This window comes from Peromyscus maniculatus, chromosome 15 (genome assembly GCF_049852395.1).
Source record: "Peromyscus maniculatus bairdii isolate BWxNUB_F1_BW_parent chromosome 15, HU_Pman_BW_mat_3.1, whole genome shotgun sequence".
Lineage (NCBI taxonomy): Eukaryota > Metazoa > Chordata > Mammalia > Rodentia > Cricetidae > Peromyscus > Peromyscus maniculatus.
Genome location: NC_134866.1, coordinates 27,252,613 through 27,396,791, shown reverse-complemented (window position 1 = coordinate 27,396,791; position 144,179 = coordinate 27,252,613). Strand labels below are relative to the sequence as shown.

Genomic DNA, 144,179 nt, shown 5'->3' with positions numbered 1-144,179 from the left:
CCTGCCCTGACTTCCATCAACGATGGACTGTGATATGGAAGTATAAACTGAAATAAACCCTTCGCTCTCCAAATTGGTTTTGGTCATAGTGTTTTATCACAACAGAAAGCTATGACAAAGCCTTTCCTTAGCTGCCCTCCTTTTCTTTTTCCTGGAGTGAATAATTCTCTCTACTTTTCATCTGCTTGCTTCCTTGTCTATCTATTATACACATTAAGTTCTTCCACAGTTTAAAAATGTTCCTATGCATAAATATAATCCCTTTATTTAGTGTTTCTTCTTGGAAAATTCCCTCCAAGGACCTCTGCTGTACTCCAATCTATATTACCTGTTGCCAAGCTAACCCCCTACAATGACCTGTTGGTAGGACAGTAAGCTGCCTTAGGATTGCCTTCACTATTCTCCTAGGTTGGATCCTTATCCCTTGCATCGAATCCATCCTTTTCCTTAGTAATTCTCATGCACTGATGGGGCACATTCTCCTGTAGCTTTCTTCTAAAGGTGGGCAGAGAGTAACATTTTAAATTCTTCAGTGACTGGAAGAGTTTGAGAGGTGATTTATAAGGCCATGTTTAGAAAGAATGCTGAACCAGAAGCCTGTTCTGCAGCACCATGTTCACATTCTCCGTGATCTTGGGAAAGCCATGGTACTTCCTAGGATGTCGTTTCTCTTCCTGAGCTGGATAGGAGTACAACGGTGCCTGCTCAGGACTATGAACAGGAGGAGCTGTAGAAAGGGACCTTGTTTGGTCAACTATGTGCAAACAGCATGTGCTATACACAATTTCTTCTAGTTCATAAGGGATGGCTATTAAACCACTGGAGGCTTGAAATTGGTCTTTGTGGAAGTATTTACACCACAGAAATTAGCAAGTCAGCGAAGACTTGCCCTTCTCTGCAAAAAGAGCTAGTTTACACATAGCACGCCAATTACAGATGAAAGCAATTGTGTGTAGCTTCTTATGGCTGTGCCTTCCTTTGGGTGCATATGGCTGATGTACAGTGCAAATGTAGCATTATTCTCCAATGGGCTCACCAAGCTAATTACTTTCCTGTCACTGTGCAGAGATACCATGGCCAAGGCAACTTGCACAGTTGAATTTGGTGCTTGCTTACGGTTTCAGAGAGTTAGTCCATGACCATGATGGCAGGGGGTGCAGTAGCAGACAGGTATGGAGCTGGAGCAGTAGCTGAGAGCCTATGTCTGATCCATAAGCATGTGAAAGAAAGAGGGAGAGGAAGAGACGGGGGCCCAGCATGGGAGGGGCATGGGCTTTTGAAACCTCCAAGCCCAGCCCTAATGACACACCTCCTCCAGCAAGGCCACACCTCCTCATCCTTTTCCCAAAAGTTCCACCGACTGGGGACCAAGCACTCAAACATATGAGCCCAGGGGGACCATCTTCATTCAAACCATCACAGCCATGAAAGAGGTACCTTGTTTGTGTATTGAAGATAGACGGCCTTTCTTGAGAGATTTCTAGCAGCCAGGTTCCCTTCTATGTGCTGTGCAGAAAGTCGCTCTGAAAATCCCCACAATATACAGGTAGGAATTATTTTGCTCATGTCAAAGATAAGAAAAAGAAGATGCCCAGAGCTGTGTAATATGCCTCCATCACAGAGTGAAATTCAAATATAACAAATTCCATATGCTTAACCCCATCCCTACCTTACAAGGTAGAAAAAAAAAAACCACAATTATCTGTGGGAATACAATGAAAATGAAAATCCCTGAGTTAAGCTGATCCATTTAAGAAATGAGGAAGGCATGAAGATAGTAGCAAACCCAGCAGGCCCATCTAAAGGTGGTAACTTTCTAATATGAAAAACGGGATCTATGGAGGCTGGGACCTTGGGTTCTTCTTAAGGGATTCTGGGAATCTGAAATGAAACGGTTGCAACCACTTCTGATTAAAATAGCAAGACTCTTGAGACTAATCATCTACAAATGGGCTGTCAGCTTGCAGGCTGGTATGGAGCCTCCTTCCTATAACACACTTTGAGCACCCAGAGGGCAGTGTGGAAGGTGTCATTGGAAGAGAATAGGTGAAAGGCTTGGTTTCCTTCCCTTCTCAGCTTCGTCCCTCCTACGGATGCACAGAGTACTAAGGTCCCGCTCTCCTGTTGCAGAGGGCAGCAGCAGAGGAGGAGGAGGGCAGGCAAGGATCCACTGCTGGCTCACATTCCGTCTTCTCCAGGCATCCCCAGGGAGGGCACATTCCTCCTAGTCAAGAGAGCAGAGCTGTTGATTTAAAAGATTCTTAGAATATTCTACTCAGCACCCCAGTGGGTTTAACTCTCCTTGAAAACAATACAGCTGGACCATGCCTCAGGCTGGAAGGGCTCTCTATAAGAGCAAGCTGGGGGGGTGGGGGTGGGGGGCTGGAGAGGTAGCTGGACTGTCAAAGGCCAGCTAGACTCACAACCGAAATGACAACGAAGTAAATGAAACCATTACCACGACTCTAGAGCCCTAGGTAGAGATTCCTCAAGGCTAGCAAGGATCTTCAGGCCACACCATGAATTCCACTTCCTTTCGTAGTGAATAGTGCTGGTCACACTAAATCACAAGTTCTCTCTCTCTCTCTCTCTCTCTCTCTCTCTCTCTCTCTCTCTCTCATAAATTTTAGTTTCTGTAGAAGACTGGAAGACTTAATTATGTCAGAGCTTATCTGCAGTTCTTTTTCCATGAGGTTTTAAAAGTGCTTAAGTGCAAAGTGCTTAAAATTTCCTCTCAGACCATACAGGAACATGAAGCCACCCTGCTTGGATGCAGCAGGCTCTGTGAGGTTGGTTAGGGAATGTCAGCCAAACACTCATGAGATAACAAGCACCCAAGAGGGAGTCTGTACAAACCAATATACAAATCCAGGAATAAGATAGGATCCCATGATTCAGAGGTGTACTAATGAGTTACAGAGGGAAAGGCAAAGCTTTAATGTGATCAATTGTTTATCTCAGTGAGGGACCAGGTACTGAAGCCCATCTGGGTAGCTGCTGATATACAATATATATTGATAAAAGCCTCTCTGTGTCTGCCCTTCCCCGTGCATGTCCAGTTGATATACCTGAAGCAAAAGAGAAACAAGAAAGGTCCATGCTGAGACATCAGACTGGGGGTGGGCCCGACTGGACACAAACAGCGAGCTCTCTTTGTGGAAGATGTGAGAAGATCCTTGCTGTTTGCTCACTCTCACTGTGGTTCTTCTCTGAGGCCCTGGGGAGATGATACATGAGTACTTTACTAAACACTGCTCAGGGATGGTGCCCTGAGGTTGCGACCCCAATTTCTTTTTAACATTCTCAATTCAATAGTTCTTGCAGATAAAGAAACCAAAGATGTTGAGCAACTTCCTCAGTGCGAAAGAATTAAAAAAAAAAGAGAATGAGAAGGAAGGGAAGGAGGGGAAGGAGAGGAAGGAGGAGGAGTGGGGAGGAGGAGGAGGAGGAGGAGGAGGAGGAGGAGGAGGAGGAGAAGAAGAAGAAGAAGAAGAAGAAGAAGAAGAAGAAGAAGAAGAAGAAGAAGAAGAAGAAGAAGCAAAGGGTTGGAGCTTTGCTAAATTCTGCAAAACAGATTTCATCATGCATTGATGCCCTCCACTGCATGAGTCTAATAGGAACAGCACAGGCATGCACATCACTTCCCCCTCCATTTTTTTCTTGGGACCTCCCTGCGAAATCCCACCTCTAGTGCATTCCAGCCAGTCAGTCCCTGACCCTGTCCCTCCATCTCACCACAGCAGCAAAAGTGGATTTTTTTTTCAAGCTTCTTTTTTTTTTTCACCTCATCCTCACACCAGTCCGATGATAGCAAGACTGCATTTATTTCTCAGATGACCAAAAAGCTAAGGAAGTCACGTGTAGAGGGAGCAAGAGCCAGAAGGCAGAGCAAAGTCTCCATGCAGTCTGTATGGCAGCCTCAGCTACAGTCACTGGGCTGTGATCTCAGCTGCCCACCTCCCTTCTCGGATGCATCTCTGGCTCGATATCAAGCCAACTCTCTTTTTAATATGTAGTGAAGCTCTCTTGAATCATCTCTTTACTTCTCCTTGCTCAGTTACCTAAATAAAATTCCTTCAGCGTATGCCTGAATTGTTCTGTTTGGTAGTTCTATAGATAAAAAAAAGTAATGACGGGCATGTTACTATCCAAGATAAGAAAAAATGTGCTTTTCAAAGTGAAAATGAGCAGCATACAGAAGCCCTCTCCAAAACCTGGAGTCCTCCCCAAATTTCATTCTAGAAGTTCAGCAGAACAATGCATCTACTTTCTCCCCCTAGAATGATTTTTTTTCTTAATCATTAGCAGTAAAGACAAGTTATCTTTGGGATTTTTTTTCATTCAGTTATATAATTTTTGTGTTCATTTTTCACAGCCCTTCCCTCCTCATCCTGTACCTTCCTCATCAGCCCCCTTATCAATGCCTCCCCTGTTTGCACAGCATGAAGGAGGTGGAGAAACAAAAGACAACAGAGAGATGAGACATGAGCCAGGATCTCATTTGCAACATGCTGACTTGTATTCATTTATTGGTGTCAGGAGATATGTTTGGTATCTTTAGGAAGGACCTTTGGTCACAGACACGTTTTCACAAAGGCTTTCCTTACAAAGGAATTCAACATTACTTCTTAGTTATCTTCATGTACAAGGCCTGGTTATTGCTCCAAAGTGAAATCCTGGACTAATGTTCAGGAGAACCTGGCCGGGCCCATTCTCTTTCAGTGCTATTTATGTAGCTTCACACTGCAAAATGATCTTATAGTATTCCCCATGAATAAGACAACTGTTGCTCTCATCAAGTGAACCCAGCACCACGGGCTCATGTTTGCCTCCGTCTCTTCCCCCATGCAGTAGCTTATATTTTATGTGAGTGACTAGGTGCAGGCACACATCAGAAGGCAAGTAATACAAGCTAAAACCAAACTCCATAGGTGTTGTACAGGCAAAAATGCTGTGCAAAGTCAGGAAATGGGGTTTTGTGTTATAGTACATATGTGTATCCCCAGCAGTCAAGGGGATAAAACAGGAAGATAGTTGGTAGTCACCCCCTCCCCTCCCCACCCCCAATCCCCACCCTGGCTGTGTAAAGAGTAAGAGAATTTGTCTGTGGGATGACAGTTGACAATGACTTGGGGGAAGGGTGAGTTTTTAGGTTAGTCTAAAGCAGGGTAGGTGTATTAGTCTGTTCTAGCTGCTGTAACAAAATACCATAGGCTGAATGGCTTCAACACCAGAAAAGTACCCTTTCACAGTTCTGGAGGCTGCCAGCCCCAGACCAATTGTGTCAACTGTTTTGGTTCCTGGTGAAGCCCCTCTTTCTAGCTAGCAGAAGACTGCCTTCTTGTGCTCACATGACCTTTCCTTGGTACCTTCAAGAGGAAAGAGAAAGGGAGAGGGAAGAGAAAGAGAGAGGGAAGAGAAAGGAAGAGGAGGAAAGAGAGGGGAGGGAGAAAGAGAGAGAAAGGATGGGAAAGGAGAGAGAGAGAGAGAGAGAGAGAGAGAGAGAGAGAGAGAGAGAGAGAGAGAGAGTACTCTCTGGCATCTCTTCTAACAGTGACACTAATCTTATTACAGTGTTGCTTCTTATGACTTTATTTAACTTAAATACTCCATTAAAAGCCTCATCTGCAAAAACAGCTACAATGTGGCTTACAGCTTCAAATATGAATCTGGGAAAGAAACAAACATTTATCCCATAACAATGGGCTATAACCAAGGAGTGTAAGGGAGAGGGCTTCTGAGAGAAATGAGGAGAAAAGTCTGTGTGTGTGTGTGTGTGTGTGTGTGTGTGTGTGTGTGTGTGTGTGTGTGTGAGAGAGAGAGAGAGAGAGAGAGAGAGAGAGAGAGAGAGAGAGAGAATTCTATTTGTCTATGTGTGAATGTATGTTATGCATATGAGCTCATACAAGAGAACATTCATTATTCCCATAAAAGTCATTTACTGAACCCTCTCTAAGGCAAGCACGTAGACACCTCAGTGCACAAACAGGCTAAGTGACTGCTCTCAGGGAGTCAGAGTCCTAGCAAACTGATGCATACATTAACATGGCAGTGGCCAGCTTAGTGAAGGTTGCTGACTGTATAAAAACAACAAGCACTATGGAAACAAAAAGAAAGCAGAGTAGGCTGTGGGGGAGAAGAGCAGGGGTGAGGAGAGGAAAGACTGAGCCTGAGCAGGGACACAGGCTTCCGGAGAAGAGACCTATGCTGAAGGGATGAGATGGGAGTGTCAGAAAAGCATCCCAGACGGAGGGAAAATAAAGCCAAGGGATAAAAGACAGGAAAGCCTTCGACATTCAAGGACTAAAGAGGCTAATGTGAGCCGGGGTGGAGGGGGGAGTCTAAGTGGCCTCCAAGGTAACCCTACAGAGAAGCCAGGTAGTTATTCTGCATGCATTATGAGGCGTTGAAAGTTTGAACACCAGGGATGAGAGGGGGATCTGTGGTTGGTATGTAAAATGAATAAAAAAGGAAAATTTTTAAAAAAGGAAGTTTGAACACAGGAATATGACATCTTAAAGCTTTGCCCCAGCTAATATGTGGGGCTCAGCACTCAAGTAGTGACAGTGGATGTTCATTGCAATGATCCAGAGGAGACAGCATGCTCTTGGGGCTGGGGAACAGGGAAGTGAAACCATGGCCGGTTCTGGATGGTCGTGAATGGTAGAACTAAAACGGTTGGCTGACAGACAGGAAGAATCAGGGGAGGCTAATAAAGAAAATAGGAGTTTGTATCCTTCACTGATCGTTTGAAGGTCATTGGAGTACATCTCCCTTCTCTGCCCTGACACACTGGTAATACTTGAAAAAGCAAGAAACTCAAGACTTGGGATCTCAGTGTATGCAGTCTCTGTGTTGTTAAAGGGCTAGGAACCCATGTTTCTGCTTGCAACACACAAGTCACTTTATATTGGTTTATTACCATCTAAATAGTGAAATACAGGCACGTCTGATTACTCAGAAAAGATGTAAGCCCCCTCCTTTCGTCCTTTTCTTCCTTTATTATTCAACCAACTGTCAACATCTCCCATGATGTAGATTTTATTGATGTGTCTTGTGGATTGTCTATCTTTTCCCACTAGAATATAAGCAACATTTTTCTTAATCTCTTCACTGCTGTATCTCTGCTTCGTGGTATGCAGTAAAGATTCAGTAAATATGCATAAAATCAGTGTACATATGGGTCAAAAGAAGAGGTAGGAGAGGAAGAAGGAAGAGGGGGAGACAGACAGGAAATTCAGACTCTCCAGGTTTTTAAGTGTTGCACACTTACACAAATATTTGCACCAAACAATGGGACAATAATAAGAAAAGACTTCTTTGACTGTTTTCAAACTAATTTTAACTTTCTTGTATTCACCTCCACCAAGGGCACATTATTTAAAATCCTACCACTTTTCACTAGATGAGGGGAAAAATTTAAAGCTATGATACGAGCCAGAGAAACTATTACATCGACTTTTTCTAAATGAATATTAAACAAATAAATTCAGTGAAACCACCCTTCCCAATAATGTTGAACTGAGGCCCATTATTCTGAAATCCTTCCCAGAGGAAAGTACGTTCCATGCTCGGGTATGAACTGAAGAACTGAACTCTGGGGGCAGAAGGTCAGGACTCTGCAAGCTGACCTTTCCATCCCCTGGTTCCCATGAATCCAAAGGCAGCAGGGCCAGCAGGCATGGAGGTAGTTTCCTCTTACTGAATGACAAGTACCCATTGTAAGTCTTGGGCAGTTTGGGCAGGCATTAATCGTATGGAGACCCACACGCAGAAACAATAATAGAGCATTTCCAATCAAATGTTCACACATGCCACATACATATCTCAGGATTTGGTTTACATTGTCTCTTTTAAGTATCCGGAGAAATGGGGAGGAGAGCTGGGTGCAACTCTCTTCTCCCAGGAAGAGTCAAATCAGTGGAAGTCTTCAGTCCCCCTCGTCTCTGTGCTGAGAGTCTTCTGTTTCCAATCCCACTTTCCTCCCTTCTCCCTCTTTCTATTCTCTCTGCTTGTCGGGGCCTCACAAGGTTAATCCCGTTGGGTCTGCGGCAAGGAGGCACTGGTAGAAAGGAGACCGCTTGTGTCCTTGCTCCCTTCACACCGGGCCACAGGACACAAGCTGCACCCTTCCAGGCAGCACACAGACACAGCCCCTCTTAGGTCTAGTCATGAGAACCCAGCCCTAAACGCTGTGCTGTCACTTAGCAGTTTCCCTGAACTCAGTCTTCATCTTGCTGATCGTTCCTGTCTCGGTCTGTTTGCAAGCTGCTGTGAGAGAATACAAGAGGTTTGATAGTTTACAGAAAACATAGATTTGTTGGTTGTAGCTCTGGAAGCTAGGCATAAGGGTCTTCATGCTGTGTCCTCCCATGAAAAGAGGCAGAAGGATAAAAGAGCATGAGAGGGAGGGAAGGAATGAAAGAGGAAGGGAGAAACGAATCCAAACTGATCTCTGAGGAGCCCACTCCTAAGAATCCTACCCACTCTCATGAGATCACTAATCCTCAAGAACAGAGCCCAGATATCCTAATTACCTCTTAAGGCAATGGTTCTCAATCTGTGGGTTGTTGCCCCTTTGGGGGTTGAATGACCCTTTCACAGTGGTCGCATTTCAGACATCCTTCAGATATTTACATTATGATTCATAACAGTAACAGAATTACAGTTATGAAGGAACAACAAAAATAATTTTATGGATTGGGGCTTTCCACATGAAAAACTGTATTAAAGAGTTGTAGCATTAGGAAGATTGAGAACCACTGTCTTAAGGGCTGCTTCTCAATGCTTACATTAATAATTAAATTTCTAATGAGCCTGAGGAATGCATTCAAAGCTTGGTTGCTCCTGTATTAAAGTGTCCTCCAGTCACCTGGTCTGAGTGTGACATCTGCTTCATGCTGGGACCTATCAATCCACATAACAAGTAGAAGAGCTGGACTCCAACTCCATTTGTTCACACCACATGCAAGCCTCCTCCCTGGTTAATAGTTTAGACTGCTAGTCACACCAAGTACAAGTCTCCTCCCTGGTTAATCTTTTACTTTGCCAGTCAGGACAGCTATCTACCTCTAGAAGAAACATAGTTGCTCCCCTTGTTTTCAATCTCACTTAGCCAATCTGTCTAGCAACATTCCTTGAGACCATTGTACCTCATGATAGATACCACTGGGTTCCAGAAACATAAAGACAGGTAGAACATCAAGTCACTCCCATCAGCTGAAAGCATGCATCCCTCCCTCCTCAGGACTCTGGGAGCTCACTCTGGGAGCAGTGGGGGCCAGCATGTAAGAAGTCCTTGACACCCACAAGCGTGGAAAGACATAAGAGAAGCAGAAATGGCTACAAGGAGAGGCTGGGCTGTGGTGCAGCTTCAAGGAGACACTCCACTGACCAAGCAGGGACCCCGGAAGCTCTGGTGACCATCCAGACTTGAACACACCTGGGTTTAAAGACTGCGCACCATCACACATTCCAGGGGTGGGGGGTGATTTGCCTCAGACTGCAACAAAGACAATCCCTGAAGGGAGCTCACAGCTGAAAGCTATCTCCACTGAAACCTCCAATATCTTGAGATATGTTCTTCTTCACCCTGGGGAGATCGGTGTTCCCCATAGGACAGGAAGGAGAGACAGAGAAGCATCCAGAATTCTCAAGGCAGACATGCAGAGAGGCAGAAGTATTTAGAGAACCCAATGTCTTGGGGTCTTGAAAGAACTTCATAGACAAGATGACACTTTGATGTGAAGCCTAAGGGAGGTATTAGTCAGACGAAGTAAGAGGCAGAAGAACTGTTTTAACATTGTGGACCAAGGGAGAGACCTAAAAGAAGTGAGAAGCCACTACACAGAGTCTGAGGCTAAAGCATCTGGAAATGAAAGTAGAAAGGTGAATAAGGCCATAGCAGGGAGACTTTGTGTGCCATGTCAAAGAACTGAGGCTTTGGACTACAGGCAAAAGCAATCTACTGCCGAGCGAGTGACACAACGTCCCCTGAGGGCATGGTTTTTCCCTCAGAGGGTTTGCATTGGCAGGAAAGGTCTTCTCGGGGAATTGCAATGTCTCCTTAGCCATGTTTATGCTAGCTCCATCTTCTCTCCTTTGAAAGATGCCCTTTTGGAGGGAAGAAAAAAAAAACTGCCACATTGTGGGGCTGCTCCTAGGCTTCCCGTCTTTAAAACTAGAGCTACCTTCAGCTGTGGGGATGGTACAGAGAAGCCCTGGTACAGACAACTGGGAGCTACTGGTCATCCAGAAGGGATCATTCTGCTCCGTCCAACCTCTCAGGTATAAACGAGCCCCACTGAAAATGGCCGGAAGAAAAGGTGTCCTGACCCTCGCTTGTCTCCTCCTCGGCTGTGCTAGCCACGCCTACCAAATGTCTCTCTTGTCTGGATGATGCTGGAACTGGAATGAGGCAGGTTAACCTGCCTCTGAGGAATCCGAAGGATGTCAGGGTCCCACAGTAACAGCTGTCAGATAGGGTAAACCATGAAAAAAGAGACGAGCCCTGAGCTGCGACAAAATTAATCACGGCAGTCAAGGAGGCAGCTGGACATGCCCATGCCTGATGTGAATTCTGTTCTTTGATGAACATTCCTGTCCCATCAGGTTGGCTGTGGAAGATCGTTACTCTGGGATGTCCCTTCGAGTCTGCTGAGATGACAGATGAAGAAACGCAAGGGCGTTTGATTCTGCTGAACAGGCTCGAGGAGAGCCGAAACATCGTTCCTCAAAACCTGGTGTTTTCCCAAAGTTAGACAAAGACCTCAGGTTTGTTGTTGCTCGTTTTAGACTATTAAAGTGTCAAGCGTTTGGTGCCGTGAAACAGGACCCCACCACCCCAACCCCAACCCCTACCCCCACACCCCGCTCCCACACCTGCCTCCTTCCATTCCCCCTGACACATGCCCCTGGGCTCTCCCCGCTGGCCGCAGAAAGTTAAAGATAAAACTTCATGGGAACAGTTCGCTCTCTTCCTGGGAGTAAAATGAGAACGCCAAAGGGGAAGGAGAGCGGCGTTGGCCAAGGAGAGGCCCTGCGAGGGTCGGGGCTGAGAAAAACTCCGTTTGTCCAAGCTATTAGTGTGGGTTGAAGATACCCAGCCCTGCGGCGCATTTGGCTGATTTCCCAGGGGCATCCATGCTCCAGATTCCTGGTCATCTATCAAGTCGGGGTGTTGCCCATGCACCCTTCCCCTCAAGGACCATTCTCTCCCCGCTGGATGCTTTCTTGGTTTCTTTGAGATGGAGGCCTTAAAAATACATCCAGCGCTTGGCTCAGGACGGCACCACACCCTGAGCGCCCCTCTTCTTTCTGTGTTTCATAATATATAGAAATGAGTCTTCTCATCCACTCCTGCACTTACAAAGCCTTGGGGGATTCTCTTTGTTCCCGATTTAAGCCTAGAGGATTTAGACAAATGGAATCAGCAACTCGGTACAAGACCACAATCCAAGGTGAGTATTGCTAAGAGATTTGGAAAACGGTGCTTTTAAAATATTTTTCAGCAATCTTGTCCTCAGCTGAATTAAGGACTCATCTCAGAGGGTTGCCTTTGCACAGCCCAGTCCTTCCCAGGGAGAGTGTTTTACTCTATCCTTTCAAGTGGACGAGCCCAGAAAGCCCGTGTTTCACTTAATTGTATTCATCTTTTTTTCTCTTATAATTGAAAAGTCACTGGACGATTTCTTCATGGCACCAAGACATTTCACATGATGTCAGCCATGGGGGTTCCGGTCAAGAGGCCTTCACAGCGAATCTTACACACACTGCTGAAGATGTAAACTCAGCCATCAGCCTCCTAAACAGTCGGTTCTCGGAAAACAGGAAGGAGAGGCAGCTGGGTGTTCTTTCAGTTAACTGTCTGAAGGCATAAACACAGGAATCCCACTTCCTTATCAATTCAGTGATCTCCAACGCCTCAGCTGGATGAAAGCGGGGCCCTGGCGATGTTAATGCGGATGGGCAACAAGGCATTCTCTGGACTAGGTCACACAAAAGTAGCGCCAATCTCCTAGAACAATTCTGGAGAAACTTCCAGTGAAGTTGGCCTTTTGTTATAAACAGTTGGCTTCCAATGCCCCGGAGAACGAGGGGGCTGGAAGAAGGAACGGCCTCATCAGCCTTCACCTTGACGTCAGAAACCACTGTTGCTGCCTCTTCCCACGTCAAACAAAAGTGCCCCAAGCCTTTGGTGAGTCCATTTCCCATTCCTGTAACCCAAACCCCCAGATGTTTAGATGTCAATGCCTCTCTAAAGGGACCCCAGCCCTGCTGACCAGGAAGACGGAGAGCAAACAGATGCTTATCTGCACGGCCAGAGGAACACAGTGCTCCCGGGTCTGAAGCTGAGCCCGCTGCCATGCCAGGCTCTTAGGATGCCTCCTGGCAGGAGGCCATGGCACAGCCCTCCCCCAGCCCCAGTGCCATGAAAGAGCTCATTCACTGCACAAGGGTGAGCACTTTCCTCTCAAGTGGCTACTCACCAATGGCAGACCCAATTACACCCAAGAGTGACGGATCTGTCTGGGGTGCTGCATCTTCCCTCAGGAGGCATCCAGGTTTCTTTTTTCTTTTTTTTTCTTTTTTCTTTTTCCTTTTTGTTTAAAAAAAAAAACTCACCAAACACAACTCTGATACAAATGATGGGATGGTTCCTTTAAATGAAGATTAATAGGAAAACAGGAACGTTGCAAGACATATTGCAGAAAGCAATTCAGGAGCACTGGCTTCTATACTTCCTCCTACACCCACATATACACACTCATACCTATGCACACATACACACATGCACACCTACACACTTTTTCACATACAGGCACTCACTGACTTCCATGCCTTTCTCCTTGATACACACATAAGCACACACATGCATACAGTCACACACTGGCTCCTATACCTATGGTTCCATAAATGCACAGATACACACTCAGATACATATAGACAAATACTGGCTTCCATACCTCCCTCCTGCCTCCAAACCTTCACATACACACACACACACTTACACACTTACACACACACACACACACACACACACACACACACACACACACACTGGCTTTTATACCTTCTCCTACACTCACATGTGCACACACATACTCTCACACAAACACACACTCACGCATGTATATTCACATATACTGACTTCCATAACTCTCTCTGATACCCCCCCCAATACACATATAATACACAGTTTGGCTTCCATACCTCTTTCTACACCCATACCTCCACACATGCACACACACACACTTATGATACTCACATATATTGATCCATACTTCCCTTCTATACTTCACTACACACATGCACTCACACACTGGCTTCCATATCTCCATCCTCCATGTAAACACACACACAAGTATGTACTACAGAAGGGCAATAATTCCCAGAGCCAAGAATTGATGTCGCTTTCTTCTCAGTGTGGGAAAAGCCATAAACTGTCCTCGGGACTCTTGTAGACATTCTTTCCCTTCCTGGCTGGCTGGATTCCTGCAGCCTGAGCTAAAAGCTAAAAGGAGGAATTTTCTTTCTTCCTACTTTATCTAGAGTCATTTCTTGATGAAGCTGTATTGGGTCTTCCCCCGCGGCCTCTGAATTTTATCTGCCTAGCGTATTTCTTCCAATGACTGCACAGTTTATGAGTCCTAAAGTGAATTGAAAATGTGAGATCCTGTCCAAAACAACAGGGGAGACGTTTCTCCTTTTGTGGCTCCCTTTTAGTGTACGAAGGTGTTGTTTGTTGTTTATTTATTTATTTATTTATTTTGTTTTGTTTTGTTTTTCAAGACAGGGTTTCTCTGTGTAGCTTTGCGCCTTTCCTGGAACTCACTCTGTAGCCAAGGCTGGCCTGGAACTCACAGAGATCCACCTGCCTCTGCCTCCCAAGTGCTGGGATTAAAGGCATGTACCACCACCTTTCAGCTTTGTTGTTTATTTTTATTTTATCTACCACCACACTATCTTGGGAGCATCAGGGACTTCCAAACTGAAAGCCTCACGGGTGTCTGGGGCCTCAGGCAGCAATAAAGAGAGACGGTATGGACCTCACACTGCCCTGCACCTCCTCCCAGGCCCCCCCCCCCCCCGCAGAGGTGGACAATAACAGCAGTGGCCTAATGGGCTCCTGGGTGAGGGAGGCAGAGCAGCCATTGAACAGAGGTAGCAGGATTGAGGGCATAGTGGATCAAGGTTCCAAACCCTTGCAGGCAGCCTGCGTTCCCACCAGTCTACCTACTTAGCACTGACTCCAGAATGGCAACCACAGCACGTTAGACCCCAAAATGAAACCCCTCTCAGAGCACAGGGCGGGGGGTTGGGGGGGGGGTCTTGCACAACTAGACTGGTAGCTATTTCTAACACTAGCTTTGTTTCCCTCTCCTGCAGAATTTATTTGAGCATAAAAGTTGGGACATTAGAGATGACTCAGCCGGCAGAGGTACTTGCTGCTAGCCATGAGAATTTGGACTTGATCCCCTGGGCCACATGGTGGAAAAAAATCAACTCCTGCAAGTTGTCCTCTGACCTGCATACATGTGCCATTTCATGCACCGACCCACATACATAATACAAACACCAATAGATAAATGTTTTAAAAAATGCATCGGTTTTCCCAAAAACATATATAGGTTTAGAGAAACAGATGGATATGCACAAGAACATTTAGATGTGTGTAGCTGGCTCTTGTGTTGTTAGGCTGGTTATTCAGATACAGGATTACTGGGGCAAAGGTAGAAACATCCTCAGGAGTCTTGATGGATGTAAACAGATTGGTTTCTCAAAGACATGACTTCCATACCCACTAGCAAATCCCAACAGGACAGGTAGACTGTATCTCTGTAGTTACTGTGACTCTTTATGACATACTGCTGTACCCATAGATCAGAGTATTGCTCAACCCTCATCAGAGAGGCTTCTTCTTTGTGCAGTAGATAGTAGAGACTCACAACCGAGCAACGGGACATGCAGAGAGCAAGTCTATCACACCTCTCTCCCCAGGGCTCAGGGGTCTATGCGGAAGAAGAGGTGGAAAGATTAGAGACAGAGAGGTATTGGGCAACTCCGAGGAATAGCATCTTCCAGACACAAGGCTGATGCACATGTGAACTCACAGAGACTGTGACAGCGTGCACAAGACCTGTACAGATTAAATCCAGACGAAAGCCCAGCATGAAGAAGGGACAGTGGGCACACGCTCCTACCCCTAACCAATTTGCAATTGGTAGCTGCTGGGAAAGAGCATTGGTTTTCCTCAATGGAATGACATTCGGTATGTCAATCACACTTCAGGGCAAAGCCTCATGCTCAGAAGTCACTGGCCAACAAAACAGATTCTATGATGTTTTGTTAACAGTATATGCTTTTTGTTTGGTTGGCTTTGTTTGGTTACTTATTTTTTGAGAGAGAAAGAAAGAGTATGAAGTTAGATGGGTGTCTGGGAAGAGTTGAGGGGGGAGGAAAGAATGTGATCAAAATGTAGTGTATGAAGTGTTTTTAAAAGTAATAAAGAAAAATAAAGAGATTTTCTGTACTTAATCTGAAAGTAAACATCTAAAATGAAAAATTATTTTACTTTAAGCTGAAATACTACTTTACATACCTTTTGTATGTCTGAAATATTTTACAACTTATAATTTTTAAAACTTTAAGTGTGCTGTTTAATAGTGTCATGGATGGAACAGTATTTTAAAATGTGACCTTTAGGGTTGATCTTAATAGAAAAGTCTGTATTCACAAAGAAAGGAGAAAAAACAATAGTTTTCAACTTGGCAAATATGTATTTAAAGTATGCAACATACTGTATGTTCACAAATATGAAATATCACAAAATTAATAACACTTATATTAAATTTTTTAATTGAATATAATATACTTCCTTTTTTCTTTTAAAGGGTACTTTATTTTTTATATATATTTTTTTGACAAAATCTCTAACTTTGAACTCCTTGTGTAGCCAAGGATGACCTTGAACTGGTCCTCAGGCTCCACCACCTGAGTGCTGAGATTATAGGCAAATGGCATCATTCTGAGCTTCTGTAGCGCTGGAAATCTGATTCAGGGCGCTGTCCAGGCTAGACAAGCTCTCTCTCAACTGAGCTATGGCCCTAGTCCCAAGGCTGACTTTAATATCAAACCCTCATGCCAGCTGGTTCTGTACTCTCTTTTTATCTTCTTTCGCTTGTGATATGAGTTATTTCATTCTTACACACTTTGCACTGAGCTGTTACTCTATTCACTGCCAACAATGAAACCCTTGGGCTCAGACCTAAGACTAACTGCAAGTTATGATTGGCTGCTGAGTCCCTTTAGTATTTACATATATAAACATATTTATGTAGTATTTATATATGGATATGTAATGTCTATTATATAATAAAGAGAGATACAGATAGATATATAAATATAAACTACAGATATTTACAGATTCATTGTCACTGTGCTCCCTAGAAAGGAGCATAGAGCAAAACTCATACAATGTATGGAGCACTTCCATGCTAGAGATATTCTCTATTACTTTACTTAATTCTCGAAATTATCTGAGGAAATGTTCTCAAAGGAAAACAGCGAAGCTCAAGAATGTTAGGGAACCCAGTAAGCAATGGACCCAGGATATGCCCAAACAATGGAGCCCAGCTCCAGCCTCTCTGTTTTCTGTGTCCCATAGTTATTAGTAGATTCTAGAGCCGGGGCCAGGCCACCAACTGCCTCTTGCCCAGGATGCCAGCTTATGGGATGCCATATTTAGCAAACAAATATATAAGATACATAGTTAAAATTTAGCAGTAGTAGTTTTTCTAGTTTAAGTATGTTTCAACAGTACATGAGACATTCTTACACTTTAAGTTATCCATTATTTACTTGAATTCAAATTAACTGTCCTATACTTTATCTGGTAATCTGAGGTTTACCATCTCTCAGTAATATGCTGTGTGGAATGATAGAAATGTGCTTTTTTTTTTTTTAAGAAAGAAATGTAATTCTGGGTTAAAGCAGGCATTAGACATAAGGACAGAGCCTGTCCTGTACACAGCATCCCCACTTAGCAGCAGCTTGCCAGTGGGTAAAGGCCTAGTGCAGTCAGCTCACTCAGGTTCCACAAACCTTGACCAGCATTGGCAGAATAAGACCTTCTGACCTTCAGCAAAAAGGATGATACACAGAATCAAGGAAACACAGAATTGGTTCTTTGAAAAAAAAAAAATCAGTAAGATTGACAAACCCTTATCCAAATATATTGATCAATGGAAATGAATTGACTATCTGACATAAACCCACACAACTTTGGACACCTGATTTTTGATAAAGAATCCAGTACACAATGGGAAAACAGAAGACAACATCCTCCACAAATAATGCTGGTCAAACTGGATGGCTGCAGGTAGAACAATGCAAATATTTGTGCAATATTTATCACATTGCACAGAATTGAACTCCAAATGGATCAAAGACCTTCACATAAAACTTGATGAAAGTGGGAAATATCCTTGAACTAATTAGCACAGGAAACAACATTCTGAACAGAGTACCATTAGCACATGCTCCAAGATTAATAATTAATGAATAGAACCTCATGAAACTGAGTCTTCTGTATAGCAAAGGACACCATCATTCAGAAAAAGCAGCAGCCTACAGAATGGAAAAAGATTCTTACCAGCTACCCATCTGATAGAGGACTAATATCTAAAATATATAAAGAACTCAAGAAACTAGATGTCAAAAAAAACCACAAATAATCCAATTTAAAAATGGGGTACAGATCTAAACATAATTCCCAATAGAGGAATCTCAAATAGCAGAGAAACACTTAAAGAAATGCTCAACATTCTTAGTCATCAAGGGAATGCAAATCAAAACTGCTATTCCATCTTATGCCTGTCAGAATGGCTAAGATCAATAACACAAGTGACGCTTCATGCTGGTGTGAATATGGAGTAAGGGGAAGCTCCTCCATTGCTGGTGGGAGTGAAAACTTGTGCAGCCACTTCGGAAATCTAACTAAATTTTCATTTGGACATGGTTATCAGTTGGAGACAGCCTCTGGATTAGGGATAGGGGCATGTGTCCACTTCTCTTTTCAGTCCCAGGACCCTATCTGGTGCGGGTCTGTGCATGCTGCCACCATCTATGTGAGTTCACTATGCATTGGTCCTGTTGTGTTTAGAAACTGGTTTCATTGGTGTCTTCCATCCCTCTGTATGCTCAGTCTTAATCAGATTTAATCTCTTTGCAGTTAAAGACAGCAAATGCAGAGGCATGGCTACTCAAGATACTGAGAATAAGTGACAGTCAAAATTGCCCAGTAGGACTTCATACCACCACCTCTTAAGGCTCCAGCAACAATGAGGAAGATGGATGGAAAGAGTGGATGAGCCTGCACATAAAAAAGAAGAGTTGTGAAATACTATCCTTTGGCATGACATAGCCAATGCAATCATAATGTCATATCAAGACTGGTCCTGTTGACAGCCAATCACACATAGGTCAAGGAGCAGCCCAATTGCCCCTACTCCTCCCTACTAAAATACAATCCACTGATGGAGTCTGTGGAAGGGGCAGATGTTGGTCACAGAAGTCACTGATGAACTCACCATGCTCGAATGAACAGTATCAAACCAATGGACACAGACAGTCCTGGTGAAGCACAGAGCTTCCCCCAAACAAAGCAGAGTCATTAATGTGGGAAAAGTACTTGTGGAAGAGCGTTGCGGGGGTTCAAAGGAAATAAGAGAGGATGAAGGTATGGTGATCAGAATGAGGGTGTGTGTGTGTGTGTGTGTGTGTGTGTGTGTGTGTGTGTGTGTGTGTGTGTGTGTGTAATTGTCAGAGGACTTTTTTTTAAGAAAAGTTTTCCTGAGTGTCAACTAAACCAGGTAGGTAGACAGTCTGATTCTGTTTTGTGATGCCAGCTGGAAACAGTGGGCAGGCAGAAGAGAGCCAAGTTAAATCAATGAGTTTAGTCTTGCTTCTTTCCCCTTCTGCCCTATAAGTGTTATTAGCCGGCTTTCAGGATGAATGAAGAGACAAGGGCTCTACTCTCAAATTCAACTAGTTCATTGCCTATGAACTCTAATGTCTTGAAGGTCAAATGTATCTTAAACACAGAGTGGTCCTCATCCAACCCTCAGGACACACCTTACTGGAACTGTTCTATGGTTACAAGATCTGCTGACATTAGCTCCTTGTGAGCTCATAGGGTTTAATAGCCCCCTTTGTGGGCTAATGATAGCAGGGCCAGTCTTCAATCTCTGAACTTGTAAATCTTCTGTGAAACAGCATAATAATATAGACGGATGTTGCTTAATGTATTTGCAGAAAATTCAGAAGGAAATCTGTAGAAGTTTGCGTAATCATTCTCAAGAAAGAACAAGTGATGACAGATATTTTGTGTGTGTCTTCCACAGGAACCTCTGTTCTGCTGAACTTAAAATTTTATTTTTGTAATCAAGGGGAAAAGGTACTAGCATTGATATCTACAGGCTCTTAGGTTAAAATATTCACAAGGAATGTTGAATTCATCACATGAAGTTGAAGGGCATAGCGGACAATGTCATCAATGACATGATGAATCTATGGACTCAGAAGAGATATTTGACTCCCTGTCCCTCTCTCCCTTCAACAACAGCTTTGCTATCCTCTGAGGAGGCCTTGGGGCCAGACAGACATTCTCCATGAAGAAGCCAATGACCTCACAACACTGCAAATTCCCCTGATGCTCACCATGTCAGGAATAGACAGTTCCTCCACCAGAGGGTTCACATTGTTCCCCTCTGCCCCAGGAGTCCCAGTGCCCCTCATCTGTGAACCAATCTCTCTATCCAGAAAGAGGGCCACTTTGGTTATCCACCGATAGCAAGGAGAACGAGATCCATTTATCTGCCCCCATCTAATCCAGATGCAAAGAAAAAGCAGATGGTCCCTAAAGTGATATCAGATAGCCCAGGCTAGCCTTGAGCTTGAAGCTTGAATCATCTTGCCTCAGCCTTGATACCCAGCATTTATAAAAGAATTATGTTTTTAATTTATGAATTTATATTTTATCTGTATGATAATTTGTCTACTTGTATGCACATGCATCACAGATGTGTTGGGTGCCTCAGAGGCCAGAACAGGGCATCAGATATCCTAAAACTGGAGTTGCAGATGGTTGTGAGCCTTCATATGAGGCTAGGAACTGAACCTGGGTCCTCTGCAGGAGTAGCAAGTGCTCTTACCAGCTCATCCATCTCTCCAGCCCCAGGGTAACATGTGACTCCTACACACATGGTACCGAAGACCAATAGAAACCAAAGTTTAACACTGAAAATTTTACTAATGGGAACTTGAAAGATTCATGGTACAATATATAATGAAGCCGAGGTGGATGTTTCTTACACAGGCACTGCTAAACTTCGGGGCACTTTGGAAATAGTTGAAGGGCTTGCTAAAGCTCACATTGCCAGCCTAGTAAGTTTGCACAGGGAACTAAAGATGCACATTTCTCACAAGTTTCTCAAATGATGCTGATGTTGTAGGGATCATAATTTGATAACTGACATCAAAGGGATTCGTGAAGGCTAATTAGATAATATAACTAAAGTGACTATAGTAATTTGAGCCTCGGTTCAGCAAGAGTGGTAACTTTATTTCATGAAGGGGTCTATTCCATTTCTACACTGTAGTCAGTGCATTCCTAAGTATTAGCCACCCAAAAGTCTATCCATGTATCCCTACTAATTATCAAGGGTTTGTTGTTCAATGACACTTAACCAATGGCCGGCCAGGAGAACAGTGAGGTTCAGTGTCAAATGCATGCTCTGTAACTAAAGCAGAAGCCAGAAGCAAATGGCTCATCCTGACCTGGCCTCAGTTCTCGCCCATCTTATGCAAAACAATGCAAGTCACAGCCAAGTCAAGTGTGCCCCGAGAAAGAAGCCAGCAAAGAGGACAGAAAAGGCATCAACTTTAAAATCATTATGCTTTCATCTCCAAAACAACATGTTCTTTTTCTCTGGTCCCTTCACTGTTTCTGGCGGAAGTGAAATTCTTCTCTGGCGTCCAAGAAAGATTTATGACTGAGACAGAACAGACTTTACCTGGCAATGAGTGCAAGCGGTACTTGTTCTCTCGTACCAGGCCCAGTTGCTCTTTATTTTGCAGATACTAATATTAGGCCCGGTTAATCACCACACATTCCTTTTATTAGGTGAGGAGCTACATTCTTGAAACCACTCTCGGGAAAACAATCCTTTCCTTCCAGACCACCCTGAGCTGTAGACTTGGGGTTTCGGCTGTGGTAACATTGCTGGGTCATGTGGCAGACATTTGGGCAGCCTGAAGACATCTGCTCTTCGGCCTCAAGCCCTTGGAAGTGGTTGGGGAACTTCCTCTTGTCTTGTTCAGTTGGCCCAAGGTCGTTCCTTCTATAAACATCATGAAGGTGTTAGTACCACAGAGTACTAGCCTTTATTGCTTCTCTCCCTATGGACAGAGCTGCCTGGGAGGAGGGCAAAGCTGCCAGAATAGGATGTGTTCAATAGATTTTTATTGGAAGGCACTGATTTGGGCCAGTTAGAGCCATCTGAGTTTCGTACAAAATACTAAATTGTTAGCATACATTCAATTTCATTCATAATGTATCTCATTCTACTAGGTCTTTGATAGGCTAGTTGCTAGCAAATTAATAACCAATTTGCCATAGAAACATTGTGGTCAGATTGTGAGCCAATCCGCAGATGCCTTCTCACCTCCTGTTGTGCCCGAAGGATGGTAAGAATACCATGAAAGCTCTCAGTTTTCAACTTTGCTTTTCGAATAAAACCACCCAAGTTACAGAGCAGAACTTTGGAGTGTGGTGGCTCAGGGCCCTCTTCACTCCTCCTCATCCAGTCATGGTGGTCGTTGGCAGGAATCCCAACAAGAAAAAAAAATGGGTCAGGGCAGGGGGGGGGGGATACCAGAGGCAGCATGGAGACTCCAGGGGAGACGGCAGGTGATAGGGTGACGGAAAACCAGGTCTTCAGTAAACATGGGAAACAGCGTCAAGTTCCAGTCCCTGCTGGGTGACAATGGTGGGTAAGGAGTGGGTGTGGAGATGGGAGGAAATAAAGGCGATTTGCCTTCAGAAGCAAGGATGCCAGTGGCAATGAGCAAAGCCCCTGACTTAGTCATGATCCACCAAAAAATAAGATACAATAAAAAAAAACTTGGGAGTCTTGAAATACCAAGTGGGAACAGGGCAGTCGGGGTTCTAACCCTCCTCGGAGCTCAGGGCCATGTACTCCCTTAGAAGTGAATCCCTCATTAATAAACTCTCTCTGCTTCTATTATGAAGCTGGGAAGGGAGAAAGGAAAAAGAGGAGAAGAAAGAAAAGGAGGGAAGGAGAGGAGAGGGGGGAGGAGAGAAAGGGAAAGGAGGGAATAAAAGGGGAGAGGAGGAGAAAGAAAAGGAGGAGGAGAGGGGAGGGGAAGGGAGTGGAGAGGAGAGAACAAGTTACCCATATCATGATCACAGTAAAACCAAAAGACAAAGAATATGTGGCCCACAAATCCTTACAGGATTAGCTTCACCAAGTTATAATCTGTACATCAATCTGAGACCTAAACGATGCCAACGAGCTTGAAAAATCACCCAAGCCTAGCACCTAATGCTCTGCCCACCCTAGGCTCTTTAATTCAACCACAAGCAGCGACTGTTTGCTCAGCTCCTACTTTATGCCATGCCCAAAGGTAGGTATGTAATATTAGCATAACCTACAGATCTCGTGCGGTGTAGACCAGAAATAAACTCCCTCGAGTCATCCCCCCACCACACACACACACACACACACACACACACACACACATGCACGGAGCCTCTAGGACCTTGCTTTCCTCTTACCTCTTGTACCTAGCTAAGATGTGCTTCCACTGATCAGCTCTCAAAAGGGCTCCTGGGAAATGAACCCTTAGAATTCCACTCTCCTCCTCACCCCAAAACCAGGCAGAGATCTCTCCCCTGCTCTAGAACAAGGAAACCAGTGCCTGTCCCAGCCTCGGACTGAGAAGAGGACACGGGACGCCTGTCCCTGTCTGATTTCTAGTTTCTGTTTCCAACACTCTGATTCAAATTGCTTTCCTCCCTCCCTCCCTCCCTCCCTCCCTCCCTACCTACCTACCTATCTACCTACCTACCTACCTACCTACCTCCCATCACTCACTCTCCTCTTCCCTTTCTTTTTTCTGTTCTTTCTTCTTCTTTCATTTTCATTCTTGCCCTTACACCCTTTGCTTTTCTTTCTCTTCCTTTTTCCTTCCTTCCTCAAAGACAGATCTGAAAATCATGTGCATTCTCTCCAGGAGGTCAGAGAGGCACATTATATATAACAATCCCAGCACGCAGAGCATCACATTCTTCAGACTTGCAAATACTGACAACTGCAGTCTGACATCCCCAGCATACTGTTGGGGAAGGAATCCTTACAGACATTCATGGAAGGCTCTGACCTCTTAAGCTTCATTTACATTTCATAGCTTTTACTAAATTTTCTTCAACTGTGTCTCCAAACATACTTCTCTGGTCCATAAATTGTTTCAGTGAAACTTGGATCGCATTTGATTTGATTCCTGTTAACTCTGAGACAACCATTCATTTTGAAGCAAACCTCTCCATTTGAAAAACTTCCTATGCCAAGTCTCTGTCGGGGTCCTCAGTCACAGCACCTTGTGCCCTCTGATAACCATGGTGGCCTGCATCTTCTAAAAATAGCAGCTACTGAGACCCTGCTTGCGGCTTCTTGGTTTCATGACTCCTTAATAAACCCTTGTTTATTGAATAAGCCAACATGAATTTCCTACAGCTAAATCCAAGATGAATGCTAGGAACATTTGAGATTCCCAGACTTCCCCAACTATTCTTTTTTCTTTTTAATAATGCTTTATTTGTCTTTTCTTTTTTAATATTATTTTTATTTGATTATAATATGATTACACCATTTCTACATTCCCTTTTCTCCCTCTAAACCCTCCCATGTACATCCCCCGCACCTTGAGCTTTCGCATTCATGGCCTCTTTTGTTGTTGCATTTGAGTGTGTGTGTGTGTGTGTGTGTGTGTGTGTGTGTGTGTGTGTGTGTGTGTGTGTTCCTAAATATATAAATACAACCTGCTCAGTTTGCATAATGTTACTTTTAGGTGTATGTTTTCAAGGCTGACCATTTGGTACTGGATAACCAATTGATGCATTCTCCCCTGGAGAAGATTATTCCTCCTGGTCTAAGCATTCCTTAGTTGCCTGTAGTTCTTCATGTAGAACTGAGGTCTCTTGAGCTTTCCTAGTCCACGCAAGCCTGTGTTTGGTGTCAACTTTGTTCGGCTCACGTTTAGGCAGCCATGTTGGTGGGATTTCATGGGTGTAGCCTCTAAGAGACACAATCTCACAGCTAACCCAATGTACCTCTGGCAATTACTATACTTAGCAATAATTCTCTCTCTCTCTCTCTCTCTCTCTCTCTCTCTCTCTCTCTCTCTCTCTCTCTCTCTCTGTGTGTGTGTGTGTGTGTGTGTGTGTGTGTGTGTGTGTACCTGTGCACACAAGCAGTGCATGTGAAGATCAAAGTACAGCCTCAATTGGTGGTCCTCGATTCTGCTGGTTTCTACTCCTATCTTGCTGTGACTAGGATTATATGTGCAGGCTGCTGCATCCAGGCTTTTATGGGGCTTGTAAGGATCCAAATTTAGGTGTTATGTTTGCTTTATGAACCATGCTGTCTCCCCAGCCTTGACTTTTACTTGGTGCCAAATGAGTGCGGAATTTCATGAAGGGAGCATCAAAGATATGTTTTAATGCATCATGACATAATGTATTATGACATCCACTAATGATTGTCAGCCTGGCCACTCTCAGAATCCTCAGGAATTGCTCACTGGCCCACTGCTTCCTAGAGTTTCGCTTTTGAAATGGTCAGGGTGTAATGAGGATGCAGCTGGACCTGTAGGAGCACCTACCACGGAGCTGTGTCGGGAGGAAAGGAAATGGCTAGCTCTCATCCCTTTTGGAATGAGGAGGTGTACAAAGGCCCTGGAAGCCACCGTCAAGAAACAGTCTTTCTCTTAGGCACTGAGCCAAGGCAAAGAACATTCTGTTAATCATTACTCATTGTCAGTTTGACCAAAGAACGGTTGTGGGCTGGAGGATGTTTTCTGTTTTGTTTGGTTTGTATCTGGGTGGGCACAGGCTCCGGGCAGATTTCATGACACTAGCAATAAGTTTACAGTCCTGGGTGGTTTCTCTGGGGCAGAAACTCTCCATCTGCCCTTATAAACTTCCAATAAAGTCTGTTTCATCTCAAACCTAATCAGTTTGGCCTTTTTAACCAGCCTCTTTGGTTGGTTGAAAAGGAATTCTCTATAACTCTCCTCAGCGCTCATAAGGTGATTGTGGCAAGAAGTTTTTTCGTGCGCACCTCATGCCCAAACTGTAATCGTCAATGAGCACACACGTGGGCATTCCTCTGACCTCTCACCTCCTGCCCTGGACTCGGGAGTCCAACAGCACGATTAGTGACCCCCACTTCTCTTCCGGGAGATAACATCTTCAAACAGTAACCTTGTTTAACTTAAACAAGCCTTCTGCCCACAGCAAAGAGAAAAGTCCAGTAGGAAATCCGCATTTGCTGTTGTGGATGGCAGATAGGCACTACGGATGACTCTAATTCTCAAAGCTGCTTACAAATCCAGAGCCAAGTTTTCACGGGGGGAGGGGGGGGTAGCCCTAGCAAAAATCATTCCCTGAGGTCAGTAAAAAGTGTTGTGTTTTGTTTCCTGAGATGACTTGGAAAATATGAGCAGCATCCACTCCTCTCAAACAGATATGGAAAAGCTCAAAAAGTGGTCTTCTGAGCCACCATCCAGCAAGCTGGACTAGTGAAGACTATCTTGATTTAAAAAAAAAAGCTGAATTATTTCATTCAATAACAAATCATTCTTTCCTAGAATTTGAATTTAAGATAATGCTTTTCAGGCATTTGTCTGACTAATCCACATTAAAAAATGCTCATATATCAAATAAGACAAACATATGTAATATAAACTATATAAGCATAATGTACAATATAAATACATAAGTATAATATTTATTGCATATATGACCCAAATACAAGTATCTACCGGAAATAACTCACCCTTACTTCATGTTAGTAATTTTATGTTTTATTTGTCCTATTCCATCCTATTAAGTCATATTTTGGTCTTACAAAAGCACCAGTGTTGAGCTGGGAGTGTGTAGTTCAGTGGTAGAGAGCCTGACCGGCCTGTGCGACGCCCTGGATTCAATCCTCAGAACAATCATGACAAAAAACACTAGTTGTGACCCCCAAAGTTGATTTTCTTCTCCGTGACCCAACCTAGGAAAAACACTGTGGAAGGGTGAAAAGGTATATGTATCACAAATCCCACAAACCTCCCACTTCTGCGACACCGAATACAACCAAGGATGTCATTTTGTCAAAAGATATTCTCACTAAAATTTAAATAAACTGTATTTATGAAATAGGAGTACCCGCATTGTGTATTCGGTTGCATCTGACACACCATATATTCCATCCCAGTGGAGAAAGGAGATGTGAGTGGATAAGGGTGGATGAGGGAAGGGATGATGAGCTCATGAGAGCTCTAAGAAAGGGATGGTTAGTGTGCCTCAGTGTCTTAGGCTTTGGTCCCATTCCCATATGGGAGTGTAGCACATCCAGGCTGAACGCTTCCTCAGCGCCCACCCAGGGATACCTGGCTGTCCCTTTCCATTCCTTGTGTCCAGGGCAGGAATGGAAATTACTCTGGACAAGTGAAAAGAGCTGAGCCAGAACCTCAGGAGGCCTATGTGGATGCGACCCCACCTCCTTCCCTCCGCGACCCTGTTCCACATTGTGGAATGGTCTTCACATTTCTTACTCCAGCAGTGCTGTCAGCCCCTCTCTGCGTCTTTCAGTGCGCATGTCCAGCAGATAGCTGCAGGCAGGACAGAAGCATTTGATCATGCTCTATACCCTGCACTCCTTACAGCCTCCTCTGCAGCCACCTACCATGCCCAAAGCTCTAAAAACCACAGTCACTGACTTAACCCTATCTCTGATCACATACTTAGGCATGGACTTGATGGGCTGTTTCTTCAGAAACCCCATTCACATCCGGAAATTTAACAGCCGTTCAGCTTTCCTCTAGTGGGTCATTTATGTCTAAAATGCTACTTTAACAACTCCCATTTTGACAGGGTTCTCTCTCTCTCTCTCTCTCTCTCTCTCTCTCTCTCTCTCTCTCTCTCTCCTCCCCTCTCCTTCCTTCCCCTCCCCTCTCTTCTCCTGGACTACAGAAGAGCCCTTGCCGGGGTTCCTATCAGAATTCTCACACAGATCTTTCTGGCTGTATCTGAAACAGACAGCCTCTCTCCACCGGAAGCAAACGTCAGAGGAAGGAGACTTGAGCAGTTGAGGGCCATGATCTTGAACTAGGCAGACTATCTGTCTGCAGTGACAGAGATGAAAACCCCTGAGAGAGAAGGGCCACCCAAAGAGAGGCCCTGAGACTGGGGATGGAGTGGAGAAAGCCCAGGCAGGGCTGCTCTGTCCTTTGTCCCATTTGTCCCTAAACCTCAGCGGCATCCCTTCCCTTCCCTCAGCCTGGTTGTTCCTGCATTCTGAGAGCCAATAAATTCCCTTTCTGCCTTTTGCCTAGTTCCAGCTGGGTTACTGTAAATTGCAACTAAAAAAAAAAAAAAAAAATCCTGACTAATACAACCCTTAATTGTTTCTTGCTGGGCGCTACCATGTTGTTCCTAAACCAAATATTTGTGTTCTGTAAATTTACATGTTTTGTTTTTTAACTCAAATGCAGGGTCTTACATTTACTGCTGTGAAAGAGATCTTGTTTAACCTGACTCCTGTTTCTGAAGTGTCTGGTCACAAATTTGCATACATTGTTGTCCATTGTGGTGAGAAAACATGACTTTAGTCAATTTTTGGAAATAGCTAGTTTCTCCATGGCAAGAAAACAAATTGCAGAGATTAGATCTCATTCAGAAAAAATAAATTTTTAAACTGCAAGAAACTGACTCGAATCCCTTTGAGTAAATTATCAGTTCTTTGGAGAACGTTAGGCCCTATTCTCCAGAATATTAACTGGCTAAAAGAGGGGCTGATTGAGACCTCAAGAAGAGGACAAGAGAGCTCCAAATACAAGTGACACTGTCTGGTTAATACAGGCCCATTCCATGGGGCTACATTCCTGATCTCAACCTGGACATAGACATCTCTTCTAAACATGCAGGCTTCATACTGTCCTCCACAGCTGGACTCAAGAATCCAGTCATTTGCCTCAGTCACACAGTCTCTATATGCTGTCAGGAAACAAACACCAATCCAGGCTCAGTAACTATTCAAAATATTCTTGTAAAAGAGGGAAAGGAATATGCCAGTGATCAGAAGGCCGGCACCAGACCTCCTGCAAAGTTCAGAACTTAGGCCAAGGGTTTTGTTTTATAGAGAGAATTGAACAAGCCTGAAAAACTCTGGGTATGCGGAAGTAGGGTGGAAGAGTCGAGTCGGGTGGTAGACCAGATGATCAAAGTGTGTTTATCCTGCACCCAGATGATTGCAGGGGAGGGGAGGCTTTTAAAGCTGCCTCTGACTCCAGGAGGTCAAAGTTCAGAAACCTAGGGCTAGGAAAGAATCCTAAGTATGATTATCAAGTGTCTTGTTCTAATTCACCCAAGAACACACAGTTTGGCTAATTATGGCCAAATAGGAGATTGGAGAGTCTGTTTCTGGCCTTGTCCTGAGTGAACAGACAGCATCCATGACTCTTAACCTAAGCCATAAGGGGAAGGATGTTCCTTACCCAAGAACTTCTTCACAATACATAAGAGGAACAGACTTCTAAAACAACCTCTTTTTCTGAAATCACAGGACTTGAATGAGGCTCTCTAAACCTCACTTGAGACTCCAAGAACTGTAGGCATCTGTGTGCCTCTCTGGGTCATATGGAAATGCCCAGGTTTGGAGATCAGTGAGATCACAGGATGGTAAGAATGGCTCCTTGAACTCTTAATCTGCCTCCCTGTGAGTGATACAACATGTTGGAAATTGTATAGATTGCGGGGCATTTACCCACCAACCCCACAGTTCCCCAGAGTTTTCTTGAGTGTAAGCAGCAGGAAATATTAGATAGAAGGATTTAGATTGTGGAAATAATCAGATAGAAAATAAAGGATAGCCTCAAGAGGGCCTGGAACCTATTCCAATGAGCCCTGTCTCTGCCCCAGGGTATTTATAGAGACGCCAAGGGGTGGAGCAAAAGGCCTCCCCCTAGCACAGCCAAGTGCAGACCATCTCAGACACCTGCACTCGGGACTACGGTACAATCATCCTCTCTATGCAGATCTGCTGGGTAAAGCCACGAGGAACCTGAAAACGGGCTCCCACAATAGATGCAACCAATCTTAAGACTCATCCATGAAGTTAGCTAGTTCCCAGCTACACCCAAGGAAACAAGTCCATCAGTCCAAGTGTAACGTATTTGGATAGTTCTGCAGCCCTAAAATTTACCTTGATGGAGGTCTCTAAGAACCCTAGTATCTGACTCCCATATTCTGTTCCGACAACTTCCTCCTTTCCACCTTCCATTTGCATTTAGTGGGCAAGCCCCTCCTTGGCACAGGCTTCTGAGCATCATTGCTAAGTTCTTTCTTCCTTATAACTTATAATGAAACTCTGTGATTAAGAATGGTATTGATAGACAGGGACTTATACAATCCCCTCTAAGGCTTACGGAACGTTATGAAAGAAGAAACAGAAAGATGTTAAGAGCCAGATGGCAGGGAGAAAGACTAAGAAACTTCATCTTCTGCATGACACAGCCTCCTCATTCATAAACTCACGGCAGCTGCAGTTTCCTGTGCTAGGCCTACAGAAGACCTTCCTGTCAATAATCAGTAATGGATTGGGGAGGGGCTCAAAGGGCCTTAGCCCTCCCCATGGGAACTATTGGCTATGGATGCCTCTCTGGGGAGGGGAATCTTGTATTGTATACCTACAGATGAGCCCACCAGACTCCAGTAGATAGTTCCATGCCTGTGGTCATATAGACTATCCTGGTTAAACTCAATGGGACACACACACACACACACACACACACACACACACACACACGAACATAGGAAAGGGAATTGTAGGAAGGAAGAGAGGTTAAAGGGTGGGAGGAAGATAAAAAAAAGGGATGGTTGAGAATTATCAGAATTCATTATAACTGTATAAAGTTTTGAGAAAACTTAACTTATATTTTAATTTTTTATTTTTCAAATCATAATATAATTACATCCTTCCTCCAAATTCTCCCATATACTCCCACCTTGCTGTCTTTGAAATTTATGACCTCTTTTTCTTTAGTTGTTCTTATATATATGCTTATGGGTATATTCCCAAATACATAAATACGACCTGCTCAGTCTATATAATGTTACTTGTATGTATATGTTTTCAGGGCTGACCATCTGGCATTGAATAACTAACTGGTAGTTTCTTCCCTGGGGAAGACTATTTCTCTAGCATTCCTTAAGTGCCTGTAGTTCTTTGTCTGGAGTTAAATGCATAGAAACAAGTAAGCAATTTCTATTCAGCTATAACATGTTTATGCACAAAAGCCTAAAGAACAGGGGGAAAAACCTCTCAGAAGTAACAAAGTATAACAGAGAAGTAAAGACAAATAAACCAAACAGAGAATGGCAGTGAAGGGCTGAGCGTGACCCTCGGTTGGTAGACTGGTTACAGGCCATGCAGGAAGCCCAGGGTTCCACCTCCAGCACCACATAAACGGGGAGTGACTGCCATGCCTGTAATCCCAGCATGTGGGAAGTAGAGGCAGAAATACTAGGAGTTCAAGATCATCCTCCAATACAAAGGAGGTCAAGGCCCAGTTTGGACTAGAGGAGGGAGGGGTTGGGGGAGGGGTGCAGAACTGAGAGCTGCCAAGTCAGGAAGTCAATTCTTTCACCAAACTCTACCTTTTGCAAAATATTGTAAGTCCATAAACACAAAAATTTCCATTTAGAATGTAAAGGTCAATCATTGCTTTTTGCATTTCTATTCCAATAGTGCTAATTTCGTCAAAAAATAAATGGGTCCTTTTGGCTCAACAGAAGATACTCACATACAGAGACGTTAAAATACAAAGTCACTTCACTATATATCAAAAATTCTACCCCCTTCACATGAGCAGTGAAATAAAACTGGAGCCTAACTGCGCACCCAAATGACTTGCTCATACTCTGATTACATTCATTCAACAATTTCAAGTATTTGCCTATTGAATCTTCACGGGATTGCTAGTATAAAGTCACTAAGCATGGAAGACAAGGCTCTGAAAGGCAGCACACTAGAAATATGCTTTCAACTTAACAGTGATCTACAGTGAAAATATTACCTGCCTGGAACTCACTCCTGTTAGAGAAGTCAGTCCTTTGGGCCCTCTGGACAGATCCCAAAGCAACTTCCAGTAAGCCTCATCTTTCAGTATCTGTGTCCTCAATCATCTCTCTTTGGGTTTTGGTGTCGCCTAAATCTTGCTTCTATAGAGCATTGCTCTGTCTCCCCCATAATTAAGTCAGGAAAGACTCCATCTCACCAAGGCCTTGCTCCCTCTCTGGCTCTGAAGAAGGAAGTGGGCATGTTATAAAATGCAGATGGCAAAGATGTGAAGGTGACCTCTAGTCAACAACCAGAATGTAGCTAAGGGCACTCACTTTAACAGCCACTGGGAAACATTCTCTGCCAACAATGTGAGTAAGCCTGGAAGAGGATCCTCTCCCATCAAGCCACAGATGAAAATACAGCCCCGCTGCTACATTGATGGTTGTGTCCTGAATCCAGAGACTCTAGGCAAGTTTTGATCAGACTTCTCATCCTCAGAAACTATGAGACACAAACATATGTTGTTTTAAGATACCGTGTTTGTGACAATGTTTTGCATAGCAATGAGTACTAACTCAGGGGCTAATAATAATAATAATAATAATAATAATAATAATAACAGGAAAAGAACAAACTGCCCAGATGTGTTTGTTCTTACCCCTGTGAAATATTATGCTGACTCGTTTCTCAGCTGAATATTGACTTAGCTGAGATCCAGGCAAACCCCACAGAGCAGTTTAATGTCCATCAGTGCCCTTCCTTTCTCTGCATCTAGGTTTCTTCACCTGCTAAACAAGGGGTTTGTGATTGAGCAACACCAAGGAACTTGTCAGGTCAAGAGGACTTGTGCAATGTGCTTCAAGAGGAAAAGCGATACCCGTGGAATCCAGCCGGGAATTAGCATGCAAATAATGGAAGAGAAATGAGCAGGTATTGAAGACTTACACAAATTCTGCTCAGAGGAGACAGCCAGACGACACACATAGAGATAGCCCTTAAAAACAGTGAAACGTCTTGGCCTGGACCAGCCATAGTCTATATTTGCCTATCATCCAAATGGGTGAAGGGGATACCAGCACTTCCAAGTTTCTTTTGTGGGCAATATTCTGAAGAAACCTTTTATTGAAGGAGGTCTAACTCAAGTTTTAGGGTTTTTTTTTTTCTAGTGAAATTTTTAAAGCTCTACCCTCAGTCCAATTCTGAGAAAAAGAGCATGGAATGCCACTTCACACACACACCCCTTCCCTAATAACAGGCATGGCTTCGTTATTAGACCGCTGTCCTGACTTCTGGCTAGCAGGAAGAGCAGAGCCAATGTTCTTAGAAGGAAGCCGGAGCAGCGCACTCATGTGAAATAGTTTGGTGGGTCTCCTTTTTCTGATGCCACATAAAGAACAGCTTTCAATGGAGCCATGGTAAGTAGGTTTTAAGATTTCAAAGGCGCTGGGGGATATAACTGACAGCATAAATTCTAAAACCATAGTGCGGCTGAATGTTGGAAATAGAGAAGTGTTCTTTGCAGTGTGAGGGAAAAAAAAATGCTGCTCATTAGGCCCTTAGAATGAATCTACTCTTACAAGCCTAATCCATGAATAAACTAAGAAATAGACGTTTGCTGAAACATTCCTCATGGATTTACAAGTTGCTATAAGTCCCTGAGGAGCAGGGTTTGACTATAAAGTTGCCTGGGGGACACAGGTCTGTACAGTGCAGAGAGAATTTGGGAGCTGACATCTCTCTACAACAAAGACACTACTGACACCAGAACCCAGACCTCTCTGGCTTTCTGTCCCCCGCGTTAAATAGCACTTAGTGTGGGTTTAAGAGTAACTTGATGGCCGATGGATTAAGAAAAGGAATTTTGAGAGACTGTTGGAAATGCAAAAACAGAAAAGTCAATCTCGAGTTCTTAACACCCTAGGACTTAAAAAAAGTCATTGAATTGCATTTCTCCCAATCTTAAATTCATAGTTATTTGTAACTATTCTACTAATATTCAAATTATTAATTACTTAGAAATGTAAAACAAAAATAGGTGCATATACTTTTCTTTCCTCTTATCAAATAAAAGAACAATGTCAAAGAGGCCAGTTAAGAGAAGGGTATAATAAATGTACATTAAATTTCATCTCCCATTCTCTTCTTTAGTCAAGTGACACGCAGGAAGACTGGGTCAACACTTTGCCAACTGTTGGGTTTTGTGATTAACTCAGTTAAATGATGAATGCATTCTTTGAGTTGAACATACCAAAAACATGGTAACAAAACTGAACTATAGTAACCAAGCTGTTAACTATCTTGTATGATCAATCTGTTGTTGAAGCTTTAGTCAATGCAGAATTCCTCCCTCGACTCATTAGGGACCCTGCTTTGGAGTACTATATGAGAAAGAAAAGTGACAGGCTTTGGGAGGGGAGGGTCTAAGAATGCCTGGTGAAGATGGATTGTTTTACCTTCTGTATACTGTGATCATTTGGTTGAATTAAAGCTGAGGCGTCTGGGATTGGTCCTGATCTTACGATATTAGCAAGATGTCTGGATCCTGGGTATTCTCACTGGGTAGACAACTTCAGAGGCATGCTGTACCATGTGTGTTATAGATAACCTCTCAGTGGGTTTTCTACTTATCACTGAGTTCAGTCATATTTTCTAGATCATATTTAAGAATTCAACAAAATAGTCTAGAAGACTATTTATGCCAGAGGGCATGACAGGACCACTGTACTCATGAACACACGCAGCAACTGTGGGTGCCTGCACAAGACCTCCACAAGATCAAGCCAGTTGGAGAAAACAAGTCCAATTCTGCATCCTGTGGGTTCTGAAGTGGGAATCCATGGACTGGCTTCATGATGTTCAGGTCTCTACACTATCCTATATTACCTCTCAGTCTTCTTGGAGACTCGCCTTCTCTTTTGTTCTGAGCGGGGTTGCGGGGGGAGGATGCTGCTCGAGACAGGGATTCTCTGTGTAGTTATGGCCGTCCTGTAACTCACTGTGGAGACCAGGCTGGCTTCAGGAACTCATACATCTGTCTGCCTCCACCTCCCCAGTGCTGGAACTAGAGGCGTACACCGCCACTGCTGTTGTATTTTAAAATGGCAAGGAGCGGGCCTCCTTAGCAGGTGGGAGCCGAAGGGCACCACGGAAAGTCACTCACACTGTGCAGAGAGCGCTCACGTAGAGGAATTTATTGGGGGGGGGGGAGCTGAGGAGAGAAGATGAAGAAGAAGAAGAAAAAGAAGAGACAGGAAAGGGGGTTAGAGAGGAGGTGCAGACGCAACCTCGTGGGAAGAGAGAGAGAGAAACGTGGGCAAAGCCACTTCTTAAAGCAGGCTTAGTGCGTGCAGAAACAGGTTATGCAAACGGGCTACAGGGGATGACATCGTCAGGACCCTGGGCAGGCCAAGGTACTGCCTGCTTCCTGGCAAAGTTCCCAAGGATCTGGCCAGGCGGTGTCGAAATGCTAACATGGCTCCCTCACTGGCACCAAATGTTGTACTTAAAAATTTAAAAACGGCTGGGGTGTGGTCTTGGCGGGTGGGGACCAAGGGGCATAGTGGAACGCCACTCACACCATGCAGACAGCGCTCATGTAGAGGATTTTATTAAGGGAAAAGAAGGGACGCAGAGCACACCTCTGGAGAGAAGAGAGGAAGAGAGAAGACAGGAAAGGGGGCAAAGAGATGTGATCTCATGGGGAGAAAGAGGGAGTGGGAGGGAGAGGTGGGCAGAGCCCACCTCTTAAAGCAGGCTTAGCGCATGCACAAATGGGCTATGTAGGATGGCATTGTCAGATCCTGAGCTGGCCAAGGTACTGCCTGCTTACTGGCTGGGTCTCCAAGGGGCCGGCCAGGTGAAGTCTAAATGCTAATAGCTGCCCCTGGAGACTCACCCTCTACTCCCTACCGTAAGATTCTGACGTTCCACTGTCTTGTTCCAGGCCCACGCAACCACATCCACTCATACCTTTCATCCTGTATAGAGTCATGTGTAATTTGGTGGCAAACTCTAGCAGAGTGACAATGTAGGGTGAAAACCAAGAATGAATCCTCTGGATGTTTTTTGTAATTGATCAGAGGACTTTCTTTGTCAAAACTTCATTGCAACTTGAAAATTGTTTAAATCCTTGTTTTCCCTTCAAAGTTTAACTTAGCTACAGAGGTTGACTGCTGTACTATTTTCAACCTACCCATATCAACTGTCCATTCAACTGTTCAAGTCATAGGTATGTATGTTAAACAATTTTTCTTCATGGTAAAACCTGAGAAAATAACTTAAAAGGAAGATACTTTTTGAGATAGTCTCATATATTCCAGGTTGGCCTCAGACTACATAGCCAGAGATGACCTTGAACTTCTGATCCGCCTGCCTGTACACCTCTTGAGTGCCAAGATCACAAGTATGTGCGGCCATGCTTGGTGTATGCAACTGACCCCAGGGCCTTATGCATACCAAGCATTCTGGCTCCTGGCTTTGGAAGCTTTATTCTGTAGTCATCTGATTCTATTGTGTCTGTGCGTGATGAGATGAGACATGGGAGAAGAGTGTGGCAGAGCACAGTTTTTCACCTTGGGACAGCGAGGGAGCAAAGAAATACCATGCAACACAAGGCAGCTTTTTCCATCCCTTTTGTTCCATCAAGATCCCCAACCTCTTGATGGTGCCACCCAGTCCCAAGCCTTCTCCTTTAGTGTCGCCTCTAAATATTCTTACAAGACATACCCAGAAGTGAGCTGTCTAGACTCTGGGCACTTCTGGATCCAATGAAGGTGACAATCAATACCAGCTTTCACATTGATAACAAATAGGCATGTGACTAATGGCACTGTTGTTTTCTTCCCAGCCTAGTCCTCATTTCTGAGCCCCAGACATGTCACTGACTTCTTGGCATCACCACTAGAAAGTCAAAAGGCCACTTACAAGCATGTCTTAAGTGTACCTCATAATTTCCCCTTCAAACCTGCTCCACTTTCTATTTCATCCTGCGTCCATCCTTAAACTCTATGATCCCATCTTCCCCAACTGAAACGAGAGCATCTTTAAATCCACGTCTTTCCAAGGCACAGTTTTGCTAAAAATCCCTTAGCATCAGTGAAAGGCTAAATCCTCCACATGACAGCACAGTTTTAGATGCTTTGTGCTGAAAACAGCAGAATGTCCCTGCCCACAACCCTCAATTAGGCTCAATAATAACAGTGCCACTCAATGGTGGCTCAGGGTAGATCATCAACATACAACAATCCAGTTTCCTTCCACCTTTGAAAAATTCTTGATTGGGCTCATTATAGTTTTGGTCATATTGAAAAATATTTTCCCTATCAATACCTCACTGAACTGTTACCTAAAATGTCTTTGTTTTATCCCTTAATTTATAGTGGGATATTTTTTTCAAGGACTTTTCAAATATGAATACATAACGTTCATGGATTCAACTGCCTCAACAGGGTGCACAATTTTGAGAACAACTACCCTCCTCACATGACCAAAAAGTATCACAGTTCCTTCCTAATTTATTTTTAGAAGACATTTTTCAAGATTAGAAGCATTTGACTATATTTAACTGAACTACTTACTTTTTTTGGTCAAGCATCTGTGGCCCAATGTGAGAATATAAAAGTATGATTTCCTTGTTCTAGAGTACACAGAGGAGAGGCACACTGAGCTGACTGGAAACACAAGACAACCAAAGGTATGTCCCTCTCTCCTTCTTTAGGAATTCTGTGATGCTGACAGGAACATAAAGTTGCCAAACTAAACATTCTACGTTCTGACTCGATGTCAACTGCAAATAAAATCAGATAGACAAGGAAGATATTAGAGATGAAAATGTTTGTGATCATTCCTTAAAGATACTAAAAATGGCCTTTGTGAGCTCCAAACTAAGCTAGCCACTTGAGCTTGAGAAATAAATGATGAAGACTTGGGATCGGGAGGGGGTCCGTGACTGTAGCTCTTGTCTAAGCTGAGGAGATGTGACATATGACTCTCCGATGGACTCCCCAATCACTGGGGGTAGTAATAAAAGACATGTAAGGACAGCTCAACAGTTTAGGTAATGAAACCAGGTGGAATTTGTGATAAATGTTAGTTGATTGACAATTTTGGAAGAGAGCCAAGTGTGAATATTCTGCATGCTTTCTGCTCTTGATCAGAAAATTTTTAATTTGTCAAAATGCCTTTGCAACCTGAGTATGATTCGAACCTCCTACTGCCTTTGAAAGTAGAAGGGAGCTGCCCACGGGTGACTAATTGGATTACCTGCACACATTCTTCATTCCAGGGATTATACGAAGACATGTAAGAAAGATATTACTACCTCATACTCATCAAGATGCCCATATTGGAAACAGTAATAGTAACAATAAGTGGTGGTGAGAAGAAGGAAAAGCCGGAGCTCCTGTCTGTTGTTTGAGAGCCTGGAAAAGGTGCAGCCTCCACAGAACACAGAGTGGAGCTTCCTGAAAATATCTAAAGTAGAACTATTACATGATCTAGCAACCCTATTTTTGAGAATATAGTGCAAAAAAAAAATGAAATGAGAGAGTCTGAGAGCCTTAACAGCACCCATGTTCACAGTGGTATCATTCACAATAATCCAGAGATGGAATAACTCAAATGCCAAACAAAAAATAATGAATGAGAAAAAATTGATATTTGTATGTATGTATATATATATATATATATATATATGAATATTAATCACTTTGAAAAGAATACAATCTGTCAATTACTGCAACATGGATGAATTTTGAGGGCATTATGGTAATTTAAATCAGGCATATAAGAACAAGTGCTGTGTGATTCCACTTACAAAGACATCTAAAATAGAGAAAATTGGCCAGGATGAGGTATCTCTTGTGGGTGACTCAAGATGACATCTTGCTTCCTGATGTGAACCTGCCCCAGATTCTTCTTACTATTGCTAAGTCGTAGTAGAGAAAATACAATGGAATTACTTTGACCTTTCTCCTAGGCACACTTTTCTCTTTTGGAAAGCATGGGTCGTTTAAGCCACAGTAACACACACTAGAGGACTTTGGTACCTTCCAGCCTTGGCAGCATTTGGTGACCCACAAATACTCATATCTCCTCGACAGATCTAGACCAACAAAGTTTAAGAATAAATCTTCTGCTTTCCTTGCCTATCACAAATTATTTTAGATTCTAGAATCCATAGTCTAGAATCTACTTTGCAATAAAAGAAGCTTCCTGTCAAGCCTTGGATGTTCTTTCTGCAATATCATTCAATTCTTCCTTTTAGAAGTAAGGATTTTGCCTTTTGTTGAAGCAAAATACTATTTCTTTCCTCCAACAAATCTCAATAGCAGTAGTTTGGGTCATGGTTATGTCAAGTCTGGGGCCAGCAAACTGGAGGAATTGGAAGTCTCAGGAAAAGATAGCAAACCATTATTAAGTCAGGGAACTAGCACACACATGCAAGAGGGAAAGAGCCCATGCTAAGTGCAAAAACAGAGTTCCTTATCGGTGGCATTCATTCTCCTCACACAAAGAATCCCATGTTTCCCTGAGAGGGTAAATATGAGAAGGTCAGTTAGCCCGAGATGACTCACCACAATGCACTCAGAGTAGCTGTAAGCTCACCAGGAGACCCCCGTTGGCATTAGTGGCTGTAAATTATGGTCATTCCTAAGAGGTAACAAGAGAGGTTCTGTCAGCTGTGCAATTACTTTGTTTTGGCAGGACACTTTGGAGTCAAGAAAACATTGGCTGGAGTTCAAGGCCAAGATTTTGGATCAGCTGCCACCATAATTTTTCAGAAATGTGACGACTGCTCCTCAAGAAATAGTTTCCTAAGTAGGCTGCAGGAATGCCCCCTGTACGTGCCCGACAGGGGTTTAAAGAATGAAGCCCTTGAGCACCTCCAAGCAAAAGATGGGAGATCTCCAGATCATACGAGGAATCCTCCTCAGCAAACCTAGTGATTGTTTAGAGAAGGATTTCAGTGAGGTGGCATGGGCATGTGCTCTTTATCTTCTAAATGACATGAGCACAGCAGTGTAAAAATCTACCTAGGTTATCTGTATAGGTCTTCTCTTAAAGGCAAGTTCTGTGCTAAGTGTAACAAGCTAAGCTTCCTACACTGCCCAGTACAGGTTTGTATGTAAGGCTAGGAGAATCGTGTGTACATGTGTATGACATGCCAGTGCACCTGATGGTTAGTGAGATCCAGGGTGGATTCTTCTCACTTTCTCTACTATCCTGGGCTTGCATGTGTATACAACAAAGCATTTTCATACTTTATAATTTGGGGAATCATTGAAATTTGAATGTCCAAGTTTATGGCTTGGCATAAAGCACATTCTCAGTCCTTTTTTAAATTTAGTATAGCATGGCATCTAGACAAACACCAAAGCCACATTAGAAAGATTTGCCATGTGCCTGGGCTCCTCAGGTAGAGAAGAAGGTAGGACTTGAGTGGTGAGAAGTTGGTTTTAAATAAAGTGTGCTGAGTCAGAAATACCATGATGGAGGCATAGACGAGTCTATGAAGACGGCGTCTGGGACTAGTGAGGAGGGCGTATCAACCATCTGGAGAAGGCAGTGCGGGCAATTGTGAGTTAGGTACATATTATACATGAATGAAAGGGTCACGACAGCAACATTTTGTTCACTGAAAAAGTATGGAAGGACCATTATCCTACATCTCTTTAACAACACTAACAAAAATGCCAGTGTTTTGAGGACAGTAGCTAGACTATGAAACAACATCTTAAAAATATGAGGTAAGTCATTAATTTGTTATCAATTACATTCATTTTACTAATCTGATAGAAATGAAAGTAAGTATATTTAAAAACTTTCTGCTCTTTAAGAAATGTTGATAGTGGTTGGTTAATATACAGTAGTTTCCAAATGGAAGCTAATGCTGAAGTGTTTCTTTTAAAAGAAACCATTACCCTTAATCTCAGGGAAGCCTGGAAAAAAATGTCTCTGTTCAACAATGCACTTATATTAGTGATATAATTATATTATATATATTATATAATTTCATAATATTTAAAATACCCAACAGTAATGTTCAAGTGATAGGGACTAAGGCTTTACTTAGAAAGCCTACTATGTCTCAATAATTTTGAATTTTCATTTCCTATATTTTTATCACATTTACAACCATACTATACATGTGGGGTATTGGCTATGGGATGGGAGTCATTAGATTTAGGAAGAGTTAGGAGACATGAAAGATTCAACAGTGTAGTTTCTAATTGCCATATTCCAGGTAAGTTTGGTCCTTTTGTGTTACTCTCTCTTTCTTGTCTCCCAAGAGCTTCTGCCAAGACAAAAGTTTGGGACTCTCTACTGAGGCCATAAAAGCATTTTGGTGTTTAAGGATATCAGTCTGGAGAATCAAAATCTTTGATGTCTTGGCAAAGCCCTACAACAAAACTCTCTTTTGAGCTATTGCAGAAGTAGGACATTCCTCCTAAACCTGGATTCTTTTCAAAATTGGAAGAATCTCTCATCCTCCAGCTCATTGAGCACTAGACAGGCTTTGAAGCTCTGGGGTGTAGACCTGAGTTTATTTCTTCCCAACTGAAAGCCTATGAACGGATCACTCAACATCAAAAACCACAGCTTTCCTCTTCTCTAAAAGATGGATGTCTTTGGCATGCTGAATCAAGCTAGTACTGAGAGGAGGAGGATGGACCACAGTATGCTAATCAACCCCCATGGCCATGTGGGAGAGGAAGTGCTGATTCAATGCTGATTCCTGTGGTGGAAATATTGATACCACGGCCATTTTAAAGATAGCAATGTGATATTGCTGGCATGGAGTTGGGAGGGGATGTACTGTCACTTAGTATTCCTACCATAGATATTGGTAGATGGGACTCATTCATACAACAAATGCAGTAGGAAAATAGAAATTAGCAAGCAATGTGTTTTAAATTTTTATTACCTTGGCTTTTCATAAAATTTATTTCATTATAAGTATAATTTTCAATTAAAAAAACTGCTTACTCACCAGCTCACAAAATTCCTGAAATTATAATCATTTGTAGTCATAAGGTAGTATGATCCAAACCAACTAATTCTCAAATAAACTTTGACAAATAGCTTGGAAACACAGCTTCCTGGGATGTGAGGATATAGGGTGTTGAATGGGTAGAAATGTGGAGAAAATACAAAAAGCATCCACCCTGAGATGCAGGGAATTAAAATCAGGGACTTTTCTTTAGGGCTCTTAAGCCAAAGGAGCCAAGTTTAGAAATGTGTCCATCATGTCGTGGTTTAGAAACTCTGCCAAGTACAGATGGCGGATGTGTCTTACTTAGTGCTATCATTCAAATCAGCTCGTTCGTGATCTAGTCTGTTATAGAATCTGCTTGAAAGTTGTAGTTAGAAGGTCAGTGCGTGGGGCTGGTGAGATGGTTCAGTTAATAAAGACATGCTTTGAAAGCACAGGGACCTAAGTTCAGAGCCCTGGGACCCACATAAAAAGCTGAGGACAGTGGCACATGTAATCCTAGCCCAGAGACAACAGAAACATCCCCCCAAGGATTCCCTGGGACTCACTAACCAACTATTCTTGCCAAATCAATGAGCTCTGGGTTTGATAAGAGACTCTGCCTCAAAACCTAAGGTGGTGGGGAGAGGCTGGTGAGATGGTTCAGAGGGGAAAGCCTCCTGCTGCCAAGTCTGGCAACCTGAGTTTGGTAACCAAAGGATGGAAAGAGAGAATTGATTTCCTCAAGTTGTCCTCTAATATAATGTGCTACAGCATGTGCATGCTGATAAACACACACATAAATAAATAAATAAATAAATAAATAAATAAATAAATAAATAAATAAATAAATAAATAAATAAATAAATGTTTTTAAAGGTGGGAAGAGACTGAGAAAGATACATGACATTGATCTGTGGCCTCCACACTCAGGTAACACACAAGCGTGCACAGGTCCGCAAGTGTGTACATGAATACATACACCACACATAAGCACAGAAATCAATATTTTGAAAATCAACTAAGAAACTGTGGCCAGGAAGTTAAATAGATAAATGAATGAATGAATGAATGAATAAATAAATAAATAAATAAATAAATAAATAAATAAATAAATAAATAAAAGAAGGGTGATATAAGCTTTGTGTAGCCCTTGAAAGAACCAGCCAGGGAGGCTTTACCTTACAGAGATCTCTCAGCTGCTGGCATAGAAAGCAAGAAGGTACATACAGAGTGGCAGGCATGTAAGCTCCAAAGCTTACATGGCACTCCACTCTTCACTGGCATGTCCTGGCTCTCATTTCTCCATCACATGACCAGGATGAGTGGTCCTCTCACTGTGTCTCAGAGGTAGCCACAGTTCCTGCTGCCCAAGACAGAAGTGAGTACTGTGTGCCGTGCAGAACTGAGAGCACCACATAGCAGAAAAGCTGAACCTAATCTGGGTGGGCCTGCTTTCTCCAGCTGAAGAATGAAACTAGAAATTGGAAAAGAGACTCCCTGCTCCAAGGCCACACACTAACAAGGCTCCAGTGCCCCATGAATGAGCCAGTCTTGACACTAGGGAGCCCAAGAACTTGAGGAACAGTTAGTAAGATTTACCCCAGGGAAATCCGAGCCCATCCATTCACTGAGCTTGGAGTACAGTGCTTCCAAACCTTACAATGTCCTCATTATCTTTGTGATTGTACAAAGAGGGAAACAGAGGATCTGAAGATGCTATATTTGAGAGGCCACTAGCTAGTAAACAGAAGGAGGAGAGTTAGGGCTCTCAAGGCCCTCTTGAGGAACTGGGTTCACAAAGCAGAAATGTTATTGGGTGGCTCTGTGTGTGTGTGTGTGTGTGTGTGTGTGTGTGTGTGTGTGTGTGTGTGTTGCATGCGTGTGAGTGTGTGGGTGCATGTACCCATGTACACAGATGTAACGGCCAGAGAAAGATAGAGATAGAATGTCTTTCCTTTTTTAATCATGCTCCATCTTGGTGTCATGGGTCTCTCACTGAATTGGAAGTTTGTCATTTCAGCCAAGCTGGCTTTCAAAAGAGCTCCCAGGATCCATCTGCCTCTGTGCTCCAATGCTAGAGTTAAAGGAACACACAGCCATGCCTGGATTCTTGTTTTTTAACAAATTGTCCTCATATTTAGATAGCAAGCACCATTAACCCCCAGCCATCTTCCCAGCTCCAAAGGTTAAATATTAGCATTACAAAGACTGTATTGGATTTTATTTGAGTCATAATTCCCCACATATAAGAAATGTTTTCTTTTGGAAACAGAACTTGAGTTGACAGAGAAGCTGAAGGAAGAGAAGCAGCATCAGGAGATTCTATGGCAACCAGCAGCTTGAATGCAGGATGCTGAGAGGAAAATTTAGATGAAAGAGATGTTGCGAAGGCCTCCGTACTTGTCCAATTATTTATGCACTCGGTTTACAAGCCCCAGAGCCCTAATATAAGTAAGAAAGGAAAAGAGTCAGGACATTAGAAGCACAGGGGTTTTGGCAAAATGAAGAGCACTGATTCCATCCACAGGTGTAGTGGGTAGCCATTCCAACCTTGATCTGGAAGTTCCAACCCCCATTGAGGCTTCAGTAACTGTCACGCCTACAAGGCAGGGCCAAGAGAAGACCTTGAAGACCTGAGATCTGGATGCGTCGTCTCTCTTAGTTCCTGGACCCTGGACGCTGGAGGCAGATGGAGCAGAGTTCTCCAGAGAACACCGCCAGACTGCACTGCATCTTTCCCAAACCCTGCAACCTACTTATCCCTTCATTTGTAAGTTACACCACTAAATAAATCTCCCTTTTACCTATTCTTGGAGTCTGTTTGCCAGTATTTATTGAGTATTTTTGCATCAATGTTCATGAGGGAGATCAGTCTGTAGTACTCTTTCTTTGTTGTATCCTTGTTTGGTTTAGGAATCAGGGTAATTGTAGCCTCATAGAAGGAGTTCGGTAATGTTCCTTCTGTTTCTATTGCGTGGAACAATTTGAAGAGTATTGGTATTAACTCTTTGAAGATCTGGTAGAATTCTGTGCTGAAACCATCTGGTCCTGGGCTTTTTTGGTTGGGAGACTTTTAATGACTGTTTCTATTTCCTTAAGGGTTATTGGACTATTTAAATAGTTTATCTGGTCCTGATTTAACTTAGATATGTGGTACCTATCCAGAAAATTATCCATTTCTTTTAGGTTTTCCAGTTTTGTGGAGTAGAGGTTTTTGAAATATGACCTGATGATTCTTGGGATTTCCTCAATGTCTGTTGTTATATCCCCCTTTTCATTTCTGATTTTGTTGATTTGGATTCTCTCTCTCAGTCTTTTGGTTAGTTTGAATAAGGGCTTGTCTATCTTGTTGATTTTCTCAAAGAACCAACTCTTTGTTTCATTAATTTTTTGTATTGTTCTCTTTGTTTCTATTTTATTGATTTCAGCTCTCACTTTGATAATTTCCTGGCGTTTATTCTTCCTGGGAGACTTTGCTTCTTCTTGTTCTAGAGCTTTCAGATGTGCTGTTAAGTCACTAGTGTGAGATTTTTCCAGCTTCTTTATGTGGGCATTTAGTGCTATAAATTTCCCTCTTAGCACTGCTTTCATAGTGTCCCATAAGTTTGGGTATGTGGTGTCTTCATTTTTGTTGATCTCTAGGAAGTCTTTAATTTCTTTCTTTATTTCTTCTGTAACCCATCATCTAGGCAGTGGTACCGGGTCCTGTGCTCAATGCATGAGTTGGCTGTTTGAAACCTGGGGCTTATGCAGGGACACTTGGCTCAGTCTGGGAGGAGGGGACTAGACCTTCCTGTAGTGAGTCTACCAGGTTGATCTCAGTCCTCGGGGGAGGCTTTGCCCTGGAGGAGGTGGGGATGGGGGTGGCCTGGAGGGAAGGGGAGGGGGGCTGGAGGGGGGAGAACAAGGGAATCCGTGGCTGATATGTAGAAGTGAATGGTATTGTAAAATAAAATAAAAGGAAAAAATAAATCAACCTCCCTTTTAACTACGTGGAGTGGCCTTAATAATTTCACCAATACACAGGCATCCCTTTCCGTTCTAAGAACTGTCTTTTCAAACAAAATGAACCCACAGACCACCCATTCATAACCCCTCCCTAGAGAGTCTGGTGGACAGGGAAGCTTACAGAAGAAATTGGATTTGAACTTCAGATAAAGGATGGATTAGCTTTGGAAGCAAAGAATTCCTAGGCAGGAAGAGCAGTGGGAAATAAAATCTTGACAGGCAATTAGACATGGTGGTACAGGCCTGCAATACCAATACCTGGGAGGTGGGAGTATGAGGGACCAGAAGTTCAAGATTGTCGTTGGCTATATAGCATCTTTAAGGCCAGCCGAGACTGTGTGAGGTCATTTCAAAAAATAAAATAAAAATTCTGACAAGAAAGTGAAAGGATGTTCTCTGGGCAAGAAATAAGTCAGTTTATGTAATCAAATTCAGTGCAATTAGACTGAACCAGAGAAATAATAAATCAGTAAGTACCATGAGACTGCAGGTATCAGAGTGACAGAACATGGAATCTGACCTGTGGAGGATGGGAGTTGAGAGGCTGACAGTATCAAATGCATCAAGTATTTTAGGAATGCCACTACAGCAGTTGTGTGAGAAATGAGAAGGGGAAAAAGAATGCATAGAAATAAAGTGAAGGAATAGTCTATTTCCTGCTTATCTGGGATCAGGAGACAAAGACCTCACTTAGTGGTGGTGAAATGAGCGGGGGGGGGGGGGGGGGGGGGGTCTGACTGAATATGGAAGGTGACTGAAAGGAAGAGAGGTCACTCACAGAGAACAGAAAATGACCATCGCTTACTGGACTACACAGATTGGTGATGCCACCATCTAGGTACCCGATTTGATACTGTAACTTTGGCCACTTAATCACTTTAAGACCCAGAGAAGGTGACTTCACCTTTCTGAGCCTCAGTTCACATATCTCTGAGGAGAGGAAAAAAATCAAAGTGCCTCCCAACCTTATTACAGAGCTGGGGGAATTGAATGAGTGGACACAGGTGTTTAGCCCAACCCTGGCCTGCAGACATCCCTCTGTAGACATTTAGCAGCATCCAGTTGCTGTGGGATGGTCTGTATATCAAATTGCTCTGATTGGTCAATAAATAAAACACTGATTGGCCAGTGGCCAGGCAGGAAGTAGGTGGGACAAGGAGAGAGGAGAGTTCTGGGAAGCAGAAGGCTGAGGCAGAAAAACACTGCCAGCCGCCGCCATGACAAGCCTCATGTGAAGGCACCGGTAAGCCACCAGCCATGTGGCAAGGTATAGATTTATGGAAATGGATTAATTTAAGCTATAAGAACAGTTAGCAAGAAGCCTGCCACGGCCACACAGTTTGTAAGCAATATAAGTCTCTGTGTTTACTTGGTTGGGTCTGAGCGGCTGTGGGACTGGCGGGTGACAAAGATTTGTCCTGACTGTGGGCAAGGCAGGAAAACTCTAGCTACATCCAGTAGAGAATGGCCAGGACTCTGCACACTTTTCACTTTCCTTCTGAATAAAATGCTGAGAATACTCTAAGTAAAGTACAGTTAAGACACGAGGTGGCAAACTCTATTCCAATATGCTCTCTCTTGCTAGATGTTTGCCTGGAAGCATGAAATACCTTTAAAACCACCCAGGGCATTCCTGCTATGGGGGATGTCTTCCCTGAACAGCTGGTCCTTTTCAAGCCTCCCTCAGGCCAACCTCTGTATCACCAGAGAGTGCCTGGCACTGGCCACTGTGCTCATGGCAGAGGGGTTGCTATGGCCTGGAATGCAGCCTTGTTTGGGGCTACTTCTGGAAGAGTAAGTGTCATCATGACCCTGGTTTGGGGCTGCTGAGTCTAGGAAGGGAAAGGCTCTCTGGCCACCAGGAATCACACAGCCTCCCCTAGAGAGTGGTCTCTCCCAGCCTGCATACTGCTTCACATCTCTTGGTCCCTTGGAATGTAATATGCAAAAAAAGAAGCCCTTTTGTCTACACTGAGAAATCTACCACTTAGTAAAACTCTCCTTTTTTTCCTTTATTAAAAATTTTAAGTATGTTTTAATTGAATAAAATCATATAATTTCCCCACTCCCTTTTCTCCATCCAGCCTCTCCCAACCACCCTCCATCAAATCCCTCCCATGCTCCCCAACTCCTCGACAGCATTTTTTATTATTATTGTTACATGCATATGTGTATATGTATATACACACATACATATAAATGTAATCTGTGGAGTCCACTTGTGTTGCCTGTGTGTATGTAGTTTCCAGGCTGACCACTCTTCACAGGACAACCAGTTAGGGGCCTTATCTTCTTCATGAGGTATAGTGGTCACATATAAAAGAACTTGGCAGCATTTGCTCTTATCTGAATATGAAGTATCACCAACAGGGTCAAGTTTAGGCTTTGACTGCCAGATGGTGGGCTTTTGCAGATAGATTGATCCCTTGATGGAGTCAGAACATGGTGATGCTGTTGAGAGTTCGTTAAAAGTAGTAGGTGGGGTCTAGTTGGATGAAGTAAGTGATTGGGTGTGTGTTTGGGGGGCTATGGCTCCCCCGGTCCCTCCCTGTATTCCTTTCCTCTGGTTCCTGTGAATAGCCTATCTGTTCCTCTGCATGTGCCCTCTGCCATGGTGTTCTCTCTAGCACAAGTCCAGAAACATGGGTCCAAGAAACCATGGCCTGAGCCCTCTGAATCCATGAGCCAAAATAAATTTTTCTTCCTCTGTTTCTATCAGGTAATTTGGTTGGTCACAGCTGCCCAAAAGCATTATACTCACAGAAGACCTGGGGCTGGGGGCAGCTAATAGTGGAAAGGCTATTCCTAATGACAACTGAGAGACAAGGATCTTCTCCAGCAAATCACAGCTTCCCAGGAGTGAATTCTAAGAGGCAATCCAGAAGACTGCCTCAGCAGCAGGGGAGGGAGGGAACAGGGGCCAGAAGGCAGGTGTGGCATGACCCAAGCATTCCACATTGGCTCCTTCACTCCGATGAGAGAACCCATGTTTGGATGATAGTGTTCTAGCCCTCTCAAAGCATCTAGCTATCAGTCTCACCTTTCAGTTCTTTTCCGTGCCTTCTTCAGAGGTTCAGGCCATCCATCATGACATGGAGGCCGCTCGCCATCAAATCAGACTAGAAAGAAGGGAAACTGACTGTGACTTTTACCAGAAGGGACCCTCCTCGCCTTGAAAGTCTTCCAGATTGCCGTCAGTTTGCCTAATGCCAAGGAAACAGACAAATACAACAATTTTGTGGATTGTTTTACAGTGTGCCAGGCAGGTGGCTAAGTCGAAGGTCATGGCAATCTAGTGCCCGTATTGCTTTCACTTTCCATGCAAGATCACACAGCTCAAGGACGAGAGCCAGGCTATGAAACAGGGAGGACACAAGTGATCCGGAAGCTTATCTACTACAAGTGTGTAGCACACAGGTCTTTCTCATCTCTGATGCTTTGAATCTTCCACCTTTGGTGATGGTGAGGGCTACACTAAACCTGCACAGCGATTCTTTTCCGTGGCTCTATTCTGATGCTAATAGATGATTTGGGGGGAAAGTTCCTTTTTAAAGATGTACAGTTGTTGGTACTTGTCACATTAATAGTTGCTACTTAAGTCAACGCTAGGTGCTCACGGTTTAGGATTGGGTCAGAGCCCTAAATCAGTGATATTTAGGTGTCCTGGGGGCTCCTTGATAAGACATTGCTCCATGGTCCCAATAAGGCATCCTTGGCCTGTCAAAAGTTGCTGGCTGCATATGATGTTTAGAGGGGACTGAGTGGTAGGGATAGAGGGAAAGGATCAAAGAGTCCATGGCCCCCAAGATGAATGGGAAAGCAGCAGGAATTAGTGCCTGTTCCTAGAAGACATCTGCAGGCTTACCCTTTATTCCTCCCTTGCCTCTCCATGCCGCCTCACTCCAACCAACATCCCACTACCCCATCACTTCAAACACACTCCCAGTGTGAGCAACATCTGTGGCATCATTCAGGGACCTCACTGATCATGGTATCAGGAGCAAGGGGACATGGCTCCAGCCATACCAATCATTATGGTGACTTCCGAGAGAGAGAGAGAGAGAGAGAGAGAGAGAGAGAGAGAGAGAGAGAGAGAGAGAGAGAGAGAGAGAGAGCGCCTTTTTTTCAGCCCAGATGAAGCTAGAGACACTGAAGACTGGTCACTCTGCTGGTCACTCTGCCTGGTACACAGGAGCCTAAGAGCCCTTTGGACAATAGCACTGAAGGTCTCTGTCATGTGGGTGATGGGCACAATCACATGAGTCAGTGACATCCATTGGAGCACATGGTGTCTCTAGATGCACAGGTTTAAAAAGAGTGGTTGTTCTCCATGATGCCTTCTTCCTGCACCTGCTCAGTCTACATACTCAGGGCTTGGCACTCATTCTGATGCTGTATTATCTCTGGGAGTTTCCTTTTGTGGGGCAGAAATTCTTGAGTCCTTTCATGAATGTCATTCAGACTTTATAATCCATGATACCTACTAATTGGTCTTTTACTTCAGCTTATTCAAGACAATAGAAAATTCTCAGAAAACTTGGATATATGCAATATATGTTAGTCGAATTATAAACAGGCAACTGTTTCTGTAGAGTTTATTTTTAATGAGAACATATTGTTATATTTGGAATATATGCTATTCTTGCTTAATATAAACGTTTACAAGAACACATACAAATTTATATCCAAACACCAAATGAAGTAGATTGTTTAAATGACCAGTTTTGCACCAGAAATAAAATATATTATACAAAACAGGGCTATATCCACAGTCATTAATCGCTTTCTACACAAAATGACAATAAATTAAATCACATTATATGCAGATAGTTCTACTTACATTAGAATAGTAAGCTGTATGTAGTTAGTGCAGCTTTGACCTTCCTACCAAATTCATGGTAGGTTTGTATTGTTTGGTGGTCCTGGGTTTACATTAACCATGAACAATATGGCTCAAAAGACACTGGCTCCAGGACTGGCCCTCTGCAATGCCTAGCTCATGGCCCCCTGCTTTCAGCTATGCCCAGGGAACAAAGCTCTAATTCTTAGAGCCACAGCACCTCGGGCCTGTTGCGGGCACATCATTGCTGACTTATATGCCATAACATTTTCAGACGCAGGCACTGAATCATGAACAAGATACTCCATGTCAAAATCCACATTTTCTTCTTTCTTTGCAGAAATAACTCCTTCTCTACCCAATAATAATTATATACTGTGACAGCTTTGTTCTAGAAAATAAAAATGAATTTGGTAGCCTGTTGTGATTCATGCTTGGTAAATGGACCCTTTGTTCCTGTGCATATAAATTTATGCCTTTAAATATGAATCAAAGAAATGTAACTTTTTTTTCACTAACTCTGAGGTCTACTTGTTCAAATCTCTCCACAAAGAATCATCTCATACCTGATACACCAAAGAGTTTTTGTAACATATGGATTTTTTTAACCCCTGAGATTCAGCTCTCATTGAAATCCTTTTCATTGTGTTTGACTTAAAACATAAACACCAACATCAGCTGTTTCAGAATGCTCTGAGTTTGGTATGAATTTCCATGAGTGATTAATGAGAGATTTGAACAACCTCCAACCCAGCACCTTTTGAGAGTTACCTTCATCCCATCGGCCTGCAGGAGACATTTGAAAAATCTGTACAATGAGAACCAAAGCCAGGCTCATTAGTGTGCAGGAAAAGCACAGACTTGAACTGGCCAGGGTACTGTAAGATTTCTGATTAGAAGCCAGCTACCTCCTCACGGCCAGTGCTATTTTGTCTTTTTCTCTGAGTAAGTGTGGAGGCCTCCTCACAAGTTCCCACCTGCATGAGAAGGATGCTGACACATCTAAGGAGCCATGATGGATGGTAGGTGGGGCTCTGGGAAGAAAAGCAGTGGAGACAGTGTCAGCCGCGAAGTTCTCCTCTGTTGCCTTGGCAGAAATAAGCTCCTGACTCTTCTCACTGGGCATGTCCAAAGCTTCTTGTTGAGACTGGCTATTGCAGAAGGTCTAAACTATTCATTATTCTTCAGTTCTAAAGACCAATTCAAAGAGAGACCGGTCCCTCCGCTGCCACCAACTCATTCTGTTTCTATGCTGTCCCTAAAGCATCCTGTGTTTCTAGACAGTTTCCTTTTTTTCCACTAAGTGAGAAATTCAGTTCATTACCAGCTTCCTTCTGAAGTCCGGAACCACAGGGTGTAACTAAACCAAACCTATGATCTGTAGGTAGAGGGGCCAAATTTCAACTGACATTTGTTTTCCTAGCCACATCCACTAGGGATCCAAGTTCTTTGTGTCTCAAGAACATGGGCACTAGTATTTTCCAATTTATAAACACTATTCTTTCCTTTTCTTTCGTGTGTGTGTGTGTGTGTGTGTGTGTGTGTGTGTGTGTGTGTGTGTGTGTGTAAGAACTGCACAAGTAGCTCAGCTTTGAGAAAGCAATGGTGTCATTGGAAACAGCTTCTGAACCCACTCACTGTACGTCTGAGATACACAAGGCCTCCCTTTTCACTTCCCACTGCCTGTCATAGATCCCTACAATCAGTTCCAATCAGAAGAAAAGAGGAAAGTTAGGGACAGGAAGGATGCATGTGCCATCTGCAAAGGCACAGGAAGCCTGGGAGCAGGGGGAAGTGACTTGGCATTCCAACACTTTTCATTCACGGGAGAGAGAAACAACGGCGGGGGGGGGGGGGGGGGGGGGGAATCTGCTCTCATTCCATGGGAATGGGATTCTTCCTCTCTCCCATGAGTTCTGAGATGTAAAGAACTATTTTAAGGCCTGTAGAACTATATCTGTGTTTCAGGAAAAGACACACCAGTGACTCTTAAGAGCAATATAACATTGAAGGGATGAAGGGATTCCTTCTAAAACCTCTGTTGGGGTGGAGACATGTCTCCACACAGAAAGTTTTATTTCTGAGTTTATCTTCTCTTCCAAACCTACTGGCTATAAAATTTGTGTTTATTTCCAACACCATAACTATATATTTTAACCTGTGTATGAACTTATATTTGACGAGATGAGAAAAATACTCATAAAATATCCCCTTTGAAATCTTAATCATTGGATTTAAGAGTAAAAATGTATAGACTGGCTTAAGATCTAAAGTCTCACTTAGTTTATTATATAATAGTTGGCTGCTGGCAGATTACTTCTTCGCAGTTAGGAATTTAAGTTCCACAATACAATACTAAGAGTTCTTAACCCAGGGCCACCACAGAACTGACATCTATATTCTCAGCAAAGGTTTACTAGCTTAGTGGCATTTTCAAAACTTAATGTAGCTTGGGAAACTCATATGAAGATTTATTTTCTTCTGAGACAGGGTCTTACCATGTAAACACAGCTGACCTGAAACTCACTATGTAGACCATGCTGGCCCTAAACTCACAAAAATCTACCTATTCTGCCTTCAAAGTACCAGGATTAAAGACACCTTGCCTAGCCATGTAAAGATGTTTAAGAGGGAAAAACTACACAGTGGACCTGTAAATGACCTTAATAATAGTAGAATTGCTTTAAAATTACAGGAAATGACTCCATATTCTAGAGATGTCATAAGTCACCCTGCCTTTTTTAAAAGGTTAACTCCCTTCTCATCGTTCACATCTTACCTGGGGGTATGCTATTAAACTTGGAAAAATTCCCCTAGCTGAAGTAGAAATAAAAGACATTTGCTGGAATAATGCTGCCATTAATTGGGCCACCATATAAATTCAAGGAAGGTTAGAAATATTTACACCAAAGAGTATAGCTAGGTAGAGGACTTTCCCCAACACCACCCTCCTATAATTAACACAGAGGTTCAAAAAATAAACATTAGAAAATGAATATCTCTGAAATAGTTGGAAACGATCATTGAAAAGGTAAAAGAGAAAATAGCTCTCTGGTTCGGATAACTGAAGCGGTTGCAATCTGTCCACACTGTTCTCGTCATGTGAGTCCCCCACCATCTGCCAATTGCTTTCCTGAGCCCTACTTCCCAAACTCTCCTCCTGCATTAGGATTTTGAAATTTACATTTCTTGCCTACTTTTCTTGGCTCTTTTTGAAGTCAACACTTTACATCCCCAAATGCAGAACCACCATGTAGCTGCTCCTGATGTTCACAGCAAATTCTTTTATCAGATGGTTTGCATCCCATTTCCTGAACCATGAAGAAGAAGCGCACCTCGCCCAGAAACGGCCCATTCACTTTGACTCGAGAGAGATGCAATCAGATGCGCAACAGTCCTTCCCGGAGAAGCAAGCATGAGACAGCTTCCTGCACTTTCACTCGGCTTTCCTCTTGAGTGAACCTGAGTGAACATGGCCTCCAAGGAATGATGCTATTTCTCCCCCTTTAAGAAAGGCATGATTATAAGATGGTGCCCTTGTTCTCTCCTCAAATGATAAAGTGAGAACCCGAATTTAAACCTTAGTCAGTGCACAGAACTGAGTGCAAATCGGATACCCAGCAAAAGATGGCTCAGTCCTACCCAGGATACACTTAACGCACTGTGGGTGATTCTTGGAGGCTGTAAACCTCCGTGGAGCTCAGGGGTCACAGCAGATCTCAACATTCCCTCTTTTAACTACATTTTCATAAATCACACTCCTTTGAATTTATCATTCCTGTGCCTCACTGTCAAATCCTCATCCTCAGTTTGCTCTGGAGGGAAAGGTTTGTGTATCTGTGTAACCTCTGCTTAACTCTACTGACTTCCCTCTCTCGGTTTTGAAGTGCATCATTTGGCCATAATTGGAAGGGATGGAGCCCTCCAGCATTTAAAACAATTAAAAATGAAACATGGCTTACCATCAACGTATGCCTTTAGAGTTTCTAAGCTCAACTTGTGTCTAGATGTCTGCAGTCACAGCAGCAGTGAGCAGTTAGTATTTGGCCACAGCCAAGGGGAAGAGGACAGTAGAGAAAGAGAGGCCACCCCCATTGCCACCATGGATTTCTCACACACTTTCTCCGTGCTTTTAAAATATAAGTGAAATTTAATCTTCAAAAATGAAAAAATAGACACATTTCTAATACCAAAATATAAGATTAAAATACTTAAAAATAAAATGTTAGTGTGAAGTAGGGCTTTTCTTTTTACATCATAAAAGAAACATTTTAGACTTGCTTTTCTTGTATAAATCCTCCTAGCTCACTAATATTTACAATTTTCCAGAGTAGCTTTTCTGAGACACTGAAAGAGACAGGGAGGATCCTTTCTGGAGATATGAAGTCAGACCTGAATGTGGACATTAGACGCAGCCCTTGTCTACCACAAACCTGTCCGCTGGCTCCAGAGAGGGGAGCCCTGCATTCGCAGCCTTGAGATTTTTTCCATTCCATTGTCCTCTATTGGGTGTTAAATTCTTTCCAAGAATATTCTACTCGTAAAAAGTGTTTTATTCTAGCTACAAAACATTTCATTTCAGAAAAACCACATTTTTATATCCTCGTGTGAAAGGCCCCCCAAAGCCATCAAGATATGGAGACACCAGATTTTCAAAACATAAATCTAATCCTATGCCCTTGCAGCAGTCAGAACACCTAATAGAATGGCGTTCTAGCCTTATTCTTGGTTGCCGTGAGATGGAAGGCCGGGAGACAGATAGTGATTAATAATCATTCCTGAGCTTCTAAAGGAAATTTAAAGTGAAATGACTACTGCTCAAAACAAAGAGTTCTCCATGCACGCCCTTTCTGTTCCACTGATGTCTGTCCTTCCATCTATCTCTCAAGCGGACAAAACGGGGTGGGTTCTTTTAAGCCACCGAAAAATGAGATCTGATGGAATCTTCACGTAACTCTCGATGTTTCCCGATATTCCTTTCTTCTTGCTGATTTCGCCTCTCAATGGTTATTCTGTATTTCTTCCTGGGTAAAAGCAGAAAAAAAAAATGCAATAATAAAACCTCACTTGACAATAAAATACTATGGTTCCTCTCACAAAGAATGCCTTCCAGGGACATCTGGGTTAGGTTTGATGAATTGGAAGTGACACAATATGAAGCCCTAGTCAGAGATTAAAGAAGTGTGCCCCGAGGCATCGTGTCCTTTATTCAGGGAGGAAAATTGGCATGCTTTCCAAAATCCAGCAGAACAAGCCTTCCTCTTCTTCCCCGGAGCCTGTGGGTTCAGTCTTATCTATTCTGCCCCTGAAGCTGGACTTGACTCCCAGGATATGCCCTCAGATAAAGATCAGATCAAGTGTACTGTGACCAAAGGAACAGGAATACGATTGTTCCCACAGAGAGTCACACACACCCAGACTTACATCTCCATGTGAAAATGAAGAAACCTTACAAACAAGACATGAATCTGACCAAAGATTACAAAAGAATGGACCACCACCACTGCAGCAAACGACCAAAACCTTGAACACATGTACATATTACCAGTTTACGAGCCTCGAGGCTGAGCCACCACAGCTGAGCACGTGACTTCTCCAAACACGGAACACATTGCCGCCTGGATCAGAGCCCACTGGGAGCTCCCTCCAGCCCTTCGAGGTGACTATGGCCACTTATTTCTGAACTGAAGGAAGTCAGAGGATATAGGTTCATTCTTTGTCCAGATTTCCTCTTTGCATTCACATTTAGTAGGTAGAAGGGATTCTCATGAACATATGTGTGGTCGGAGATCCCAGCAACTCTCTGGCCCGTGGTAGTGAGAGGACAATAGAAATCCTTAACCCAGGATGACCACCTGACCCAAGATGGCACCAAAGAATGGCTTTGATATTTTAACCACCATCCTTCTTCTTTGAAAAAAAAAAAAAAAAAAAAGGTGTGGGCAAATCACAGGTAGCATTATGCAAAGACAGGAAATGAAGGCAAAAAAAAAGGCAGAGTGAATTTGAGCTTCATGAATGGTCCCTACCTGAAAAAGTAGAAGGCCATTAGCAAGCCAGCACCCAGCAGGGCTCCCACCACGATTCCTGTCACTGCTGATTCTTCTAGGCCACCTGCTTGAAAAGGAAACATCAATAATCAGAGCTCATTTTGAGAAATAAGTAAAAAACACTTTGATTTGTGTTTATCTCCCAGTTGAAACAATTTTTCCTTTCTTTGTGTATATAGACATGCATATATAAAAAACACTTTGATTTGTGTTTATCTCCCAGTTGAAACAATTTTTCCTTTCTTTGTGTATATAGACATACATATATATATATATATATATATATATATATATATATATATATATTCTGAGAAATTCTGAACTTCCTTCCTTGCTTGGTATAAGGCTTAAGAAAGGCTCTTCAGAAAGCTCTGTCACACAACAGTGAAGAGAACAGTAGCAAGACAAGTTCTGAGTTGGGCCTGGGACACATGGCAGTCATCCTAGCATTTGGGAAGATGGATTTCAAGTTTGAGGCCAGCCTGACCTACATAGCAAGATCTGTCACAGGGAAGGAAGAGGGAGAGAGAGAAGCAGAGGAAGGGAAGGCAGGTTCAAAGGAATGACGGATGTGGAAACAACAGATTCAGGAAGGATTTGATGAGGCTGGAAACTGAAGATTTCAGACACACCCATACCCTTTTTGAGTTCAAAGTCAAAGAAGAAATGCATGGATGGACAGAGGCACTGACCCAGCTCTTCTGTTTTTCACAGGTGGATGGTGACACTTCAAAGTGCTGGAAGGTTTGGGGGAAACTGCCTTGGGTCAGTATTCTGTTTTTAGATGTTCTCTCACCAGAGCCAGAGTTCCATCTCAATGTCCTACATAGCTTTATGAAAATGTAAGCCACTTGGATCAGCCCTTCTCTTTGGGAACTCAGTTCTAGAGAAATCAACGGCTACTCTCCTTGCAGAGTTCAGAGTAAGCCTGCACGGCACAGTCTCATGGGCTTCTCGGGTCTCGTTGGTTCCTCAGATCAAAGCTGGGTACGTTTCACTTTACAAGTGGGAAAAGCAAGGCTTGGTGAGTTGGAGGAACTCTCCTGGGGTCCCCAAACAGGCAAGAAGCAAAGTCAGATTTTGGATCCAGGACGAGAGACTATGTGGTCAACACATTTCTCCATTAATTCTTTCTCATAATTATTGCATAGATACAAATTCCTCATCATTGAAAGACAGTTCTGAGACATAATGACCACTCATATACTCACTCAAAATCACTAACTAGCTTGCAAGATTGATGCCTCTTGTTCTTCTTCCTGTTTACCAAAGCCCCTCAAAGACAATCATCTCTGAAAACGTTCCTATCCCTGAGGAAGATACTATTGCTTCTCTCTCTGCATCCAGAAACTGGCCATAAATAATATATTCAATCCTTATTTGCCACTTTGTAAGCTGCCAGGTGTTTAAGAGCATTGTCTGTCCCATCCTGAGGATATGGAGGTCAACTGTAAACTTTGATATCAACAATGAGATTTGTTACAGTTTATGAATAAGAGACAGTTAATATTTTTATTTTTCCTTGAAGTGAAAACCTTTAATAACTAAGAGATTGTAGAAAGAAATATAAATCCCTTTCAGAAGAAAAAAATCTACCATTCAGAAGAAAAGAATAAAAGGAAGAAAGATGGATGCTTCTGGGAAAAGAGACGAGGTGGCCATTTGCAAGTTGTTCCCATGGGTTTGAAGACATCGGAAAAAGACAAGGAGCTTTCAGAACATGAGTCCTTGAGAGCAACATGTGTCAGACTCACATGAACCTGGGATTAAAGAAGAGAAGGAACAGTGAATTAAGTCTCTGAACTTACATGATTTGCAAGGAGAGCTATTGGTATGCTCCACAATTCTGGTTTCGTCTATTCTCAGTTTCAAAGGGCCCCAAGGGTATTTGACATTGGATCGCATTTTGAACCGGCCTTCTTTTCCGAAGTAATCGCCAATAACCTACAGAAAGGCAAAAGTCAGATGTACAAAAGGAAAGGCCAAAGGTATGTGTTCCCAAAGGAGGCATAAAGCTCAGAGCCTTGCAGGAGCTCCCCCAAAACACAGCCTGATCTACACAGGCTGCCTCTGCACATCACCACCTGCAGGAAGTGATAGCAAGCGCTTCAAAAAAAAAGCATGAGAAATGGGAGGGGGACTCCCCCGCTGTGCACACGGACTGTCACAGAGGCTTCTCACGGCAGCGGAAGAATCAGGGTCATATAGTCTTGAAAAGGTGTGGGCGAGACAAAGACAGTGCCACCTAAAGCCTGTCTACACTGGAGGCTATGCTCTACCAATGTTGTCCCTAGGTATTTACTCATCAGTTGCTACTGGATAGTGGGAAGGGTGGATTTTTCATTTCCCTATGAAACAATAATCTACAAACTCACAAATTCACAGCTTTGTCCTGGCTCATTCCATAGGGCCCTGTCTGGCCTTCTGCCACACAGCAGTCCACACCGTTAACCACGTGTAAGGCCCCTCTCCCTTAGGGATATGCAACAGAGTCAATGCTACTGCATACACACTTAGGTTAAGCATATGACAGGTACATAAACTGACATATAATTATAACACTGAAAAATATCATGTAAAGAAAGATGGCTTTGGAGATGAAAGCCCTTGCCACCAAGCCCTAAGACCTGAATTTGATGCCCAGGACACCCACGTGTTGGAATGAGATAATCAACTCCTACAAATTGTCCTCTGACCTACACACACACACACACACACACACACACACACACACACACACAATACATACATACATACATACATACATACATACATACATACATACATACAATTTTAAAAATTGTGTCTTTGAAGAGCTTTCTGGTTGAGCCTCTTTTGGTTAGTGCTATGTCCTTAGGGGTCACATTTGTCTCTGATGAATTCACTTCTTGTACTCTGTACTCTGCCATGACCCAAATGAACTCTGTTTCAGCTGTCTACTTAGACCCCTAGAAAATCCTCATTCATTCATGATGTCATTGGTCACACTCCAGTTAAATGACTATTAGATCAGTCACATGAGCCAATCTGACAGTGTCTTCTCACACACAGTTTCTAGGGATTCTCTTCTTTTGTCCGGACACAAACTTGTGGCTCCTGGGTGGCCTGTGACATTTCTGCTCCCTCCTGACTGAGATACAGCAGGGTCTCGCACAGGCTATATCGGCTCAGGGTCAAAACAATTCTAGGTCCTCATAAAATATAACAGTGACTGTTATGTGCTTGAGCACATCCCAAGGCCACTGCAACCTCACAATGAGGTGAGATGGACTATCACTCGCCACCTTCTCCAGAGGAGGAAACTAGACTTCGGACAAGACCTAGAACTGGGGAGATATAGCTAGAGGGTTCCTGCTCCCTCACCCCCTCCACAAAGGCTAGACACACCCCACAGAGGGGAAAACAACAAGTATCTTATGCCAGTGCCCACAAAGGCAACAACCCTGATGATCTTCATTAAAATGGGAGAACTGTGTCTGCCCCTCACCAGCTGCAGCACTCTGGAGAGGGGCCCCAGCACCTTGCCTGGGCAACACAGTAGAGCTGGCCTTGATGATGTAGGTGTGGGGAAGCCTACCCTGAGAGCATGAAAGGAGGAGAACTGGCCCCTGCTTGTTGCTGCATAGGATGAACTAGCTGGAGCAATGCCTGAGAGCTCACCCTGGTGGTGAGGGTGGGGGGAGGGGAAGCAGGGGTAGTTGGTGTGCTAACCAAACCTGCCTAAAACCCAAGCCTAAAAAAAACAGAGTTATGAGTTGGCCCACCTCAATAACCACCCCATTTATGATCTGCTGGAGCACGTGAAGAGACATGCCCTGCAGATCCAAAGCTGCAAGTCCTCCAGGACACAGGGCAACAATAGGGTATCCAAGAGGAACCCCAGTGAGGTCCCAGTTTGATGGTGTAGCATAAACCAGAGTTTATGCTCAAACCAGACTCTGCAATGTACACTTGCAAGTAAAAATATAATGACAAAAGGATATACTGTGCGGCTCACTGTGTCACACTACAGCTTCCATGACAAGATTCTTCTTTTTTTTTCCTCTTAAATTTTATCTTGTTTTATTTTATTTTATTTTATTTTATTTGGGGGAGTGGGAGGGCAGAGGGCTGATATGAAGGGATGGGGAGATGAATGGAATCGAGATGCATGATGTGAAAGACACAAAGAATACACTTTTTAAAAAAATATTTTTGAAAAGAGTGATGACCTTGCAAGGAAACAGGATGATTATCATTATCAAATATCAAAATGTATTTTTCAGCAGAAACACTGAATATTTATTTAATATCTCCTTCTTTCTCTTTATTTGTCAATTCAAGGTCATGTGTTACTTTTCTAGGTTTCATTTCATGTGGTACTGATGATGTCATGAGACCATCCAGGACAATATTATGATTCACATATTATAGCTGAAGAAACTGAAGCAGAGAGCCCCTGCCCCTGGTGACTGTCACAGACTCATCTTCAGTCCAGGACAGACTTCTCTGTCCTGAAACTCCATCTTTTGATAAAACAACACCTGAAAATTTGTAACAACCACTAAGGAAAAAAAAAATCTGGAAGTGCAAGGGGCGAATAAGTTGCACTTCCCGTGTCCACTGATGCCCTTACTACCCAGGGCTAAGGAGTGCCTCTTAACAGCTTGAAGGCAGGACTTCTCTACTGAGAACACACATGGCAGTGTGTCCTGCCTTCTGCCTGTCCCCTCAATCCACAGCGAGCTTTCTCGACATGGAAGGCTCATTTTTCTTGGAAGGGTGCTTTGGACACCAGGACACTCTCTCCCGGAGTCCCCACTTGCAAGAGTGACCAGTACAGGCATTTCCTTTGCTCACCTCTTGGGTGCCTGCTTCCATGTCAGTCATGGCAACTACGGAGAAGTCCCCATACCGATCCCCGTTGGCATCTATTGACACCTGCCCAGCGATACCTACAGGAGAGGTAAAGAACTCTGCATTAGTTACTTACGGTAACTGCCTGCCAAGAAAAGGAATTGATGGGATTTTTTAAAACAAATTCATGCCACAGGGAATCACATCAGACTAGAAGCATTTTTGTTGGCATTTGGAAAGACATTGTAACTTCATCTGTGTCTGCATTCCTAAATTCTTAACATTTCTCCATTTTAAAAAGAAAGAAAGAAATGATCTTTGGGTAATACTTTTAAAAAAAAAAACAGATTAAGGCTAATACTGAAGGCAGTGTGCTTATTCCAGAGTGTTTTTTTTTTTCTAAAAAGTAGCTGAGAAGTAGAGATGTCTTCTCATATATATGTTCATGTGATCATTGGACAACTCTCATAAGGAAAATCAGTCTGGCCCAGGATTCATTGAGCATGCTTCATACAGGCTGCATTATAACACAGGAGAGCAGGAAGACTAGTTGGTGGGTCCCTGGAGCCAATGTCTAAAGAGCAATTCTTCATTGCCCAATGTGTGTTCATTCATTGCTTATCCAAACATTATCTGCAAGATTCCTGGGTGAGGAATTAGCAATGTAGCAAAGGTTAAGTTAGAGCAGACAGACTCTTTGCTCAAGGAGGGGCCTGGACTGAGGATTCAGCTTTCCCCATTAGAATCATACGGGTTGGGGCCAGAGAAGTGGGTGAAGATGCTTACCACCAAACTGAACATAGGTCATAGCTTTGATCTCTGGGACCCACATGGTAGAGTGAGCAAACTGACTCCCAAAAGTTGTCCTCTGATTACACACACACACACACACACACACACACACACACACACACACACAAAATAAATAAATAAATAAATAAATAAATAAATAAATAAATAAATAAATAAATAAATAAATAATTTTAAAATATAATTTTGGACTGTTTTTCTTTTCTTTTCTTAAAGAATCAGAATACTGAATTGTCGTTTTGTCTATCCCTACCGCTGCGACCTTGGCCAAGGCATTAGTCCTCTGAGCCTCTGTCTCTACAACTACCATAAACAGGCATAAGATCAGGTTCCTCCCAAGAGGCGGTAGAGATGATTGCAGGAGAGAAAACACGTGGGGCATCTCCACCAGCTGCTTAAGCAACGCCAGCTGTTTGCCTCTCCCGGTGTCACTGCTGCTATTATTATCCCTACAGGTGGAGGAGCCCTTAGCCCAGGTACAAGGGACCAGACATGTTTCTGATTTCAGATGTTTTCAAATTTTCCAATATCTGCATACACATAATGAGACTTCTTGGGGATAGGACACAAGATCTTTCATTTTATACACACTGTCACATATAGTCAGAAAGTAATCTTAATATAGTATTTTTGGTAATTTTTTTTGCATGAGATAAACATCCATTATGAGGAGTCATTCCATTTGTGTTGTCATTTTGACACATAAAATATTCCCGTGTGGAGGCGTTTTTGAGCTTGAAATTAGGGCATGGAGGATGCTGTTTTAAAGATGCCATTATCATTACTGTGCTTGCAGTAGAGAGAAAGCACTTGATTGGGTTCGACCACTCAGACAACTCAGCACAATGGTTGGATTTCATTTTTAAAATATAGCAAGGATTATAAAGTCTCTTATAAGGGTACCTATGGTTCAAACCACTATCAAGAGTGTAAGTTACTGGCTTGGTTTAATTTACCAAGACCCTAAGGCAAAGAGAACCAGAGAACTGTGAAGTTTCTAATGAAGGGGTCCACGTTCATGAACAGAGCCGGTGAGGTATGAGGCTGGGACAGAGCAGCCAGAGCACTAAGGACCCACCCCTCTTGACCAGCGATGGTGGGTGCTCACAGCAGCTAATCCCCAAAAGGTCACCAGAGAACAATGGCCGATATTAAGTCATCCGTATTTGCGTCTTCCTTCACTAAGTAGCAGGAAGTGGGCACCAGCCATGTTCTAATTAACACAAGCCATTTGTTTTCTTTGTGGGAGAAGTCTGTGCCGTTCTTAATTGATGCTGCCATCAGTTTGGTTCTCCCCAGAAGTAATGACTGCCCCTGTAAAATGAGCGTCTGCCGAGAAGCATCCCAAGGGAAAGTTCCATCCTCTTGTGTGGTTTGGAGAGGGCAGGCGTTTGGGTTTACTGTCCTTTGGGCTGTGGTTTGAAGGTCCACTGATTTTTCCAGACTTTGGGTTACTTTGCTGGAAACAGAATGGAGTTACCATTCATCTTCATTTTTTGTCTTCTTAATACAGGCAGGTTACAAAGGATGCACCTATCACAAACTTGTGCATCCTTGAGAACCTATAAAACTTCAAATTATATATATATAGTGTGTGTATATATATATGTAAATGTGCATATGCCAATACATATATGTATATAAATGCATATGCATATACATATACATGTGGCTATCCAAAATCACTTGTCATTCTGTTCCGAGGTGTTTAGGAAGGTGTGTCCTGCTGAGTGTTTTGCAGAATGTTTTATAAGATGCAGTGGCCCTAGTAATCCAACACCTCATTACACCTTTAAGTTATTGCAATTCTGCCAAGAAATGGGGTGAGAACTCTCGGGGTGGCTGCTTTGCAAAGTGAGACTTCACCTGAGAGTATAAAGCAGAAGGTGAACTTGTTAGGAGACAGCAGAATTTTCCTGTATATCAGCAGTGACTCCTTCTAACCTGGTTTCTGTTTGCCTAGACTGGAGCTTGGGTCCTGAGCCACACACAGTCCTGTTTACCCTGTCCCTCCGACCTCTCACACAGAGGAAACACAGCTTCTTCTTGGACCATTTATTGAAAGTCTTGAGAGCTGATCATAGGTTTCATGGCAATAAAATCCAATTTTGTCAAATAGCATCCAGGGTATTTTTTTCTCCTCACAACTTAATGGTCACTTACAGCCACCACTAAAATTAAAATTGTTTTTAATGTTAGGAAGGTCTGAGTTTTTCTTCACACATCCACCTTAGACTTCTTTGAGGGGCTCCCTCCAAATGGACTGCTGCTTAGCAAATAAAATGGGCTCTCTGAACCATTCAAATCCAAACTCACCTTGGCATCAATCTTTATATTTTGGACATATAGGACTCTAATTTTAGACTCAACTATACAATTTTTTTATACTCTTGGTGCATACTGACTGTGTAGCTCTGGCCCCCAGATGGAACCATCAAGATGGCATATGAGAAAATTTAGCGCCTGTCTTAGCTCTAAACAAAACTGTATCCCAGCCGTTGTGGGCACCTGCCCTTCTCTGAACAACCTCCCTCAGTGGGGCCTCTCCTCATCCCCGACTCTGGCTCCTGTCCCGCTGTCAGAAGACCAAGAACAAATGACCACACCATGCAGTGCGTAAGAGCTAAGAATGGGATGTGCCTGACCAAGGTTGTGTCCCCACACGCCAGTTTCTCGGTGTATTGTGCACCAATTCTGGGAAATTTGACTTTGTCCTAATGTGCCCCCTATTTGATGTCTGCCCCTCAGCTGAATCAGGAAGAGGCAAAACAAGTTCATCAAGGAAGGTTTTCCACCCCAAGCAACTGCTTGTCTAAAATGAAAGCTGTCGCTCTTGTCTAGAGTAATACATGGTGCTCACTGAAACCACCGTAGAGAAAAGAAACCTACCAGTAGCTACCACAGCTACTACCCAGACAACCCTAGCTAGAGTTCCACTCCTTCCTGCCGTCCTTCCCTTTTAATATCTGAGGACAAGCTGAGGCCATGGAGTGTAGAGGGGACCATCCTGTACTCCTCTCTCAAATCCAGATTTGGCTTTGTTCTTGTCATTGAAACATCTCACTCGTGTGATTACAAGTAAGTATAGGTATACTCCAACCTACTAAAGGGCTCACGGGACAAGTTGGCATGATGCAAAACTGAAAAGGCCCTCTTCACTTAACTTACCCAACCTCCTTACAGAGCAAATGGGGTACTAGAGGATGCAGGCTCCTGCTTCCTGTTTCCCCAGTCTGCACTCTGTGTTTCTAGTTCTCAGAAGATGCTCGCCAGCATGCTACAGGTTATGTGCCACAGAGCAGCCATAAGACATATCATCTCCATGGAAACTAAAGTGGCTTTCTGTTTCAGCAGGTTTCCAGGTCCATGGGTCTGGCCCCAGGGCATCTTGAACTTTGGGTCCCATCATACCGCCCCATATATTCAGATGTCAATCAACCACATAGACCTCCCAGCTCCTCGGGGAACAATCTCCTACCACATCCACTCAGATTGCAATGCATTTGCTGCCTCCTCTGGGGCATAGTCTCCTAAGATGACCTCTGTCACCCTCAGGTCCCAATCAGCTGCCATGTTCAGAGGCCTTTCCTTGACAGCTCTAACCCAGCAGCCTCACCCCACCACTTTTCGTCTCCCTACTCTGCTTCCTTTTTCAGGCCCTGCAGTGGGGGTGAGGAGATTGCCTGTTCCTACACACACACACACACATTTGCATGTAAGATAAACTGATTATCTGTGTTCGCTGCTTCATCCCCGGCTCCTTGGACAGTGCCTGGGATGACATAGATGACTGTTGAATGTATCAGGCGAATGAATAGAAAATTGATGCATGCTCCAGGAACCAGCTCGTGCCAGTTTGGAATGTTGGTGAGGTAAAAGGAAAACAACGCTGCCCTTATATACACTATTGACAAAAAATATAGATTAGCAGAATTTTCTATAAGATGTTAGACAAATAGCCCTGAAAACATACTTACAAGTAACATTATACTGACTGAACACGTTATACTTAAGAATATGTGTGTATACATATATGTACATAGATACATACAGATATGCATATAGTAATAACTAGTGAAAAATGAAAGAGGCCATGAATGTGAAAGAGAGCAGGAAGAAGTATATATGAGAGTTTGGAGGAAAGAAAGAAAAAGGAGAAATGTTGTAATTATTGGTGAGAATGCAAACTTGTACAGCCACTTTGGAAATAAATATGATGGTCCCTCAGAAAATTGGGAATCAATCTACCTCAAGACCTAATGATACCACTCTTGGGCAAGTACCCAAGGAATGCTCAATCATATCACAAGGACACCTGATCAACTATGTTCATAGCAGCATTATTTGTAATAGCCAAAACCTGGAAACAACCTAAATGCCCCTCAACTGAAGAATGGATAAAGGAAATGTGGTACATATACACAATGAAGTACTACTCAGCAGTAAAAAACAATGACATCATGAAATTTGCAGGCAAATGGATGGAACTAGAAAATATCATCCTGAGTGAAGTAACCCAAACCCAGAAGGACAAACATGGTATATACTCCCTCATAAGTGGATACTAGACGTAAAGCAAAGGATAACCAGACTATAATCCCCCAAAAAAATTAAAAGAGGCCATTTGGGTGGTAAATGAATCAACAAGGCCTATCAAAAGAAAAAGAAGATTGGCAATATTCAATACACTTTATAAAGCACCAGCATACTTTGAGACCCAAATCCCTCACCATTAGAAATGTTCTCTGTGAGAAATATCCACAAAAATTCATCAAGGTATGCAGGAGCCTTTGACACCATATTGCAGAATAACAAAAACCATAACTAACTAAAGGAAACACCAATCCAAGGTAGATTAGAAGCTGAGGGTGGTGTAATCCAAGTACTCAGGAGGCAGAGGCAGGAGAGGGTCTCGTGTTTAAAGCAGTCTCATGTATATAAGCAAGTTCCAGGTCAGCCAGAACTGCGTAGTAAGACCCTGCCTCGAAACAAATAAACAAAAAGAATTAAGGAAATTATTATACAGCAGAATCACATTTAACTCTCATTTTAAAATATGTTAGATCTATGAGTGTTCATTATTGTGTGCTATCAGAAAGCATAGCACACCTCTGGCGTCGAAGCGAAGTTTTCACTTTTTATTTTGTACATTTTTATATTGTTTAAGCTTTCTAGCCAAGAATAGTCTCATCTTTAAATGTCAGCGTAGGTTGCTGGAATGGTGAGATAATATGCTTTTTGTTTTTATTGTTACACTTCTCTGTTTTTGTTGTTTTACTTTTGTTTTTGTTTTTTAGCAGCAATTAATATTCACTACTTTGCAAGTCAATAAAAGCAGAGGGCATTGACCTTCTAACCAGCTCTAACTGCCAGGTTGAATATGACAGCTAACATCCTCTGCATTTCACTGAAACCGACATGGTCTGAACACGAGGATGTACACCTGGATTAACACGCTTTTGAGCCTGACTACAGATCTTCCACACTGATTGTTCTACAGTAAATACAGCTTATGTTAAATGTGGTTTTTTTAAGTACACAGGGCTATGGAGATGCCTCTGTGGGTAAAGTGCTTACTGTACAGGCATGATGATCCAGGTTCTGACTCTCAGCCCCATGTGAAAAGCTGGGCACAGTGGTTCACATCTGCAACCCTTGTGCTGTCAGGGGCAGAAACAGGTAGGTCTCAGGAGCTTGCTGCCCAGCCAATCTAGCCAAAACAGTGAGCTCCAGATTCAATGAGACACTGCCTCAAAAACAAAGTCAGAGAACGATAAAACCTGATGAGAAGCCCTAGCTTACACACACACACACACACACACACACACACACACACACACACACACACACCATAGTATAAGTATTGTCTAAATAAACAAGGAGTGAAACAGTTTTTAATGAAGTAAAATTTGCTCAAAGCATGTTCACATGCATTACATTGTTTGATCTTATTTTTACAAGCCTGTGAGGTGAGTTGGCTTATTCTCCATGCTTTAAACCTGGAAAAGGCAAGTCTCCAGAAAGGGTCTTTGTTGCTGCAGAAAGCAATCACAGAAGCAGAGGCTCATTTGGCTGTGGCATTGCTGCCATGGAAACCGAATCCCTACCTTCAAAAGTCCTGTTCCAGGTCTGCTGGATGATTTTCCCTCCATCCTTCTTGCTGTAGCCAGCTCTGAGTACTTCGTGTAAAGCCAGAACATAGAGGAGGATGGCATCATGGAACCCTTCCACAAACATGTTCACCTGCAAAGGAAACCCACTGAGTGAGCCTGGGAACCTGATGATTCATGGTCATCAATGGCACAGCAAGCAAAATGGTCCACCCTGAGTCTGCAGGTGTGAGATCAATGGAGGAAGTGGGCAGAGCTATCAAAAGTAAATACCAAGAGTCTTATCATGTTTTCCTGGCACTAAGTAGGAAAAAACCCTTCCTGACTTGAGAATTTACAGAGCAAACACGACAATACAGAAGTCAAAGCAACCATCCTGTTGTCCAGGTTAATTATTCCAGGAACTTCGACCCTCTTTTCATGCAGTTCCCCTTCTGCCCACATCTTCCATCAGCCTCAACTCAGCATGAGTCCAGCTCCCCGGTGAATCTGCTCCAACTTTCACCACCTATATGATCTCTTTACACTCTGAGTGTAGGACACATGGACAGAACAGCAGTAACTGGGCAAGTTGAGGCAGAGAAGTCAAGAGTTTGAGGCCAGCCTGCACTACATGGAAAGACCTTGTCTCAAACTATCAAAACAAAACAAAAATGTAGGTATCCATTTGTTCAAACTTATTGGCAATAACACCGCAGTCTCTGCCAAGCTCCAAGGGCAGAATGGATGCATCTTGACCGTTGATACATTTTGTTCAATCTCTGGCTCAGGAAGGGTATCCTTGCTCTCCATATACTTAGTTTCATGAATGGAAACACTGTCCATTGAACTTAGGGAAGTTCTTCATCATGTTGAGTTTTGTTTCATTAATTGGTACCCGTGCACATGGTGTAGACCCTTCTTCAAGGGTAACTGCACGAATCATATGGGATCACAGCATAAAGTGTTTGGTGTGTATCAAGTATTCAGCAACTAGTTTTATGGATCGTGTGATGCTCGTGGTACTGTACTTGAGTTTTATTCAGAATACAGTGAAAAGACATAAAATAGAGCAGTTAGTGTTACAGACTGGGGAAGGATGATAAAGAGAAACTTGATGGTGATGACAAAAGCTGAACGTAATTCTGAAAATGAACAGATGTTTGGAAGGGCGAGAGGTTGGAGAAAAGACTCTGAGTAGAGTCATGTGGCAAAGGCCTGTCCTGACCACTACTACATTAAAAACAACTGTTCTGCTGGCCTGAAGCAAGAAGGGCAAGCTACATGGACAAGCAGCAGGAACTCGGACCCCTGAGATCAAGTCCTCCTTGGGGAACTTAGACTGTCCTTAGTAGGCATCTGATCACTTGACTTAATGCTCCTCCTTAGAAAGACAGTGAGTCCCTTCCAGTAGGTCCTGCTGCCACATTCACACCTTTACAACATAAACTGGAGGGAAGTGAGCAAGATCCACCTTGAAACACTGGGTGACTTACAAACTCTGTACAGAAGGCACAAAATATTCACACCTTGTTTCAAAAGTCCGAGTTAGTGATAGAAAGTCGTGGCTACAGGAAGAATTGGGGACTCCTCAGAGGACACTGGGAGATGCTTCTGGGAGAAACTGCCTGTCCTGTCACTCTTCAGAGGAACCCAGAGGAAAAGTGCCTCCACTAACCTTCTGCATGGCCTGACTCTGGGGCATACTCACAAATGGTGTCTCCTGGTTCAAAGGCACACTCACAGACAGCGTCCCCTGTTTCAAGGACACACTCACAGACAGTGTCCCCTGTTTCAAGGGCACACTCACAGACAGCATCCTTTGTTTCAAGGGCACACTCACAGACATCGTCCCCTGTTTCAAGGGCACACTCACAGACGGCATCCTTTGTTTCAAGGGCACACTCACAGACAGCGTCCCCTGTTTCAAGGGCACACTCACAGACAGTGTCCCCTGTTTCAAGGGCACACGCACAGATGGTGTCCCCTATTTCAAGGGCACACTCACAGAGAGCAGCTCAATGTTCAGCTTCATTTGTCCTCATCCCAACCCTTGTTGAGTCCTGTGTTGTGCTAGAGGAACAAATATTTCAGATTTGCCGAAGCCCAGAGCCTGGGCTGCTCCAGCTCTGCCTTTCCTAGCTGTGTTCCTGCCTCCTTCTGGTCCTTCAGTTCCTCTTCTAGGAAATGAAAGAATGACAGAACCTTCCTTCTGAGATTGCTATCCTTTTCTCTGACTTGGGAAACGCAAAGGACTTCAAACAGCTTCTGCCGCCATCACTGTTATTGTCTAGAGATGAGTTCCAAACCCAGGGATTCTGCCTAGCTTCTAATTCCAAATAGCAACATTCAAAAAGTGACCTACCTTAATGACCCATTTTATACTTAATGGAAAGTAGGATTCCTCTTTCGCACTCTGGTGCCCCAGACAGATCTCTTATAACATCATGATTCTAATGATGCCTAGTAGAATAGCACTGTCCAAGATGGTCTGTCCCAGACAGAGAGGTGGAATATAGGACAGGTTCAAGTACACAGAGATCTTGTAGTTAGCAACTAGCTGGATCCACAGTCTACTCCTAACCCAGATACCTCACACAGTCTCTCAGTCTCCCGATTCCTCATTTGTGAAGTAAAGGTCTTGACATAGCACTGGATCACCTGACAGAGTTTTTTCTGGAGACTAAATGAATTAGAGTATTAAGACACCTAAGAAAGTTCTGGAGATGATGAAAGCCTTGGGCAGATGTTGGCTCTTACTCTGAGCTGTCAAACTTAAGTCTCCGAGACGCTATTTTCTTAGGCAAAGAATGCTATAGAAATAACATCAACCAGTCAAAGATAATTTTCAGCAGCCTTGAATATGCTAATTTAATTTTCCAAAGGAATACAAAATTTTCACTTAGACCATGAAGTCATCATGATTTGAGAAAGCACGCATGCTGATGAATTTTAATAGGTAGACTTAAGCTGTTAAATTTAATTCTCAAGACATGATCATTCCCCCACACACACACACACGTCTAGCCTCTCTTTCATAGCTTTATAGAAATCACCTTGCTGCAGCGGAAAGTCATGGAACCATAGTTGCGACACATGGAGGATGTAGATGCCTCAAAAAAGCTCTAGGTTTTCTTTATTTTCCTGAAGCTATGGACTACTAAAGGCTGACTTCAGGAGAAGGAGTCATTTCTCCAGTGCCAGAACCCCTGCCAAGTTCCAGTAAATAACGTCCCAACCCTGCTCATGCAAGTAGCCTTAATGAAATTTAATGGGTTACAATTTTTTAAAAGATGTGGAACTAGAAAGGGAACGTATTGGGTAAAGTAGGAGCGCAGCAGCCATAGGAGAGAAATAAGAGGGGGTAACAATGGACATGAAAATGACCAAAATACATTAAACATATACATGAAATTGTCAGAGTAATAAGTACTGGAAAGGGGAGGACCATTGTTGTGCTCAGTCTTCCTGAATTTTATTCTTGCATGTCATGCTCTGTAAATTCCTGGGGTACCTAGGGCATTCCTGCTTAAAATATGACATGAGCTCCTGGGTCTTGTCATCATCATCATCATCATCCTTCATCATCATCCTCCTATCCTCCTCTCTAAATCCTCACCCAGGGACACTATACTGATATTGGCTACTCAGAGTACTGGTCAGGCAACCTATGCCCATGCCCTAATTGGTCCTTCCCATTCCTGCCCTCCTGATGTATCCTCTCCCATCAAGCACAACAGGAAGGATAATCGTCTGCCCAAGAAGGATGAACTTGGATTGCGTTTGTCCTAACAAGTTCGATGCCCAAACAGGACAGACAGACTCTGGACATAAACTCTGGTCTGAAATCTCCTAGTGTCTTGATTTGCAGGTGGATCACTACAGTTACCTCCTGCCCTCTCAAAGTGGCTGAGCGTCACCCTCTCCCTTCGGAGGAGGATGCTGACCCTGCTGAAGCTGCCGGCACCCTGGCCTGCTGCGGAGGAGGAGGTTTCATCACACCTACCTCATAGGCCCTTGAGTCAGGAGCAAAACCCCAGAGTCTGTCTTTTCTCGAGGAGAACATTCTCACTCTCACATGTGGTTTGTTTTTTTGTTTTTTTGTTTTCAGTGGGAGGGAAGCCCGTTAGCACATTATAACCACTGTAAATTGCAAGTGCAAATTAAGGAGGAAAATGGAGGTGGGGGGTGAGACAGTATTAAGTCGTATTAGGAACACTTTCCTTTGGCCCTCCAGACTAGAAGGAACCAGGTCAACTTGGTCTGCCTCCCTGACTCCGGACAGAACAACACTTGAACCTCAGGGCCCTGGTTGGGACACAGCACACTGTTGTTACCAATCACAGGAAATGGGATTCCCTTACCCAAGCAACTTGTTTGGGTGTTCGTCATCTGTTTTCGTTACGTAAACACCCTGTCAAAAGCAGCTGAGAGAAGGAAGGATTTCTTTTGCCTCAGAGTTCAAGCGGTCAGCTCATCATGGAGGCAAAGTCCTGGTGGCAGCCGCATGAGGCGGCTAGTCACATAGTGGCCCGTCAGGAAGCGGAGAGCAATGAGTGCTTGTGTTGGGCTAGCTTCTTCCTTTGGATGTAACCCAGTGCACAAGTCCAGGGAAGCTGACACTCCCCTTTAGTGCGGCTTCTCCCACCTCAATTAGACAAACCCTCCTGGGCATGTCTAGAGGCTTACCTCATCTAAATAATCTCTTACGGGTATGCCCAGAAGCTTGTCTCTCAGAGACTCCAGCTCCTCTGGAGCCGACAATCAAAACCCACCATCACATCATCCTTTGAACCAGAAAATCCTCCCTTCACACCACTTGCTGAGGTCTTAAATTCCTAAATGCAGCCACTCCCTGGCTAGATAATGAACAACATGGATTAAGAAAACATGACAGTTTACAATTCCCCACCAGACAGACTCACTGTCCCACACAGAGAGGCTGTACACATGGAAGTCATGACAAGACCTCTGCCCTGCCAGCAATGTTAGCCACATTCTTTGGAGAAAGAAGAAAGCCGAATGGAGGAAGCCGATTAAAAGGGATCATATTTGTCCTTTTTCAAATGAGGGTAGATAGACCTGGGATTCATAGCACGGCCCCCTCTATTACACAGCACAGTATCTTCCCCATTCTCTCTGGGGAGGCAAACTCATGTTTAGGTGAATTCCTGGATGTTTGTGAGTAAGAAGAGCATGCTGCCTCCTTCAAACGCTGTGTATCACAAGAGAGGCCTGTAAAATCGGAGTGCCTGGATACTGAAAAAGTCCGTAAAGCTCTCAGGTGGAAGCTGTTGGAAGAAAACTCCCAGAGGCGAGGGCTGAGCTAGACTGTCCTGGGGTTTTGCTTGTGGCATTCACATGAACTCAAGCATGTCACAAGGTGGTTCTGTCTTCCTTACCACAAACCGTTGGTTCTCAATGCAAATGAGGAAAGCTGTGGGTGTTAATGTCTCTGAAAAAAAAGACATGCCTTCTAAACTCTCATGCAGCTGAAGATCACATAGAGGAAAGAAGTGGAATTTTGAAGGAGAGTTAGTTAGAAGTGAGCCATGGACTGTTCTTCCCCCTTCACGGTTAACAAGGGCAGCATCACCTTGTCAAATGGACATTATAGTGAGACCTTGAAAGTGGGTCTTGTCCAATGCCCATGTGCCACTGACACAGCAGATATCAGGAGTGGCTTGGGAATGCTACATGGGTAGCTCAAAGGCCAAAGATCATTTTACGTTTGAGAAACACTTGATGCATCACTTCTTTATTGTTTATACTTTAAACTTTATGTGCACTTTATATTTCAAAAATACATTACCTAGGGCTGGAAAAACAACTTAGTGGATAAAATGAAGCAGGAGAACGGGAGTTTGGATCTGTAGGACCCACATGGTGCCGGGTGGACATGGTGGCTCACCTGTAAGTCTATTGCTCAGATGAGGACCGGAGTTTGGATCTGCAGAACCCACATGAATGCTGGGTGGACATGGTGGCTCACCTGTAAGTCTATTGCTCAGATGATGGAAGCAGGATCCCTGGCCAATTAGCTGCACTGGCTGTTTAGGCAAGCTCTGGGTTTAATTGAGAAACTCTTCCTCAATGAATAAGGTAGGGAGCTACTAAGGAAGACTTCCTGCCATCAACCTCGGGCCTCTACATACGTATGTGCACATATGCAAACACACATGTTTACCTCCATGCATATACACACCACACAAACATACTCTATGTATTATCCATTTTCATTCAATTTCCCTTTAAGTCATGAGGCTAAAATTCTATAGCCTTGCAATGGTAGAAAGTACCATGTTCTGACTACCAGACTCTTCCCACTCTCACTCTGACTGACTGATGCCCTACTCTTCTGTGCCAGTCTTGTCTTCATAAATCTCACCCTCGATCACTTTCTGACTTGCTTCAGCCTTGGGGGAAGTTAATCTAAACATTACACACCATACCTTTCATGGATTCTAAGAAAATAATGCATGTAGCTTCTTGAAGTTCAGACATCTTACCAACAACGGAGTGAAGGTGAAGTGTAAATCTAATTAATCTTATCAATTAAAAACCAGGAGTCAGATATCAGGGTGAAAACCTGAAAGATCAGAGAAGCAAAGGAGCAGCCACCAGTGACTTTCTACCTCGTCCATTCCTCTGACCAACTACCAGAGATTAGTTGCCTGTTTACAGGGGGAGAGTTTCTTCTCCCCCATCACCTAGAACACAACGGATTAGAAAAAAAATGACTTTGAAAGACCATAAAATAATGTCCCCATTCATCCCTCATAATGACTGGAATGACAGTGTAGACTTAGCCTGAGGGCTACAAGACTGGTATGTGGAACTCATTGACCTGAACAAACACTAGCAAGGAAATCTACCCAGGTCTGCAGAAGAAGAGCAATGAATGGGATTCTAGGGCTTCACACTGGGAGTTGGCAGACACAGGCCACCAGTGGCAATGACCTAATTTTGCACTTCCAATGTTCACATGGGGAACTGCATCATCTGATATGTTTGTCCTTTGAATGTATCATACACACACACACACACACACACACACACACACACAATTTATAGATGTATCTCATCACTCCTGTTACCAGAAGGCTTAGTTGAAAAGGAATATCCATAATGACATAATTGTCACTAGCTTTCAGATGAGCCAGTGAGTGATATCTTTCCTTAGCCTTGATATCTCACCTATATACAGGTAGACATCTCTGGAAAGCTGGTGACTCAACCCCCACATGACTATGTGGAATCCACGTGATCTGTGTCCTTTTCAAGGCAGGATGCTCAGATGGGTACAACAGGTACCATGCAAGGCCGTGACAAAGATACCCAGAAAGGAAGAGAGGGGAGACTGGGCAGAGGCAGACAGGAAGGTCAGAGAGAAATTAAGGTCGAGGTGCCAGGGCCTGCTGTCCTCCACAAATACCACAGAAGGGTCTTTTCAGTTGTTATAGGACTAACAGTTTTGGTGACCTCTCCCGCCATCACCCCTGCCAGCCTAGGATTGCAGCAGCTTGGCATCCTTTACTGGTTTTCCTCAAGCCCTCCTCCTCCATGCCCACTTGTGTGCAAACAGTGCCTTTATTAAGTTCTGTTATTTTCCACGTCTTCTCTTTCCTCCCGGGGACACCATAGATGCGCCTACCTTCTGTGGTCCACTTAGACTTGTTCTTACTGAAACCTTCTCCGGCCAGCCAACCCCTCCTCTCTTCTGCGACTACATGGCGTACAAGTTTGTGTTGTTTCTCTCATCAGTCTCCAAATTTGGCGTGTGTGCGTGGCTGTGTACCTAGCACCGCACAGCCACAGAGTGTGCAAAGCACGTCACAAGCATGGTTCTTTTCCTAGGTCCGAGGCCCAGCGTCTGATACAGAAACTGCACTCACTCGGGCTGACACCACTGTCACCTGTCACTTCTTGCTCCTCTTGCCTGTACCTGCCTCTAGCATGCCACTTTTCTCGGTTGCTTGCTAATACTAAATGCTGTAAACCAGGGGAAGAAGTCACAGGGCTTGTTACATGTTTAACATGAGGGTAAAGCAGGCATAGTCCCTGGGACTCCGGGGGCTGAGATCCTGGACTGTTGGAGTGCCCAGGCTTGAGGCCAGTCTAGGCAATATAGTGAGAGCCCATCTTAAAAATCAGAACAGACACAGAATAAATGGTTTCAAAGCTAGAATTTGAGGGCCTCTCTCATGATCAAAGCAATAAATTACATTGTGTTTTCGCTGTTCAAAGGCCTTCTTTTCACATTGTTGGTTGAGAAGGCTGTGGTGTTGGTTCCATACCGGCTGCTGAAGGGAAGGACTTCTGGAACAACACTGGGAGGCTCATACTGAAAGTAGCAAGTTCAACTGGTGAATTAGGGAACTGAATTTTTACATAAGAGACCTTCTCCATCAAGTTTGCTACCAAAATAATAAAACCAAATTAATTACCACTGCCTCCATAGAAATCCCAGTGGTCTACATTTTGGAAATTATGTATAAATGAAGTAAAAGAATTATGGGCAGCTTTGGAGCATGCTACATTGTGACTGTAGGTGTGAGATTTGTATAAAGATATACACAACAATAGGACAAAGTAAGTAATCTAAAATCCGTACACACTTATACAGTCATCTGAGTTTGACCAAGACACTTGAGCAACTCAATGGGGTTGTGGGGGGATGGGAATCTTTTCAGTACATAGTAGGACGAAAAAAAAAGATGGGAAAAAACTAAAATCTGACTCTCACAGAAGATACAAAAACTCATTTGAGATGAACCATAGACATAAGCATGCTGGCTAAAACTTTTATCAAGTCTGAAAGAAAATAAAATGTCATTGTGATTTTGGTGCTGGCAAATTTTTGTTAAAAAGAAAGCACAAAAGGACTGAACATTTAAAAATGTCTTTTAAAAAAAAGTAGGGCTGGGGAGATGGCTTGGTGTTATGTGGCTGACACACATGTGAGAACCTGAGTTCAGATCCCCAGAAACCCACAGGACACAGAAGTACGCACCTGTACTCCGAACATGCCTACCAGAAGGCAGAGACAGGAGAATCCCCAGGATCTATGTCATTGGCCAGTTGGCCTGAAGGACACAGCAGCGACCCAATAAACAACCGTGCTTCAGACAAGGGGGCGGGGAAGACCTACACTGGAGGTTGCCCTCTGACCTCCACACACACCCCAGAGCACACGCATGCGAGGATTCACACACATGGACATGCCCCACATACAATGAACAGATAAACAAACGCTTGAAAATAAATACTACCAAAAAGCAAACAAAAAACTGAGACAAACTATCCACTAGAGAGACATCCGATTTACACGCAGAATATTTTAAGAACAGCTTTTTGTGCCAGGAGCAAAAAGAAACAACCTGTTTAAACAAGCAGCCCACATCAGCAGACAGGTCACCGAAATGACACAACCAGCAAGCGCCTCAAGGCATCAGAGGAACAGAACCGAAACGCATGAGGAACAGCTTTACCCCCATCAAATCGCTAAGGTAGAAAGGCTGGTGCCGCCGAGTGTGGCTGCAGCTGCAGAATGACAGTAGTTCTCACACTGCTTCGAGGAATGTGAAATGGAACTACTTGGTCAGTTTCTTACACAATTAAGTATGTATCTATGCTATTAACCCAGCAGTTTCATTCCAAGTGATTTATACAACAGAAGTAAAACATACATCCACCAAAAGATTCATACACAAGCTCACCACAGGTGTGACCAAAACAGTGTCCAGCTGGAAAAAAAAAAAATACATCCACTAAAAGAATAAGCAAACCCATGGTGTGTTTATATGAGAGAATGTAATGTGGCCATTACAAGAAGAATAAAATGTAAATACCTGTGACAGGATGCAAAACTTCAGAAGCACCATATGGTACAGAGGAAGCCGTACAAGGATACAGGATTCCACTCCTACAGTATGTGCTGTGCGAATTTAGAAACTAGCAAAATTAAAGCATGAAAATAATGATGGTGGGAGGTAGGCAGAAAGCAACATGAAGGAAGGAAGTGTGTGTGTGTGTGTGTGTGTGTGTGTGTGTGTGTGTGTGTCCATGCACACATAAATGCAAATGTCCTGTGTTCAATGGAGTGGTAGTTATATGTATGTATCAAATATATATTATATGCTATAAATTTAACTTTACATGAGTTTTAAAAAATAATAGTTTATATTCTAGACACACACTAAGATACTCACAGGTGTAATGCTGGCATTGCCTCAGATTACTGGGGTCTGAGGTGGGTTAGCATTACACTGGAAATTGGATGTCTGCTCACTGCAGAAGCATGCTAAGTGGTGAGCACACAGAATCTCACATTAGTGGGCTCTCTATTTGTGGAAGGACTTTTTGCTTTTGTTTGTTTGGGTTGTTGCTGCTATTGCTGCCATTGCCACTGCTGCTATTAGAAACAGAATGTTACTCAGTACCCAGAGCTGGCCTTGAACACACAGTGTAGCCTAGACTGCCTTTCAGCTTATGGCAATCCTTCTGCCTCGGTATCCCCAGTGCTAACACAATAGGCACAGGCCACCACTCCAAGCCTTTTTTGTTGTTGTTTTTCAAGACAGGGTCTCTCTGTGTAGCTTTGGAGCCTGTCCTGGAACTCACTTTGTAGACCAGGCTAGCCTCAAACTCACAGAGATCCTCCTGCCTCTGCCTCCCAAGTACTGGGATTAAAGGTGTGCGCCACTACAGCCCGGCTCCAAGCCTTTTTTTACAAGGCTTCTTTATTAATCAATTCCCAAATTGGGGGTGGGGGGGAAGGCCCAGAAATTTCTGAAAGCTTTTCTTTAGGTGATGGGTGTGTTTAAAACATTTGAAAATCCTAACAATAAGGTCAGCTCTTTTCATTCATTTCTGTGCTGAAACATTTTTAAAGATACCTACAGGTCTCAAGTATCAACTTAAAAGAATAGGCCAACAGATCAGATCTCATTTTAAATCCATTCTTAATGAATTCTTTAAACCACTGAGTAGACCGCTGTAAAGTAGTAAAATAGCCACAAGTAATGAGCTCTGAATGAAGCCATCTCACGGGAGCAAAGTGGCAGGTGGATGATATTCAGGCCCAGTTGCCAATGACAAACTACCAGTAGAAGCCTGCCACTCAGGTGATGGGGTGCAGCCAGACACAAAAATGGGGTGTCATCCATAGAGAAAAGGTCACCTCTGCCTGGAGATGAACACATGTGCTATACACACACACACACACACACACACACACACACACACACAAATGTGTTTACAGAGAAAGGGGCCAGAGGAAGAAGCTTGCAAAATAGCAATACTTGTGGAGCAAGCGATTTAAAAAAAAAAATCCATCAAAGAAGACTTGACACACAGATCTAGTTAGAAAACTTGCACATAGTGGTGCTCGGGCAGCCGAGGAAGGAGCAAGTTTCCAAATTAGAGAAATATCTTTCCAAATAACTCTTTTGAGGAGGCCCTTCACAGGAGCTTTTATGTCACTGTCCCCCAGCCATGTCTAATGCATTCCTGCAAGTTTGTGTTCCTCTTATTTGTCTCAGTTAAAAAGACTTACTGGTCCTTACCCATCAAAAGCCACCCGCCCAGGCACTAGGCTGTCCTCAGAGTACCCAGGGCGACACTTTGTCTCAAGGAGGAGCTTAGTAAGTGCTTGATGGTGTCCACAAAGGCCCAGTCAACAAACATCTTCAAGCTCAACTACATATCCCTAGGGACACATAGGTCAAGTGGTTGGTTGGTACAAAGGTTCATGCACTTAGAGGACACCCAATAAATGAGACAGCCCTCAATCTGGTCAATCTAAGGAGAGAGCAGATGGTTACCATCAATATATGCCACCTCTGAGTATGGAAAAGGAGAAATGCCCAAAGATTAAGGTGTATAGAGTCTATACTATTAAAGGGCTCAAATTAATATGTTAATATGATCCAGGACTTCTAAATAAATAACTCCAATCTCTTTAAGATCTTTAGGATATGATAGCAGCACAGATATCTGACTTTATTCCCCCATACTGATAGCAGAGTGGAAGAGGTAATTGATAAAAGGTCTCAAATTAAAGCCAAAAGTCAAATATAAAAATCCCTACCTCTAAATCACAATCCATGGGGCCAACATTTTTAGATCATTATCAAATTAAATAAGTTTGCTCCAATGGGGGAAAGAGAACATACAGACTAATTTATAATAATATCCCAAAGCTCAGCCCACTCTCAAATTGCAAGCTGGTTAAGAGGGTTGAATCCTGAGTAGTATGTTATTCTGTTCTTCCTGTTTAACAATTTGCTGGATCCCAGGAAAAATATCAGCTAAAACTGCCATCACATGCTGCTTGTAGGGCCTGGGGATTTTCTGCTTGCAGTTGCTAGGCTCTTTCCTCGGCCACCCACACACAGTGCACTTAAAGTTATAAAATCTCTCTCCATTCATTTTTCCTAACTCCTGAGAGTAACTTAATATGATTTTATCCACTTAACAGATGAAAGTCTCTGGCATACAGGTGCCCTTATGTCATAGGTCGTGTTAATGGCCATTGTCTTAGTTTCATTTTTGTTGCTGTGGTATAAATACCCTGACAAAAATGAAGTAAGGAAAAAAGGATTGCTAAACTCACAATTCCAGATTGTGGTCCATCAGTATCCAATGGTCCATCAGTACCAGGGATGTCACAGTGACTGGAGCTTGAGAAAACTGGTCATGTTAAATCCACAGTCAAAAGAGAGCGACAGATGCATGCACACTTGTGCTCAGCTCAGTTTCCCCTCTTAGTTATACAGCTGAGGGACTGGAGAGTGGTGCTGCCCACTTTCATGCTGGCTCCTCCCACATCAATTAACATAATCATGAAAATCCCTCAGAGGCATGTCCATAGGCCAATCTAACCTAGAACATTCCTCAGTGGAGCTCCCTTCTCAAGTAGGTCTACGTTGTGTCAAAATAACAATTAAAAATGACTATCCACAAACTAACTTCTTAAAATTATTTCTTTGGGTTTTTTTGGGGGATTGTAATATAATCCATCATTTCCCTGTTCCCTTTCCTCCCTCCAAACCCTCCCATACACCCCTTGCTCTTTTTCAATTTCATGGCTTCTGTTTCCATTAATTGTTGTAACATACACACATGTATGTATGTATGTATGTATGTATGTATGTATGTATGTGTATGCATGTTGGTATGTGTGTGTATTCCTAAATATATAAGTACAACCTAGTTGGTCTGTATAATGTTACTTGTATGTGTGTTTTCAGGGCTGACCATTTGGCGTTGTAAAACCAATTGGTGTGTTCTTCCCTAGGGAAGACTATTTCTCCCACTCTCAACACTGCCTACAATTCTTTGGATATTGTTGAGATTCCTGGACTTTCTCCAACCTCCTCCATGTCAACATAGCTCAGGGATCAATGTGAAAGAAGGGCCAAAAAGATTTTAAGAGCGAGAGAAACAGGGAGTTTGCTGTGAGATTGTGTCTCCTAGGAGCTACAGCATAAAGTCTCACACACATGTCTGCCTCGTCAGGAGCTAAACAAGGTCAACCAACATGATTGAACCACAAGCTTGGGCTCCCCCACCACATGTACCTATGCAGACAGCATCAATGGTTAGGCTTCATGAACCAGATCTCTGGCCTATAGCTACAAAACCCCGTTGTCAGCATCCAATATCAGAGTCTTCTCTTAGCCCAGTGGCCAGGAAAGCTGGAAGTAGCCTGTCAGCCTCCTTTGCTTCCAAATTGGAAGTCTGAACATATGGCATTCCCTTCTGTCAAATGATTTGATGTGCAGAGTTATTGTTGCTGTGACACTGAGTTAAAATCAAACTTTCAGGTAAGAAAGGTTAAATTATGAAGGCACCATATTCCTCTAGCCATTGGGTAACTTTATGTGTAGTTCTCTGATAGAGGAAGAAGCCCTGACATTCAAAGAACATCACAATATCACCTCTAGATTCATTCACCTCAGACCTTCCTTTTCCAGATTCTCCTTTTAAATTCAGTCTTCTGGTGAAGCTAATCTACAGCCCTAACATCCTGGTGTAAAGGAATCCTTACCAAGGGAAGAAGGGATACCAAGACCCTGGAAGACACAAGAAAAAAAAATAAGCTGAGCTTCATCCTCTAGTATTTCTTTCCAAGTCCTTCCCACACTCAATTCTTCAAGCTGATGCACATTCTTCCTACAGGTCAAACTGGTCTTATGTCTACAGTATGGATTTGAGGTGATTAGACTTCTCTAAAAAGAATTACATCGCATTTCAGTTGTGAGGAAGTTGCCCAGATGAGCAGGCATGCGTTTCTACTCCACTTAGTAAAAGAAAAAACTCCTTAGCCGTTCAGTTGTGAATAGTTTTGCACACCACAATGTTATTTCACTTTAGCCTTTCAGTTGTGAATGGCTTTGCACACCACAATGTTATTTCACTTTAGCCTTTCAGTTGTGAATGGTTTTGCACACCACAATGTTATTTCACTTTAGCCTTTCAGTTGTGAATGGTTTTGCACAACAGAATGCTATTTCACTATAGCCCTTTAGTTGTGGATGGTTTACACACCATAATGCTATTTCACTGTAGCCCTTCAGTTGTGAATGGTTTCGCACAACAGAATGATATTTCACTGTAGCCCTTCAGTTGTGGGTAGTTTTTGCACACCACAATGTTATTTCACTCCTGAATATTTGAGTGTGGTGTCACCATTGCTGCAAAATGTCTTTGTGGATCAAGTTAGTTGTATCACTACACATACTAACAACAACACAAAACAGAGATTCCTCTTCAAAGGGATGAAACAGGATGTTTGGCTTGGAAGTCCTTTTGCATAAGTCCCATGCCTCTACTATGCATTTTCAGAGTGTGCTAGGTCAAAAGTTTTTTATAGTTAGAAAGCTACCAATGTGTAACAATCACAAAAAAATGAATACTTATTTATAATAAAAAAAAACATTTTAACCCAGAATATTCCAATTTCTTCAAATTATTTACTAAACCCTGCCTCTATTAGTGCTATTCGATGCTATCTCCAAGTTACCCAGATAATTTAAAACAAATTTTTCCTTGTTTTAAAGGAAAGTGATTTTTTAAGTTCAATACATCTTCATTTAAATGCTTTGAAGGCCAACCAATATTTCTTTAGCTAGAGAAAACCCTTCACAATGCCTCCATCCTCCTGCTTACATTTTCCTAATAAGACTAATCTTATTAAAATGTTGGCATGCAGACTCATCATTCTTATACTCCTTAAAAAAAACTTGAGGTTTGATTTTATTCTCACAAATAAAATTAGCAAGGCCCTCCTGTGTCTGAAAAGGCCTTTTTATTGGGACAAACTATTCCCTGGTTGACTGTGAAGAAAGAGGGTGAGAGCAAGGGAAAGGAGCACCCCCTTCTAGGCACCCCTTCTATTCTGGAGCAGCCCTCACAGAAAGGCCTGACTGTGCGGTGTTGCCAGAAGTGAGCCAGATGCATCTTGCACCAGCTGCATTCTTTTCTCTTTCATTAGTTTGGCTTTTTAAATCTTCAATTAAGAGTATTCAGATCTAATTAAGTCATGTGAGACAAGAAGGCGGTAAAATGTCTAGTCAAGATTTTATTGATGACCTGACAAATTCTCAACTAATGTCACTTCCCACATAGCTTTGTCCAAAATTAGTGTCAAAACACAACTTAGATCAAATACTGTGGTGGCTAGACCTTTCCCCTCAGAGAAATTACGATACTATTTTTCAATATCTTGAATGTCCCAATATGTCGCACCTAGCCTCTTTAAACAATTATTTACTAAACCCTGCCTCTTTCAAATACTATGCCTAGATAAGCTTCCCATCCCCTAGCCCTACAATCATTTGTGAGCATCAGAGGGAGACCTAGGATAGGGAGCATGCCCCCAGTACACTCCACCCCACCTGCCCCAAAACACTGTCATGCATCAGACTCTCCTGCAGTGTTTGTTTAATTAGTCAAATTTTCAACTTTTAAATAAGGAGGAACAGCAAGCTATGGGTGGCCTGTTAACCACAAATGAGCAAATACCCCCAGGTTATAATATCACCTCCTGCTCAGAATACCTGGTTAGAAATAAAAATAGTATTTACCAAATTCTACCCCAAGCTAAAAACAGATCACACTGAAAACTGTAAAATTCAATTTGAAACCCCAAAGCACTAAGGATCCAGAATTTGTCTTACTATAAAATGGACACCACACATTCTTTTTATTTTTTTCTTTTAATGTTCATTTGTCTGTTTGTTTGTTTGTCTGTCTGTCTGTCTGTTTGTTTGTGAGGGGATACACACAAGGCATGTTGCATATGGAAATCAGGACAATTTGCAAGAGTCCTTCCACTAAGTGCATTCTGGGAATCAAGTTCTGGTCCCCGGAAGAAGCTATGGTTGTAATTAATTAGAGGAATCCTGATCCAGTCTTTAAAATTAAGCTCCAATTCTACATCCGCAAGCCTTGCAGCTCTGTCTTTGCAAATTCATACTAGACACAGAGCATTGCAATTCCCTAACTCGTGTGTCCAACACTGGAGTTTGCCTTTGCAGTCACACAATACAGGCTGGTGGCCAGCTTAGAGCTAAAGAAAAGCTGGTTCTGTACACTTGAAATGTAGAATAAAATTTCCATGAAGCATTTATGATGTAGTATTACAAACAGCAGAATACTCCACTGTAATAAAGTGTTCCTGCAGTGGTGTGTGTGTGTGTGCAAACCCACACTGGCCTGTGCATATGGGGACTGTGTAACAGAATTCTCCTACAGTGGTGTGTGTGTGTGTGTGTGTGTGTGTGTGTGTGTGTGTGTGTTTAAACCTACAGTGGCCTGTGTATGTGATGACTATGTAATAAAATTCTCCTATAGTGGTGTGTGTGTGTGTGTATGTATGCAAACCTATACTGGCCTGTGCATGTGGTGACTGTGTAACAAAATTCTCCTACAGGGGTGTGTGTGTGTGTGTGTGTGTGTGTGTGTGTGTGTGTGTGTGTGTGTGTGTGCAAACCTACAGTGGCCTGTGCATGTGGGGACTGGGAGATGATTTTACAATAAAGAATAAATAAGCCGGGCGGTGGTGGCGCACGCCTTTAATCCCAGCACTCGGGAGGCAGAGCCAGGTGGATCTCTGTGAGTTCGAGGCCAGCCTGGGCTACCAAGTGAGTTCCAGGAAAGGCGCAAAGCTACACAGAGAAACCCTGTCTCGAAAAACCAAAAAAAAAAAAAAAAAAAAAAAAAAAAAAAAAAAAAAAAAGAATAAATAAATTCCATACTCAGATAAGGACAATGGCATAGCCTTTAAACTAAGACTAGTTAGAAATCACTTTGGGCTTTAAATGGCAGAGACCTGGAAATGGGAAGACTCTCTGAGGTGACGTTAGAATCTCTAGTTGTCCAGCAGAGAAAGCCCCAGCAGTCAAGGTGAATACATGCTATCTCAGCCTGAACCCACTGCGCTAGTTCAAGATCCAGAACTCTTCCTCCCGGCACAAGGATGACACTGTCTACAGCTCAAGATTACTAAGGAGGTGCCCTCTGCTAGCCCAGATAGTGTTGGAAGGGTGGGACTCTATACTAGGGCATTCAAGATGTGTTTATGTTCCCATATGTCTCGACTTTTTTTCCTGAAATTTTTTATTTCACAATGCAGCATCTAGAAAGGGTTTACAAATGCTGCCTCACATTGTGATAATTACTATAGCCTCCCAGGACACGAACATCTCCACTTACTTTTATGTAATTATCTTCCAATTAGCATTCATTCAATAATTATTTTTTTTTTTTTTTTTTGGTTTTTCGAGACAGGGTTTCTCTGTGTAGCTTTGCGCCTTTCCTGGGACTCACTTGGTAGCCCAGGCTGGCCTCGAACTCACAAAGATCCGCCTGCCTCTGCCTCCCGAGTGCTGGGATTAAAGGCGTGCGCCACCACTGCCCGGCTCAATAATTAATTTTAAAACTGAGTCATCTGAGCTTTTAGAAAACGTACTTTAAAACCTAAAATTCTGCTTCCACAGACAACAACAGGGTTCCTATATTGCTCCTATTCATGTACCCAAAAGGGGGGATTTAAAAAGAAGCCAACATAAGAACTAAAATAGAAGGAACAATCCAGCCTCAGACATAAAGCAAAATGAATCTTAGTCTTCACATATCAATATGAGCCTATAAAGAAGACAGTTCTTTTTGCATGAGTTCGAGTTAATGTGTGTTAATTATTGCTTGTGTACAATTGCTTCTGAAGATTTCTAGAAGTGGGGCTGGGGAGATGTTTCAGTGCAAAGGTGGCTGCTGTACAAGCCTGATGACTTGAGATCAGGTCTCCTCCAGAGCCAGTGTAAAAAGTGGGAACCATCTGTAACACAAGCATTCATACCACACAACGGGAGAGAAAGACCAGACAATCACCCAGAAGCTACTTGGGGCATCTGGCCTACCTAGAGGACAGACCCAAGAGATAAAGACAAGAAAGACCTTGTCTTAAAACAAGATGGAACCACTTGCTCTTTCAGAGGAACCAGGTTCAATTCCAAGCACCCACATAGCAGCTCACACCTGTCTATAACTCCAGTTCCAGGGGATCTGACACCCTTACATAGACACACATGCAGGCAAAGCACCAATGAACATAAAATAAAAATAAATTTAAAAAAGATAGAAATCAAATACCAACTCCCAAAACTTGCCCTTTGACCTCTACATTCGTGATGTGGCATGGATGCATATACATACATATACACATAAACACACACAATGTTGTCCATTTGTGTGTTTACTTTTTAAAGAAAAGAATATCAGAAGAAATGGATTGGTGGCACAGGTCTATAATCCAAGCTACTCAGGAGGTTGAGGCAGGAAAATTGAAAGTTCAAAGCCTACACAGGCTACAGAGTTAGTTCGATGCTAGTTTGAGTAACTTGGAGAGACCTTGCTGCAAAATGAAAGTAGAAAGAGGGCTGAGGATAGAGCTCTGTGCTAGAGCACTTGCCTAACATACACAAGGTCCTAAGTTCAAAACGAAGAGTTACACACACACAATCATAGAAGATGGAGGTGTGCTTTTGAGGAAGAGAAAAAAAAATAATCTAGTAAGTCAAGAAAAAAGTAGCCGCCGGGCGGTGGTGGCGCACGCCTTTAATCCCAGCACTCGGGAGGCAGAGCCAGGCGGATCTCTGTGAGTTCGAGGCCAGCCTGGGCTACCAAGTGAGCTCCAGGAAAGGTGCAAAGCTACGCAGAGAAACCCTGTCTCGAAAAACAAAAAAAAAAAAAAGAAAAAAGAAAAAAGTAGCCATTAAATATAACCAAATGTAATAAAAAAAAGAATTCTAGACCAAAAAGAAAAGTATTCCCTCTCTCTCTCTCTCTCTCTCTCTCTCTCTCTCTCTCTCTCTCTCTCTCTCTCTTCTCTGCCATAAAAGATACCAACAACCATTGACACTTGTACTGAGATCCAAAAATGAAGGCAAGACTTCCGGTAAACCACACACTCCCTTCAGAATCCCCATAAAATGACAAGTGGGTTTTTACATTATGGAGCCTGCAAGTCTAGCAAGTACATGAAGAAAACTGGAGGTGGAAACATAAAGTTTCAGAAGTGGGGAAAGGGAAACTGGCCAATGGACCTAAGGAACCAAAGTCGAGGCGTGGTCAGAGCCTCCAAGGATGGTCAGAGCCTCCAAACACTGGAGACATGCAGTGCGCAGTGGGGATAAAAACAACAGGACTTACTGGAAGTCTGTACAAATGCTTAAAATTTCACATCCGGGCTTGGGAGATGGCTCAGTCAGTACAGTACTTGCCTTGTAAGCATATGGACCTGGGTTTAATCCCAAGAATCCAGGTGAAAAAGCCAAGCATGACCAAGAAGGCAAAGACATTGATCGGGCTTTCTGGCTAGCCAGTCTAGCCTACTTGGCCAGTTCCAGACCAGTGAGAAACCCCGTCTTCAAAAAACAGGTGGATGGCACCTAAAGAATGATATCCCAGGTTTTCCTCTGGCTTTACATGCATGTATGCATATATATTGCACCTGCACACACACACACACACACACACACAAAGAGTCAGATCCTTCCCCAAGCTTACACAGAAAAGAAATTATTCCTCCCCCATCCTGGCAGTAGACAAGTGTGTCACTGAGTAAAGATGTAGGCACAGAAGACTGTGCCTGGAACAGACAGAGGGTGGGTGAAGTACAAAGTTGAGAATGATGTTAAAAGTTGTAAGTCTGGGATCTTGGGTGATACTCCTCCCTAGCTCCCAGAAAGTAATATGGCCTAATGACTTTCTAGAAGGGTTAGAAGAGAATTTTTTAATGAAATTGACCAACCTGAGAGAAGATATACTCAAAGTAGTAATATTTGGGATAATTCTTCGGGATGGCTAAGTTGATACTCTTGGAATTACAGTACAGTCCACCATTAGACAGGTTTGTTATATATCCAGAGCCCTGGGAAGTGCTGAAGGAAGCACTCAGAACAACATTTAAGAAACACTTCTGGTGAGGCAGTGGTAGCACACGCCTTTAATCCCAGCACTCGGGAGGCAGAGGCAGGTGGATCTCTGTGAGTTTGAGGCCACCCTGGTCAATAGAGTGAGTTCCAGGACAGCCAGAGGTACACAGAGAAACCTTGTTTTGAAAATAAAAGAAAGAAAGAAAAAGAAAAAGACAGAATGTCATTTAATATGTTTTGGATAGAAAAAGATATACCTAAGTTGTCTATTAAATTATGACAATCAATTATAAAATAAGCCCCATCTTTAGATAATTAAATGAATAAAACATATGCTCTAGGATTAATGGAAGGGATACAAGGAGCTGAGTTTCCATATCCAAGAATCAAAGTCAAGGTGCTGCTTTGAATTAGGGAACCTCTCAGGAAACAAGAGAAAGATATGATGTTTTTCTTTGTCTTTCTTTTTTCTAATTTCTTTTTAATTTTTGGTTCTTAAAGACAATGTCTTGTACCACAGTCTTGGCTGGCCCAGAACTCACTATGTTGCGCAGGCTGACCTGGAACTTGTGGTGATCCTCCTGTTTTGTTTCTCAAGTACCAAGATCATGGACATGCACCACCACACCTGCCTAAAAATCTCCTAAAAATCAAAACTATAGCAGACATTTTAAAATCCAGTAGTTTGGAAGATAAAGTTAAGATAATCTCTCAAAAAGGAAAAGAAAAAGGCAGAATTGGAAAAATCACACTTGCTTTGACAGCATATATACTAGAAGATGAAAGAGAAAATAACAGAACCAGCTATGGATGGCTAAAGCTAAATTCTAAGAGTTACAGAAGAAGAGTACTAAAGGCACAGCAGCAAGATTTCTAAATACTCACACCAATCCCAGCATGGCAGATCACATATTTAATCCCAGCACTCAGAAGGCTAAGAGGGTAAGCTTGCCACAAACTCCAAACCAATCTGGGCTACATAGAGAGTTACAGCCCAGCCAGGGCTACAGTGCCAGACTCTGTCCCCAAACAACAAAATGTAAAAAATAAGTAAAAAAAACAAATTCAACCCAGGACCCATCATTATAAATTTTCAGATCACTCATCAGTCCAGTTTTCTGTTTGTCTCCCCTCTAATTCACTTCCCTTCCTCCTTCTGCTTCACTTTGCTCTACACACAGAAAGATAACTCCTCCTGGTTGTGTTTCACTGTTATGTGGCTCCTGGTTACTTTGGTCAATATGGATCACAGAACCAAAAGGAAGAAGAAAGCCAGGATATGTCTCCCCCACTCTTTCTTTGCCTTGAGTAATACCTCTGGCAAAGACTGTATTTATTACATCCTTCTTGCTTTTGGAGGCAGCCCTAACTTTGGGGACCTATTGAAAATCTCTCTTTCTTGGTCCTTCTAGCTCTAGGATCTAGTGACTTTCTGCTATTTCTAATCTCTGGCTTGCTTTACTATTCCATTTGGAATCTCAACTCTTCCAACACCTTGAACTCCATTCCTTCTATTAAACTCCTGCTGAATTGCTCTATTTCTGACTAGATCTTCAATGATACAATCAATCATACAGAGAAAATACTAAAAGCCTCTAAGGAGAAAAACAAAATAACATTTTTTAAAAAACCAGAATGGCAACAATAAGAGCTACAAAACAATAGGGTAATGACATCAAAGTCTTGAGGGAAAATAATCTTCAACCTATAATTTTATACCCAGCTAAACTGTCAACTGAACGTTTCAATAATTATTATTATAATAATATTATTATCATACAAAATGTTTTCTGATGTGAAAAGTATCAAAAAATCCCATTAATGCCTGTTTTCTTCAAAACAAACAAGAATTTTAAGAACAAAAAAGGAGATATGATATCCAAGAAAAAGGTCACACAATGCAAGAGAGAAAAAGGCAGCTCCAAACTGATGTTATAAAAATAAACTATTCCAAACTGGAGCAGAGAAATAAGGTTAAAATGTTAATATTATTATGTAAAATATTTTACTGAAGCAATAAAAATGAAATAGTGAGAACTATATGAGAGCAAATAAGAAAATTGTCATTAAACTCCAGAGAAGGTATTAGAGAAACAACAGGTACTCATAAAGCAATATATAATTATGTTGTAAGCATACATGGGCATAATAAAAAAAAAGGCCCTGAAAATAATTGTTTAGCTTTTGTTCACTTTATTTTATAAAAACCTCTTTAACAAGAAACTGTATTATAAAATATTGGGAGTATAGAAGGAAAAGGAAATACTAACAGAAAAAGAGTATGTCAAATAATTTAATCTTTTCTCCATTTCAGGAATCAGGATATAGCACCAAACTTTCAATATCAAGATCAACAATATAGTCAATTTTAAAAGCACACAGGCAACATCAGAAAAACTTTAACAATAATCATCTCTGTGTAGTCAGAAGCCCAGGAGGGAGGAACAAGGGCAGAATTCGTGTATGTCTATAATTCTTATGGTACTATAAATTATCTTTAATTAAATGTACTACTTTTTTCATTCATTGTATCATGTCCTTTCAGTCTGGAAAGCAATGTGTAATTTTTATTTAAACAACATCAGGGAAAGAAGGTGAAGTTCACCTAAGGAGAAAGCCAACTGTTAAAGGGCCAGTGGGTAAATAAGGTCTCAAAAGTGCCAAACACAATAGGAAGAATGGACTGAGGCCAGGAGTGGGATTTACAGGAAGGAGAACCCCAGGATGCTGCCAGGGCCAAAAAAGTGTCTGCAACTTTGGCTCACACAGTCCTAAGAAACAGTAGTGAGAGCAGGTCTTAGTCAGCTGACTCACTAGTCCAGAATGAGTGAGTGAGTGAGTGAGTGAGTGAGTGAGTGAGTGAGTGAGTGAGTGAGTGAGTGAGTGGATTCCTCTTTCATCTCAGAAATAAAACTAATGATTTCTCTAATATATGATTAGATATGACTTGAGCATTTTCTTCATTTTTATCTGGGAAAATGATTTTTTTTTCAGTGTAACCCTGCACGAACATTAGTCTCATCCATGTGAATGAACAGGACTCAGGATAAATGATATACTAACCAGCCAGAGCCATGGTCGTGATTTCCACCTTTTTTCTACACAGATCCCATCAATGAAACACTGGCTCCTCTCTCCAGATAGATACACTGTGCACTTACAAAGTCTGATATGTAATCACAAAAAAAGTTAACACATAATAAGGCAGGAAACCTTCATCCCCTTAAAGTGCTTATGAAAAGCTGGAAGCCTGTGAAAGGGCCCACAGTTTCGGTTTTTCTTCTGGAGAAGGCTGTCCAGACTGCTACAAGTACCACCGGTATGTCACTGTGCTGAGGAACATGACATTTTCTGTGTACTAACACAAAAGATGCATCTCTTATGGGAACCCCAGAGCTCAAAGCTGTGGGTATTTTATTCTTACTCATGAGTTTTTAGAGGCTCAGGATTCCATCTGGGAGCACTCACTTTCCAGGATCAAGTGCTCCCCAGAGAACTTAATAAACAACATCTGATAATCAAGAAAATAAGGGCAAAGGGTGACTGCAGTTGAAGAGGACATTGAATCTTAGCCACACTTTGTCAAACATGTGAAAGAGTAAAGGGAAAATGATACGTTCAAAGTGTGTGCTTTGGACTTGTGGGTACAGAGAAAAGGAGGAAATGCTTCAGCCTGTGGACCCGGCCAGGCTCACACAGAGGGCCTGATACACTTAATCTTTGGGTCATAAGTTTACCTCCTTATTGGGCACATCGTTGTTAAAAGGATCAGACTGATGTAGTGGAAAAAGAAAGTCACTGGCCCTGGAGTCAGGGGACACAACTAATCTCAGCTTGGCCGCCACACAGCGCATTCTAAAACCAAATACCAGCACTCCGGAATTGGAACCACTCCTAGGGCAGAGACTAGGCAGCTCCATTAAAATGCCCTTGAGTGAGAGCCAATGCACACGTAGGTGACTCAATACAAACCAATGGCGAAGGCCAGGCAGGCACTTGGCAAAACCTTGTCTGAGCCGGATCTTGAGCCGCAAGGGCTTCTTCAATGGGACACGACTTGTCAGTCGGGATGACTAGTGACCCCAAGGAGTCTTCAGAACCCCTGGGGTGGACCCTTTTACCACCCTGACACCATCTCCTACAGCGTTAGTGAATAGGAACCCCTGCCTCTGTATTCCTAAGGAGGTCAATACACAAAACCCATTGCTGATGGGCATTGTTGTACGAAGACACACACTGGGGAAGGCTAACACACCTCCCTGAGCCTTGGTATTGGCCATTGGAAGGAGAAGAGGTTGGGATTAATGTCTTTGCAGTTCATTAATAACAAGAATGGTAAGCACAATACTAGTTGAGTATCCCTTGCCTAAAATGTTTAGGACCATAAGTATCATTCAGGGTTTCAGATTTTTTTTCCCAATTTTGGTAAATATATATATATATATATACACACATTGGGAGGTGGGATCCAAGTCTAACTACAAAATACAATGATTCCTATATACCTTATACATGTGGTTTGAAGGCAATTTTGTACATCTTAACTGACCCTGCATTTTGACTGCAAGCCACCACAAGATGTGAGTTCTCCATTTGTGATATCAGGCCAGCACTCAAAGTTTCTGATTTTAGACAATTTCGGAGTTCAAAAGTTTTGCATTATGGACGCAAAATAGCTTATAACAGTTGCCTTTGTCATCTGCTCCTATGTGCCAAGCATACAAGGAGGAGATGTAAGAATAACCAGAAACAGGCATGGCTCCTACTCACAGAGCTTGGCAGAGACCAAAGTCCACCAGAAGATCCCACACATGGGTGTATAATCACAGCTGAGAGGAGTACTCTGATGGAAAGGGACTGGACAGGGAGGTAGTATGGCTATCAGGACAAACCATGCTGGGAAAGTGGTATTTGGCTTGAGATCTGAAAGATAAGTAGAACCACTAAGGGCATGAGACACCAGAAGCATCAAACTAGGAATGTAAGAAATAAGAATAGTAGTTACCATGCACTGAATACTTACTAGATGCCTAGTGCTGTGATGGATATTATTTATATTAGTTCTTGGGTCTTTCGGTAACTTTACTAGTTATTTTCTTCATGTTCTAGTCAATAAACTAAGGCAGAGTTCACAAACATGTCCAAGATAAGAATTATCTAAAGACAGGGCCACATCTATACAACTCCATGTTTTACTCCCTTCATTTTGCTTGAGATAAGGTCTTACTATGTAGCCCAGGCTGGCCTCAAACTGAAAATTGTCCTGCCTCTGCCCCCTAAGTGCTGATATTACAACCTGGGACTCAAAGATGCATATTTAATCACTGTACCATACTGCCTTCAGTGATGGCCACTGGGCCCCATTAAAGCATGATAATGGACATGGCATAAGCTTCTATCAGGTTCATAAGTAAGAGGACAGTGTATGTTTGCAACATTATATTAACCTTAAAGAATACATATGGGGGATCTAAGACATATGCAGTAATAACTAAACAACTAGTCAGGTGTTCAGCACCCACATTCTCAATGGCAGCCCAGCCTAAGCAATCCTATTTTCTATCACACCACACATGCACCTTTCAACCACCCACCATAGTTTGGTAGACCATAAAGGGACATTTGGTCCACGGTGGCTCATTTGCAGGCTCCCAGTAGTCTTTGAAAGGACTAGGCTTGAAAAGTTCCACCAAGCCATTATACTTCTCCAAAGTATGATCCAGGAAAGGGGAGGCTGGAGTTACTCCAGGAAGGCAGAACTAACCAAGAAAACTCTAGTAGTGTGATTCATCGATTTAAATCTGGTTGATGTAATCATCAACAGGACCTAGAATTACCTAGGAGACAAGCCTCTGAACATAGTTGCAAAGGATTCTCCCTCTAGGTCCAGTTAATTGACGTGAAAAGACACCTTAAGTGTGGGCAACACCATTCCATGGCCTGGACTCCCCAGAATACATAAGAAAGAAAGAAAGAAAGAAAGAAAGAAAGAAAGAAAGAAAGAAAGAAAGAAAGAAAGAAAGAAAGAAAGAAAGAAAGAAAGAAAGAAAGAGGGAGGGAGGGAGGGAGGGAGGGAGGGAGGGAGGGAGGGAGGGAGGGAGGGAGGGAGGGAGGGAGGGAGGGAGGAAGGAAATTAAATTCCAAACTCATCAATTCAATTGTCCTAACTGTGTGCACCGTGCTCCCACTGCCTCACGGTGCTCCCGCTGTCTCATTGTGCTCCCACTGCCATGCTTTCTTCACTAGGATGGGCTATGCCCATGAGTCAAAATAAACTTTTCTTCCTTAAGTTTCTTTTGTGGAATATTTTGTCACCATGTTTCAGTCACGGTGTTCTATTGCTGTGAAGAGACACCATAAACAAGGCAACCCTTAAAAGGAAAGCATTTAATTCAGGGCTTGCTTACAGTTTCAGAGACTGAGTCCATCATTATCAAGGAGCATGGCAACACACATAGTGTTGCAGGCAGTAGCTAAGAAGTACATCCTGATCTGCAAGCTGAGAGAGAGAGAGAGAGAGAGAGAGAGAGAGAGAGAGAGAGAGAGAGAGAGAGAGAGAGAGAGAGAGAGAGAGACCTGGATCTGACTCCCAAAACTGAGAAAAAAAAGAAAAGGAAAATGAATGTATCTTCAGAACTAGAATAAATTGTTATAATTACCCCAATTCTACTTAAAATTATAGATTTTATTTATTTTACTTTTGAAAACACTAGAATCAGGTTAGGAAAATACGAAGAATTTTTTCAGTAACAATGTCTTCTTAATGAGACCTTGCTTGGACTACATTTGAAACGAGATTTAGCTTTCTGACCAAGAATAAGGGATAATCCTGAATATCCAAGAAGTATATTGAGAAGCCAACTGTTGTCCAGTGAGTCTCATTAATGTCAGATAACATATGATGAAATAATTGAACTTTAACAACTTCAGGGAGAAATCCAAACCAATCAACACTGTCCTTGAGTTTTCAAATCTTATGGTTAATATGGACCATTAGGTAAAATAGTACATAAACTGCCTTTATATTTTCATTATTGTCAGGGAAGGGAAGACAGACCAGCATGCCCACCCCAGGCCACTAACTCAAAAGTCCTTTACTCGTCCTGTTCTGAGAAAGAGTTTGCCTTTATGACACTGTGGACACCTCAGAAACATAACTAAAAGTGCCAAAGGCTGCCCAAACAATAGCCCCCAGGGAAGGGCTTGACCCTTAGCCCAGGACCAAGCATCATCTTTAAGATGAATTAGTAACAAGAACACTACTGGAGTGGGAAGACCTAGAACACCCAAGTAGGAAGCAGCTTGCCGCAGAAGAAAAAAAAACTCCACTGCCCTGCAGGAGACATGAGCAAACCAACCAAGAAGAGGACACGGATTGTCAAAAGAAAGAGACTGCAAAACCTAAAATATCTCTGCCACCAAGGCTTGGGCAAATTAGCCAGGCAAAACTTGGGCATCCCTTCAACCGCCTCCTCCCAACACCCTTCTTGCTTAGTAAATGCGGGGAGTCTACAGACACCCTGCTCTGCATTACAGGTCCCCAGGAAAAGGCAGTTTTCCATCCTGCAGCTGCTGCAAAGAAGTGTAAGTGAGTGACAGCAATGATGATGGGATGGAGGGGGGGGCGGGGGCGGGGGTGGGGGGGGAGTGGCCAGGAAAGAAACACACACAGAAGGCAACAGCAGCATTCAGACTTGAACTCGGAATTTTTGAATGGCTCAGAATGGGATACTTTGTCACCTCTGGTTTAATTAGAAGCTTGTTTGCAGGATGCTGAAGGGCGAGGCTCATAATCAAGCACTTACGTAATCCTCCTCATTGAGTCCTTGTTTCTCAACAGAACTTTTCACCTCCATGGAAAACTTCTCAAACTCAGGTTTCACGGTCCTCAGTAGGGTGACTGTTTGCAGGGATGAGTAGGCTTGCTTAGCTTCAAAGTCGTGTTTGTCTCCTCTCTTCCACGAGCCATCTCCTACGGGAGAAATGAAAATATTTATAATTCCAAGCCAGTCACCATAAAGAGGCCATTCTCTCTTCTCAACTGCAATGTGTCCCTACATGGTAGTTTTGACAGCTGAGGCAAAGAGGTATTGTCATCGTTTTGCACTTGGGTGTGATGTGACAATGTCAAAATCATTAAAGGAGAAGGAGTCTCTATGGACACCTGTCCCTTTGAAATGTGAGAGAGACAGACAAGCTCCGTTGATGTAACTGTCTTAGAATAACCATGGAACCGCAATTGTCAGCCCCCACCCCACCTCACCCCAGCCCCAGAGCTGCGACATGGCAGAAGCAAAGGAAAGTGTTGGTTCCTTTCCATTCATACATACTTTCATTCCCTACAATCCATTATGGATTGAACTAAGTCTATTATTACACTGTTCAGACCTGGAATGGCAGGTTACAGTAAGGCATGAGGATGGATTGCATGCAACTGAGTTAGGACTGTTCAACTTCTTTCATCACCCTGGGATGAAAAGTGGCTTGCGTGGACTTGAGGGTTTATATCTGTATGGTATTGGCAGCATCACCAAAATTACTCATGAAACAACGCTAAATCAGTGTGTAAAGTATAATGAATATTTTGAGCATAAATAATAACGGATAGATGATTGATGATAGATAGGTAATAGAGACATACATACACACATAAATACATAGATGATGGATGGATGATAGATATCCTAAACACTTTTTATGCATAAACTCAATCCTCATGATATCCTTCCTACATGACAGATAAAGAAACTGAGGCACAGAGACACTGAGCAGTCTGTTGCTTCACAGCTCCTGCCTCACAAAAGTGAATGCTATCACCTGAGTAAGTATCCTTCTCTTCCCTTGATTTCATCTTTGCGGCTTGAAGACAGTGTAGACCTCTATCTTATGATAAAAGCTTCTCTTTGAATGAATCATCATTATAAACCCTGGAGCTCTCTGAAAACAGGGCTGCAACCTGATACAGTACCATGAAAGTTAACTGTACACCTTAAGCCCCAGTCTGCGATGATGGCTCGAACCTCACAGCTCAATGCCAATGAGATCTCTGGGACCTCATGGGACCTCTGAGCATGTGGACAGGTCTATAGTACTCACTCTACAGTTCCAGAAGGTCAGTGAAGAATGAATGACTCAGGGATCTCACCTCAACTTGAGCCATATGCATCCGAATTGTGTGCATGGTACATGCATAGCTCTACAACAGCCAGAGACAACATCGTAAAAAGTCTTCAACAGTTTCCACCAAATTTGAGAAAGAGATTTGAACCAAGTAAACAACCAAATAGCATACTATCAGAGTGGGGAACAGAAAAACAAAGCAGAAAAAAGAGGCAATGAGCTCCAGCCAGGAGCCATCTCATATGGAATTAGTCCAGTCCTAAATGTGTAAATAGGATTTTAATAGGTGGAGAAGAAAGTGGAAAGGCGTGTCTGGCAGAACCCACACCACCAGACAAAGGTGCAAATGTGTACAGCATCCAGCAGGCAGTGGATGGAAGATGGATCTCAGTCTTAAAGATGAGAAAAGGCAGAAGTGGAGAATGTGTTTGTGGAAGCTCTCTGTTTCATCAGCGTTCTAATAATAGCAACCATTTATTCATTGCTTACCACTAAGCAATTGGGAGCTACTAAAAGATAAATAAGACAGAGCTGAGAACTTAGTGTGTTAAAGACTAAATCTGTGTTCAATGACCACAAAAATAAATTTCAGCCACCAAACTAAATTTGACAAAAGTCATCCTCCCTCTTCCTCCTCTGCTTCCTCCTGCTCTTCCTCTTCTGCAATCTCTCCCAAACCCTTAGGAGACCACAGCCTAAAAGAAGTAATGCCTGGCTTTGGAGCCAGTGAACTGTGTTCTCTGTCAAATGCAAGGGAACCCGAAAGGGTTCTCAGTCCCCAGGACCCAGACAACATAGGAGTCACTGTCCATGAAAGACCCCAAATTCCAAGAGTCCCCATAGAGGGACCCACTTCCTACAGACATAAAATAAGCAATAATTAAATAATTCTCTTGTTTTCAATTTTATTTATTTTTAATTATGTGTATGTGTGCCTACTTGTTCGTAGATGCACCACATACATATATCATATATGTATATTATATATATATATATATATATATATATATATATATATATATATATATCTGCAGAGAACAAAAGAGGGCATTGGATCTCCCCAAACTGGAGTTACAGGGAATGGTTGAACTGCCAAATATGGATGCTGAGACCCTAACTCTGATCCTCTGCAAGAGCAGTACACACTCTTAACTGCTGAGCCATCTCTCTAGGCCCTACTGGCTCATTTTTAATTGAATCAACATGTCAAGACTCTGTTGAAGCTGGTATACAACATATGCTACTTCCCTATGGTACATGAGTGCCTGAATTTGATCCCCAGACTAGGTTTAAGAGGGCATAAGTAGGGGTGCTTATAAGTACTGATTTTCCTAGACAAAGAAAATTATAGTTTTCATCAATGGAGAAAAATGGATCAGTTTTCTCCAGGGACTTATCGGAAATTCTTAACCTTGTGAGGGTCTTAGGCTATGTTAGAAAATATGTGCAGAATTATAATAGCAATTATCTCAGTAAATGGAACAGGAAGAACATATGTTTCAAAAATAAGTGAAGTCTAGTCTAATAATGTCAGCAAACATGACCTAAAATATAATAACTTTAGAGTTTTATATTCTAGAAAAAAAACAGAAATTATAATGCTGAATAAATTCAAACCAAACTAAGCGGGTGTCTGTTCACAGCCATAATTTCTTCAGTGAGCTCTTCTCCCACACCCTGAGGAAAGTAAAGATTGATTTGGTGTGGTGTCCTATCAGTGGAGACAAATTTAATTCAGCAGACAACTAGGTGCCTCTGGAGATTTATGAGCGGAACAGAAGAATGACAGGATGAGGACCATGCCTTAGGAAATAGCAGTGGATTAGATAAATAAATAAATAGGATTAGTGTGGGGAGCCACTGAGCATTTGCAGCCACAGTAATCCAAGCACGAGGGTAAGAGAGGTCATGTGTGGCAAGTCACAGGCCGGAAACACAATACTGGCCTCTAGGAGGTCAAGCTCACTAAGAAATTTCCTTTTGTTTTCTCTTTCTGTCTTCCTTCCTTCCTTTCTTTCTTTCTTTTTCTTTTATTTTCTTTTTTTGGCATTTTTGATATGTTAGTAAATTTTTTCAAAAGTAAGTATTTTTCTACTTTTAAAATCATAAAAAGAGATAGAACCCACGAGAATGAAAACAAGACAACTGTACAAGAGGAATCCCAAACTCTACAATGGTTAAGGAGGGGTGGTCAACAGAGAGAGAGTTACGGCAAAGGGAAGAAGAAAACCAGTCATCCTTAGAAGAAAAGGCCGAGTGATGTAGAGGAGGAGGGGAAGGAATAATGGTGTGTGCTTGTGTCACTACAGAATGCCCAAAGGATACTGCCAGGCTAAGGTTAGAAACAGCTCTGAAGCCAGAGAGAGGATGGGCTAGAAAAGGCACTAGGTGCCATTTCTACACAGATCAGGGATGGAGCCCAGGGGCTGTCTGCCCTAAAGAAGAAAGTGCAGGAGGAAGAAGAGAGGGCTGAGCACAGACTGTTGTCAGTGAGCAGAAACAGTTAGGAGATAAAGAGGCACTAACAGAACCAGGAAATGAACAGTGGTCTCAAAGCCAGGAGCATAAGATTTCCAGAAAGGAGTAGCTAGAAACCATCTGGGGCTGCCCTAGAGCTATGTCATCTCACGTAGCAGCCACCAGTTGCATGTGCTACCGTTTAAATTCAAATTAACTGAAAATTCAATTCTTCATCACATTTCAAATATTCAATAGTCGGCCGCATGTAAGATGTGACCAGTGGCTACCCAGGCAATACAAAATAGAATGTAGCTAGCCCAGTATGGTAGTGTGTATCTATAATGCTGGGACTCAACAAGCTGGGTTAGAGAATGACAGGTTTGAGGCCAATCTGGGCAACTAAGCAAGACCATGTACCAAAAAAGGGAGGGATGGAACAAGACAGGACAGGAAAGGGAGGAAGAGAAGAAAAAAAGAAGAGAGAGAGAGGAGGAAAGGGAAGGGAGGGAAGGGAAGGGAGGGAAGGGAAGGGAGGGAGGGAGGGAGGGAGGGAGGGAGGGAGGGAGGGAGGGAGGGAGGAAGGAAGGAAGGAAGGAAGGAAGGAAGGAAGGAAGGAAGGAAGGAAGGAAGGAAGGAAGGAAAGACATAAGGAGAATACCATTCCAATGAAACATATCAATGGAACAGGAAGTTCCATTAAACAGCACTGTTTGGAGGCATGTCCCTCACCAAGGCTAAGAAATCTGTCAATAAAGCTACTCGTAACCTTGAGGGAATGACTTTCAGGAGAGCAGTAGGCACTGATATTTTTAAAAATTATGTGCATATCAGTGGTTATTTAATTACCAACTTGACAGAAGCTATAATCATCTGTCAATGAAGTCTTCATCAGAGATTGTCTAGATTCGGTTTGGTTCCCCATGTCTGAGGGATATTATCTTGATTAGTAGAAACACTCAGGCACTGCAGGTGGCATCACTACCTGGACATAAGGTTCTGGATTGTGTAAGAGTGAGGGCTGAACATTAGCACGTACCCATCAGCTCATTCTTTGCTCTTGACTGTGAATGTAATGACTAACTACTTTTAAATTCCTGTCTCTTTGACTTCCCAACGATGTCAGGGTATTTTATCACAGCAAAAGGAAACAAAATTTTGTGCCTGTCTATGTGACTGTCGGTATACATGCATGTCTGTGCACACCTGCATATGCATGAAGGCCAGAAGAGGATATCAAAACCCTCAGAACTGGAATTACAGGTATATGAGGGATGCCTGGCTTGATATGTGGGTGCTGGGCTCTAAATTCCAATCCTCATGATTGGATAGCAAGGGCTTTTAAGCCCTGAGCCATCTCTTCAGGCCCTAGTGTGTATCATTTTCACAACTGTCCTAACCAAAGAATTAATAAGAAGAAAAAGAAGTCTGATCCTGAGAAGCAGGGTAGAAAAGAGGAGGGTTCTTCCCCGTCGTTTCAGAGTAAGGGAAAGTATGCGCTTGGATTTGTTTTGTTTGATTTTACTATTACAGGAACTCAGCTTGCACTGAGTGAACAAAACCCAGAACATGTGTGAAAGGGGAGACGGTCTGTGTTTAGCAATTCTGTGGCCAGGAAGCTGGCTCCAATGACTGTGACAACCTGCACCTATCAAGGACTGAGCACACAGTAGGCCTTCAATGAGTGTGACCTGGAACGAAGGAATATCTGGAACGTCACACAATCTGCCCGAGAACTGAGTGCCTGTCATTCACCTACCCTGACTGCCTGCCACTGTGGCTCTTCAGCTCTAGTGACGGTGAGTGAAAGGAAAGTGCCGATCTTACCCACTCAACACTGTCCCAGCGTCACACAGTGCCAGGAGCTAGACTCCCAGACACGCCCAACGGTACCACACACAGCTCAGTGCCATACAGCCGCTTTGCCGGCAGCAATGCATTTTTCTATTCTCACAGTAATTCTATGAAAAAGATGGAAAGGGGATGCCTCACAAATAAGAAAACCAAGGGGCTAGGAGAGTAATCAGAGAAATAGAAGCAAATGCAAGCCAGGGCCCAGGTGCTTGATCCCCGTCCCAACTATGTTCAGCTCCTCCAAGCGGAGGCTCTCCAGGATTTAAGACTGCATCTGTCGTACACAACACATGGGTTTGAAAGAAAATGGTAGTACAGGAAAAACAGTCCTGAAATGCTGCCAGACACCCACCACAGCCCAAGAATTATATGAGAATTCCTTTGTTTTTCCTCTTTGCTCCAAATTGACGTTAATGTGCATATATCATCCTTGTGGGCAAAGCGTTATAAATCCAATCCCTCCTCTTGTGTCTGTGTTCGCCTTTCCTTCAGCTCTCCCCTGAAGTCCTGCTGTCTGAGCTCTCAGGAAGGCGAGGTGAGTGCAGAGACCGTTCAAGCAGTTGGGATTGTGCAAGTCGCTTCCCACGGTATATCTTTGGAGAAGGTCATGAGGAAGCTAATACGACCAGAGACAAATGCCAGCCGATGCTGTGAAAACATCTGTAAGGCAATACGATTGTCTACCCTCCAGAAATTTTTTAAGTCCAGTTTTAAAATTCCTTCAAGCACTTTAATTCCCTCGTATCGTATTATACTCGGAACTCTTGTTGCCATAGAATTTAGGCAAGTCCGGAGATAAATTCTGACGTCTCACCAAGATTGAGACATTTAGTAATCAAAGAAAATAGACACACTGTCGACTATGTTTTCTAAAAGTACCAGTGAAAATGGATGACGTGCCTCTAGTACAGAGGTTCTCAACATATGGGTGGTGACCCCTCTGTCAGTCACATATTAGATATCTTGCAAATTAGATATTTACATTATGATTCATAACAGTAGCAAAATTAGAGTTATAAAGTAGCAACAAAATAATTTTATGGTTGGGGAGTCCCCACAACATAAGGAACTGTATTAAAGGGTCACGGTATTAGGAAGGTTGAGAACCACTGCTTTAGAACTAGTACACAGTTTGTATGAGGTGCCATAAGGAAAGCTTTTGGAATCACAGCTCTGATTATGGGGGTTTAAATTATCAAAGAAGGATCTGGATCCTCTGGAATGCTGGTTCAGGTGACCCTGCCCACTGTATGATCCCATTGGTCACTCCTGCTCTGAGGAAGAAGATGCTTCAGGGTCTGTGGAAGACATAGAAAGGTACCACACTACACCCACCATCTCTCCCTCCTTACTCACAGAATCCCACTTTGGCTTTGGAGTCCAACTGAGAATACAATTTCTGACCTGGCTTTTATCCAGGAGTAGCCAACCTCAAACAACCAGAAGTTGAGCAGAGCTTCCATGGTAGCCAACAAAGAGAACGGAGTCACCTGAACGTATCCCTCGTCTGCTAACCTTGACCTACCTTGACTAGAATTAAGGCATGACCCCTGGCCACAGTCTTTGATAAATGAAAACAGAGACAGGAAACATAAGAAACTTGTAGCAGTAATGACTTTATAGACTCAGATCCCTAACCTGGACTTCCCTCCTCCAGAGCTCTTTCAGGTAGAAGAAAGCTCTACATGTTCGTCACTCTAGTTGAGTGTAATGATTATTCACTTGCGGGTGTAATTCACAATGCATGCAGCCCCTTCGGGTGGATTAGCTGAAAGTCAGTGACTGCAGAAGCAGATTGTACCACATGAAACAGAACCACCATCAGAGAAAAGTTTTAACACTTAAGTACCGTTTTTAAAGTTCCATGTGCAGTGGTCAAAGCAAAGTAAGACTAACAATGAAAACTGCAAATATTTGTTACATAGTTTCCGCATTTCCTCAGGTCTGCCGGGTAGTTAACAAACATCCTCTCACTTGTTCACTTGTTGCTCAGCCTGATCATTAGAAGAGACTAAGGTGGCAGGGGAATGCAGGTTAACTCACTGTTCAAAGATTGACTTTTAGCTGTTAACTCTTAGGTCTTAGCAATTAAGACTTAGAATATGGGTCAGTCTTTCAGGCTAATTGGGATCAGAGTCCAAAGTCTGAGCAAGTGTACAGTAAACTGTAAAGTAATGCAGATGTCATCAGAAACATCAAGAATGCATTGTGATTTGTGTGAAACCATTTTGCAACTAAATTTTCAAGAAACCAAAACTGGAGCTAAAGAGATGGCTTGTTAAGAGCAGAGGACCTGAATTTGGTTCTCAGCACCACATGGTGGTTCACAACCAGATGCGGTCTTCGCCCTCTGTGGGCACCATACATACATAAATACATACACACATACATACATACATACTTACTTACTTACTTACTCACTTACATGCCAGGCAAACACCCACACACATAATATAAAAGACATAGATCTAAAACAAACAAACAAAATATTGAAAAGAAAACAAAAATTGAATCCATGGAATAAGAAGTTTTTAATGTATAAATAAATAATCTAAATGTAAAGATATATATTCATGAGCTCTGTATTACTTTTGCAAGTTTTCTATAAGTCTAAAAGTCACAGGTTAAAGTAGTTAGTTTTTCCCAGGCATAGTGTCATATGCCTTTAATACTGGCACTTGGGAGACAGTCCAGTGGATCTCTGTGCATTCAAGGCCAGCCTGGCCTACACAGTGAGTTCTAGGATAACCAGGGCTACATAGAGAGACTCTGTCTCAAAAAAAAATTTAAATTTAAATTTTAAAAGTGGTTAATTTTATATTTCTAAAAATTTTAAATATAATTTTACAATGTGTATATTAAAAATAAAACTGGAAAGGGGATATTGAAGAAATGGCACAGAATAAATAGCCCTGACTGCTCTTCCAGAGAACCCCGGTCTGATTCCCAGCACCCACATGACAGATCACAGCTGTCTGTAACTTGAGTTCCAAGAGATCCAATGCCCTCTTCCAGCCCCCCCAGGCACCCACCAGGCACACAAGTGGTACGCAGACATACATGCAGGAAAAAATATATATATATATTAAAATGATAATAACAAAATTTTAAAAATAAATAAATAAATAAATAAAATGGGCCTGTACAATGGCTTAGCAAGTAAAGGCACCTGCCACCCAAACTGATGACCTGCATTCAGTCCCCAGAACTCACATGAAGGTGGGAGGAAAGAGACAGCTCCATAAAACTGTAATCTGACCGCCACATGCACACCACAGCAAGTGTACACACACACACACACACACACACACACGGATAAAAATTAAAAATATAAATGTCAATAAATAAAGTTATAACTTGCAAAACTGATAAAGGATACAAGAATACAGAAAATTTCCTCATTATCCAAAAATATAAATTGGTAAAAACCTCTGTATGAGGAAAGTTACCAATCCTATCAATGGTTGCATATAACAATTGAGCCAACATTTGTACCTCAAGGAATTTATATTGTATAATATGTAATATATGTCTAACTGTGTGACTATTAGTGTATATACACATCAGACTATTCAATACATACTGTTCTTAATAACAAGAGGCTGGGAGCAGTGTTAATAAATAGAGATTAATTAAAGATGTACTAGGTAGGTGTACATAATATGATCATTTTATTGAAAAATATTCATGTGAAATATGCATACATATAATAGACAAAATATATATTTCTTTTTTCTTTAAGATACTTATTTCTAAGAAATTGCAATGTAACTTTTTCTCTGAGTGGCAGAATTTTAACTTATTTTCTTCCAGTTGTTTTTATAGATTTTCCAAATTTTTTGCAATGGTCATTTATTATAATAACAGGGGAAAGCCAAAACACGAGTTTATCTGTTACACTTGTTATTAGGTACTGCATGCATAACGCATGCAAATGTGCTTGTCTCTTGATAGCATGCATTCTTATGCACCACCTTAAATTCTGTATTTCATCCTGTAAGACAGAACAGATGTTTTCCCTTTAACCTGTTTTGACCCCTGTGTTAAAGAACTCGATGCTGCAGCTGCTAGTATTATGACATCCTGGTCTTAAGTCAATGAGCGAGGGCAGCATCCCACTTAACGGAAAGGAGGAAGGGAAAGACTATAACGATAGCAAACAGCACGAAATATTGCATTTATCCTTCAAGCACCACATCTCCAGGGCTGTCCATCACAGGAAGCGGTGGCTACTTTTGTTTCATCAACTTTTCTTTATTCCCCAGAAGTATGTTATATTATCTGTATATACACAATGATCACTGCTTAAGTAAGCCAGGAAGTCAGGGCAGGAAACCACAGTGAATGTTTAAAGGCTTGGAGCCTATCTAAATAACTATATATCATCAGCAAGCACTCGGAAGTAGAGCTCGCCATAAACATGCCATCTGTGATCTGCACGTTTGCAGCTTTGGAGCTGTGTGGCTTTGAGCAGCCAGTGTGTATGTTTGAGGAAATGTCCTGTAGTCCTGAAGTGAGAGCATCCTAACTACAGTGGAAGGAAAAGGCTTTGTATTTGTGATCATGATGAGCCCCTTAAGCATTCTTCCATTACATGGAGGACTGGAGAGATGGTTCAGGGGTTAAGAGCCCTGGCTGCTCTTCCAGAGGACCCAGATTCAACTCCCAGCATCCACATGACTTAGAACAGTTTGTAATGCTAGTTCCCAGGGTATCCTATGCCCCCTATTGGCCTCTTTGGACACTGCACACATGTGACGCATAGACATACATATGATGCACAGACATACATGTGATGCACAGACATACACGCAGGCAAAACACCCAAACAGATACAGATAAATACTTATTTTATTTAAAAAAAATTTAATCCTCTATTACACAGACCTTGGGAGTTTCCCTAAATCCATTATAAGGAATCAAAGATGTCTTCACCCTATATGTAAGTGGCTCGTGAAATCCTACTTAAGAGAGGATTAAGGTGTAGTAAGCTACAAGAAAAGAGGGTTCCAAGTGACTTCCAAGTGCTTTTGTCAAAACTTGCAGTATTTGTTATTTTATTTCCTATTGTGGCCTATAAGAGACACATGTGTAATATGAATAAATATTATATATATTTTTATATTGTTATATTACTGAAAGTTTTATGAAGCAATACATATGATAACTATGGCACACATTGACATATTCTGTCCTACATCGTTATGTTCTAATCTGTTCCTGCTACCTAAAATTCCATCCCAAATCACACTTAAATTATTCTGGCAATCTACTATGACAAGGACATTTAGTGCCTGCATGTATTGTATATTCCTGTGGAGTTAGGAACGGACTATGCTGACCCACACAGAAGTTCCTTGACACCCCAGGTACATGGTGTCTTTTGCTCCCACTGGGCTCTTGGAAAAGATGAAAAGCTTGAGAAACTATGAGGCATTGTAGAAGCGCTCAGAATCGTGAATTTTCGAAAGCAAATGTGGTTCCCATAGTAACTGAAATCATATCTAGAGACCTCACTAAAGCCTTTGACTCTTTCTCACCCCTCTTTCTGACATTTGAACAGAGTTGGAGAAGCTGGACATGGTTACCGTAGGAAGAACTGTTAAAGAGTTCAATGTTGAAGAAGGCGTAGTCTCCGCTGGTCATGCCATGTCTGTGCACCGCCAGCATGATGCTCCGAACGGTGTCGCCGCTGGCGCACATGATCACCACTGGGGAAAGAAACAGCGTGTGAGTCACCCAAACACATCAGGCTGACAGCGGCCCCCAACAGCCACGTTACAACAGATGCAGAATAGGACATCTATATAGTCTTGAAGAGCTCCTCATAAACTACCTAATTCATGGTCACCACTTATCCACAGGAGGTACAATCCCAGATCCCAGAGCATTCCCAAAAGTTGGGTAGAAAAATATACCATTTTTTCCCTCAACATACATACCTATGATAAAACTTCACTTCTAAGTTAGACACTGTGACAGATTAGCAATAGTAACTAATAATAAAATAAAACAATTATAACCATGTACTACAACAAAAGTAATTTAAAACGTATGAATTGTTTGCTTGAAGAAATTTTCATTTAAAATTTTCAAACCACATGGCTATGGGTAGCTAAATCCTAAGACGATACCATAGATAAAAGAAATGCACAATAACTTTAACTTAGAGAAACTTAGCAAACAACACCATAACCAAGCATTAGGAGCCAGCATCACTACGAGAACACAGACACAGTAACCTCCTGGTGGAACACACAGAAGGCCAGAAATATGCAAACAGGCAAAGTGCATCTGGTCAAGAGGAAGCAGCTACAAATCCAACCTAAGAGATGGTAGGATGAATGATTCATCCATGCTCCTTAAAATACAAGTAAAAGATCTTCTGTAAGGATATCATGAGACATTTCACAGTTGGTGAAATTTGACTTAAGGTTGGTAGCTAGACAGCAGGATGTGTTTGCGTTAAAGCCTTTGTCTTTCAGGACTACTACTGCAGTTATTTATGTAAATATCCTTGTTGTTAAATGTTTTGAGAAAGCTGGGGATGTGACTCAGTCTGTCCTTGCTTAGAGTACCAACAGCTATGGGTTTGGTCCGCAGCAGCACAGAAAACTGGGTACAGTGGTATACCCCTGTAACCTCAGCTCTGTGTGGGTCATCCTTGAAATCTATGGCCAGACTGTGTTAAATAATACTTTGTCTCAAAAAAGGAAATGTGTTTAGTGATATAGAAGCATGATCCTGTAAATTATTCTCAAACATTTCATAACATAATATTTGTAATTTTGTATATATGTATGTTTATACAAACGCATACTAATAGTATTCATATAATAGTGGTTCGTGTCTATAATCCCAGAACTTTGAAGGCAGAGGTAGAAGAATCATGAGTTCAAGGGGTATATAATGAGACCTTGTCTGAAAAACTAATAGATATAGATAGACAATGGATGTATGAGTAGATGGATGGTTTGTTAATTATTAGTACATATATATATATATATATATATATATATATATATATATATATATACACATACATATATATACATACATACATAGTAAAGCAGAAAAGACAGAGGAAAGAGAGGGGAGATATGCAAAATGTTAAGACAAAATGACAAAGTAATAACAATTGGTGAAGTTTGAGTGAAGTCTATAAAGCAAGAAGAGTTGGGCATGGTGGTTTGTGCCTGTAATTCCAGTACAAGGGAGACTGAGGCAGGAGGATTGCCATAAGTTTCAGGGTAGTCTGGGCTACATAGTGAGCTCTAGGCCACCTGAGCTGCATTGTAAGACCCTGCCTCAAAAACAAAGCAAATGAAAACAGACAGGGGAGAATGACGATTACTCATTCTTAGTAACACAGTGAACACATTCTCCAGGGAAAGCAGGGTGGGTGCGTTCAGAAAGAACCTCTGGCAAATCAGCCATGGGTATACACCTTCTTCTGTGTTCATTTACAGACATTATTCTGAAGGAGTCCCAACACACAGAGGAAATAGATATTAAGATCTCAGAATGCAGCTGGGCGGTGGTGGCGCACACCTTTAATCCCAGCACTCAGGAGGCAGAGGCAGGCGGATCTCTGTGAGTTCGAGGCCAGCCTGGGCTACCAAGTGAGTCCCAGGAAAGGCGCAAAGCTACACAGAGAAACCCTGTCTCAAAAAAACAAAACAACAACAACAAAAAAATCTCAGCATACACACACACACACACACACACACACACACACACACACACACACACACACACACTCGCTTTCCATGTTCTCTCAGTGTGTAGTCACACTGCCAAATACAAGAGGCTCTAAATAGCTTTAAGAGATGGCTGCCCGTGACCTAAGAGTGACACAGGGCAGAATGAAGTGGAGACTTGGCCACTGTCCAGTCCATCTGCTGGTGTTGGGCTCGCAGGCCCCATGATCAGGAGAACCGTATCTGCCTCTTACACAGAGTGTGAGGGGACCCACAGAAGCCTAGGTGCTTGCAAATGGCCTTATCAGGATGCATACCAGCCCTCTGAGATGTGTGTGCTCTTTGTAAAAGTAGGGGTGCTAAAAGACATAAAACAGATCGCAGGCTGTGCCCGAACAGCCTTGACACTCTGCACAGAGGCCTGGACTCCTGCTGATATACACCATTCACTGTACACATCAGCTCAGAGTGTCAGGCTATGGCTGACATTTTTAACCACAGACAGCCTTCATGCACAGGGCACCAGCACTTTAGAAAACATGCTTTCGAGACAATGCCTAACTCTTGAAGTCCATAACTCTGAGAGTAGGTGTTGTTTCTTTTGGAAATATAATTATACATTTGGGATTTTAGAAAAATCCCGTGATGTCTCAATAAAGAAGCTCTCAAAGAAACTCCTAATTACTAACTTGGGCCCTCATTTTAGATCAAGCCCCTTCCATGGGTATCTCGTAAAATAGCCAACACGAGGCTACTGATGAGCAAGTTCGAAGAGCATGGACTCCGAGAGTGGGCATCTCCAGAGCGACCCAGGAAGCTCTGATTGGCTGTCTACTAAGGAGCCCTTATCAACTGGCATCAGTTGTCTAGAGTTGAGTGTCTCTCAGTAGTCACTTGTAGAAACTGATTCTGCTGGTACGTTGGGCACACAGCCTGCATGATATTTATAAATAGATTGTCAGAACTGTGGGCTGCTTACGTCCTATGGGGAGCCAGAAGGATCATGAATACACTTGTGTCAATATCTCCTGTATCCAGGCATGCTAACTGGGGAGCCAAATTGTAAGTAGTGGGATGCTACAGAGGGGGCAATATGAATCATAGAAGCCGGTGAGGTGGTTCAAGTATCCAAAGGCACCGGGTGTGGACCCTAAGCATCCTTTTGAGAGCTATACCTGCCCTAGGAGAGAACAGACTGTACCCTGAGGTCAAAGAACTAGCATCTGCATGTCTCTCAAGGGCTTTCAGGTGTCCCCTCACTAGTCCCAGCAAGAGAGAAAGTAGTAAATTATCTTATTGGTGAGTCTGGAAGAGTAGGAGAGGTATGCCGGGCTCTTTCTTCTCTTTTGAGGTATCTCCACTTGTACACAGCACACTTGGTAGGCTACAGTTGACATGTGGGTAAAGGGTTGCTCCTGGAAGAGGACTTTCAAGTAAGTGACACTCTCTATGGTGTGTGGCTGTCCCTACCTACAGTGGATGGTGAGGAGACCTCTTTGGCAGCATTTTTAAATGCATGCTTTCCAACTAGTTCAAAGGAACAATAAAAAGGGCATTTCCCACGTTCTCCACCTGAATCTTATACTCATGTTCCTGTAGGTCTACACTCATACACAGGAGACGGGAGCTACTGCCTGGAGGCAGAGTAGAGTTATCTAGGCCCAAGGATATTTCCTTGGGATCCTAAATAAAGATATTCAGATGTCCATAATTTGATTTTAAAGTTGAAATGTTACTTCCTTGGGCCTAGATAATGACTATAGAGATAGAAATATTTAATCACACAGAAAGTGTGGTCACAGAAATGAAAAGTAAAATTGTCTCAGTGGTTAAGAGCACTTATTGTTGCAAAGGACTCAGGTTTGATTCCCAGCACCCACATGGAGGCTCATCACCACCGCGGGCACCAAGGCACCAGGCACACGTGTGATACACAACATACAGGCGTGCAAAACATTCATGTACATAAAATAATACAAAAATAAATCTAAACATTTTAAATGGGATAGTAATTTCGTGAGCAGCCCAAAGAAATCCGCCAAACAAAAAGGCATTTTTTTTTCATTAAGGGGGCAAAAAGTAGGGAAGAAGAAATGTAGAAAATCAGTCAGATGGTCTGACATCAAGCTAACAATACATAGTAAAGATGAAGGAAATAAAATTATCAAAGAAATCATTTAAGAAGTTGTCTTAGAATTAACAGACATGAGTTTCTGAGGACATGGTGCCTACCAAGGCATAAGCAAAACACTGGCAGCAATGTGTGCCGTGGTGAAGTGCTGGGCTACAGAGGGCAAAAAGAAGAGTCTAACATTTTCTGGGTGGAGGAGGAATAATAAACACTAAGTCCAGAATCTAAACCAATTCAAACTAACAGCAGCTTCAGAGTCTAGAAGACAAAGAAGTAATGATAGCAAATTTTGAGGGGGGGGATGGAATTACCTATAGCATGGAATTTTTGTGCAGTTTTACAATTATGTATAAGGGCAACATAAATAAATTTTCAGTCGTGAAACATTTCAAAATGTATCTCTCATCCATCCTTTGTCAGAAAGCTCCTGGAAGGATGTGGTCCACCAAAACAAGGCAGGGAACAGGCTCAAAAAGAGAGGTCAGAGTGATGATAGGTACAGGATGCCAAGAAAATGACTAAGCTGAAGCAGCTCAGGAGCCTGGAATAGAGAATTTACAGATGATTCAAGCAGTCAGTCCACAGGAGACGGAACCAAAAAAAAAAAAAAGGCTTTTTTTAAATAACTCCAACTGGATCAACCGTGAACAGCTTTTAGAAGGTAATGTAAATATCAATACCGACTGCAGAGCTAAGCAAAAATGGCTGGCATGACCGTATTAGAGGGATGGACCGAGGGAAACACTTGCATGTGTAGTTAGTGGGTAGTAGGTGGTAGTGGAGAACTCAACCATTCTCCACCAGCATTCCAAGAGATAAAATCTAAAACTGTAAAATAAATAAATAAATAAATAAATAAATAAATAAATAAATAAATAAATAAATAAATAAATAAAACCAAAAGTAGCATATTATTTGGAGTTCTAAAGGCAAATTGCTATAGAGTATCCACAAGAGTCAGAAACGATGGTAAGTCGGAAACAGGGAGTAAGTGATAAGGAATTTATTTCCAGCTAAGACGTGTCGTTTTTGATCTTATAGAGATGTAAGATCAGATACCTAACTTGGATAAGAATAAAAATCTGATTTCTTTCTAAAGCAGTTTTTCCTGTTTCTACACTACATAGCAAGGGATGTTCTTTACAAAATACAGACCACGCCCTTATTTCTGCTGTTGACAAAGCTCTATCCACTCCCAAGGCTCTTGTAGTTTCCACACTGTGGACTGTAGCACTTTCTATCCTGGTACCGTGTGCTAGGTAGATTTATGATGGGTTCTTTGCTTAAAAATTCTGCTGACAAATTATTAGGTCATTTACACCAGACTACTAAAACTAAGTTGTTCCTGTATTCTTTAAATATTTCTATCTCTATAGTCATTATCTAGGCCCAAGGAAGTAACATAGCAATCACTAAAAGAATAAAACTAGTTTTCACGCAAAATCATTTGTGTGTAGATCACTTCTAGTTCTGTATCTTGGAAAACACATAAACAAAACAACTATGACCTTCCACTGCTTGAAAATGCATCTCTCTGTCCTTTTGATGGCAAATGTATCATTTCATCTGACATATCGAGGTCAGTAGCCAGCTATACAAGTGAATCCAGTAATAAGTAAAACACATCTGTCTGTTGTTTTTCTTTGTTTGTACTTTGGGATAGCAGGGTACATTCTATAGCCCAGGTTGACTTTGAACTCACAATTCTTTTGACTCAGCTTCTTGAATGCTAGGATTACAGGCATGTGCCACCACACCCATCTAAGTGTGTGTGTGTGTGTGTGTGTGTGTGTGTGTGTGTGTGTGTGTGTGTGTATTTCTGCCACAGACATCTATTTCCTAAAGTGTTTTTAGAATATCCTTAGTACCTGAAATAGAAAAATCCTAAGCGTTTTAAAAAGCTAGCAAGACATCACCTAAGGAATCATCTTATCCTGTTTTCATTGGAATTTCTGGGGAAAAAATAATGATGTCTCCTTTACACTCAAATTTTTATCTGGAACTAAACACAGAAACTTTATAAAAAAAGACTTGGATATTTAAAATTTACTATCCAGTGTTCTCTGCCACCCCCACACACACACCATGTATATAAAAATTGGTCACCATCTTGTGATAAATGCAATACAGCCAAACAACCCCTTATGAAATCTCATCTCCTGCTCCCTAGTTCTCAAGGCCAGCTGAAGCTAGCTAGCTCTTGATAAATTCTCTGTTGCCCTCATGCCTGGGAGTTGAGAATGACTCTGGGCCATCTCCTTAGCCACTAGTATAAATGCATGCTGTAAGATCCCACTGGTGTTTTAATAAATCACACACGCTCAGGTATATGCATTTTAATTATATTAAACTTTTTAAAGTTTTTCAATTACTGACTTAGATGGTAAACCCTAGGAGATAAGAATTACTTGGATTAAGAGAGAGCATGGTTGGTTGGTTGGTTGGTTGGTTAGTTGGTTGGTTGGTTTTTAGTTTTCCTTTCTAAAGGGCATCATGTAGCCACAAGAAAATTTAGTTACATTATTACTGAGATGGCCACAGGTCACTTTTTACCAGTAAAGATACTCAGATATCCATAATTTGATTTTAATGTTGAAATGTTCTTTCCAAAAAGAGGAGGTGGGGAGGGCTCATAAGGACAGAAGCTCCTCTGTGGCAGGATGCTATGTTACATTTTTACATCTGGGTAAACACAATCCAGACCTCAATATCAGTTGGAAGAATCCCAAGTTCTCATCCAGCTCCTTGTTTCGCAGAAGAAACACATTCCAAATTCAACGCCTTGCAAGGCAGAGAAGCTGCATCCAGAGATGTGTGCTTCTCGGCCTAGCGTGCTTCCCAGGATATGGCTCCCCCTTCTAGGTGAAGGTGATTATTATATATAAAACAACACCCACTACAAGGAAGCCACACATTTCCTTCATGGGTCTGGCATTGTTTCAGGGCATTCTGGTGGCCTAACTCATTAAACCCTCCCAGAATCCCCAAGATGTGGCTGTTACAGAAGCCTGCTTTACCTGAACGCCTGGGGTACACTTGAACAGCCCAAGATCCTGGCAGCTAGCAAGTGGCTGAGCCACAAACTCTACTTAGAGCATACACTAAACCCCTATTGAATACCTTGACTGCCCATGGTGAAGTCAAGATTCAGAGCTACAGGAAGCACCCTGAGAGCTTACAACTTTCTCTACAAAAGAGTAGGAAATTGAGAGGAGGGTAAGGGGGGGGGACTACTTTTATTTAGATTTTGGAAAATCTGCCATATCACTGCTAGGGCAGGTTTTAGGGAAAGAATCATCCGATCATAACCTTGCCACATCTGTCTAGCAAACTTTGGCCACTAAACTGAAGGGGAAATAAAAGCGAAGAGGTCTGAGTATATCCACCAAGCTTGGTGTGTTTAAAAATAATAACATGGGCAGCATGCAGGCTGGAGTCCTTCTAAACCAGGACACAGCAGTCCCTGAGCCCGCCATCACACTGTGGCCCTCCCAGCACCAAGGCAGCTCTGGGGCCACACAGCAAGGACAGACAGATCTGCCAGGCCTCCCATCCATCGCAGGCCACCGTGCCAAGGTCATCACCTCACTGGGGTCAACGAGGCCATGACAGGGTTTGCAGACCTCGGATCTAGCCAGGAGGAGGACACACCCCCATGCCCAGCCTGGCCCAGGGAGTCTCCAGGCTCTGGAAGCCCAGAACTGAAGGAGCACCAGTACTGTAAGAGGTTGCAATAACCTGAGGACTGGAAGTGGGAGAAAAGTTGATGTGCTTTCTCGCCCAGTAGGGGCAAATCTGCCACCACGGGACAGAACTCGCCTTTTACATAAGCAGTGCCCTGCCTGAGCACCTAACAATGATTCTGCGCAGACAGCCTGGAGTTCTATACGGTCAAACTTGTCCGGGAGAGGGGCCGCTGTGGCGCCACTCTTGAAGCTTTCTCTGCCCACCTCACCTGTTCTGAGTCTCCAAGCTTCATGCTAAGCTGTCCCGCAACAGGCAGACCCAGCTTCCCCGGCGTCCAAACTGCGGACAAGCCGGATGCCTAGCTAGCTCGGGTCCTCCTAGGTCTCACCCGGACAGCACCCCGGAGCATCGCAAGCTTTGCGGGGAGGGGAGGAGGAGGGAATACCACGGACATTCCGGGCGCCTGCGCACCAAGGGAAAACACAGGCGGGATTTCCCCCAATGTTGTGAACCCCACCCGGGACACCCCAACTCACTGCCCTGTGCGTGGATTCCGGGTCCTTCAGCTGTCTACACTACGGACACGCAACCTCCAGTCCTAAGCTCTCTGTCTAGTTTAGCTATTGTTCCAAGCCCTCAGCTACTCCGGAGAGAAAAGCCCGGGAAGGGGACCCGTGGGAAGGAGGCTCAGCACCGGATCCTGCTGCCGCGCGCTCGGGCCAAGCCCAGTTCTGCGCTCTTTCCGAGTCTGCGAAGCCCAACGCACCCAGGGGAAGTGAGTGTCGCCTGAGTCCAGACACAGCGACGCACTTTGGTGGAAACCACAGAAGCTTGTTTATATGAGACTAGAAGGGGCATGGAAGAGTAACACAAAGAGCCTTTAAAGGAGACCTGGGGTCTGTGGAAAGAGCAGCCAGGGAAGCCAGGAGACCCCCAGGTAGTCAGAAAGCTGCGCGCCGCTGCCGGGCGTCGCCCTATCAGGGGGCGCGCGACAGCCATGGACAAGGGTGACAAATTCCTGGACGGCTTGGGACCCCGGAGCTGTCGAAGAGGGGGAAATCCTTGGTGTTTGACAACACCTGTCATACTTGGGACTGCGCTAGCAGTAAGCTCAAACGTTCCCTCTAATGGCCAGGTCCACCTCCCCAAGACTCTCTAGGCACACCCCTTCCACCGCGACGGACTATCCTCAACCCGCCCCTGGGTCAGGCAGCTCACACCTGAACAAGTCCCCGCGCGCACCCTCCTCGGGCCCTTGGGGTTTCAGGGCAGAGTGAGATCTGCAAAAGGCTGAGTTGATGGGGTTTGTGGGGGTGGGGGGAAGCCACCGAGAACCGCTGGGTCGGAGCCAAGGGCCCAGGTCGCGCTCCTGCTCACCTCGCTCACTGCTCTGGATGTAGCGCACAATGTCGTCCAGGTCCAAGTCTTTGGTCTCGTCGAAATTGTAGGCAGACGTGTGCAAGCCCTCCTCCTGGAAAACCTCGTGGACCCCCTCGAGGGTGAAGTAGCAATTCCTCTCGAGTTTGTCATCGCTGTAGACCAGGGCAGCGCGGCTCCAGTGGTGGTGGCGGAACAGGGCCAGCATCATCTCGCCCATCTTGGCGTAGGCAGGCGCCACGCGCGTGAGGTGCGAGTACTCCGTGTCCTTGTGCTGGAAGCCCGCGGCCAGCGCTCCCGCAGACAGCATCGGCAGGTCCCAGTGCGACGCCAGCCGGGCCACCGGCGCGGCCGCGTACTCGCACACCGGCCCCAGGATGAGGTCCGGCTTGGCGCCGCGCGCCGCCGCCACGCGGTCCACCAGGCTGAAGAGCGCACGGTTGCCGCAGTCCGAGTCCTCGTAGGCCACCTGGAAGCGAGTGCCCGGAGGCAGCAGCCTCCTCCCGGTGCCGTTGCCCTCCACGCTCCGCAGAGCGTACTCGATGGCCGGCTTCACCCGGGCCAGCGAGAACAAGTACGAATCGTCCCGGGGCAACAGCACAAGCACCTCGATCTTTTGAGCCGCCAGCGCCTCTCTCTCCCGGCGCCCGCTGCCTGGCCCGGTGTCCCTACCGCCACCGCCCGCACCGCCAGCCAGCAGCGCCCGGGCCAGCAGCACGCACGCCGAGAAAGTGAGCAGCAGCACGGACCGCATCGTGTTGCCAGCAAGCCCTCGCCTTGGCCGCCCGCTCGCCCTCTGCCCCCCGCCCACCCTGCCTCTTTCCTCCCTTACTCTTCTTGCCTCTGTCCCTGCGCCCCCTTGGGCGCTCCGGAAAAAAAAAAAAATACAGAATACCCCCTTGAGTAACGCGCCAAAAGAGAGAGGAAGAGTCCTCTGCAGTGTCTCTGGGTTTTCAATTTAAAAAAAAAAAAAAAAAAAAAGCAAAGAAAGAAAGAAAAAGAAAAGAAAAAAAGAAAAGTTCACCGAATGTAAACCTGTGCGTCTGTAATATACATATAGACTTATTATAAATATATATTCTCCCTCCCTTTGCTCATAGGCTATTTGGCTTTAGAGGTGGCTTCTTATTTGGGCGTTGCTAAGGTTGCGTTTGAAGGCGTTATTTGTAAAAGAAAAAATAAAAGTTAGACTTGTCCAGGTGCTTGTAATTGACGGTGCACCTCCTTCGCGTTTGATCCCATTGATTCGCGCGGGTTCCTGGATCCATAGCCGGTGTTTAAATAGCGTGGCAGCGGCGGAGCGCGTTACCACACATGGCGCGCCGAGGCCGGGCTTGTCTCTGCAGCGGGTGGGGTGGGTGGGGGTGGGGAGGGGTGGGGGCTGGGCTGGGGGAGCCTCTCATTAGCATTCTTACATCAGGGCTCCTCCCCGCACCCCTGGCCTACTCGCGCTTGCCGGGTCCCTAAGCCCCACTCCTTGCCGGTGCTCAGCTTTGGCTCAAAGCCGCAGCCGCCCACGTCTACACCCGCGGGAGCCCTCGCGGCGCGGCGCGACTCTAAGGTCCCCGCCTCTCGCCGGCTCTGCTCTCTCTAGCCTCTGGCTTTAAAAAAAAAAAAAAATGTATAAATGTTTGAAAGGAAAGAAATGCGCGCGCACACATGCACAAACACACAGGCATACACACGCGCTGCAAAAACGGGGAGGGGGGGGGTTCCAAATTGGTGGCTTCGGTGCAAAATTCCATAGGTCTCACTCGCTCTCACCTCTTTTCTTGCTCCGGCCTCGTTCTGTTTGGATGCACCCAGTCCTGTCCCACACCTGACCTTACAGGTCCCCGGAGCAAGGTCGGGGAGCAAGGAACACGGTCCCAGTGCAGGAAGATTCATTTGCCGACCTGGTATGCCCATCTGGCCTGGGCGGTTTCCGCACCCGTCTTTCCCCCACCCGGCGTGGGTCCTCACCCTCCGGGTTGCTGGGGCACGCTAGAATCTCAGCGACCGCAGCCGTCGCCGTGTTTCAGGGCACAGACCCTCTGCAGGGAGGGTCACCAAGACCAGAAAAGCGAAACTTGTTGCTTCCAATGGTGGGTAAATGATTCCATTCCAGGAAGTGTCACAGACCTTAAAAAGCACCCCCCTCCCCCCAAGTTTCTATTTGCTAAATCCGGTAACTAAAAGGGACTGTCGTCCCCCACCCTCAAAAAAAATCTTCCCCAGAGAATCCCTAAGTACCGAACAGCAGTCTGCTCCAACCCCAGTGCTGGGAGATCCAGCCGCTTCTGTTCCAGGATGCCCAGAAAGGTCCTGCCTGGGAGACCCAATCTTCCCACTGGTCACAACTACCACAGCGATGCAGACCGAATAGAAGAAACGCTTGTGGCGATGTCCCAGACCAGAGGCGAGGCGCGCAGGACCGCGCAGCTGCGCAGGTCCAAAAGGACGTGCACCCTCTTTTCGTGGTCACGCAGCAAAGACATTTGCGGTGGGAACAGGCTGGATTGCACAAGGTAGTTCTGACACTAAAGTCCCGCAGACTAAAGTTAATGTAAAATGTTTTTAAAAGTTCTTTCATTTAGCTGGGCGTCGGTGTGTGCAAGAATTCTGTTAGGCTAAAACGTACGCCCTCTTTCGGCAGAAACTTGCTAGAGATTCTTCACCCGCTGCCCCGGGTGCTTTTTTTTTTTTTAAATTCCAAGACCCCGCCCCCCCCCCCACACACACACACACACGTTCCCGAAGTGTCTTTGCTCTCATCTGTGACTATGAAATGGCAAACTGAGGTGTCTGGGGACATGGCAACTCCGGGCATCAGCACTTCCGACCTCCAACGCCCTTTCTAGCAGTGAAAATGTAATTCCGGGTAACTTTGCGTACTCGGAGCCATTAAGATTTTAGTTCTGCACTATGCTCCCTAAACCTTCGCTGTTAAGTAGGAGTTTCTAAATCCTGAGTGAGCTTTTGTTTATTTAATTAGAGCTGCTAACAAGTACTAAAAGAGGCTTCTATATAAAATTTAATTCTGAAGAGTTATCCACGCACAGTGGAAGCTGACATTTAGCGCTTTACGGCAATTAAATCCTTCCTGAACTCTTGGGAGAGCAAACATTTGTTTATAGGGTCATAGTTATTTAAGAAAAAAAAAAAAGACAACAGTTAAATCCTGGATTCCAAGGGTCTTAGTGGATTCCAACTGGTTGCCAGGAGACATGAGGGACGGAGGTTTCCTATTACCACCCGGTATGCCCTGTGTCTGGAGAACACCAGCCAACAGCGATATGATTCTGCAGGGTAGGTGTGGGCTCGCTAGAAGAGTCTGGAATTTCAGTGGCACCCTGTGTGAGTGCCTCTCGCATCTCAGGCGCTGCCCAGCCTCGCCCTTGGGTCAACAGCAGGGCAGTGCGATTACGTTATGGCTAGGACCATAGCCTCCCTGTGGCCTTTGGGTAGGAGCGCTCAGCTTCCAACTTGTTACTAAAGAGCACAGACAAGAGGAAGCTGTGGATCCGCCCAGAAACAGCGGGGAGGGGGTCACAATGTTGCTGGCCTTGTGTTCAACACATCCTTGCAGGTTCCAGATGAACAGAAGCTGGGATTTGAAAATAATAAATAAATAAATAAATAAATAAATAAATAAATAAATAAATAAATAAATAATACAGTGTCTTCAAATGCAAACAAGCACGAGATTATAAACAGTAAGACAAGCCTATGGGTTTAAGAAAGGAGGGTTTATTTGCTTCAGAGAGTTCTTTAGGCACCGGCGGGAACTATCATGTGTGACTATCAGGTCGTTCTGCCTTCTCAGGCCGGAAAAGACATCTCTGCTTCTATAGTTGAAGAACCATGGCTCAAAAGGTGTACAAGGTATGCTTAAATGCCTCTTTGTCCCCTGAGGATTATTTTTTTGGTAACCAAGCTGATCCCCACTGTAAGTGGCATTCTTTGTATCATCACACTTATAGCCGGACCTGGTGACCTGGGCCTGAAACTCCAGCTACTCGGGAGGTGTCAAATCCAAAGGCTGCCTGGGCCACACAGTGATTCAAGACCAACCTGTGCGATTTAATTTTATAAGATCCTGTCACCAAATAAAAGATTAAAAAAGAAGAGAGAGCCAGGTGGTGGTAGCGTACGCCTTTAATCCCAGCACTCGGGAGGCAGAGCCAGGCGGATCTCTGTGAGTTCGAGGCCAGCCTGGTCTCCAAAGCGAGTTCCAGGAAAGGCGCAAAGCTACACAGAGAAACCCTGTCTCGAAAAACCAAAATAAAAAAAGAAGAGAGAAAGAAAGAGAGCCGGGGGAGAAGGAGAGAGAGAGAGACAGCAGGGGATATGGAATTTGCCTGAGATAAGTTCAGTGCCTAGTAACACACAGTCACACATGCTCACTCATACACTCACACACATACACATACATATACCCACTTGTGTAAAAATAAGTTTTCAGGCTTTCCAGAAGAGTAAAACTGAAAATAACACCACTTGATAATATAACTTTTATAATATTTTAATCATAATTATAAACAAAACAAGAAAGGAAGGAAAGAAAGGGAGAAAGGAAGGAAGAAAGAAAAGGGAAAAACAGAAATCGCCTTGAATTCAGGTTTTAAGTATTGCTTTTTTGGGGGGAGGGGACCATGTTTTTTACATTCAGAATTCAATTATCAACTTCAATTGTCAAAGAAAACAAAGGGATAAGATTAGCCAGTCGAAAGCCTAAACACATTATTGTTAAATGTGATATTACAGACACTCATAGGCTTTTCTAGAATTCAGAGATGTTTTCATCAATATCCAGGCTCTATTGTGTTTCTAGTTCTATGGAGTGAAGTTCGTGTCCACATGTTTATTCGCTGTCTCCAGGAAAGACTGCCACGTGGAGACGTTGCCATGATATTTTGAAACGCAGTAAAAATATCTGGGGCATTTTCTCTACAATCCCCCTGCCTCAGAACCCTGGCTAACACCTGTAAAGTGAGGGTCCTTGCAGACTGTCCAGCCGATCCGAAGTCACACTAGATAACACCACAGTGAAGCCTTAACGCACAAGAACTCACCTCCTGGAGACAGAATTGTTGAAAACACACTTCCCCCTAGAGGCAGGAAAGCTGAAAGGGCATGGCACACAACCCAAGAAGCTTTCTGTGGTTTAATGAGAACTGAGATTTTCATGTTTTAACCCACAGCTGGTGTTTTAGAGGAAGCTATTCAAGAAGTGAGAGAGAAATCAGTGAACACAAAAAAACTTAAATTAAAATTTTGCCTCTGGGTCTCAGCTTTCCTTAGGGGGACTCTATTAACTTGACCCTTTCTATTACACAAATCTGTGATTTTTTTTTGCCAATATTACAAATAATACTATGTATTTTACTTAAATTTATGACTCAATTTAATTAGAAGCTATAATTAAATGTGGCTTCAGGGGCTTCTCTTGAAAGGACAGAGCTTTCCATGTATTACAACATCATTGTTTTCATTTCTCTGAAGATGTTCTGAGGCTCAATGACAGTAGAAAGATTTCTGAAACCCATATCACCCATCTGTGACTTGGCCTGAGGATTGACATAAAATATGCAAACAATATAGTGTTGTTAATTTAAAGACAACTTGTCTAATGTAGTAAAAACAAGTATATGGGCCAGGGAGACGTGTGTAAAGGTACCTGCCACCAAGCCTGATGACCTAAGTTCAATACCCTTGGACACACATAGTGGAAGGAGACAATAGTCTCTCATAAGTAGCCCTGTGATCTCCACAAATGTCCCATGGCACACAACACACACACACACACACTATGTTTTTTTTTTCGGGGGGGGGGGGGGTTCGAGACAGGGTTTCTCTGTAGCTTTGGAGCCTGTCCTGGACTAGCTCTGTAGACCAGGCTAGCCTCAAACTCACAGAGATCCACCACCCGGCTCACAATATGTAAATGTAAAAAAACTGGAAAGTATGTTTGCTTTAAATTCTTACATAGCAATACTGACTATATTTGGTTGGGGCTTTGGTTTGGGGTTTTTTTGTTTTTTGTTTTTTGGTGGTTTTTTTTTGTTTTGTTTTGTTTTGTTTTGTTTTTTTGTCCTTTTAGCTGTATATTGGGTTCTTTGGAAAAGAATCTGAGAAAGTGCATAAATCTATAAAATGTAATTTTAGGCATATACATATCCTCCTCTCTTGGGTTTTGCTATCTAAGGGCCTTCTTCTCCTTAAGCCTTTAGAGTTGGCCCTGGTCCTCAGAGATATTTGCTCTTTGGTCTGAGTTCCACAGCATTCCTCAGGTCTGTGATCACACTAAGTTGTATTGCTATCTACTGATTTATTTATTTAGGTATAGGTTGAGATTCAGTCTCCAGGGTAGTTAGTGTACTATGGGAAGAGCATGCACTTAGAAACCTCACAAACAGACCTGAACGTTGTCATCCAACAAATTAAACCTTCAGTTCTCTCATTTGGTTGTTTGCTTGTTTGCTCATTTCTTGAGACAGGATCTCATGTAACCCAGGCTGACCTCGAATTCTCTATGTAGCAAAAGATGACCTTGAATTCCTGATTCCCCGGCTTCTGCCTACCAAGATCTGGGATCATATATATTACTACACACAGCAATTTTCTTGCTTTTAAAATGTAGATATTATTCTGATTTTGTATAAGTAAGATGGAGGAAAAGGAGAAGCTAAATCATGATATACACTTGGAAATTATTAAACTGTCGTTCTTGTTATGAATTTATTTTAATGCCTTAATTAGTGATTGCAGAAGGATGAAGAAATCAGTTCAGAACTCTAAAATATCTAGCCTATGTGTAACATCTAAAATAACCTACTGCTACAAATGACTAATTTATAATGGGTGGAACTGTTTGGCAATATCACTTTGATATTCCCAACCCAGATACTTCCTGGTAAGCTTGAGAAGAGCTTTGTTCAATATCCTTTCTATAGGAGCTCGTTTGCTCCTCCGCCATATAACTTCCTGTAACTGATACAACACTCCTCAGAAATTCAAAGAACTAGAGAAAACAGGGACTTACTGAGAAACAATAAACATGGAGGAGACAAAAAGTACAAGGCCCAGGATTTTCAGGATGGGAAAGAGTTCAGGAAGCAAACTGCATGAGATGCAAACAAGACTGTATTGGGAGGATTTACTTCATACATCATAGACATTGCCATAAATAATGACAGATCTCAGTGGAGAAAGACGCTTGCTACTAAGCCTGACAACCTGATTCCAATGCCCAGTATACACAAGATGGAGGGAGAGAAATAACTCCCACAAGTTGTCCACTGACCTGCACACCTGCCAAGACATTCCTGTGCACACATGCACATAAGTCCACACACACACACACACACACACACACACACACACAAATAAAATAGATTAATGTATTTAAATTTTTAAGTAACAATAATGAGAAAAGATTAGAATGTATCTCAATGTACTAAATGCCCAAACTATAAAAATTTAGGGCATCAAACATTTTGCTCTTGTTCAATGAAAGATACACCTTTCAAACATCTAAAGGATGTAAAAAAAAAATGTCAATATGCATGGTGTAAATTTCACATGGATCCACCCCTAGGTGAAGATCTATAAACAATTAATGGCTTCTCAGAGAAGGAGACTCAGTCTTCTCCAGAGATGAGATCCCGGATAGGTGACCTAATCTCAATTGGTCAACCCAAAACATATATATATATATATATATATATATATATATATATATATATATATATATATATTACTAAATAAACCTGCTGAATAAAGTGTGTGTGTGTGTGTGTGTGTGTGTGTGTGTGTGTAATAATAATAATTAAAGAAGATAAGGTCAATAATTAAGAAGTGGGAGGGGACATGGGTGGAATTGGATGGGTATTGGTATTGATGTAAATACAATACTCATGTATGAAAATTCTCCAAAAAAAATGATTTAAAAAATAAAGACATGTATGAACCACAACAATTACCAGCACAGCACAATAACCCTAAGGATGCAATAGTGGCACTCACATCTTGGCAGCAACCAACAGCTTTCTAGTTGGACTTAAGGCCCACCCACTTAGCAAAAATAAGATCATGTCTGATAATGGAAGCTTAGCCAACTACCCAAGGCTAGAGAACTCAGAACTTGGAAGAGAACCTACAGTCACCACTTTACTGAGCCGGCATAATCTTTAACTACATTTTAAATATTTATCCTTATTCCCACAGACAATTAAAATCCTCACCCCTCATCAAAGAAACTTCTATTTGGAACAGATGGAGAACATCACAGAAAACCTCAGCCCATTAAAATGCAAAGAACCCTGGACAAAGAACTCCAGATAACTCAAGAACGCTGAGAGCAGGAGAAACAGTCTTTCCCAGGGAAAATTCCTCCAACTTGCTAGCCTATACCAAGTAATCGGCCCTGGAACAATGTGCATACATACAAGTAACATTATACAGACTGAGTGGAGGGCGTGTGTGTGTGTGTGTGTGTGTGTGTGTGTGTGTGTGTGTGTGTGTGTGTGTGTGTAAAAACTGGCTGAAGAAAAAGAGACCATGAATTTGAGAGAGAGCAAGGGGGAGAGTTGGGAGAGGTTGGAAGAAGGAAAGCAAAGAGAAGAAATGATATAATTATACTACAATTTCAAAAAATAAAGAAATTATTCTTAAAAAATTAATAATAATGAATGTCAAAAACATTAGCATTCTACAGCTTTACTCTATTATTCCAGATATCTTTTCTTTTCCTTAGAGATATAATTTGACCTGTTATATTTAAACCTGTGCTATAGGCAGACATGTCACAACAGTCAAATACCCTAGGGTTCAGATTACCAGTATCAGGACAAACATTTACCAAGTTTCAAAAGTACCGTATAAAAATCATTTTTCGCCGGGTGGTGGTGGTGGTGGCGGCGGCGGCGGCGGCGGCGGCGGCGGCGGCGGCGGCGGCGGCGGCGGCGGCGGCGGCGGCGGCGCACGCCTTTAATCCCTGCATTCGGGAAGCAAGCGGATCTCTGTGAGTTCGAGGCCAGCCTGGGCCACCAAGTGAGTTCCAGGAAAAGGCGCAAAGCTACACAGAGAAACCCTGTCTCGAAAAACCAAAAAAAAAAAAAAATCATTTTTCTGATACTATTGTATCATAATATTAAATATTTTATACTCAAAACTCCAGAATTAAGCCAATAAAATATAAATTCCATAGGGATAGGAATTTTCTTTCTTCAATCCTGCACCTTGCCCCACTCAAGAACAATTTTGAGCCACTTAAATTTCCATTTTAACGATGATAAGTCTGAAGAAGGCAAATGCTGTGGGATAATGCTTTTGTACACTGGTTTAATAAAACGCTGATTGGCCAGTAGCCAGGACAGGAAATATAGGTGGGATAAGCAGACAAGGAGAATTCTGGGAAGAGGAAGGCTGAGTCAGGAGTCTCCAGCCTGCTGTCCAGGGAGTAGCATGTATGACACACAGGTAAAGCCACAGAACATGTGTGGCGACATATAGATTAATAGAAATGGGCTGAGGTTAAGTATAAAAGCTAGTCAGTAGGAAGCCTGAGCTAATGGCTGAGCAGTTTTAATTAATATAAGCCTTTGTGTGTTTACTTGAGGGACACAAATGGGAGAGATTTGTCCGGACCACCAGCTGGGCAGGAGACAGAAAAACTTTCAGCTACAGGTAAAGACAACTACACAGAAGATTTTGGAAAGAAACGATGCAGCAATTAAAGAAAAGAAGATAATTTGGAGAGAATTAACTCATATAACACAAATTACATAGAATCCCCAAATCATAGTTTTCAACGGTGCCCTGTTGCATTTCAGACAGTGCAAATGACATAAGAGGTCAAAGATCCTAAATGTCAGCTTCAAGTGGTTTTAGTACATTGAGCTACCAGCACCTCATCATTCAGATTTAGTTCTTGATCCCTCTTCACTAATGAGAAAAGTTAGTCAGCATATTTTTTCATCTATGCACTATCTTTTATCATGCTCTGACCAGGAATTAAGGATGATATGGAAAATATCTGTTACTATAATGTGTAAACATTCTCAGATTTTTTTATTTCTTTCCAGCAAGTCCATTCCACTCGGGATTAAAACATGGATAGCTGATACACGAAACTAAAATAGAAGAGAATGCCATGAGGAAAACATCAGGAAAATTCTTGACATTTGCCCTCTCATATTTTTGGTAATCATGTTGTGACATCGAATTTCACCCTCGAGTTAGTGGAGAGGATTGCTTCACCCAGTTGTCACGCTTTCTGTTCCATTGAACATGAATCCTGTTGCTTTGCACACTATTAGTTATCTTGAAATCTGACATGTAAATGATCCTCTGCTTGGGAAGTTACTCAGGATCAAGTGAATGCAAGTGTACAAATTACCTCCAATGGCAAATAGTTCACCAACCATTCATGCCCTCGAGAACTCTTTGGGGTTCTTCTTGAGTTTCAGCTACAAACTTTTTAATCAATCACAACCCCAATTACCAACATACTCTATTTCCACAGTTCAAGGTTCATTCCTTATTTTGACTTCTTTCCTTCATTGTTCTACGTTCTCTTCATATCCCTTCCCCTTTTAAATATGTTTAATATGTGTTACAAATAAATCAATATTCTTGAGAGGGTGTGCTTCTTGTGCACTCGTCATTCTGATGTGGAAATTATACTGTAGTATTTCTTATTTTCACACTAATGTTCAATGTAAAATCTACATCTTTTACAAAATACATAATATTCTACCACAGGTTACTCATACATTCTCCAGTAGCTGACACCTGCAGTAATTTTAGGCTACCAGAAACTGCCCTGATGAAGACTTCCTTGAACTCCTTTATGGACTTATAGGAACATTTTTCTGGAACAAAGGTGTACCACCACCATCACCACTACCACCACCATCACCACCACCACCATCATCATCACCATAACCACCACCACCATCACCACCACCACCACCACCACCATCACCACCACCACCACCACCATTACCACCACCACCACCACCATCACCACCACCACCACCACCATCACCACCACCGTCATCACCATCACCACTACCACCACCACCCCCATGCTCCACTTACCGTCTCTTGTCTCCCTCCCACTCCTGCAAATCCCCTTTTTTGCCAACTTATCCCCCTTCTATTTTCATGTCTATTTTTTTTTGATGAGCCTGTGAGTTTTATTAGGGTTAATTACAGAAGTACAGTAGAGATTATTTACCAGAGAGCATGGACACCTTACCAGTAGCTACACCACTAAAAAGAAACATCTCTTACTCCCCCTGCCTAGTGTTAACTGCCTATAAATCCTCGGGGAAGGATGGAGTCTCAAAGCCTCTCCCAACTCTATGATGGGGTGTTGAAGGGCCTAATCTTGTACAGGTCATCACAGCCACTGTGAAGTCAAGAGCGCAGAGGCCGCTTGACACAGAAGACAGAGCTGCACAACAGTCTACTCCATCCTTTGGCTCTTTGCATTGTTTCCATCTTCTCTTCCAAATATTCCCTGGGCCTTGAAGAGACAAGATGGATGCCTCATTTGTGACTAAGTATTCAACCGCCATTTATTCTTAGGACCAGATGTGGGTCTCAGCAGTTACTTCTGCCAACTGGAAAAAGAAACTTCTCTTACCAAAACTGACAATCCCATCCATCCACTGGAATTAACATAATTGTTTAGAAGGCAATTTGATGGATGCAACATGTCCATTTAACAAAGCAACAGCTGTAGCCTCCTCACTAGGCTCTATGACCTCATCGACTTTTAACCAGGTTTATGGTCCTAAATATGAACTCCCTCCTGGTGAGTAGGCCTTAGTTCCAATCAGAAAGTGGCTGCTTGCTTTAGGGACATCTGTTTTTATTTTGCTGAGCATAGACAGATTACTCTGAAGACAGGCACATCAGTTGGCACATCCCAAGCTCTACATGACCATTTGCTGCATGTTGAATTCAGGGTCTCTCTGATTTGAGGGTGTCCCTGGTATCAAAGATAAGGAAGGAACCATTCTCCTGAGATCCTTCCGAACTCCAGCGTCTGTATTCTGAAAAGAGACTTTGTGTAAGCACCACATGCTATCTGACTACACCACTGAAGCTTCAATGAAAGGAGAATCTGAACCTGAGTCCTGGCCCTGACCTTTAATTGTTTTGAATTAGGTCAACTTCCTCTTTCTGTTCAAAAACTGGAGCCAAAGGAATTCCATACAGTAATTAAATAATTGATTGCCCTAAGTAGTTACAAAGGAAAAAAAAATGAAGAAATGAATGATGAGTGACCCAAACCAAAAGCTGACTGTTGAGTACAATGGTCCCTCTGTGCCCACAGTGAAGGGTCCTGGGACTTCTCAAATGCCATAGAGAGTGGTTTAATGCTGTCATCTGACCCACACATCTATACACTTTAAATCATCCCCTGATTACTTGTAGCATATGAAAATGTAAACGCTGTGCAAATAGTGTTCTGATGCAATGTTTAGGAGATAATGACAAGGAAAAAGCATGTGCATGTTCAACCTGGATGCAGTATTTTCCTGTATATATTTATCTGTAGTTGGTTGAACCCACAGGTACAGAAGCAGCGCTACAGAGTGGCAACTGTCTGTATTTCAAACCACAGTTTGTACTCAGGCATATATATGACTAGCCCATAACCTAGTCCAAACCATAACTTCTCTGAGCAATAGCCAAGGTGTCTCCATTTTCTTTTTATGCATAACAAACCGCCTCAACATTTAGCGTCTTAAAACAGCAATAATCAATTATATCTATTTACGTGACTTCAGCGGAGAAGTTCAGCGGTCCATTTCTTCTGGAGTCTCCTCTAAGATTGCTAAAGGTGGCTGAAGTCAAAGAGAGCCTCATTGAACTGCCTGGAAGCTGCTAGGAGAAGCAACCGAACAGTTCCAGCTCTCAGACAGGCAGCTGCTCCATCCCGTTACCCTGGGTTTCTTACAGAGCGGTGCCGCCACTCAGCAAGGCCACTTAGAGTGCACAAGTGCTTCTCAAGCCTCTGGCATGACACTAGCTAATGTCTCATTGGCCACAACACATCACATGACCCAAAATGGAAAGGTGTCAGCAACAAGATGCCGTGGAGAACACTAACATAACAGTATACCATGGAGGACAGTTCCACGGCCCCCTGCACTGAATGGCCAGTCCCACTGTGATGGTAAATCTTATTAACTTGATAGGACCTAGAATTACCATGGAAATAGGCCTCTGGGTGTGTCCGTCAAGTGTTATCTATATTAGGTTAATCACTGTAGGAAGATCAATCCTAAATGTAGTTGACACCATTCCATGGGCTGGGGTCCCAATTGCATGTAAAAGAGAGAGCTAGCTTAGTACCAGCATCCTTCACTCTCTTCTTTCCAACTGTGGACACCGTGGGACTAGCCACTGCCTCCTCCAGCCCCCATACATCTCCTGCTATGGTTGACTGTACTCCCCGTGGAACTGTAAGTCAGAATAAACTCTTCCTTCATTCCTTGAGTCGCTTTTGTCGGTATTTTGTCACAACAGAACAAGTAATTAATCAACCTACAGAAAGTCACCAGTGATACTGCCTGAGTGCTAAGCCAATAACTGAAAACAGCTGTGACAATCCCAGACAAACACTTGGCCTTCCTATTTCGAGACAACACACAGTGTAAAGAGGGAGCCACCAAGGGAGTGGTTTCTAAGGTGATGTAGCCACATAGCTACTGGCAAAATAAAAAATAAAATAAAATAAAAAAACCTCAAAACACAAAGACAATGGGTGTTTTAGGTTGAACCAGAGTTTTAGAGCTGGAGACATCTACTGAGGAAGGCATCTATAGACACAGTCAGAGATATTAGAAATGGCTAGTTGTACATTCAGTCAATACTTGTTCTCCCCTTTATACTTGCTGAACAGAATCCCACTTTTCCTTTTTTTAATTAATTAAAAACAGTCACATCATTTCCCCCTTTCCCTTCCATTCCTCCATTTCCTCCCATGTGCCCTCCTTCTGACACTTCCCCATGCTCCCCCTTACTCCCTCTCAAATTCATAGCTTCTTTTCCTTTGATTATTATTGTTAGATATATATGAACACATAAGTACATGAACACAACCTGCTGAGTCTGTTTGGTATTGCTTATATCCATATGATTTCAGGACTCACTACGTAGTATTAAATAACCAATTAGGAGCCTCATCCCTGGCAAAGAGTAATTTTCCCTCTCTCAGTATTGAATAACCAATTAGGGGGCTCATCCCTGGCAAAGACTAATTTTTCCTCTCTGAGTATTGAATAACCAATTAGGGGGCTCATCCCAGGAAAAGGCTAATTCTCATTCTCTCTCTCTCTCTCTCTCTCTCTCTCTCTCTCTCTCTCTCTCCAGTCAATAATTGCTTATAGTTCATTGTGTAGGACTAGGACACCATGAGATTCCCACCTTCTATGCTGGTGACATCATTGTTCAGGTCTTATTTAGGCAGCCATATTGTTACTATATCATGTATGTAGCTTCCTTGTCATTTCTAGGAGACAATCTCACTTTTTCAGGGCAACAATATACTCTGCTTACAAACTTTACTGGCATGCCCCCTTGATACTAAATATGACTAATCAAATGAAGTGAACGTTGTTCAGGAAATGCCTACAGTTGCTAAGGCCTTTTGGCCCCTCCTCCTCCTCCTCCTCCTCCTCCTCCTCCTCCTCCTCCTCCTCCTCCTCCTCCTCCTTCTTCATTCCTGGAATGTGTATGTGATAGCTGGAACCATAGCAGTCATATTATATCCTGAAAATACCTTGGGGATTTTGCCCTGTGGTGGCTGAAGTTACATGTTAAGTTTAAATTACTATGCTAAGAGATCTACAAAACAAAAATGCCTCTTACCTATAATCACCTGACCGAGGACAGATGACTTCCTAGAATGCTGGGGGCTGCTGTTAATGTAAGAAAACAAACCCAAGTTTTCACTTCTATAAACGAGTTTGATTGCCCCAATGGCACAGGAGGTGCTTGATCATACATAGGCAGGAGGTGTGTAGGCAGGAAGTACGTCAAGATGTGTGCTTGCCTTTGATTGGACAAAGTCAGGAAGTATATAGCCTTGTGAGTTTTGCCTTTATAAGGCCCTGACAGATGAAATTCAGTGCTGTACTCCGGGGGTCCCAGGAATGGACCTGGCCAGTATCCATGGACCTGACCAGTATTTAATAAAATTTGATTCAAATTTGGCTCAAAAATCATGGTAGTGGTCTTATTCTCACCTGATAGGAATAACAGGCCCTCTGCTAGGGGTCATATAGAAGAAAAACCAGTGTTTTCATCCTCTATTGATTGATCTATAGTCTTCTTTACAAGGATGGATAAATTCATAGATTTTTATGCTATTCTTTGAGTTGGAAGCCAACACATCGGATCCTAACCCTGACTGATGGGACGCCTGAAGATGGATGTTACTTGTATTATATAAACTGGGTTGTTCGTGGCTTCCTGAAACTTGGTGTTTATTTTCTTTTGTTCTTTCTTGTTACATAGAAATGTCTTTTGAAACTCTGCAATTGTTTCACTGTACCCAGGGAGTGCAAGGGGAGAGGACTTTGCCTATACAAAGAGTGTAGCTTGTCAAGGGGTCAGTCTCGTGGTGGGAATAACAAAATGAGAAGACACATGAGGGAGCATAATTAAGACCACAAAGTGGACTCTTCTTTTCACTTGAATGCATTGCGGGGCAAACATTGGACATCTGAATTACTAGAAGTAAATGCTCTTTATGGACTCTAGGGAATCATCAGATAAGCCTTGAGCTATTCTACAAACTATGGACAAAGCCTGAAATGAGAAAGCACAGAAACTAGGGAACAAAACATACTCCAAATACGGTTGTTAGCATAACACTGAGCTTTGTATCGGTGCGGTATGTCAGTTGGACGCTGAAGAATGGAACTCATTAGGAGAAAGGGTTCATGTTGGGAAGCCATAAGAAGTTTGTTCGTGTAGAAGAGCAGAAAGAAGATAGAGAAGGCATGTGTAGTGTTTTGGAGTTTGACGCCCCCTGGAATTACAGAGCAGAGCCCGACAATTTCCGAGCAAAAGGATAGAATGATGAAACTAATGAATTTTAAATATCAGCCCAATAGTAGAGTGTTTGTAGCTAACGGAGTCTAACCATATGGAAAATCTTGCTTTTTCTAATATTCCAAATATGAAATAATATTTTCCCAGATGGACTAAAGTGGTGGCAACAGCAATGGTGAACACTAAAGAAAGAAGTCCTGGGGTCTGGAGAGATGGCTCAGAGGTTAAGAGCACTGACTGCTCTTCCAGAGGTCCTGAGTTCAATTCCCAGCATCCACATGGTGGCTCAAAACCATCTGTAATAACCTCTTCTGGCCTGCAGTCATACACGCTGTATACATAATAAATAAATCTCTGAGAGAGAGAGAGAGAGAGAGAGAGAGAGAGAGAGAGAGAGAGAGAGAGAGAAGTCCCCAGGACAGGATGACAATGGGATGACAATGGAAAGGAGAATGGACATCAATGACTTCAAACTACTAAGTAATTTTTCACTCTGCTGTAACTATTTGGAATTTTTTTTAAAGGGAGAACTAAAAAGATACCATGGAAGTTGTTGCCAAATCCAAGTGTTTACATCAGGTACCACAACACATATCTGAAAGTTATTTTAAATGAAAGAGACTTAACCTTAAAAATCCCTGTCACCCACGTCTGACACTGTTTTATTGGTGTAGAAGCTGTTCTATGGAACAAACCAAGAGTAGTTAAAATGGTAAGCCCTACTAAGTCAACTGGGCTCTCTTGAATTGGTTCCCAAGGTGAGAAAGGTGGGAACCCTGTTGAAAAATTAGCAAAGTCCAGGGATGAGTTAATAGCAGTGTTGACAATCTCATAGTTTGGGACCACAGTCAGATGGGATTTGAGCAGTCAGAAAGCTGGATACACCAGTGCTCCCTGGATTATTCTTGGAACTATTCTAAAACTGAAAGGTGGGGAATTGAATAGATGGGAGTTGGTTGGTTGATTGGTTAGCTCAGTTTTAGATTTTTGGGGTTTTGTTTTTATGAGATAGGGCCTGCCCATGAAGTCCTGTCTGTCCTGAACTCATTGTGTAAACCAAGCTGGTCTTGAATTCACCACAACCAGCCTTTAAAGATCACAGGCCTTGGAGTCAATCAGATCTCACAAGGTTAGTCATGGTAGTTGAATACACACCTGAAAGTACCTTTGTGGCTTTCTTCATAAGCCAACAACTCCAATATAGTCATGTGAACATCGGAATACTAGAAACTGAGGAACATTCTACAAAATACTTGATCCATATGTTGACCAGTCAACCGGATAATAAGCATAATGTTTTTCCTAAGCCTTAAAAACAACAAAAAGGGAAGCCTGAAGCGCTGGCGCGGGGTCAGACCGCGGGCTCCGGGGGGTCTCTGCTGCCCAGCGCCGCCCCATGCTGACCCCCTCTGTCCGCAGGGGATTTCATGTACCAGTTCAAGCCCTACGGCTACTCCATCAACAGGACGCAGCACATGCGGCTGGTGACCAGATACTTCTACAACCAGGAGGAGTTCATGCGCTATGACAGCAACGTGGGCAAGCACCGCGTGGTGACCGAGCTGGGGCAGCCGTGGGCTGAAGTACTGGAACAGCCTGGAGGACTTCATGGAGCAGACGCGGGCCACAGTGGACACGGCGTGCAGACACAACTACAAGGAGACGGAGGCCCCCACCTCCCTGCGGCGGCTCGAGCAACCCAAGGTAACCATCTCCCTGTCCAGGACAGAGGTCCTCAACCACCACAACCTGCTGGTCTGCTCGGTGATAGATTTCTACCCAGGCCAGATCAAAATGCGCTGGTTCCGGAATGGCCAGGTCGTGTCCACGGAGCTTATTAAGAACGGGGACTGGACCTTCCAGGTCCTGGTCATGCTGGAGATGACCCCTCAGCGAGGAGACATCTATGCCTGCCATGTGGAACACCCCAGCCTGCAGAGCCCTGTCACTGTGGAGTGGCGTGCACAGTCCGAGTCTGCCCAGAGCAAGATGCTGCGTGGCATCGGAGGCTTCGTGTTGGGGCTGATCTTCCTTGGGCTGGGACTTTTCATCCCTCACAGGAGTCAGAAAGGGCCTCGAGGGCCTCCTCCAGCAGGGCTCCTACAGTGATTCAGGAGTGTTTTGAATGAGATGGCTGCTGCACTGTAAGGCCTGCCTGTCCCTGACTTAAATGCCCATCTATGCCAGCCTGCCTATCCCTCACTGATTCAGCGTCTAGCACGGTACCAGTGCGCCCGCCCACCAGTTCAGTGATTCCCAATTTCCCAGGACTCTGCCTTTGGCTCTGCTCTTGGACTGATTCCAGAGACTCTGACTGTGTGCTGCAGCATGATCTACTCAGACCCCCTGGCCTTCTGTTTCCACTGTCCTACCCAGGCTGCTGAAGAGATGCGTGGTTGAAAACATTTGCCTCTTTTTCGTAATTAAACGTATTATGAATTATGCATATCCTGAACTTCCCTAGCTGACAGGGATGTGTGGGAATGGTGTGGGACAAGGTGACCCAGACAAGCTGTGGCTGAAAGGAGAGGTTTCTCCTACAAAGGCAGTCAGAAGCATCCCGGGCTCCATGTTAAGGTGGGCTGAGAAGACAGGAACCTGCTGTCGCATCTTCACGGCTCCTCCTTTCCCTGTTCAGTGTCCTGTCCTCACATCCAGCCTCTTTCAGGTTGGTGAGGAGGGTGCCACCAAATGTGGTAGAATTGTTGGGGGACAGATGCTGTGACCTCTCATCACCGGTGTTCCAAATGTGTCCTGTGAAGTCACATTGATTGGGGTTTGTTTTCATTTTTTAAAAGTCAACAATAAAAGTAATTTTTGTAGTTGCAAATGAAAAAAAAAAGCAACAACAACAACCAAAAGGAGTAACTGAAGTGCAGGCCTCCTGTAGGAAAAGTGGGCGGCACTCCACATGGGATGATGTTCAGTGACATTCAGCTTTGTTTCTTGGGGTGTTAATGAGGTTTTTATTAAAGAGTTCACAAGTAATTCACCAAGTCCTGATCAAAAATGACTCGAGGGTGGCAACTTTAATATAACAAGGGGGATACAATTAGTTTGGAATGTGATTCATATAAACCAGCTGTTTAAATGAGCACATTTATTTGTAATAAACTCTATTTTAGCATCTTCAGATATTTACAGAGAAGCTACAAGGATATTACAGAGTGTTCTTACAGTGCCCACACCATTTCCTCTACTGTAGCATCTTACATTGGTTTGACACACATTATAAGAAATGGGTCTATATGTAAATATTATTATTTAACAAAGAATGAATGGATATCTATATATCATTATTAATCAAAGTCCATACCTTATTTAGATTTCCTTATTTTCTACCTAATGCTTTTTTACTGCCCCAAGAATGCATTCAGGTTGCACAAGGCATTTGTACCCTTGTCTGCTCAGGCTTCCCTTAGCTGTCACCAATTCTCATTTCCTTATTTTGATGATCATGACAGTTTCAAGCCATGCTGATCAAGTATTTTGTAGAATGTCCCTCAATTTCTAGTTTTCTGATGTTCTCATGACTATATTGGAGTTGTGTGTTTATAAAGAAATCCACAAAGGTGTTTTCAGGGGTGCATTCAACTAACATGACTAACCTTGGTGAGCTAAGACTGTTTGCTGGGTTTCCCTGTAGCAAACCTAACTCTTTCTCTGCATCATAGGAATTTAGCAAATGCAATTATAGTTTCTAATCAGTTGTTTCAAGTTCATCAAAAAGGTAATGGTCCTGACTGAGTAGGCCTAACCAGTAGGAGGTAGAACTTTGTGTGTGATTCACAAGAACATAGTCTGCAGTGTCAGAGAGCAAATGTCTGCTTTCGGGAGGGTTTTCCTGGATGATCTTTGAATTATCTTCTGTCCTGCTTAGTGTTGCGTTTTGTTTTGTTTTTGACAACTTTACACGAGCTAGAATTATCTGGAGAGAGGAACTTCAACTGGGAAAACGGCTGCATAAGATCACCTGTAGGCAAATCTGTGGGACATTTTCTTGATTAATGACTGATGGGTGAGGGCCAAGAACATTGTGGATGGTGCCACCCCTGGACAGAAAATCCTGGGACATATACATATATATAGACAGCTGTGCAAGCCATGGAGACCAAGCCAATAGGTAGCATTCCACCATGGCCTCTGCTTTGGTTCCTACTTCCAGATTCCAACCTTAAGTTTCTGCCTTGACTTCCCTTCATGATGGACTAGAAACAGTAAGCTGAAATAAACTCTTTCTTCCCCAGGTTGCTTTAGGTCACAGTGTTTATCACATCAATAGAAAAAAAAAACTAGAATGCCTTTTAAGTCATAAAAGATACAACCCAGAGAGAGATGGCTCATTTGGTGAAGTGTTTGCCTTACAAGCATAAAGATCCAAATTGGATCCCCAGAACCCACATAAAAATAAAACTAGGCCGGGCGGTGGTGGCGCACGCCTTTAATCCCAGCACTCGGGAGGCAGAGCCAGGCGAATCGCTGTGAGTTCAAGGCCAGCCTGGGCTACCAAGTGAGCTCCAGGAAAGGCACAAAACTACACAGAGAAACCCTGTCTCGAAAAACCAAAAAAAAAATAAAAAAATAAAACTAATAGGCTGGGCGGTGGTGGCGCATGCCTTTAATCCCAGCACTCAGGAGGCAGAGCCAGGCAGATCTCTGTGAGTTCAAGGCCAGCCTGGGCTACCAAGTGAGTTCCAGGAAAGGCACAAAGCTACACAGAGAAACCCTGTCTCGAAAAACAAACAAACAAAAAAAAAGACTAATAGATAATCCCAGAACTAGGAGACAGAGGCAGGCAGATGCCTGGATGCTTACTAGTCAGGCTATCTTCTTGGAGAACTCCAGGACAATAAGGGACATTGTCTCAAAAGAAATGAAGGTGAATAGTATGTGAGGAACCACACCTTAGGCTGTCCTCTGGCCTCCGTATACACATGGACACACACAGGCGTGTTTGTACACAAAAAATAATTTATTAATCAAAATTAATTAAAATATATAACCCTAAAATGTCAAGTCAAAAGAGTTTCACTGAAATCAATAACTAGGGATAATCAAGTTGGGTACACATGACTAAGGAAACTTGTAGATATTCTGGTCAAGGCAGGGTCCAAAGTAAGATTTCATTGTTGGAAAACAATCTCCTCTCTCATAAGCCTAAAATAAAAAACTCCACTGAAACATGAAAGTTTCTGCAATGGAGTTACATGTTCATCCTTTGTTAGCCTCTGATTGGGCAGGAAAAGCCAGAAATGGGGCATTGGCTTGCCAGTTCTTAGAGTTGGTAGATATGATAGAACAAGAACACCAGTTAGATCTACGCTAAAGAGTTCTTCCTCTGACCCAAGCACTTGGAATTGAGACTGTGGGTCTCTAGGATGGGAGGAGGGGGAACATGAAAACCCTAGTTTGAGGTACCTATGCCCCACCCCACCCCACCCCACCCCCCACAATAGGCTCTAAGTTTCCATTTCTTTGTCTGGCCTATGTAGTGAGTTCCAGGCCATCTTGGTGACAGAGGTGAGATGCTATGTCAGCAAAAAGAATAAGAAAGAAAATATTCTCCTAGAATCCCTCCAGATCTATGAGGCCTTCACCATCCCGCCAGCATTCACTTTCCTGTCTCTACGGCAGCCTGAGAGGAATATGAAAATTGACCTCCTCGTTCCTTCCCAAGCTCTCCACCCACCCTATTCCCAAAGAGAAAACTGGGCTTAGAATTCATAGGTCCTGAAGTCAAGTTTCTCCTCCTCTCTATCTAAAATGGAAAACAAAGTTATGGCATTTCCCACATTCTACCCCTGCAGGTGTCCGGGATGCACAGCCAAGGCTACTGCAATTATTAGATGGGTCCTCTTGGGTGTCAATTAGATTTCACAAACTGGAAGCCAGAAAAGCCAATAAATGTATCTTCTTTCTTACCCTCCCCTCTTTGAGACTGATTTTCCTCCATGCCCCAGTCATGTTTTGCTACAGGTATTTCAAACACAAGGGACTTCTATCAGGCGCTGGGCCAGAAACATTCCACACCAGTAATTTAGAGCAAGTGAAAAGAGAAGCCAGATTTCTAGACTGATGCTGTCCCAGACCCTGCGAAACAGATTAAGTGTTAGTTGTCTTTTCCAACCTGTGCTACATTTATCTAATTAGCATTAGCCTGCACTGTAATGACATGCAAGTCATAAGTGATTGTATTGTTGAAATGAAATTGCTTTGCCGGGCGGTGGTGGCGCACGCCTTTAATCCCAGCACTCGGGAGGCAGAGCCAGGCGGATCTCTGTGAGTTCAAGGCCAGCCTGGGCTACCAAGTGAGTTCCAGGAAAGGCACAAAGCTACACAGAGAAACCCTGCCTCGAAAAACCAAAAAAAAAGAAAGAAAGAAAGAAAGAAAGAAAGAAGGAAGGAAGGAAGGAAGGAAGGAAGGAAGGAAGGAAGGAAGGAAGGAAGGAAGGAAGGAAGGAAGGAAGGAGAGAGAGAGAGAGAGAGAGAGAGAGAGAGAGAGAGAGAAAGAAAGAAAGAAAGAAAGAAAGAAAGAAAGAAAGAAAGAAAGAAAGAAAGAAAGAAAGAAATTGCTTCTACTCCAACTTAAAAATAGTAACAATAATATTGGAGGAACTGGAGAGATGGCTAAGCTTTTGGCCAAAAGTTCACATCATCCACATGAGCTGCAAGTTTTCTAACCTCTATCCATACTCATATCCACTTCTGCGCGCATATCTAAACAGTGAAAGCTAAGAGCCATGGGTTAGAGAGAGCATGTGGCTTCTGTCTTTCTGAGGCTAGATGACCTTGCTAACTATAATAACTTCCAGGTTCATCTGTCTTCCTGGAACATTCTTTACCAGTGAATATAAATTCTATTGTGTAAATGTGCTACATTTTTACTATCCACTCATCCATTGATGGACATCCAGGCTGATTCTATTTCCTTGTTACTGTGAGCAGAGCAGCAATAAACAAGGATACACAAGTATTTAAGGTGGGTTTCTCATTGGCAGCTTTGCAATCGAGTCCATGAATGATAAAATAGAATCACTAGAAAAATAGAGAAATAATGCCCTTACAAAGAAATGCTGACCCAGAAGCTGTTTACAGATGTTTAGTTATGGATGTCCCCCTTTAGGGTGAATGGTTAGTGCATTTCTACTGACTGAGGAATGCACCATGTTGGACATGTGACTTTTTTGTTTGGATGTATAATATATACGCAAGTGAAAATCGAGCTGTCAAAGTGACTGCTGCAATGACTGCTGGTCAGGATTCCCCCGCTGTGTCCCAACTCTTCTTGTTCAGCTTCAGAATGATGCAAGAGAGATGCAGGGCTCCACTTTCCACTGTGGACATCACACCAGAGACAGCCTTCCCTGTCCTAGGCCCTGGCCGCCAGCACACAAGCTATGCGATCTATTCTTACTAGGAACCAGGAGCCTAGAAAGAGGGACGCCTAGGTGAATGAACTATTAGGAAAATGTGGAGATGCCAAGAGACGATAATAGGGGTGGTGTCACTTCCCTGGAAGTGGCAGGCCTAGCTGTAGTTCTGCTATGACATGTCTCACAGTTCTGGCTCTCAAGGACCTCCGAGTAGCTCAGGCCATGTGGAAGATGCTTTCCCCACACAACCATGTCCTCCGGGCCCTACCATCTCTGTTGCCGGTCAACAACCAACTGTCAGAACCTGCGTCTCTGAATGGAGTCTTTGCTCAAAGCAGGAGGCTGCCCACCCATGCTAATGGAGTCCGCACAGACGGGACAGTGGGCAAGCCCGGGAGCAGCCCTCAGCCCAGCACATACAGAAGCCAGCGCATAAATGTCTGGTGCTGTTCAGCTCCAGCAAGATGGGTCTCTAAGACATGGGTCCCTACAGTTTCCTTCTTCAAAACTAACTGCAAAGGCCCCAGTGAGAGCTGTGATTATACCCTTCCTCGGCCTCCTCCTCCTCACCATCTCATTTCTCCTCTCTTGAAGACCCCAAAATGAGCTTCTTGCATCCAAAGTATTTTCTCTGGGAGGAAGAGAACTCAGTATGTTCTGTTTGGCAAGACAGGGGGATGCTGGTGGCTTGGATGCTGAGAGTAACAAGAGCTGGGGGGAAACAGGCAGATTGTGCACCCTCAGAAGGGTAAGCCTGAAGAGATAGTGGAAGAGCCCAGTCTGTGGGTCAGTGGCCCTCACAAAGAAGCAACTGAGAGACGTGTCCAGTGGCAGAGTCCAAGCCACAGCCTGCCTCAGGATGGGTGCAAATGGAAGAGAGAAAATGATCCTTTTGGCTTCCAAGGGGCTGGTGGATACCATATCCCATCAAGACCATGCCCTGGGGAACATCTGTACGTCAGCTGACAGCTGTTATAATGAAGGGTTGGACTCCTGTGGTGGGGGCAGGGAGGAAGAAAAATGGTACACACCCACTCCAAGCAGAAAATAATTTAATTGGTGCCTTAGTTTCTAGATATGGATATAGAAGAACTAGTCACTGGCCCTTGTTAAAGCAGAGAAAGGCAAATTATATGCAAGGCATTGCAGCAGGTACAGGAATGCAGACCAAAGATCAGAGTAGGGATGTGTGGACAGAATGTGACTGAGGAAGCAACTCAGGGGAAGGAGATTCTGGCTAAACTGGCCTAATGGCCGTCTTGCTGAAATGGGCCTAGGCGATCAGACATGTCCTGGGGAGGAAGGGGGTGGGTGAGGAACTAGATCCAAAGAGGCCTGAGGGGTCAGCATCAAGGGGAGTCACTGACTTAGCTGGGCTCTTTGCTAAAACTGGAGTAGACAAGACAGTGCACAGATGGGCATCTAGAAAGCCCAGAAGCCTGACTGAAGTCCGTCCATGCCAAGAACCTTCGTCATCATGAAGAGGATAATGAAGCCACCTGGCTGTTTTCTGCTGATGCCAACAAAATGATTCTCACATCCTTTATCCTGTGCTTAGCAAGGTATCTGTGTAGTTAAGCTTCAAGGGAACAAAAATGCCATGTTCTTTCTCAATATGACACTGGTTTATTTCGCTTTTTTGTAAGCTGACACTCCTTAAGTCCACCCCTCTGCCTTTGTAAACCCCAGCATGATCTGTTTTCTCTGTTTGCAGAACGGCTCACCTTTGCCTTTATTGGATTTGTTTTCCACTCAAGTTCCTTTAGCTTTTTTATCAAACAGACTTCACATTTTTCTTGAGTTTTATCCTAATCCTGCAAGATTATTAGGGCATAAAGCTGAAATCCAAGAAACTAATTTGCATTTTCAGAGCACTTAATACCTCTTAGTAACTGAGCCTTGTGCGTGATAGGCAAGCACTCTACCACTGAGCTATACCTCCAGCCCCTACTACTTCTGAAGGATTCCCTTACTTAAGTAGAAGGCCCTGTGAGATAGTCTTCACCCGTTATCATTCAACTGGTCGGGCCGCTTTCCGAAATAAGCATTATTATCAACTCCAGTTCCGAGATGCTGCAACCAAACATTCCAAAACCTGAATCACGTATTTGTAACAACCCAGGCAGTGTGTGGCAGGGATGGGATCTGGATTTTATCCAACTCTAAAACCAATTACCTAAAGAATGGTCCATGGGGGTGTGGGGGTGGGGGTTCAATTCAGCCAACACTAGAATAGAATTTGCCCACATCAACTGTCACCCCCCACTGGAGAACAACTCACACTTCCATCTGCCTGCTAACAACATGCTCCCTTGCTCCATTACTGAGCAAGGGAGCAAGGGGTCATCTTTCTTCTATGTTTTAGGAAACCATTGTCAAGGAGCTTTTTCTTTCTATTACAAAAAAAAAAAAGGACCTGGTTCGATATAAATTGAAACTGTTAGGTACTACTAATCAAGAAGTCTCTGGGGGTGAAGCTCAGTGTTGGGGTGCTTGTCAAGCAGGCACGAGGCTTTGGGCTTGAGACCATGGCACACCAAAATAAACAACAAAAGTTTCAACCAGTGGGATTTTCTACTTGAAAATCAAAAGGAAGTCACTCGAAAAGATTATGTGAGAAATCCCAAGTAAACTATTAGCAATTTAGAACTGATTGAATTAAGCCAATCCAATCTATTCATAAGTGAAGAGGGACCTAGACAGTTAAGCGAATGCTCTCTGCCACCAAACACAGACAAGCCAAAAACTAAGACTTCATGGGCCTATCACACCTCAACATATGCAGCTTCCGGAGTTATCACATGGTGTCTGAAGTGTGTAGACGATATTATGGCCGACCAGCGAGTGAAGTGAATCTTCTAATAGTTTTCAGGAAAATCGTTTTTAACACTTAGTCCCTTAGACTCTGCTGTTTAAGGCACTGTTTGCTAGTAAATCACTCACTGTCTGGGGAGCCTCACTTGGAGCAGACACTCTTCTATTTCTCGACAGAAGTTATTTCTGGCTGTCAAAGTGTGGAGCTCAGAGAGGCATTAGTTGACACATCTTTTACACATCCAGTTACTGGGCTTTGGGGAATGATACACATTGTTTAAAATTTGCATTTGGGTGGCTGCAGACATAGTTTCATCATTTAAAATCCAGAGGGCCTCTTATTTCAGGCAGCCATTCAAAGATAATGAAGCAAAATAATATATTGTTTTCTTCTTTTGAACAAGGAGACATTATGCAGACCCAGTTAAAATCCAAGCAAAACAAAAATAAATTGCAATACTCAAAGGGTGTCCTGTATTATGGAAGAAAACATTGTCCGCACAGTGCACAGAACCACAGACTGGGTCCATCTAAGACCTCAGATGCATACCGGCCCAGAGTGGTTAAGACTGCATGCTGGGAGACCATGCAAAGAACTAGCAGAGGCCTGGGAGGCCCCCCAGAAGTCTTAGTGTTTATGCTTAAGGAGAAAAGCACAATGCTATAAAATGTCCCCGGGGTTTTGCTTTTATCCTATATGATAAGGAGATAGATTCGAAGACAAATGTGTCGGAAAGAATTCTTTACCTACATTTCCCAAGAAAATGAGACATGCCGCACCATGCAGGCCCACACAGGGAGACACCAAACCAGCCAGAAATTGAAGGAACAGTGAAGAAAGCTAGCCTGGAGCTTAGGTAGATAGATAGGTAGACAGACAGACAGATGTAAATATATCAAAAATGTGTTTATAGTTTCCTACTCATCTTGACCCAGGTGCGTTTAGTGATGCCTCTTCCTAGAGGAACATCCTCTATTGGCCTTGCTTCCTCCCGTCAGCTGACAGAAGACAGTTTGCAGGCACCACACAGGACTACCTCTTGTGCTTGGCTAAAAGGGATCCTGGCCACTTCATGGTCCTGAAGCAGGAACTGGGGCTCTCCACCAAGTGCTTCTTCTTGTGTTTCCTCTTCTCCTCCTCC

At 43.1% G+C, this 144,179-nt stretch overlaps 1 protein-coding gene, 2 long non-coding RNA genes and 1 pseudogene across 6 annotated transcripts in view; 2 read left to right on the top strand and 2 right to left on the bottom strand.

The window, feature by feature from the left end:
• LOC143268646 (uncharacterized) overlaps positions 1 to 3,380 on the bottom strand; it is a 4,290-nt gene extending 910 nt beyond the window's left edge. The window contains exons 1-2 of the long non-coding RNA XR_013044696.1: positions 3,069 to 3,380; positions 1 to 2,224 (exon numbers count right to left, since the gene is read on the bottom strand). The exon at positions 1 to 2,224 is cut by the window's left edge and continues 910 nt beyond it. This is a non-coding gene — a long non-coding RNA (uncharacterized LOC143268646). The remainder of the gene's footprint in view (positions 2,225 to 3,068) is intronic.
• Positions 3,381 to 10,433: 7,053 nt separating this feature from the next.
• Positions 10,434 to 21,838, top strand: LOC143268645 (uncharacterized). The gene is made up of 3 exons (XR_013044695.1): positions 10,434 to 11,459; positions 11,677 to 12,196; positions 18,233 to 21,838. It is a non-coding gene; the product is annotated as an uncharacterized LOC143268645 (long non-coding RNA).
• Positions 21,839 to 49,977: 28,139 nt separating this feature from the next.
• On the bottom strand, positions 49,978 to 118,686 carry Npr3 (natriuretic peptide receptor 3). Of its 4 annotated transcripts, none has more exons than XM_006976115.4 (8): positions 116,789 to 117,739; positions 107,482 to 107,604; positions 96,268 to 96,434; positions 68,040 to 68,175; positions 61,126 to 61,220; positions 58,095 to 58,230; positions 56,266 to 56,353; positions 49,978 to 55,260 (listed from the first exon to the last, which is right to left on the bottom strand). In XM_006976115.4, the coding sequence occupies exons 1-8, from the start codon at positions 117,540 to 117,542 to the stop codon at positions 55,149 to 55,151; spliced, it is 1,611 nt and encodes a 536-aa protein (XP_006976177.1). In that variant the 5' UTR covers positions 117,543 to 117,739; the 3' UTR covers positions 49,978 to 55,148. The 4 variants fall into 4 exon arrangements, with proteins under 4 accessions (XP_006976177.1, XP_006976178.1, XP_076407859.1 ...); XM_006976116.4 differs by having other exon boundaries at positions 54,364 to 55,260; positions 56,266 to 56,350; positions 116,789 to 117,622; XM_076551744.1 differs by lacking the exon at positions 116,789 to 117,739 and adding an exon at positions 118,553 to 118,686 and having other exon boundaries at positions 54,769 to 55,260.
• Positions 118,687 to 133,302: 14,616 nt separating this feature from the next.
• On the top strand, positions 133,303 to 134,961 carry LOC102909892 (rano class II histocompatibility antigen, A beta chain pseudogene; annotated as a pseudogene).
• The last annotated feature ends 9,218 nt before the right edge of the window (positions 134,962 to 144,179 follow it).

Coding starts and splice junctions, on each gene's coding strand:
- Npr3 (XM_006976115.4), bottom strand. CDS start 117,542: ATGCGGTCCGTGCTGCTGCTCACTTTCTCGGCGTGCGTGCTGCTGGCC. Junction 96,435..107,481: donor CTTTAACAGTTCTTCCTACG/GTAACCATGTCC, acceptor TTTCTCCCGTAG/GAGATGGCTCGTGGAAGAGA. Junction 55,261..56,265: donor ATGGCCTTCTACTTTTTCAG/GTAGGGACCATT, acceptor GCTTTTACCCAG/GAAGAAATACAGAATAACCA.